The following is a 144,179-nucleotide window of genomic DNA, read 5'->3' as shown; positions in this document are numbered from 1 at the left end:
GAGAAGTACTGGAGGATTGGAAAACTGTCAATGTGACACCCCTATTCAAAAAGGAAGGGAGGCAAAAAATGGGTAACTATAGTCTGATTAGCCTAACATCTATTGTTGAAAGATTTTGGAATTAGTTATTAAGGAAGTAATAGCAACACATTTGGAAAATCATTGTCTAGTCAAGCAACATCAGCATGACTTCATGACAGGGAAATATGTTTGATTAATTTATGAGAGTTTTTTGAGGAAGCTTCAAGCATAGTAGATAGAAGGGAGTCAGTAGATATGTTGTATATGGATTTCCAGAAGGCATTCGGCAAAGTACCTCAACAAAAGTTTTTTTTCAATGTACTCTTGGGATGTGGGTGTCTCTAGGCTAAGCCAGCATTTATTGCCCACCCCTAATTGCCTAGAGGACAGTTAAGAGTCAACCACATTGCTATAGGTCTGAAGTCACATGTTGGCTGACCAGGTAAAGATGACAGATTCCCTTCCTTAAAGAACGTTAGTGAACCAGATGGGCATTTCTGAAAATTGACAAAGGATTTCTGATCATCATTAGACTCTTAATTCTAGATTTAAAAAGAAATCAAATTCCACCATGACAGGATTTGAATCCAGGTCTCCAGAACATTAGCTAATTTTCTGGATTAGTAGTCTAATGATAATACCACTAGGGCATGGCGAGAAGATTTACTAATGGGCAGGGAACAGTGAGTGGGGATAAGAGTTTTCTCTTTCAAGCTGACAACCTGTAACCAGTGGGGTTCCATGGGAATCAGTGCTGAGACCACAACTGTTTAAAATATACATTAATAACTTGGAGGAAGGAAGTGAAGGTACTTTAGCTATATTTGCAAATGACACAGAAATACATGGAAAGGAAAGTTGTGAGGGGGATGCAGTTTATAGAGAGATATTAATAGGTTAAGTAAGTGAGCAAAATTTGATAATTGGAGTGGAAAAAAAAAGTGAAGTTGTTCATTTTGAAAAGGAAAACAAAAGAAACAGTATTATTTAAATGGAGAAAAGCCACAACATAAGGGAGTTGGGGGTACTTGTGAATTAAAGTAGTTAGGAAGGCTGATGAAATGTTGGCCTTTATTTCAAGGGAGTTGGAGTTAAGAGTAGGGATGTCTTACTGCAAATGTACGAGGTGCCGGTGAGACCACATCTGGAGTACTGTGAGCAGTCTTGGTCCCTTTTTTAAAGGTGTTTCATTGGAAGCAGTTCAAGGAGGTTCACTAGGATGATCCCCAGTATGGAGGGATTGTCTTATGAGCAAAGACTGAACAAGTTGGGATTCTACTCACTGGAATTTAGAAGATTGAGAGGTGATCTCATTGGAACAAATAGGAATCTTAAGGAACTTGATAGGGTGTATGCATAGAGGATGTTTCCCCTCAGGGGAGAATCTAGGACCAGAGGACATAGGCTCAGAATAAAGAGTGGCAATTTATGACTGTGATGAGAAGGAATTTCTTCTCTGAGTGTTGAGAGTCTTTTGGAACTCCATCCCACAGAGAGCTGTGGGGACAGGTCCCTTCGGTAGATTGAAAGCTAAGATAGGTAGACTTTTGATAAGTAGGGGAATCAAGGGAAACAGGGAAAGGGCAGGAAAGTGGATGTAATAAATGTTGGATCAGCCATGATCCAGTTGAATGGTGAAGCAGGCTTGAATGCTGAATCACCGTTGTTCCAATTTCTTATGGTCCAGAGGAGAGACAGGTTGTTGGTGTGGATTCTTTTATCTCATCAAAGTTGTGAAGGCAGCACACTACTTTCTAGTCAAGGTGTAAGGAAATGTCTCTCTGAGTCTTCCTTCTCTTCTCCTTGTGAATCTTCTGTTTAGAGAAAGCAGCATTTTCAGGACTGCCTGATGAGGGCTCCTGCCTGTATGGGCTGTCTAATGAGGATCCCCACTACCCCAACACACTTTCACTATACCCTGTTTCTAGGGACATGTAATTTGCTCTGTGTCAATCAATTGCCTGAATCCTTTTGACTAATGGCTATGGGATGGCTATTCATTATACTGGATGACTGTTATCCCCTTGCCCACCTCCTTTTGAAGGTTACTTTCCATTCCTTCTAAGAACAAAACCTTCTTATTTTTGAAAACATTGCACACATAATAGTGTAGTGTGGTGCCTGATTAAACATTTGTTTATGCTAGTAGTTGGTTAGTTACTGTGTTAACAGTGACAGTAACATATGACAAAAACAAGACCTCATATTACACAGGAAATCAAAACTATGCAATACTGAGTAAACACGGGTTTAAAGAGGACACATATTTCCAACAGTCCCCCTTTGAGGAGGAAATACACCTGTTGACTTATCACAACTAATTTTTAATGAACCTATTTATTTCTAAGGTAAGGTTCAGTTCTTCATTTTCTTGATTATATAATGAAGATAACAGAAAAAAGCCAATAGAATTATTACTATCACACTTTGAGCAGCTACTCAACATACCTCAATCAAGGGATCTGACTGACACTGTAAACCTGGTCAAATTAGAAAGCACTCTGAGTTTTTAATTTCTTCTTCTATTTCTTTGTTCAACTGGACTGTTTAAACCAGATGCTCTTTCATGGTACTGGTCCTATCTCAAATTTATCTGCTGTGCTGAAATAAAGGGGAAATTGGGTAGCCAAATTGAGATGGCGTTATGTGCCTCATTCTTCATAAAGATATTAACTTTTAGCATTGTCATGGCACAGGTACCCCCCCCCCCAATGCTTAATTTAAACCAGCAACACAAAAGATTTATCCTGTGCAGTAATCTGTGAAAAATTGAGAGGCGAAGAACTATCCCAATGGTCGCTATTTAAAGTAAAAATTACCAACTTTATTTCTTAAAGTATAACAGAGAATAATTAGCTAACAATTCCTTTCTGTAACCTATCTTCTACCTTTCCCTTCTACAATACGAGTCCGATAAAACCCCCCCAAATAAGATTGACCAAAAATGCAACTTGCAAAACCAGCTAGCTGTCGAATCTTCTCTTTATGTCTTCCTCTGTCTTCCTTTCTTCTTCTTAGGGATTTCTGTGTCACAGGTCACGGATCAATAAAGGTACCTTTAAGAGAGTTATTCTCAGGGCAGTGTGCGTGTGTCACCTCTGTCACCTCTGCTTTTGCAAATTTAGTTTTATTTAAGTTTATCACCAGTTTTGCTTCTCGTAGTCATTCAAAGAGCTCTGCTAACTGTACCATGTGATTTTTCCAGGACTGACTATGATCACTACATCGTCCAAATAGACTGCACAGTTTGTTAACCCAGCTACAACTCTGTTCATGAGTCTTTGGAATGTGGCGGGTGCGTTCGTCATTTGAAAAGACATCATGTTAAACTGATATAGCCCATTTGGGGTTACAAATGCAGAACTTTCTTTTGTCATCTCTGATAAAGGTATCTGCCAGTGACCACGCAGTAAGTCCAGCTTGATGATGTAAGTGGTTTATCCGATTTTCTCGATACAGTCCTCCAATCTCCGTATTGGGATGTGAGTCTGATTTTGTAACGGCGTTGACCTTCTGATAATCCACTCAGACTCGTCGAGGCCTGTCAGGTTTGGGAACTAAGATGATCGGCGAACTCCACTTGGTCTTGGTTTGATGATGTCCTTGTCGAGCATGGTCTCCATCTCCTTCTGGACCTCTCTGGCTTTGAAAGGGTTCAGCCGATAGGGGTGTTGTTTTATCGGAGCAGTATTTCCTATGTCTACTTCATGTCCAATATCATTAGTCCTCCACATCTGATTCTTATATATGTTCTTATACTGCAGTAACAGATCTTTCAGCTGTGTTCTATGCTCTTGAGACAGATAGCTTACTAACCTATCCCACTCCTCAAGGACTTCTTCATTTTTTAATCTATTTTGAGGCACATCACAATCCACATCATCTGGATTTGATTCCTCACTCTGCGGGGCAGTAACTAACACCTTTTTCTCCAGTTCTTTCTGTCTAATATAATATAGTTTCAGCATGTTCACATGACAGACCCAATACCTTGTTTTTCTATCTGGCACCTTTACTGGATAGTTCATCTGACTCAACTCTTTCTCATTTCGAGAGGGACCACTAAACTTGCCTTTGAAAGGATCTCCTATCACTGGTAACACTACTAGCATATCATCCTCTCAGGAAAATGTCTGGGTCTCCAAGCTTTTATCTACCACCTGCTTCATTCTACACTGTGCCCTCTTTAGGTCCTGTTTAGTTAACTTACCTACTTGATTTAGTCTCTCCCCCTCCCTTCTGATACATAATCTTAGTGTGAGATCTCCGACTTTGGTCCTGTCAATTTGACTTTAATTAATTTCAAAGTGCCTCTCAGTTCATAACTGAATATTAACTCAAAGGGAGTGAATGGAGTAGATTCATTTGGAGCATATCTAATGGCAAACAATGTGAATGAGATGCCTTTACCCCAATAATTCGGGTAATCCTGACAGGATGCTCTCATCATGGTCTTAAAGGTCTGATACCACCTTTCTAAAGCTCCCTGGGTTTCAGGATGATTTGCACTGGATTTTAAGTGCTGTATATCTAAGCTATCCATAACTTCCTTAAACAGCCGAGCAGTAACATCTGACCCTTGCTCCAGCTGAATCTCTCTGGGTGGCCTGTACTGCGTGAAGAAAGCTACTCTGCCACCTGTTTTTACCTTGATACTTCATAATGGAATTGCCTCCAGAAATCTGGTAGACACATCCAATATGATTAGCAAGCACTGGTTCCCCCTTTTAGTTCTCAGGAGGGGACCTACACAATCAATTATAACCTGTGTGAAATGTTCTTCAGATGTGGAAATTGGCAACAAAGGTGCTGGTTTTATTACTGCCTGTGGCTTATCTATCATTTGGCATGTATGACACATATGACAAAAGTCAACCAAATCCTTGTGCATTCCAGGCCAGTAAAAATGTTTTTGTACTTAGTCTGAGTCTTTAGTATCCTGAGGTGACCTCCTAGGTCAGGTAGTTCATGTGCTACCCATAACACCTCCTGTCTGTATGCTACCAGCAACACAATCTGGTGCACTTCGGCCCATTTCTTCTCTGCACTAACCTGCCATGGTCTCCATTTTCGCCTTTGGATTCTATCTTTCCGATAATAATCCTCCGGAATATTCTTTGCTTCCTTTTTGAAGTACACATCCACATGTGTCTTGTTGCAAGTCCCGTAGCCTTCCAGGAATAAACACTTCTGTCTGACCCTCTGCCTGTTCAGGTTTTTCCTGCACCATTACATCAAACAGGGTATCGGCTAACTGAACTCCTTCATCTTTCTCTTTACTTTTGAATTTGTGCTGTGACTTATGGTAGTGGGATCTGGTTATCACACAGTCAGGGAAAATACCAGGATATTTCTGTTTTAACTCCTCAGTTTCTTGGTCTTCCTTGAGCATCTCAACAAGTGTTGTCACACTCACCTTGGATCCTGCCAAATCATTCCCAAGAACAAACTGAATTCTTGGAACTGACACTCTGTCAATCACTATCACTGTAACTTCCCTAGTCTTAAGTTCCCCAACCTGATCTTACATAGGGGAACGCTAAATTTCTGTCCATCTATCCCACAAATTACCACACTCTTGAGTAATATCAGAAAGAGTGAATATTCGCTTGTGCCTTACTATCAGCGATTGGTTAGATCCTGTATCTCTCAAAATGATAACTTCTTGTCCTTCTCCCCCTGTTCTTTCCGAGTAAACATTACCCACAGAGTGAATTCCTTGTAGAGATCAGGTATTAACTCTATATCCAGCCTCTGCCTAGGCTGTGCACTCTCCTGCATCTCCTTGGCTTCTTCTTGGGCTGTCCTTTACTACCTTCAGTAATGCCACTGGCTTAGTTTCTTTTACTACATCTTTTCCCACAGTGCCTTTCTTTAACGACCAGCACTGTGACTTTATGTGTCCCACCTTTTGGCAGTGAAAGCACCTTTTCCCAGTGCCCTTCTGAAACCACTGGCACTGTAATTTTCAGTGTCCCACTCCCACACCTGAGTCTTTCCTGTCCACCCTCTTGGACTTCTTTAACCTGTGGTGAACTCTTATCAGTGTCCTCTACTCTTGATTTTATAGTGTAGGATCACCCCTTCTCCTAACTTCTATCCCTCAGAGGACGAAATTCTGGCCAGAAACTTGTCTTATGCACTCGCATGTACTCATCTGCTAATTCTGCTGCCCTTCTCACTTCCTGAACTGTCTGTTGCTCCAAGTGAATTCTTACCATCTCTGGAAGTGAGTTTTTAAACTCCTCCAGCTGAATAATCTCTCGTAGAGCCTCAAAGGTCTTATCTATTTTCAAAGCACGCACCCATCGATCAAAATGACGATGTTTAATTCTTTCAAACTCAACATAAGTCTGACCTGTCTTTTTCTTTATGTTTCTGAGCCGCTGTTTATATGCTTCTGGTACCAATTCATTAACACTTAAAGTAGCTTGTTTAACCTCTTCATAATCTCTTGACCCCTCATCTGACAGCACAGCAAACCTCACTAACTCTGCCTACCAGTTTAGTCTGAACTAGCATTACCCATAAATCCTCAGATCACTCCATCACTAGCCAATTTTTCAAATGAAATAAAGAAGGCGTCAACATCATTTTCATCAAAATGTGGCAGAGTTTTGACATATTGTTATATATCTAAACTATTAAATTAGATTGGCAGGGGGTTGGGAACCAGAACAACATATCTGAGAGGGGAGGTAGTTGTAGATGGGGCAGTGACAGGATGTAGTGAATCTATCAGGAAGGTTTTTCATGTGATAAAGCAAAGGGATTTGTTAAAGTGTGTCTGCTTTAACGCAAGGCGTGTCAGAAATAAGAGTGATGAACTTAGAGCATGGATCAGTACTTGGGACTATGATGTTGTGACCATAGCGAAGACGTGAGTTTCACAGGGGCAGGAATAGTTGCCAGATGCTCCAGGGTTTAGAACATTTAAAAAGAACAGGCAAGGCGTAAAAAAGAGGACGGGGTATGGTATTATTAATCAGAGAGTGCATCATAGCTACAGAAAGGAAGGTTGTTGAGGAAGGTTTGTCTACTAAGTTAGTATAGGTGGAAGTTAGGAGTAACAAGGGAGCAGCCATCTCTTTGGGGGTTTTCTACAGACCCCCTAATAGCAGTAGGAAGATCGAAGAACTCATAGGCAGGCAGATTTTGGGAAAATGCAGAGGTAGCAGGGTTGTTGTTATGGGTGACTTCAACTTTCTCAATCTTGACTGGAACCTCTTTAGTGTAAATGGTTTGGATGGAGTTGTTTTTGTCAGGTGTGTTCAGGACGGTTTCCTTACTCAATATGTAGACAGACCGACGAGGGGAGAGGCCATTTTGGATTTGGTGCTCGGCAATGAGTCAGGACAGGTGTCAGATCTCGCGGTGGGAGAACACTTTGATGACAGTGACCACAACTGCCTCACATTTACCATAGCCATGGAGAGGGAAAGGAGCAGTTAACCATGAGAAGAAATTTAATTGGGGAAAAGGAAATCATGATGCTATCAGACAGGAGTTGGGAAGTACAGATTAGGAGCAACTATTCCACAGAAAGGGTACAACAAACATGTGGAAACTGTTTAAGGAGCAGTAGTTGCGAATGATACATAAATTTGTTCCTCTGAGACAGGCAAGAAGGAGTAAGATTAAGGAGCCTTGGATGAGGAGAACAGAGGAGCTTCTCGTCAAAAGGAAGAAGGCAGCTCACATAAGGTGGAGGAAGCAAGGATCGAGCACAGCCTTATAGGATTACAGGCTTCCTAGAAAGGAGCTCAGAAATGGACTGAGGAGAGCCAGGAGGTGGCACGAAAAAGGCTTGGTGGGAAGGATTTGGAAGAACCCAAAGGTATTTTACTCATACGTGAGGAATAAGAGAGCGATCAGGGAGAAGGTAGGGCCGGTCAGGGATAGTGTAGGGAATTTGTGCATGGATTCTGACCAGATAGGGAAAGCCCTAAATGAGATTTTTGCTTCGGTTTTCACTAAGGTAAGGGACCTTGCAAATGAGAACTTGAGGAGCCAGGAAACAGGATTGAACAGATTGAGATTGAGGAAGTTGATGTGCTGGAAAGCTATACGGGAGATGTTGCAGAGATAGGAAAACAAGGCTGCAAATGTTAACAGAGACAGGCAAACACGGCTGGAAATATTTGACATAATGAAAACAGAGGCTAGAGATGTTACAGAAATAGAAGATCAAGGCTGTGCACACTTACAGAAGTAGGAGAGCGAGGCTGGAATGCTACAGTCAGTCTTATGTCTGTGGTCAGCAAGGTTTTGGAAAGAATTCTGAGGGATAGGATTTATGACTATTTGGAAAAGCATAGTGTGATTAAAAGCAGTCAGCATGGCTTTGTGAGGGGCAGGTCATGCCTCACAAATCTTACTGAGTTCTTTGAGGAGGTGATGAGGCAGATTGATGAAGATCGAGCAATGGATGTATATATGGACTTTAGCAAGGAATTTGATAAGGTTCCCATGGTAGGCTCATTCATATAGTCAGGAGGTATGGGATACAGGAAGATTTGGCTATCTGGATTCAGAATTAGTTGGCTGACAGAAGGCAGAGACTGGTTGTAGATGGAAAGTGTTCTGCCTGGTCGTGAGTGGTGTCCCGCAGGGCTCTGTTCTTGGGCCTCTGCTCTTTGTAGTTTTTATAAATGATTTGGATGAGGAGGTTGAGGGGTAGGTTAGTAAATTTGCCAATGACACAAAAGTTGGAGGTGCTGTTGATAGTATTGAGGGCTGCTGCAGGCTGCTGCAACCTGGATAAATGCGAAGTGATGCATTTTGGGAGGTCAAACTTGAATGCTAAATATAGGATTGAAGACAGGATTCTTGGCAGTGTGGAGGAACAGAGGGTCTTGGTGTTCAAGTGCATAGATCCCTCAAAATTATTATCCAAGTGGATAGGGTTGTTAAGAAAGCAAATGGTGTATTGGTTTTCATTAACAAAGGGATCGGGCTTAAAAGCCACGAGGTTTTGCTGCAGCTGTACAAAACCCTGGTGAGACAACACTTGGAATATTATGTCCAGGTCTGTTCGCCTTACTATGGGAAAGATACGGAGGCTTTGGAGAGGGCGCAAAGAAAGTTTACCAGGATGCTGCCTGGACTGAAGGGCTTGTCTTATGAAGAGAGGTTGACTAAGCTTAGACGCTTCTCTCTGGAGAGAAGGAGGAAGAGAGGTGACCTGATCTAGGTGTACAAAATAATGAGAGGCATGGATAGAGTTGATAGCCAGAGACTTTTCCCCAGGGCAGGATTGACTGCCATGAGGGGTCATAGTTTTGAGATGTTAGGAGGAAGATATAGAGGACATGTCAGAGGTATGGTTCTTTATGCAGAGAGTTGTGAACGTATGGAATGCGTTGCCAGTGGTGGTGGTAGAAGCAGAGTCATTTGGGACATTTGTTGACTGCTGGATATGCACATAGACAGCGGTGAATTGAAGGGACCGTAGATTAGGATATTTTATTTTAGATTAGGATTAATCCTTGGCACAACATCATGGGCCAAAGGGCCTGTTCTGTGCTTTAGAACATAGAACATAGAACATAGAACAATACAGCACAGAACAGGCCCTTCGGCCCACGATGTTGTGCCGAACTTCTATCCTAGATTAAGCACCCATCCATGTACCTATCCAAATGCCGCTTAAAGGTCGCCAATGAATCTGACTCTACCACTCCCTTGGGCAGCGCATTCCATGCCCCCACCACTCTCTGGGTAAAGAACCCACCCCTGACATCTCCCCTATACCTTCCACCCTTCACCTTAAATTTATGTCCCCTTGTAACACTCTGTTGTACCCGGGGAAAAAGTTTCTGACTGTCTACTCTATCTATTCCTCTGATCATCTTATAAACCTCGATCAAGTCACCCCTCATCCTTCGCCGTTCCAACGAGAAAAGGCCGAGAACTCTCAACCTATCCTCGTACGACCTACTCTCCATTCCAGGCAACATCCTGGTAAATCTTCTCTGCACCCTCTCCAAAGCTTCCACATCTTTCCTAAAGTGAGGCGACCAGAACTGCACACAGTACTCCAAATGTGGCCTAACCAAAGTCCTGTACAGCTGCAACATCACCTCACGACTCTTGAATTCAATCCCTCTGCTAATGAACGATAATACTCCATAGGCCTTCTTACAAACTCTATCCACCTGAGTGGCAACCTTCAAAGATCTATGTACATAGACCCCAAGATCCCTCTGTTCCTCCACCTGACCAAGAACCCTACCATTAACCCTGTATTCCGCATTCTTATTTGTTCTTCCAAAATGGACAACCTCACACTTGGCAGGGTTGAACTCCATCTGCCACTCCTCAGCCCAGCTCTGCATCATATCTAAGTCCCTCTGCAGCCGACAACAGCCCTCCTCACTGTCCACAACTCCACCTATCTTTGTATCATCTGCAAATTTACTGACCCACCCTTCGACTCCCTCCTCTAAGTCATTAATAAAAATTACAAACAGCAGAGGACCCAGAACTGATCCCTGCGGAACTCCACTTGTAACTGGACTCCATGCTGAATATTTACCATCTACCACCACTCTCTGACTTCGACCGGTTAGCCAGTTTTCTATCCAATTGGCCAAATTTCCCTCTATCCCATGCCTCCTGACTTTCCGCATAAGCCTACCATGGGGAACCTTATCAAATGCCTTACTAAAATCCATGTACACTACATCCACTGCTCTACCCTCATCCACATGCTTGGTCACCTCCTCGAAGAATTCAATAAGACTTGTAAGGCAAGACCTACCCTTCACAAATCCGTGCTGGCTGTCCCTAATCAAGCAGTGTCTTTCCAGATACTCGTAAATCCTATCCCTCAGTACCCTTTCCATTACTTTGCCTACCACAGAAGTAAGACTAACTGGCCTGTAATTCCCGGGGTTATCCCTATTCCCTTTTTTGAACAGGGGCACAACATTCGCTACTCTCCAGTTCCCTGGTACCACCCCAGTTGCCAGTGAAGACGAGAAGATCATTGCCAACGGTACTGCAATTTCCTCTCTTGCTTCCCACATAATCCTAGGATATATCCCGTCAGGCCCGGGGGACTTGTCTATCCTCAAGTTGTTCAAAATGTTCAACACATCTTCCTTCCTAACAGGTATCTCTTCTAGCTTATCAGTCCGTTTCACACTCTCCTTTTCAACAATACGGTCCCTCTCGTTCGTAAATACTGAAGAGAAGTACTTGTTCAAGACCTCTCCTATCTCTTCCAACTCAATACACAGTCTCCCACCACTGTCCTTGATCGGACCTACCCTCGTTCTCGTCATTCTCAGGTTTCTCACATACGCATAGAATGCCTTGGAGTTATCCTTGATCCTATCCGCCAGGGATTTTTCATGCCCTCTCTTAGCTCTCCTAATCCCTTTCTTCAGGTCCCTTCTGGCTATCCTGTATCCCTCCACTGCTCTGTCTGAACCTTGTTTCCTCAACCTTATGTAAGCCTCCTTCTTCCTCTTTACTAGACATTCAACCTCCCTCGTCAACCAAGGCTCCCTCACACGACCATTTCTTTCCTGCCTGATAGGTACATACATATCAAGGACACGTCATATCTGCTCCTTGAAAAAGTCCCACATTTCCACCACATCCTTCCCTGACAGCCTATGCTCCCAACGTATGCTCCTTTCTATGTTCTATATCACTACCTTCTCTTTTAATCTTCATCCTGTTAATTTTGCTGATTAAGTTGCAACTTCTCAAGTTCAAATTCTCTCTCTTTTTGTCTCTCCCTTTCTTCTCTCTCTCTTTGATCAGCTAAGAACCTTCTCTTTTTCCTCTATCATTCTCTTCTCTCTTTCTCTTTCTCCCTCCTCTTGTCTCTCTTTCTCTTTCTCTGTCCCTCTCTCTTTTCTCTCTCTCTGTTTATCTTCTAACTCCATTTTCCTTAATTGCTATTTAGTTTTTCTACCTCTACTGCACTTGTTTGTTTCTCTGACATACCAAGTGTTTGAGAAATTCCCTTACAATTTCAGCTTTACTTTTGTCCTTGGCTAAACCCAAATGTAATTTCTTCTAAACTTCCTTGGCAAATCTGAGAATCATCTTAAAATCCCAGAAACTCTTTAGCAATTTTAAGACCCATTTCTCTCACTTTTAATTTAATCAACCATAAGTCACTGAAATTAAGTAAATTGTCTTATTGACATTTTATTTAAAGATCTAGGACACTAAACTGCAATTGTTAAATCTGCTGGGATTTCTTTGTACCCCAAAGTTTATTCAAATCTGTCCAAACCAGTTCAAGTCCCAGACTAGCCCCTAAACTGTTACAATGCAGCTAAACTGCTCTGCTTAATTTAAACCAGCCACACAGAAAAGATTTATCCTTTATAGTAATCTGTGAAAATTCAAGACGGCTAAAACTATCTCAAAGGTCACTATTTAAAGTAAAAATTAACAACTTTATTTCTTAATGTATAACAGTGAATAATTATTAACAACTCCTTTCTCTAACCTATCTTTTACCTTTCCCTTCTACAATACTAGTCTGATAAAGCCCCCTGATTAAGATTTACCAAAAATGCAAGTTGCAAAACCAGCCAGCTATTAAATCCTCTCTTTATATCTTCCTCTGTCTTCTTTTCTTCTTCTTAGGGAGTTCTGTTTCATAGGTCATGGATCGATAAAGGTACCTTTAAGAGAGCTATTCTCCGGGCAGTCCGAATGTGTTGGTTGCTTGGCAGTTCTCCCTCAACTGTTCAATTTTTCCCAGTCTTATACCCCCAAAGCATCAGGTTGTATCATTGGCTCTTAATATTGTCAATACACTGAATTCAAACTTGATTTGAGTTTGGTTTTTTTGGGGGGAGGGGTATAATTTAAACTGATTGGCTGCTTTTGAGTTTGTTTTTGTCTACACCAGCTGCTGGACCAAAAGATTACATTATATCTTGTTCAGAACACTTGGTGCTGTCAAGTAGTTCTGCTAGCTTTTAACTTTCTTACAGGTACAGTACACCCACATCTTCATAACAGCATTGTGATGTTATGTATGGAATTTCCTATCATAGACGTTTCAGTGGATTAGAACCAGAAGATAGGCTTCCAAATAGAATAAATATCTCCCCCTTGGGCTCTCTGTTATTCACTTGCCTTTTTACTTGCGACAAGTTGTTGATTTTCGCCTCCTCTTCGCCCTCATTCTGCATTGAAACGATCCCGTCATCCTTTGAGGGCTTTGACTCATCCTTAGCTGATTATAGTAAATTAAAACACACTAGTAGATGATGCATGGACCTAAATGATTCTCCAGCTCTCCCTTGTACCCATTTTATGCATTTTTCTTATTAAGTATTTTCTTCCCACAGCCTTGAATCATTCCCAACCAATACTATTTTTACTTTAATTCTTATCTACCTCTCACCATCTAGATTGTTTTAAAGTCAGCTTCTTAATGGATTATGTGTCAGTGAAAACTCTGTTTCTCAATCTTCAGGTCACAATGACCATTTTATGTTTATGTATTTGAGATCCATTCTTACGTGCATTTTCATTGTGCATTCCCTCTCGATAGTTACTTCAGACGTGACAATCACTTCTGCGTACTTATATAGGTATCGCAAGATTATGCTATACATTCTTGACTTTCAAGTGAGCTGATGGTAGGGAGGAAAGGTGAGGTGGGGTGCTTGTAATATGTGTATCTTCTCCTCTTGGTTCTAATGTTTCAAGTGGAGGAAAATCATCTAATTTAGTTTTTTGTTTAAAAATCCTAATAGGTAAGAACAGAAATATGTCCAAACAACAGTCAATTAATTTCATCTACACTTTCCTTTCACTTAATATATTCTCATGTTCATCAATTTGATGCTGTGTCACTTTTCCCCCGTCACTATTCTTTTATTCTCAGTGGGACATCCTATTAGGTAACGTACTAGATTCAGGAGCTCTGGAGAAACGTTACTGTCCAGTATTTTTTAGAAAGGTATGTTTTCAGAATATCCTTAAAGCAGAAATCAAACATTACTGTCTGGTTTTAAGCATTAGGTTTTAAGCATTACCAAATCTCACTGTTTTGTTCTTTCTTCCAAAATATGTTTACAATTTTCTCAGAAGTAGTTGCTAAATTGTGTGAGACATTTATTTCTTTTAAAATTATCCCACATTGAAAAATGGCACGTACAGACTTAAGGGTTTCTTTTGTGCAGCCTCTCTAGTGTTGTAGGGCTCATAGATTTTGTTAGTGGTCAATTAAATTTTTCCAAACATCTTTCCCAATTTTAATGCAAATTAAAACCACCTAGACAGTTTCTGTTGGCTCTTATTGTAAATTAATTTTGAAATATTAAATTGTATTTGCCCCCTTAAGTTCAATTAAATTCCCTATTGTGTGTTGAACTGGTAAATTGTATTGAGTTACTTCATCAATCTTCATTTCAGAAGCAGCTTTGATCAGGTTTATGGTTTTCAACGGTGCTTTTGTTTTGGAGACATAAGTAATCGTAGTTAGTTCAGGGTTTTCCTATTCCCGTTGTCTCAGCAAGACTCTCACCATGTTCTTGAACCTGTTTGAAAGCACAAAAAGAAAGTCAACTAGCTGTAGAAGAAGCGAAATGGATTAATGATGTTCAAATGTATCTGAACATTTAGAAATCCAAAATTGAATCCTGTTCAAAAATCACACATCTAGCCAACTAGAGGACTGTAATAAGAATTGAAAAACATTTCGCAGAAAGAATGATCTCTCTGCTCTACTGAGAAGGTGCAGGGCCTAAGTCACCGGGTGACGTCATGTCATTGTTTGCATATTTTGCTTTAAAGTACATCAGTTTTCTGAATCTAATTGACTGTTCAGATTTTTATTGTCTTAAATAAAACTTTTTTGATATTTAAGATGACCTTCCAAAAGCAAAATATTTCTTAATCCACTTTGAGTTCAGATTGGACATCTTCCAAAATATGGCTTATCTATGTTTTGAAAACTAGCTGAATTCTTTTCTCATATCAAGAAATATCGTTTTGCAGCACTTAAATCCGTAAAAAAATCAATTAAAAAAATAAATTGGCAATGCTTCAGTAGTGTCCTGTTGAATGTAAGGAATGCTGTCATTGTAAAGGGAACTCAGTGAATACAATCCAGTTTTCACAGGGTGCTCATTCATCAAAACATAGAGGTCTGTAGACCAGAAAAGACTTTCAGCTCCATTGAGTCTGCACTAGTGGATTGGTACATTCAGACTAGAATATTATAGCCATTACAGAAATGTGTCTAAAGGAGGGACAGGACTAGCAACTTAATGTGCCAGGGTACAGGTGCTTTAAGTGGGACAGAACTGGTGGAAAGAGGGCAGTGGGAATTACAGTTTTGATTAAGGCGAGTATCACAGCAGTAATCAGAGATGAAATAACTGAAGAATCATCCTGTGAGGCTTTGTTGGTGGAGCTGAGAAATAAGAAGGGGATAATGACGTTATTGGGATTGTACTACAGGCCACCAAATAGTCAACTGGAATTAGAGGAACAAATATGCAGGGAGCCTGGGGAGACTTGCAGGATCAGCAGGGCTATCATAGTATGGGATTTTAATTTCCCTAACATAGACTGGGACTGCCATCGTGTTAAGGGCTAAGATGGGTGCAATTTGTTAAGCACTTTCAAGGAAGTTTCCTCAAGCTGTATATAGAAGGTCCGACTCAGGAAGGGGCAAAACCTGACCTACTCTTCGGATTTAGGGCAGGACAGGTGACTGAGGTGACAGTGGGGGGAGCACTTGGGAGCAGTGACCATAGTTCTATTAATTTTAAAATAGTTATAGCGAGGGACAAAACTGGTCCACAGGTTAAGTTCTAAATTGGGACAAGATGAATTTTGATGGAATTAGACAACAGCTTGCAGGGGTTGATTGGAGTAGTTTGTTTGCAGGCAAAGGGACCCCTGGCAAGTGTGAGGCCTTTAAAAGTGAGATACGCAGAGTTCAAGGTCTATTGAGATATTGAGGCTTTGACCAGAAAGAAAGAGGTATGACTCAGGTACAGGCAGCCGTGATCAATGGAATCCTGGAGGTATATAAGGGATACAGGAGTTTACTGAAGAAGGAAATCAGGAGGGCAAAAAGGGGGCACAAGGTATCCTTGGCTGAGAAGATTACGATGAATCCGAAAAGGTTCTTTAAGTATATTAAAGGAAAAAGAATAACGAGAGAGAGAATAGGGCCCCTCAAGGACCAGAGTGGGCATGTACGTGTAGAACCACAGGAAATGGGTGAGAGTCTCAATGAATACTTCTCCTCTATGTTTACCATAGAAAAAGACATGAAGACTTAGGAACTTGGGGAAGTTAGTGGCGATATTCTGGGGACAGTCCATATCACAGTAGAGGAGTGTTGGATATATTAGAATATATAAAGGTTGTGAAATCTCCTGGTCCGGACTAGATATATCCAAGAACACTGCAAGAGGTTAGAGAAGAAACTACGGAGGTCCTGGCTTATATTTTTGAATCATCGTTGGCCATGGGTGAGGTGCTGGAAGACTGGAGGTTAAGGAATATTGTGTCCTTAAAGAAGGGCTGTAAAGAATAGTCTGGGAACTATAGACCAGTAAGCCTAACATCTGTGGGAGGTAAGTTACCTGAGAAGATTCTGAGGGATAGATATGCATGCATTTAAAAAGACAGGGTTTGATAGGAGTAGTCAGCACGGCTTTGTGCATGAAAAGGTATGCTTCATAAATGTGTTAGAATTCTTTGATGAAGTAACCAGGAAGGTTGATGAGGACAGGGCAGTAGAAGTAGTCTATATGGATTTCAGTAAGGCCTTTGATAAGGTTCCACATGGTAGGCTGCTCTGGAAGGTTAGATCGCATAGAATCCGGGGGGAGCTGGCAAGTTGGGTACACAATTGGCGTGATGGTAGGAAGCAGAGGGTAGTAGTGGAAGGATGTTTGTCGAACTGGAAGCCTGTGACTAGTGGGGTATGTCGGGGTTCGGTGCTGGGCCCATTAATGTTTATTATCTGTATCAATGATTTGGATGAGAATGTACAAGGCATGATTCGTAAGTTTGCAAATGACACTAAAATAGGTGGTATCGTAGATAGTGAGAAAGGTTGAGGTGAGTAGATTCATTCGCTGAGCTGATGTGGTTTTCAGCAGATGTTTTGTTGCCTCGCTTGGTGGCATCGTCAGTGCATCTTCGATAGGTTTTGGTGGTCTGTCTTGCCTGGTATTTATGTGTCTCTGATTTTTTGGTACACCTGGTTCTGTATCAACTCACCATTGCGAGACATGAACAGTACTCTCTCATTTCCAACCACATGAATTCAACTGGAATAATGTAACCATCTTAGCACCGGCTAAACAGAGAGAATTCCTTGAAGCCTGGCACTCCAATCGGAATTCAATCAAAAAATACATTGAACTGGATCCCAGATACAAATCACTCAGTTACAAAACCAGAAGTACTAAAAAAAACAGACACATAAATACCAAGTGGGGCAGACCACCAACACCGGATTGAAGGGGCACTGATGATCTCACCTAGCGAAGAGACGAAACATCTAAAGACAACCGTGCCAGCTCAGCGAACGAATCTACGACTTCATCCACAGTCCAAGGTATACGTTTTTTCAAAAACCCTCATGAGGAAGGTTATCAGAAATTGCACTCAGTCTTTCTCCCAGGGTTGGGGAATCGAGGACTAGAGGGCATCGGTTTAAGGTTTGAAGGGAAAGAATAAAAGGGAGTCTGGAGGGTGGTATGCGTATGGAATGAGCTGTCAGTGGAAGTCGTTGAGGCAGGTATATTAGCAACATTAAAAGGGCATTTGGACAAATACATGGATAGGAAAGGTTTAGAAGGATATGGGCTAAGTGCAGGGAAATGGATTTTAGCGTGGATGGACATTTTGGTTGGCATGGATCAGTTTGGGCCAAAGGGCCTGTCTCCGTGCTGTAGGACTCTATGACTAATCCCAGTAGTGGCTTTCCAGCACTTGGTCCATAACCTTGTATACCTTGGCAAGTGCACATCTAGATACCACTTCAATGCTATGAAGGTTTCTACCTCTACCATTCCCACTATCCTCTGGGTGATAAAAAAGGTTTCATCACATCTCCTCTAAACTTTGTGCCCATTACCATAAATTTATGCCCTCAGTCATAGATTTCAGTTATATGGGGCACTAGTGAGACTGCACAATATTGATCGCCTTATTTATCAATTGGAGGCCAGTTCAGAGAACGCTTATTCGACTAATACATGAAATGGATTGTTGTCTTATATGGAAGGTTTAGAGAGGCTATAGCTTGTATCCGCTGGAATTCAGAAGAGTAAGGGGTAACTTTACTGAAGCATATAAAATCCTCAGGAGTTTCAGCAGGGTGGATGTGGAGAGGACATTTTCTTTTAACGGAGAATCCAGAACTAGGAATCATTGCTTAAAAGTTGAGCATCGCAAATTTATAACAGTTAAGAATTTTTTGAGGGTTTACAAAGTTAAAAATCACACAACACCAGGTTATAGTCCAACGGGTTTATTTGGAAGCACTAGCTTTCAGAGCGCTGCTCCTTCATCAGGTGGTTGTGGAGAATGTTGTGAAGAACGGAGGAGGTTGTGGAGAATCATCCACCTGATGAAGGGGCAGTACTCTGAAAGCTAGTGCTTCCAAATAAACCCGTTGGACTATAACCTGGTGTTGGGTGATTTTTAACTTTGTCCACCCCAGTCCAACACCGGCATCTCCAAACATGACTTTTTGAGAGTTGAGAGCCTTTGGAATTCACTCCCTGAAAGGCTGGTAGAGCAGAGTTCTTGAAAATTTTGAATTTACTTTCTTGTTTAGTAATCAGTTAAAAAGATCACAGGGAGGTGGAAATGTGGAACTCAGGTTACAGCACAAACTGATCAGCCATGATTTTATTGACTGGTAGAATAGACTCAAGGGATTGTATGGCCTGCCTGTATGCTTGTAAAATCGACCAGATATATGATCAAATATATTCCTCTTTCAATAATGAAGTATGTGCTGGTATGGACAATGATTACTGGCTGGTCACCTTGCCCCACTCTGTGGCCATTGGAATATTGCAACATAGGATTGAAGAGCAACAACAGTCCAGTCAGCCCGTAAGATAAGTTTTGATTGTGGCCTTAACTCTACTTTCCTGTCATTCCCTTGACCATAGCTCTAGGGAGGCAGCATAGCATAAAGAGAAAAGGTAGCAGGAGGAGTTGGCTATTCTGTCCATTGAGCCTACTCAGTTATTCAATATGATCATGGCTGGTCATTCAACTCTGTTGAATGGTCATTCCTGTTAAAGGGCTTTTGCCCGAAATGCCAATTTTCTTGATCCTCAGATGCTGCCTGACCTGCTGTGCTTTTCCAGCACCACTCTAAACTCTGGTTTTCAGCATTTGCAGTCCTCACTCTTGCCCTTCAACTCTGTACCCTGTTCCTAATTTCTTCCCATACCCTTTGATCCCTTTAACCTTAAGAACTATATTTAACTCCTCTTTCATGAAAACATTCAATGTTTTGCTTCAATTGCTTTCTGTGGCAGAGAATTCCACAGACTTACCATTCTCTTCATCTCAGTCCTAAATAGCCTAACCTGTATTCTTAGGCTGTGACTCCTGGTTCTGGACACCCAAGTCATTGGAAGCATCTTTCCTTAATTTACACTGTACAGCCATCTCAGAATTTTATAGGTTTCTATGAAATCTATCTTCATTCTTCCAAATTCTAGTGAATGTAGTCCTAACCAATCCAGTCTCTCTTCATAAGTCAGCCCTGCCATCCCTTTAATTAGTCTGGTAAACATTCATTACACTCCATGCATAGCCAGAACATTCTTCCTCAGATAAGGAGATGAAAACATCAGACAGCATTCCAAATGTGGTCTCACCAAAGCTCCAGAAATTCATCAAGGTATCCCTGCTCCTGCACTTAAATCCCCCCACTATGAAGGCCAACATATTATATGCCTCCTTCACCATATACTTCAACTACATGCTAACTTTCAGTGACGAGTGTACAAAAACATGGGTGTCTCACCACACCTCCCCCCTTTGAAAATCTGTCACCATTCAGATAATCTATTTTTCTGTTTTTGCGACTAAAATGGATAACTTCACATTTATTCACATTACACTTCATCTGCCATGATTTACCCAAACACTCAATCATTCCAAATCAAACTGAAACACCTCTATACGCTCCTCACAGTTCACCCTCCCACTTTGCTTTGTGTTATCTGCAAACCTAAAGGAATTACATTTAGTTCCTTCATCTAAATCACTAATATATTGTGGATAGTTGGGGTCCAAGCAATGATCTGTACCCTATGCCATTCGTCATTGCCTGTCATTCCTACACTTTGTTTCCTGTCTTTTACATTACCCCCAATCCCATGTGTTATAATTCCAAATGATAATCTCTTTTGTAGGACCTTGTTAAAAGCCTTCTGAAAGTCTAAGTAAACCACATCCACTAGTTTCCCCTTATTGACCCAACTGATTACATATCCTCAAATTTCCCATAGATTTTCATAAATCCATGCTGACTGACTGATCCTGTCACTGTTTTCCAAGTGATTTGCTGTGAAATTCTTTAAACTGGCTGGATGATATCAGGGAGTTCTGAGTGCCATTTGCACAATGATGGCCTGTTACCCATCCAAGGCTGCAAATCTGATGCCTTAGACACTTTGGCTGTCTGAGAAATGGTGAATTGGATAAATGATGTTTTTAATTTGAGATGAACTCGCAGGCAGTTATGGACTGCAGATTGTGAGATGCCACACATGTCTCCAGGTGAACTTTGAAAGGAGTTGGCAGCAACAAAGTCCCACTGTGATATTCTCTGATACAGGCCTAATTCTTCATCCCATTCTGAAGTGCAGGAGATCTGCCTGCAGGTAATCTCCAGGCAGATGTAGGTGATGGCTCTCCGAACCATGCAAAGGCGTTCATGACACTGTCTTTCTGCAGCTGGCTGTAACATCTTGGGTAAAGCCTTTGTTAGTAGATTGCTTGATAAAACTGAAAACCCTGTGCGGCTTGCTTGTTCATTGTTGCAATTCAATCCCTGACCCTCGTGTCTTTTTTCTGTTGGTGTTGTTTATCTCTCTTCCCATACTTCTCTATCTTCTTAAAATTGGTGAAACATCTACCATGCAAGTATTGATCTGTGAGAAAATCTCAGGAATGACATGTCTGTTTTTTTTCATTTGACATCTTGTCACAGTTAGTGTAACCTTTGGGTCCATACTGGGACCTCACATGTTGGGTGAAAGTAAGCCCCACAACCAGCTATATATAGTGAGGTGCTTCCTCCATGACCAATGACTGGTTTTCCATTTCCTGATGCTGCCATGTAAAAGATATTTGTAGTTTTGGTTTTTACATTATGCTAATTCACATATGAAGGGAAAGCAATCTAACTCTTAGTGATCTATACTGTGATATTCCTTGCCATACATCCCGAGAGTCTTGGAATCCAGTCGGCGTAACAGTTTGTTCTCTGTCCTTTACTTTCATACAGATGGACTTGTCAATTGTCCTACAAGGTTGAATATAGCATAACCCTTTCAGTCCTACCATCACTCAGAATCACAGAATTATTATGGTCCAGAAAGAGACCTTTTGGCCCATTATGCCTGCAATGGCTTTATTGGGGACCAATCACTGGTGATTTTTAGATGCAGTTCTTGACAAGGATGAATGAAAGATTGAAGTTGACATGATTGGAGTGTTTGGAGCTTTAAGAACTTTTTCATCTTTTGTTTTGCAGTGTGTCAAAAGCCCTTAACTGAGTCCTTCCACATAGTATAGTAAAATAAGGAACTGTGGGTGCTGGAAATCTGAAACAAAAACAGAAATTGCTGGAAAAAGTCAACAGATCATGAAATAACTCCACAGAGGCTGGTATCCCGTCACCAAGTCACCCTTTATTTAAACATGGAGAGTCCTTGACACTGATCCAGCCCTTCAGAGCCAGCTCTCAGTGTGAAGAGAACCTCCAATTTTCCTGTTTATATTTGTCAGCCAGGGCTCCCTGATTGGACCAGATTAACAGCCCCAATCAGGGAACTCATATTCTAAGAGATCCAGCTGCCTAATTTCATTCCAACCAGTACAGATCTGGCAGTATCCATGGAGAGAATGCAAGGTAATGTTTTGAAGCTAGTCACTCTTGAAACCTGTTTTAGAGAAAGATGGTTTTTGTAAAGTCTTCCTTCAGGTTGTTCACTCTCTACACTCCTCCTATAGAATACACTCACCCCTGCCCAGTAACTATAGATAGCCACTTTCTTTCCTCTGGTTTCTCCTCTTTTTTCCTTCAGTCTGCAGCTGTGACTATTGGGTCTTCTACTATCTCCTATTTCTGCTCTTCTCCCTAGTCCTACTTCCAGCAGATTTCAGTAACCAGCCTTGCCCTTAGACTGCCCATTATTCTGTTCACCTGCTCCTCACTCCCAAGCACACTTAATTGTGTTCTCCACCCTTAATGTGGAGCTTCCATGCTTCATTGTCCACTTTGCCCCATCACTGTGACTCTCTCCAATGTATCTCATTTTGCTCCTTCTCCACCCTGAGAAAAATCATCCCTTTTACATTTGATTCCTTACTGTTCCTTTCCACTTAGTCTATCTTCCTATGAACCTTTTCCATTGATCCCTTTTATTTTGTTGTGAGCCCTTTCTATTTCATCTCTCGTTGCAGTCAAACTGTCTCCCCTGGCTAAGTTTTTCTGACATTAGTCAGCGTGGCTGTCTTGCTTGACAGGGGTGGTGGGCCCTATCAACCTTCACCCATTACACTGCTGGTGTTTAAGAACCATAAGCAAGACCACCTATGACTGAGACTTCTCATTAACTGATTGATATGGACAGGCTTCATCCCTTATACTGATAGCATTTGTACAAAGAAATTGACAAGGTTGTGAAATAACTAGAGTTCTTTACTCACTACTGCTTGGAAAATGAAGTTTACCTTGCCAGGTACATGCTTCATATAGATAGATATTTTTGTGTAAATATGCATTACCTGTTTTCTTTGGATAACAAGTTTGTGCCTGTGAAAATAATTGACCTGCATTGAGACCTGGACAAAATCTGGGCTTAGGCTGAAAAATGGCACGTAAACACAGAAGTTTCAGGCAAACACCGTTTCCAACAGATTGAATCTAACCATCTGCCATAAGACTATAAGACATAGGAGCAGAAGTAGCATTCAGCTCATGCTGTCTGCTATGCCACTCAATGAGATCATAGCTGGGCTGATAATCCTCAAATCCACCTTTGTGCTTTTGTCCCATCAGCCTTGATTTCTTTACGGATGTAGACTCTGTCTCAGCATTGAATATACTTAATGTGTCTACTATAATGAATCTACATACTTACTCCCCTCAAAAGAAATTTCTCCTCATCTTTGTCTTAGATGGGTGTGTGTCTGTAAGGGTGTGTGTGCGTGTCTGTATGCGCGTCTGTGTATATGTGTGTCCGTGTGTATGTGTGCATAGGAGTGCCTGTGTGTGTGTGAGAGTGTGTGTGTATAGGAGTATCTGTGTATGTGTATAGTGCAATGGTGGTCACCTGTATTGTGACATGAACCCAAGGTCCCGGTTGAGGCCCTCCCTATGGGTACCGAACTCAGCTATCAGCCTCTACTTGGCCACTTTTCTCTGCTGCCTGTCCCGAAGTCCACCTTGGAGGATGGTCACCCGAAGGTCCGAGGCTGAATGTCCTGGACCACTGAAGTGTTCCCCAAATGGGAGGGAACGCTCTTGTCTGTTGATTGTTGTGCGGTGCCCATTCAACTGTTGTCGCAGCCTTTGCCCTGCTGAACTTGTATGTGATTTTTTCGTGATTTATTCACAAGGACGTCTCTGTGTTGTAGCTTTCTGCAGTCTTCCTCCATTTAAATAATATTCAATTCCTTTTCTTTCTGCCAAACTGTATCATCTCAAATTTTCCCAAACCGTATTCCATCTGCCAAATTTTTGTTGAACCTGTCTTACCCCCAGCAGACTATTTTTGTGTCTTCTGCAAACATGGCTACAGTACGTTCACTTTCCTCATCCAAGTCATTAATATTTCTTGTAGGTTAATTGTGGACCCTACACTGATCCCTGAGGCTCTTTATTAGTTACAGATTGCCATCTTGAAAATACCTCCCTATCCTAACTGTTAGTTAGCCAAACCTCTATTCATGCTAATGTATTACCTTCAAAAACATGGATTCTTATTAAGTAGCCTAATTTGTACTTTAATCAAGTCACTTCTGAAAATTTAAATATATTATTCATACACTCATTGTTCTACCTCATTGTTTCTGTGCAAACCTGTACACACCAATCCCATTTTCCATTATGGCCCATAGCTTTGAATATGATGACAGTTCAAGTATTCGTCCACTTATTTTTTTAAAGATTGTGAGGTTTCCTGTCTCTACTGTCCTCCCATGCAGTTCATTCCACGTTCCCATCATCCTCTGGGTGAAAACGTTTTCCTTAAACCCTGTCTGAACCTCTTGCTTAAAATTATGTCCCTTGTTACTGATCCTTCAACTAAGAGAAGCAGCTGCTTTCTATCCACTCTGTCCATACCCTTCATTATCTTATGCATCTCAGTCAGGTCTCTCTTCAGCCTTCACTGCTCTAAAGAAACTATATAGTCTCTCTTTGTAGCTAACATCACGGAGGCAATGGCCTAGTGGAATTATTGCTGGATTATTAATCCAGAGACCCAGAGATCTGGGGACCAGGGTTCGAATCCTGCCATGGCAGATGGTGGAATTTGAATTCAACAAAACTCTGGAATTAAGTGTCCAGATGACCAGGAATCCATTGTTGATTGTTGGAAAAACTCACCTGGTTCACTAATATCCTTCAGGGAAGGAAATTGCCATCCTTACCTGGTCTGGCTGACATGTAATTCCAGACTCAGAGTAATGTGGTTGACTCTTAACTGCCCTCTGGTCAATTAGGTATGGGCAATAAATGCTGGCCTAGCCACTGACTCCCTCATCCCATGAATGAATAAAGAAAAACATATGCCAATCCAGGCAACATGCCAGTGAATCTCCTCTGCATCCTGCCAGTGTAATGACATTCTGCTTATAATGTGGTTACCAGAACTACACAAATACTCCAGCTATGGCCTAACCAAGGTTTTGTTCAGCCCCAACATAATCTCCCTTCTCTTATAACTGATGACATGACTGATAAACACTTTACCATCCTGTTACCCTGTCTCTCGGAGATTGTGAGGACTGCAGGTGCTGAAGAAGTCAGAGTCAATAAAGTGTGGCACTGGAAAAAGCACAGCAGGTCAGGCAGCATCTGAGGAGTAACAGTCCTGATGAAGGGTTAAGCCTGAAATGTCCACTTTCTTGCTCCTCAGATGCTGCCTAATCTACTGTGCTTTATCGACATTGTCAACCTGTCCCGCCACCTTCAGGGATCTGTGGACAAGAACCCCAAGATCCCTTGTTCTTCTGAACTTCTCAGTGTCCTGCCATTCATTGAGTATTCTTTTGTCTTATTACTTCCAAAATGCATCACTTCATATTTATCAGTTAAATTCCATCTGCCACTAATCTGCCCATCTGCAATCTGTCGATGGTGTCCTGTAACCCAAGACTTTCTTCCTCACTGTAAAATGCCTGGCCAATCTTCATGTCATCTGCAAATTTATCATTACCCCCCACCCCTCCCACAACATGTACACACACACACAAATACACAATAACACACATAAGGGACATAGCACTGATCCTCTGGTATATCATTGGACATGGGCCTCCAGTCTCTCAAACAACATTCTACCACCACCCTCTGTCTTCTACTGAGCTGATTTTATAGACAATAGACAATAGACAATAGATGCAGGAGTAGGCCATTCAGCCCTTCGAGCCTGCACCGCCATTCAATATGATCATGGCTGATCATTCCCAATCAGTATCCTGTTCCAGCCTTATCTCCATAACCCTTGACTCCACTATCTTTAAGAGCTCTATCCAACTCTTTCTTAAATGAATCCAGAGACTGGGCCTCCACTGCCCTCTGGGGCAGAGCATTCCACACATTTTGGGTCTGTCTTGCTAAGTTACCCTGGATCCTATGTGCTTTTACTTTTTCTATCAGTTTCACATGTGGGACTTTGTGAAAGGCTTTGCTGAAATCCATGTCAACTACACTATCCTCATCTACCCACCTGATTGATACCTGAAAAAATTAGAACAAATTTGCTAGGAATGATCTCCCTATGACAAAGTTATATTGACTACCCCTGATCAGACTTTCCCTCTCCATATGATGATTAATTCTCTCCTTCAGAATTTTCTTCAATAGTTTCCTTCCCACTTACATGAGAATCACTGGTCTGTAATTCCCTTGTTGAAAAATGGAACTATACTAACTGTCCTCCAGTCCTTTGGCATCTCCTGTGACCAGAGAGAATTATAAAATATTGGATCAGAACCCTTGTAATTTCCTCCCTTGTCTCCCAGAGCAGCCTGGAATACAACTCATCTGGACCTGGACCTCCTTTTTTGGTGTCCTAATTGCCTCCTTAATGTGTCCTGCTTATTTCATATTTCACTAGGACCTGTATTGATTTGCACCTACTTAAAGCCTCGCTTTCCCTTCTTATCTGAATACTTCGAGGCATCCCGGATTCCTCTGGGTTTGTTGCTCCATATGTCGTCTGCGGGATTTTGTTCAAATAACAAATGAAATCGGAAAGTGGTAAAAATGGCCTCTTCATTCAGCAAACACAGTAGCACCATTTGAGGCCGTGATGGAAACCTGAAGTACGGTTCTTGCAGTAGCTTCTTTATACACAGTTCTTACATCTATTACATTGTTTTACCTCCTGTACTCATAGGTTTGGGGAAGCAGGAGATAGTTTCAGCATTTGCTAAGTGCTGGCTCTGACTCCTGATAGGATTAAGAGTGTCTGTCTAGTTTGCTGGCATAATTAAGAAGTGTTAGTCCTTTTGTCTTTTAAGTTGGTAAATGTTAGTAAAAGTACTAGGCTATATATTCTGGATAAGTTAGAAATTATACATGCACCTAATAAAAGAATAAAGGATATTAAACTGATTACTGCAGCTGGGTCATGAGATTCTTGTCTTAACATGAGATTTGTTTACTATTTGCGGCTGTGAATTTCATTCATTCATGCAATTTCACAGAAGCTTTGTTTTGACGGTAAAAGGGATAGCAGCCTTGTTTAATATATTTATTAGTTGGGGAAACTGTTTAATGTTCTGCAATCTATTCAGGTCCTGAGAGAAAGGTTGATAAGGGCTGATTAATATTATAATCTTTCCATTGCTTCAGGCGGGTCATAGAGATGTGGTGTCCGGGAGATTTTTTCAAAATAGGTTAGTAGTCTTCGATATGTATTCGGAGGTAGCTTTTGATGTAAATAGTTAAAAATCACACAACACCAGGTTATTGTCCAACAGGTTTAATTGGAAGCACACTAGCTTTCGGAGCGACGCTCCTTCATCAGGTGATAGGTAAATAGGTCTTTTAAGTGTTGAAAGTGTACAGGAGCAGTAATGGGTTTGGAAGTAATGTTTTAATTTAGTCCATCTTGCAATTGTAAAATCCTCAACAAAAACGTGGTTTTATGAATGAATGAATGAAAACGTGTTATAGCAAATAACGGGTTAGCGAAGGGTCATGAATGAATGAATAGGAATGCAATATGAATGAATGTAGTGAGCTGGTGAGTGAGTTAGTAAAGATGCCTATAGCACAATATCTCACACACCCTAAAGGGAACACGTTGGGCCTGTAGTCTTCCCATTTCCTTTTTTTGAACACTGTTGTTTTGCTGCAGTTGTTCCAACAAGTAGCTGTTCCAAGATGCTTCGAAATCGACGTTTCGGGCAAAAGCCCTTCATCAGGAATAAAGGCAGTGAGCCTGAAGCGTGGAGAGATAAGCTAGAGGAGGGTGGGGGTGGGGAGAAAGTAGCATAGAGTACAATGGGTGAGTGGGGGAGGGGATGAAGGTGATAGGTCAGGGAGGAGAGGGTGGAGTGGATAGGTGGAAAAGAAGATAGGCAGGTAGGACAAGTCATGGGGACAGTGCTGAGCTGGAAGTTTAGAACTAGGGTGAGGTGGGGGAAGGGGAAATGAGGAAACTGTTGAAGTCCACATTGATGCCCTGGGGTTGAAGTGTTCCGAGGCGGAAGATGAGGCGTTCTTCCTCCAGGCGTCTGGTGGTGAGGGAGCGGCGGTGAAGGAGGCCCAGGACCTCCATGTCCTCGGCAGAGTGGGAGGGGGAGTTGAAATGTTGGGCCACGGGGCGGTGTGGTTGATTGGTGCGGGTGTCCCGGAGATGTTCCCTAAAGCACTCTGCTAGGAGGCACCCAGTCTCCCCAATGTAGAGGAGACCGCATCGGGAGCAACGGATACAATAAATGATATTAGTGGATGTGCAGGTGAAACTTTGATGGATGTGGAAAGCTCCTTTAGGGCCTTGGATAGAGGTGAGGGAGGAGGTGTGGGTGCAGGTTTTACAGTTCTACCTATCCACTCCACCCTTCCTCCCTGACCTATCACCTTCATCTCCTCCCCCACTCACCCATTGTACTCTATGCTACTTTCTCCCCACCCCCACCCTCCTCTAGCTTATCTCTCCATGCTTCAGGCTCACTGCCTTTATTCCTGATGAAGGGCTTTTGCCCGAAACGTCCATTTCAAAGCTCCTTGGATGCTGCCTGAACTGCTGTGCTCTTCCAGCACCACTAATCCAGAATCTGGTTTCCAGCATCTGCAGTCATTGTTTTTACCAAGTAGCTGTTCCAAGTCTACTTTAGACCACAGACCATAGGACCATTAGGCATAGGAGTGGAAATTAGACCATTCAGCCCATCCAGTCTGTTCTGCCATTCAATCATGGCTGTTAGGTTTTTGAACCCCATTCTCCCGCTTTCACCCTGTGACCTTTGATCCCATTGGCAATCAAGAACTTATTTATCTCTGTTTTAAATATACTCAATGACCTCACCTCCACAGCCCTCTGTGGGAATGAATTCCACAGATGTACCACTCTCTGGCTGAAGAAGTTTCTCCTTATCCCCATTCTAAAGGCTTTACTCTAAGGCTGTGCCCTCTGGTCCTTGTCTCTCCTAACAATAAAAACATCTTCCCAACATCTACTCAGTCCAGCTGTTCAGTATTCTGAAAGTTTCAATCAGATCCCCCCTTATACTTTTAAACTCCATTGAGTATTGTCCTACATCCCTCAAATGTTCCTCATATGTTAAACTTTTCATTCTTCAGATTATTCTCGTGAATCTCCTCTGGACCCTCTCCAGGGCCAATACATCTTTCCTATTGCTCACAATACTCGAAATGTGGTCTGACCAGAGCTTTGTAAAGCCTCAGAAGTGCATCCCTGCTTTTATATTCTAGTCCTCTCAAGATGAATGACAACATTGTATTTGCCTTCTTAACTACCAACTCAACCTACAAGTTTACCTCAAGAGAAACCTGGACTAGGATTCCCAAGTCCCTTTGCACTTCAGATTTCTGAACTTTCTCCCCGTTTAGGAAATAGTCCTAGCAAAGTACATGACCTCACACCTTCCCATGTATTTCAGCTGCCACTTCTTTGCCTACTCTCTTAACCTGTTCAAATCTTTATGCAGGCTCCCTGCCTCCTCAAGACTACTAACCCCTCCATCTATCTATGTATTATCTGCACACTTAGCCAGAATGCCCTCAGTTCCTTTATCCAGATCATTAACATATTAAGTGAAAATTTGTGGTACCAACACTGAACTTTGAGGAACACCACTGGTCACCAACTTCCATCCCGAGAAGGACCCTTCTGCTTTCTGCCAGACAGCCAATCTTCTATCATATTTAATCTTCTTCCTCCTTATTCCTTTATTTGTTGTCCTCTGTCAGTCTTTGTAAGCTCCCAATCCTCTGGCTTCCCACTGTCCTTCACCACATTATGTGCTTTCTCTTTTGCATTTTTGCTGTCCCTGACTTCCCTTGTTAGCCACGGTTGCCTCATCCTCCTTCTAGTACGGTTGTTTTTCCTCAGGATGAATTTTTGCAGTGTGTCCCAAGTTACTCCCAGAAACTCCTGCTATTGCTGTCCCACTGTCTTTCCTACTAGGCTCATTTCCCAATCAATTCTGGTCAGCTTCTCTCTCATGCCTCTGTAGTTGCCTTCATTCAACTGTAATACCGTTATGTCTGATTCCACCTTCTCCCTCTCGAATTGTAGAGTAAATTCTATCATATTATAACCACTGCCCCCCGAGCAGTTCCTTCACCTTCAGCTCCTTTACTAAATCTGCCTCATTGTAAAACACTAAATCCAGAATTGCCTGTTCCCTAGTGGTCTCCACCACAAGCTGCTTCAACAAACTATCTCATAGACATTCCACAAATTCCTTTTTTTATAATCCACTACCAACCTGATTTTCCCAGTCCACCTGCATATTGAAATCCCCCATGATCACAGTAACCTTACCTGTCTTACATGCATTTTTTATTTCTTAGTGTATCTTGTTCCCCAAATCCCTCCTACTGTTTGGAGACCTCTACATAACTCCCACTATGCTTTCTTACTTTTGCAGTTTCTCCAGTGTACCTATATGGGTTTTACATCATCTGACCCTACTTTGTTTATTGCTATTGATTTAATTTCATATCTTATGAGCAAGGCAACCCAGCCCCTCTGCCCACTTGCCTGTCTTTTCGATAGGATGTATATCCGTGGATATTTTGCTCCCAGTCCTGATCCTCTTGCAGCCACATGTCTGTGATGCCCACCACACCATACCTGCCAAATTCAACCTGCCAATTTCGATACTTTGGCAAGATCCAGCCTTAATTTGGTAAAATCTGCCTTCCCCCATTCCAAAACACTTTTTTTTACAGACCATCTCTTTCCTTTTCCATAACTAACTTAAGTTACACTGTGATGTGATTGCCATCACTAAAATATTCCTCCACTACTACCTTGACCACCTATCTAGCTTCATTCCCCAGAATTGTGCTGTGCTGTCACTTGTTGGATGTTCTACATGTGATAAAAAGCTCTCCTGAAAACATTTACAGGAAATCTGTGCTCTCTAAACCCTTTACATTATCACTGTCCCAACTAATGTTGGGGAAGTTGAAATCCTCTAATGATACACACTTCAGTGAATTATCTACATATCTGCACTCCATAGCCTGTTGGTTGTTTGGGGGCCTACAATACCCTCTAACCAATGTGATTGTCCCATTCTGATTCCTAAACTGTATGCAGCAGCCTCATTTAAGGATCCTTTCAAGATATCACCCTGTTCACGACAACAACTGACTCCTTAATAAAGCAGCACCACCTCTTTTACACCCTACCCTGATCTGCCTGAAGATCTTATATTCCAGAATGTAGGGTTGCCAGTTCTGGTCCTCCCTCAGCCATGTCTCTGTAATGCTAACAATATCGCAATTTCACACGCCAACCCAAGCATGATCTGACTGATCTGACCAATCTGTCTTACCTATAATAGCTGAAAGCTGTGTTGCTGGAAAAGCGCAGCAGGTCAGGCAGCATCCAAGGAGCAGGAGAATCGACGTTTCGGGCATAAGCCCTTCTTCAGGAATGAGGAGAGTGTGCCAAGCAGGCTGAGATAAAAGGTAGGGAGGAGGGACTTGGGGGAGGGGCACTGGAAATGTGATAGGTGGAAGGAGGTTAAGGTGAGGGTGATAGGCCGGAGAGGGGGTGGGGGCGGAGAGGTCAGGAAGAAGATTGCAGGTCAAGAAGGCGGTGCTGAGTCTGAGGGTTGGGACTGAGATAAGGTGGGGGGAGGGGAAATGAGGAAGCTGGAGAAATCTACATTCATCCCGTGTGATTGGAGGGTTCCTAGGCAGAAGATGAGGCGCTCTTCCTCCAGGCGTCGTGTTGCCATGGTCTGGCAAGTAGGTGGCCTGTCTCCCCAATGTAGAGGAAGCCACATCGGGTGCAGCAGATGCAGTAAATGATGTGTGTGGAGGTGCAGGTGAATTTGTGACGGATATGGAAGGATCCCTTGGGGCCTTGGAGGGAAGTAAGGGGGGAGGTGTGGGCGCAAGTTTTGCATTTCTTGTGGTTGCAGGGGAAGGTGCTGGGAGTGGAGGTTGGGTTGGTGGGGTGTGTGGACCTGACAAGGGAGTCGCGGAGGGAGTGGTCTTTCCGGAACGCTGATAGGGGAGGGGAGGGAAATATATCCCTGGTGATGGGGTCCGTTTGGAGGTGGCGGAAATGATGAAGGATGATACGCCATTCGCAAATTCACCTGCACCTCCACAACATCATTTACTGTGTCCGCTGCACCCGATGTGGTCTCCTCTATATTGGGGAGACAGGCCGCCTACTTGCGGAACGTTTCAGGGAACACCTCTGGGACACCAGGACCAACCAACCCAACCACCCCGTGGCTGAACACTTTAACTCCCCCTCCCACTCCGCCAAGGACATGCAGGTCCTTAGCCTCCTCCATCGCCAGACCCTGACCACACAATGCCTGGAGGAAGAGCGCCTCATCTTCCGCCTAGGAACCCTCCAACCACACGGGATGAATGTAGATTTCTCTAGCTTCCTCATTTCCCCCCCCCCTCACCTTATTTCAGTCCCAACCCCCAGATTCAGCACTGCCCTTTTGACCTGCAATCTTCTTCCCGACCTCTCCGCCCCCACCCCCTCTCCGGCCTATCACCCTCACCCTCACCTCCTTCCACCTATTGTATTCCCAGCACCCCTCCCCCAAATTCCCTCCCCCCTACCTTTTATCTCAGCCCGCCTGGCACACCAGCCTCATTCCTGAAGAAGGGCTTATGCCTGAAACGTCGATTCTCCTGCTCCTCGGATGCTGCCTGACCTGCTGTGTTTTTCCAGCACCACACTTTTCAACTCTGGTGTCCAGCATCTGCAGTCCTCATTTTCTCCTGAGGCGAGTCATTAGCCAAGATTGCGAGCTTTTTCAACTGGTTTGAACCTGTGCAGAATATACAGCTGTGGAATAAAAGCTCCCCACTGAACTGCAGACAGCAGCGTTCCTGTGTCCTTTAGCTCGAATTGGAGCCTAGCAACTACAGTATAGAATACATGAAACCAGGCCACCATCTACAAGGATAGCTGATTGCATCCTGGTACTGACACTGGCCTGGTAATCCAGAAACCTAGACAAATAATCTGGGGACGTGGGTTCAAATTGCAATATCACTTATGGTGAAATTTGAACTCAGGACAATCTGGACTTAAAGCTAGCCTTATGGTGACCATGTATCATTTGTCATTAAAATCCCCTTTGGTTGCAGCCATACCTAACACAAAGGAAAATGGTTATTGGTGGAGGTCAACCATCTCAGCTCCGGGTTACCACTGTAAGAAATCCTTAAAGCAATGCCCTCTGCTTTTCAATGTTTAACTGCTTCATCAATTACCTTGCCTCTATCATTAGGTCAGAATTGGAGATGTTTGCTGATAATTGCACTATATTCAGCACACATTTACATAAATCCAGATGTGAAGTTGTCTATGCACATTTGCAGCTGGACGTGGAAAGTAACCAGGAGAAAGTGAGGACTGCAGATGCTGGAGATCAGGGCTGAAAATGTGTTGTTGGAAAAGCGCAGCAGGTCAGGCAGCATCCAAGGAGCAGGAGAATCGACGTTTCGGGCATGAGCCCTTCTTCAGGAATGGTGGAAAGTAACCAGGCTTGCTCTGATAAGTGGCAAGTAGATTTGTGCCACACAAGTGGTAGGGAATTGCCATCTCCACCAAGAGAGAATCTAACCATCTGACCACTTATGTTCAATGGTATTTGCCATTGTTGACACCTCACTATCATCATCCTGATGATGGCCATTGGTTAGAAACCGAACTAGACTTGTCCATAAATACTGAACAGGCAAGACACTGAACTTCTGAGGCAAATAACTCATCTTCAGTCTCTCCAATACTTTTCTGCCTTCGACAAAACACAAGTCAGGGGTGGGATGATATACTCCTCTCTTGCCTGTATGAATGCAGCTCCAGTAACATTAAAGCTTGATATCATCTTGGACAAATCAGCTTGCTTGATTGGCACCACATTCACCATCTTCAACCATTACTGGAGCCACCACCGACGCACATTGTGTACCATCTACAAAACACACTGCACAAAAGCATCAAAGCTACTTTCACAGCATTTTCCAGATTTGCAACCTCTACCATCTAGAATGACAACGGCAGCATATGCAAGGGACCAGGACCATCTACAGGTTTCCTTCCAAGTCCCATCCACCCTGATTTGGAATTATAACGCTGTTCCTTCAGTATTGCTGGATCAAAATTTGGAGCTACCTTCCTAACAGCAATTTGGATGTCCCAACACCACAAGGACTGCAATAGGTCAAGAAGGCAAATCAGTTCCACCTTATCCAGGGAAATACGTTTGAGTTATAAATGCTGCTAATAGCCAAGGATGCCCACAATCCTTTGAATAAATAATAATAAAATTTGGAGTCTGACGGAATACTCTCCATTTGCCTAGACAAGTGCACCTTCAATAACACTCATGAAAATTAACAGCATCCGTGTTAAGGTAGTCTTCTTGATGAGCATCCCATCCACCAACTTCACCATTTAATCCCTTTACCACTGACATACAGTGCCAGCAGTGTATATCAATTGCAAGATGGGCTGCAGCAACTCCTTTAACAATACCTTCCAAGCTGTGACCTCTGCCTTAGAAAGAAAAGGGCAGCAGATGCATTGCAACATCACAACCTGCAAGACTGCTTTCAGGCTGCACCCTTCATACTTGGGAGTACATCACTGTTCTTTCATTATCACTTCGTCAAAATCCTGGAAGTCCTTTTCGATCAGTGCTGCAGGTATATCTACACCACTTGGACTACAGAACTTCTAGCAGGTGGTTCACCACTTCCTGAAGGATACTTAGGAATGGACAACAAATTGACCTCTTCATGGATGCTCATCTCCTGCGATAGAATTTGTAAAATCAGACGCATGCAGTTGTTTACAAAGGTTGTTCCTATTTGTAAGCAAAGTTCCTGAGCCTCCCCTTTTTGTTTTTACACAAAGTTTTCTCTTTGTTTCTATTTGCATAGTGTTGGCACAATACAGGACCTTGATGATATCAAGAGTTCTAACTGTACCAAGTTTACAGCATTCAAAATAGTAAAAAAAGGATTTTGTTTCAAAACTTGCATATTCTCTGTACATTCTCACATACAGAAGGATGTTTCTTCTGTTCTTTGCTAGTGATAGCACCTCATGCAATATCAAGGCATAGAACCTTGAGCCAGCTAAATGTTCAAACCAGTAAGAAACATATTTGAGAAAAACGTAAGGAGAGCGTTTAATTCTATCTATGTGTAAATCCTAAAAATATCTCCAAAGCTCCATATTCCCACAATGCATTCCTCACAATGCCCTGTTTTGTATACATTTCAATCCAGGTTCCAACGAAACCACTACCCTTCTCTTAGCCTTGCCTGGAAAAAAAAATGCTGAGAACTCTTGAATTGATATCCACATTGAGTCAGTATCTTCACAAGAACTGGAAAAATATAGGGAGCTGGATTGACAGCATATCCCCTGCGCAAAAGCTTCTCTTATCGTGTTGATGCTTCTTGGAGCCAACAGCCAGGAAGGGTGAAAACATTTACTCCATACAAAGGATAAAGGGTCAGGTCAATTGGCAAATCCCAGTATTATTTTCATCCATTACCCTGCTGATTAAAATTCTGTATTAGTCTTTAATAAGCTTACCCACAGCTGTAAATGTTTGTGGTCAAGAATTACAGATTTACTGGCCTCAGAAAAGAAACTCCTTTTTGTTGCTGTCTTAAATGTGTAACCCCTTATTCTGAGATTGTGCCCTCTGGGCCTGCACTGTCCCAAAGGGGAAACAAGCTATCCATATCCAACCTGTCAAGTCCCCTCAGAGTCTTTAAGGGCGACACGGGTGGCACAGTGGTTAGCACTGCTACCTCACAGCGCCAGAGACCCGGGTTCAATTCCCGCCTCAGGCGACTGACTGTGTGGAGTTTGCACATTCTCCCCGTGCCTGCGTGGGTTTCCTCCGGGTGCTTCAGTTTCCTCCCACAGTCCAAAGATGTGCAGGTCAGGTGAATTGGCCATGCTAAATTGCCCGTAGTGTTAGGTAATGGGTAAATGTAGGGGAATGGGTCTGGGTGGGTTGCTCTTTGGAGGGTCGGTGTGGACTTGTTGGGCTGAAGGGCCTGTTTCCACACTGTAAGTAATCAAATCTAATCCACTCTTGTATATTTCAATATGGTTGCCTCTCATTATTCTAAATGCCAATTAGTACAGACTCATTCTCTCCTCATAAGACAGTCCCTCTATACCTTGGTTAGCCTTGTGAACCTTCTCTGGACTGTCTCCAATGCCACTATATCTTCCCCTAGGGAAGGGGACCAAAACTGTTCACACCATTCCAGCTATTGTGTGATCGGAGCCTTGTATAGTTTTACAAAACCTCCCTACTTTTTTTTTTAGATTTAGATTTACAATAAAGGCTAACATTCTATTTGCCTTCCCTATTATCCACTGAACTTGTATGCTAACTTGTTCTGGTTCATGCATGAGGATGCCCAAATCTCTGTTCCAAAGCTTTTAGAAATCTTTCCCCATTTAAATAATACTTACCTCCTCTATTCTTTCTTCAAAACAGCATAACCTCACTTTATTCCACATTGTATTCCATCTGCCAAGCTTTTTCACTTTTGCTTAACCTGTCTGTATCCCTCTGCAGAACCTTTGGGTCATCCTCACCATATTCACCTTTTTTTTGTGTGTCTACAGTATATTCACTTTTTTTCATGCAAGTCATTCATGTATATTGTAAACTATGGTCCCACTACTGATCCCTGTATTGCTTCACTAGTTAGAGTTTGCCATTCTGAAAATGCTCCCTTATCCCAATTCTCTGTATTCTATTTGCTAGCTAGTCATCTATCGATGGTAATATATTACCTCCAATATCATCAGCTCTTGTTAAGTAGCCTAACCATGGTACCTTATGAATCACCTTTTGGAAATCCAAATATAGTACATCCGCTACTTCTCCTTTATTGATATTGCTTCTTATCACCTCAAAGAATTCTAGTAAATTTGTCTGAGATGTTTTCCCTTTCATACAGCTATGCTGACTCTGCTTGAATATATTATTCATTTCTAAATGCTCTGTGATTACATCCTTTATAACAGACTCTTTTTTTACCTCATAATTGACATAAAGTTAACTGACATGTAGTTACCCTTTTTTTCTGTCTCCTTCCCTTATTAAATAAAGATGTTACTTTGGCAGTTTTCCGATCCTCTGGGACTTTTGTAGAATCTAAGGATTCCTGGAAGATCACAACCATTACCTCCACTATCTCTGTAGCTACCCCTTTAAAATACTAGGTTGCATCCCATCAGGACCAGTAGAACTATTTTGAAGAACTAATTGTCCAGTGATACTTGTATTTATTTTCTCTCATCCTCTTGTCCTTGAAATACAATTAAGGCCTTAAACTGTGAGGACTGATACAAAGTATTTATTTAGCTCCTTGCCATTTCCTGGTTGTCCGTTATACTTTCTCCAGCATTGTTCTCTCAGAGGCCTATGTTCGCATTTGATTTCTCTCTTCCTTGTTACATATTTAAAGAAGCTCTTGCTGCCTGTCTTGATATTGCTTAGAAGTTTAACCTCAAAGTTTATCTTCTACCTTGTTTTTTGGTGTTCTTCTGTTCATTTTTATAACTTTCCAATCCTCTGGCTTACTACTAATCTTTTATCATGTTATGTAGTTTTTTCTAACTTTCCTAGTCTAGCTTGTACCATTCCTAGAGCCCCCCTTCCTCATGGGGATATATCTTTGCTGCGATCGTGAATTATTTTCTTAAATGTTTGCCATTATTCCTCAACTGCCTTTGCTGCTAATCTCCTTTCCCAGTCCACTCCAGCCAGCTTGCACTGATTTTATTTTTAATGTGTTCCCTACTGTGTGGAAACAGACCATTCGGCCCAGCAAGTCCACACTGACTCGTCAAAGAGCATCCCACCCAGACTCATCTCCCACCCCCACCCTATCCTTGCAACCTGCATTTTCCATGGCTAATCCATCTATCCTCTATATCGCTGGACATTATGGGTAAGTTAGCATGGCCAATCCACCTAACCTGCACATCTTTGGAATGTGGAAGGAATCCGGAGCACCTGGAGGAAACCCATACAGACACGGGGAGAATGTGCAAATTGCACACTGACAGTCATCCGAGGCTGGGATTGAACCCAGGTCCCTGGCATAGTGAGGCAGCAGTGCTAAACCACTGAACTATCCATATTCCTTTGTATTTAACTTTCGAGTCAAGTTCCTCCCTCTCAGACTGAGTGGTAAAATATACCATGTATGATCACTGGCTCTGAGATAATTTATTAGACCTACGTCATTATATATCACTTGATGAAACAAAGCCTAATCCATGGTTGGTTCAGCACTATTATTTCAGAAAACAGACCTGAATACACTTTGAATTCTTTCTCATAGTTACCTCTACCAATGTGACTATCCTAATCTGACAGTCCATGAAGACTAAAATGATGCATGATTGACATACTGCCATTGTTACATATCCTCATTATCTCCTAAGTTAGTCTGTCCCACTCTATAGCCAATGCTTGTAGGCCTATGGACTACTCCTGCGAGTGTCTCCTACCCTTTATTTATTTCTTACCTCCACCCATATGAATTGTACGTCTTATAAACTCAGATAATTTCTTTCTATCATTCTTATTCCATCCCATACCAACAATATGATTTCAACACCCTTTCCTTCCTGTCTGTCCCTTTTAAAAGTCACACGCATCTGAAAATTCTAGTTACTTGATTTGCCAGGACTCTGGTCCCAGCAAGATTCAGAGAAGTACATCTCACACTGAACAGCTCCCTTCTGCCCCAATACTGATGCTTATACTCCATGAACTGAAACCTATTCCACCCACGCCAATATCTGTCTTTATTTACCTGATGTCTCAGGTAGTAATCTGGAAATTCTTCCTTGGAGGTTCTGCTTTCTAATTTAGCTCTTAACTAAATCAGAAGATCCTCCCTTCTAGTCCTATCAAGGTCATCGGCACCAGCATGGGTGACAACTACTTGATTACTTCCTTCCTTCTCCAAGTTCTTCTCCAGCCCCAAGGAGATGTCATATACCCTGACAACAGGCGGGTAACACAACCCATGAGACTCCTGCTCATGAGTCCAGAGAATAGTATCTGTCCCTCTCATTATACGGTCACCAGCAGATGAAATATAATTTGGATAAATGTGAGGTATTGCATTTTGGTAATACAAACAAAAGCAAGACCTATACAATTAATGGAAGAGCCCTGGGTGGTGTTGAATAACCGAGAGACCTCGGGGTTCAGGTACATAATCCTTTGAAATTTGCATCACAGATAGACAGGTGGTTAAGAAGACATTTAGCAAGCTTGCCATCGTTGCTTAGACATTTGAGTATAGGAGTTGGGATGTCATGTTGAGATTGTACAGGACATTGGTGAGGCCTCTTCTAGAGTACTGTGTGCAGTTCTGGTTGCCCTGATATAAGGGATATTATTAAATTGGAGACAATTCAGAAAAGACTTAGCAGGATGTTGCTGGGAATGGAGAGTTTGAATTATAAAAAAAATAGACTTTTTTCATAGGACAGTCAGGGGTGACCTGTTGGAGATTTATAAAATCATGAGGAGCATAGATAAGGTGAATAGCAAGGGTCTTTTTTTGAAGTTGCGGGAGTTGAAAACTAGGGGGCATATTTGTAAGGTGAGAGGAGAAAGATTTAAGAAGGATGTGAGGGAGGATCCAAGATGGCGGCGATCTGAGAGGTCTGCTTTGCTGAGCTCTCCATCTCAGTTCCGGCAAAGTAACACTCTCACCTCCCCACTTAAGTTATTTTTATGAAAATTCAGCATTTAGTGAGCTCTAGAACTTATAGAATGTATACAGTTTCAAAAAATAAAGTTTGTTTTATTAAATAAACATGAAAAAAAGTAAACGTTTAGCAAGTCCCAACACACAGGATGCTCACCTGAGAAGTTGGGCACTTCCACGGCTGCAGCTCCCTGCATTAGTCCATCTGAGTCGCTCACTCACCAAGACCTGGCAATGGAGTTTGCGAAACTATGAGATAGGATTGAGTCATCGATTGAGGAGGAGTTCCGTGCCAGACTGGACCTGATCGCGACCATGCTCCACAAGCATGAGGAGCAGCTGGAAGGTCTTGGACGCTGAATGGAGGAAGTGGAAAGAAGGACCGCAGCTTTGGAAATCACGATCAACTCTTCAAAAGAACAAGTTCAAGTACTGGAGAAGCAGCTCCTTACCTTACAGAAGCAAGTCGACAACCTCGAGAATAGAGGTAGATTAGATTAGATTAGATTAGATTAGATTACTTATAGTGTGGAAACAGGCCCTTCGGCCCAACAAGTCCACACCGCCCCGCCGAAGCGCAACCCACCCATACCCCTACATTTACCCCTTACCTAACACTATGGGCAATTTAGCATGGCCAATTCACCTGACCTGCACATCTTTGGATTGTGGGAGGAAACCGGAGCACCCGGAGGAAACCCACGCAGACACGGGGAGAATGTGCAAACTCCACACAGTTAGTAGGTGGAAGAGCACTTGTGTTGTGGGGCTGCCACAGGGAGTAGACGGCGACCAGCCAGCTTCTTTGAAAGTTGGCTGCTGCGATTTCATGGTTTGGAGGTTGCATTGGACTGGGTGGAAGTTGAAAGGGCACATTGAGTCATGGTGCGCAGGCCTGGCTTGGACCAGTGCTCTCGTTCGGTCCTAGTGCGACTCCACAACTTACAGGGATAAAGTTAAAGTAACGGAGGCCTCCAGAATAAAGGGAAAGAATCCACAAGCCTTAATTTATGAAGGTTCAAAGATAATGTTCTTTCAGGACTTCACTGCAACTGTAATTCGTAAAAGGAAGACCTTTAATGAAACCAAGAGACTTGGTATTCAGTATTCCCTGTGGTACCTGGTGGTGCTTCGCTTCCCTGACAATGGGTCTATGCACTCTTTTGACTCTTCAGAAAAAGTGAAAATTGTTTGGACACTTTAAAATAGATCGGATCATTTAAAAGATGTGGGCAATAGTGTTTCTTTTTCCTTTTTCTCTCTCCTTTTTTCTTGAAGAAAATGTTGCTGAATATTTTCTGATATTAATGGGTGTTAATGTATATTTGGAGATGGGTAGAGTGTCTACTTTTAATTTCCTTGTTAATATTTTTTCCTTTCTCAAGCTGGAAGGAGGTATGAAAGTGTTTTTAGGATATGTAAGTGTCCCCTGTGGGCAGGGGGCAGAGCCCCTCATTAAGTGTTTTGTATTTGGTTGAGTTTGTTTTTGTTTATGTAGTTGGTAGTATGTTAGATGCAGTAGTTTTAATTTATGTATTTTGTTTTAGGTTTCATGGGTCTTTTTCTGTTTATGTTGATAAATCAAATTCTTCCTTTTTGGAGATTAAATGATGTTATAAAGAGACATGGCTGTATCCTCCAACGGTGTACTTGGAATATAATAGAGGGAGTCATTCCCCAGTTAAGAGGAAAAAGGTGCTTTCTAGTCTTAGATAGGAGGATATTGTCCTTTTGCAGGAGACTCATCTCAGTGATAAAGAACATTTGAAATTGCAGCAGGTTGGGTTTGATCAGGTGGACTTCTCCCCCTTTCATAAATGGAGCAGGGGTGTGGCCATACTCATTACGAATAATCTTTCATTTAAGTTGTGAGATCAGATTAAAGATGACTATGGGTGGTTTGTCATTCTTAAAGCCTCAATACAAGGAGAAGAATATGGTATTTTGAATGTTTATTGTCCCCCAGCGCACCCCCTTAAATTCTTGATAGATGCATTTTCCAAACTGATGGCTCTTGTGCCGTAGCAGATTATTATAGGGGGAGACATTAATTGCCTGATGGATCTGGCAATGGATAGAATGCCTAAAGACCCCTCAATGTGTTCTTCACAATTTAATCAACTTATGTGCGGAATTGGGATTAGGGGATGTCTGGAGGCGTCTTCATTTTACAGGTAGGGACTTTACATTCTTTTCTAATCCGAACAAGTCTCCCTAGCGAGTTTTACAAAGAATTTATAAATACATTGTTGGGACCAATGTTAGACATGTATAATTAACCGCGTAGCCACGATTGCCTCCTGCCATCCCTGAGAGAGGCTAATATTTCTCTCATTCCAAGAAAGGGAAGACTTCAGAGGAATTGAATCGAATTAAATTGAATTTATTGTCATGTGTACCGAGGCACAGTGAAAAACTTTGTCTTGTGAGCAATACAGGCAGATCACAGAGTTAAGTAGCATAGATAAATAAATAATAGGTAAACAGTGGCAAAAACAAAAACACAGGTACAGGCTGAATGATAAGAGTTTGTGAGTCCATTCAGTATTCTAACCACAGTAGGGTAGAAACTGTTTCGAAACCAGCTGGTGCATGTGTTCAGGCTTCTGTACCTTCTCCCCAATGGTAGAGGTTGTAGAAAAACATTGCCAGGGGGATGGATTTTTAAGAATGCTGGTGGCCTTTCCTTGACAGCGGGCCTGGTAGATGGATTCTATAGATGGGAGGTTGGCCTTTGTGATTGTCCGAGCCGAGTTCACCACTCTCTGTGACTGTCTCTGATCTTGAATGGTACAGATGCCATACCAGGTAGTGATACATCCAGACAGAATGCTTTTGGTGGCGCACCTATAAAAGTTGGCAAGGGTATTCGCTGTCATGACAAATTTCCTTAGCTGCCTGATGAAGAAGAGACGTTGTTGAACCTTTGTAACCAGTGTGTCCACATGAAGAATCCCAGAAAGCTTGTTGTTGATGACCACTCCCAGGAGCTTGACACTCGTCACTTGTTCTGCCTCTGTGCTGTTAATGTGTAGGGGGGCATGAGTAATATCCACTAAAAGTCAGTCGTGAGTTTCTTGGTTTTGCTGGCAATGAGAGCGAGATTGTTCACAGTGCTCAATTTTTCCAGGTCTTCCACCTCCTATCTTTAGTCTGTTTCGTCATCAACTGAGATTCAGCTGACTATGGTGTATCATCAGCAAACTTGTAAATGGCATTAGTCTGGTATTTGGCAACGCAATCATGGTTTACAGTGAGTACAATAGGAGTCTGAGTACGCCCCCTGGGGAGCTCCAGTGTTGAGTGTTAGTGAGGATGAAATATTGTCCCCAGTCTTCACTGATTGTGGCCAGTGGGTCAGGAAACTGAGGATCCAGTTGCAGAGAGTGGGGCTTAGTCCAAGATCACTAAGTTTAGTAATCAGACTCGAGGGGATAATAGTGTTGAAGGCTGAACTGTAGTCAAGAAGTAGGATTCTTATGAAACTGTTCTTGGTGTCAAGATGTTCTAGGGAGGAGTGAAGGGCAAGTGATATGGCATCTGATGTGGATTTTTTGGTCTGAAAAGCAGATTGTAGTGGGTCAAGAGTAGTGGGGAGGCTGGAGTTGACTAATGCCATGAGCAGCCTTTCAAAGCACTTCATGACCACCGAAGTTAGGGTCACTGAGTACGCATCCCTGGGGGGCTCCAGTGTTGAGTGTTAGTGAATGTCATTGAGACATGCTGCATGAGCCTTCTTATGCACAGGGATGATGTTGGCCCTCTTGGAACAGGCAGGGACAGTGGCCTGCTGCAGGGAGAGGTTGAGGATTTCTGAGAAGATCTCTGCCAGTTGATCTGCACATGCTCTGAATGGACAGCCTGGTACTCCATCTGGTCCTATTGCTTTCCTTGGATTCATATAAAGGAAAACTGATCTGATCTTTGATGCAGTGACTGTTGGGATAGGTTCGTCAGGACTTGTTGGAATAGGGGCGGCACGGTGGCACAGTGGTTGACACTGCTGCCTCACAGCACCAGAGACCCGGGTTCAATTCCCACCTCAGGCAACTGTCTGCGTGGAGTTTGCACGTTCTCCCCGTGCCTGCGTGGGTTTCCTCCGGGTGCTCCGGTTTCCTCCCACAGTCCAAAGATGTGCAGGTCAGGTGAATTGGCCATGCTAAATTGCCCGTAGTGTTAGGGACAGGGGTAAATGTAGGGGAATGGGTCTGGGTGGGTTGCTCTTCAGAGAGTCGGCATGAACCTTTTGGGCCGAAGGGCCTGTTTCCACACTGTAAATCTAATCTAATCTAATCAGGTGTTACCTCTCCACCGAAATTCTGCTCAAAGTGAGCATAGGAATTGTTGAGACGATGTGGGAGGGATGTGTCATCGTCTGCTATCTTGCACTGTCTCTTTTTAGAAATGGTGATGTCATTCAGTCCTTGCCATATTGGCCGGGTGTCTGTCTGGGTCTCTAGTTTGGATCAGTATTGGTCCTTGGCTGTCTTAATGGCTCTGCGAAGGTCATACTTGGATTCCTTATATTTGAGTGGGTCTCCGGATCTGAAGGACTCACACCTGGTTTTTAGCAGGTTCTGTATGTCCTGATTCATCCAGGGTTTCCTGTTGGGGAACACCCGGATTGACTCCCTCTGTATGCAGTCCTCCACACACTTGCTGATAAAGTCTGTGACGGTGGTGGCGTACTCGCCCAAGGTACCTGCGGCCTGTTTGAACATGTCCCAGTCACCTGATTCCAGACAGCACCGGAGTTGATCCTCTGCCTCCTCCCACCAGCACCAGGCCTGTATCCGTGAGGGGGTCTCCTGCTTGAGTGTTTGCCTGTAAGCCGGGAGAAGAAACACGACATTGTGGTTGGAGTTCCCGAAGCCCAAATGTTCGGGCCCCTGATGGGTCAGGTAATGTTCTGGTGGTACTTGGGCAACACCTTCCTTAGGTTGGCTTAATTGAAGTCGCCAGCCACAATAAATAGGGCCTCGGGGTGTTCCGTCTCCAGGGTATTAGTGGTGGAGTACAGCACATCCAGAACCCCCTCAACTTTTGCTTGTGGCAGTATGCACACAGCAGTTAGTATAGCAGCGGTACATTCCAGTGGTAGATAGAAGGGGCAGCATTTGATGGTGAGGAGTTCAATGCTTGGGGAGCAATGGCTGCCCAGCGTTGCAATGTCTGTGCACCACAAGTTGTTGATTCCACCCTTTGTCTTACCTGAGGACGGTGCGCGGTCCAGACGATGGATAGAAAAACTAACAGCCTAAAGTGCGCAGTCGGGAATGGATGGATTGAGCCAGGTTTCAGTGAAGCAGAGTGCGCAGCATTCTCACAGTTCACACTGGAAGCTGTGCCATGATCTGAGTTCGTCCATCTTGTTCTCCAGAGATTGTACATTTGCTCGGAGTGAGCTACGAAGGAGGGTCTTGAAACCATATAGTCTCAGTCTTACTAGCAGGCTGGTATGCTTACCCCGCCTTCCTTGCTGGTTTCTTACATTTGAGTGGTCCAGTGGTCTGGTGGAGTGGATTCTGACTGCTTCCAGTTAAGTGATTCTTCCTGGGACCCTGTGGAGCAGGTAGGTTGCAGTTTGGTGTATTTTTGCCGAGGGTCTATGTGCCTCCTATAGACCCATCTCACTTTTAAATTCTTACTTTAAAATGTTGTCTAAGGTTCTTGCATTAAGATTGGAAACTGTGCTGCCTTCCATTGTCAAGGATGACCAGACTGGTTGTACAGGAGGCCATACATCCTCTGATAATATCAGGAGTTTGCTGAATATGATTCAAGCTTGTCAGCAGTAGTCAGTTCAGGGGTAAGTGATCTCCTTAGATGCAGAAAAGGCATTTGATTGGGTCAAGTGGCCATATCTTTTCTATAGCCTTGAATGATTTGGATTGGGGAAGGTTTTTATTAGATGGATAAGGATCTTCTATACTGATCCTTTGGTGATGGTTCTCACCAATGGTGTAAGATCTAGTAATTTTAATATTCGTAGCAGCAGTCGGCAAGTCTGACCCCTGTCGCCATTACTTTTCACAGTGGTGATTGAGCTGTTGGCAGAGGCGATCCGTGGGGATTCTAACATAGCCACCCCGAAATTAGGATCCAAATTGCAAAAGATCACATTACATGCAGATGATATTCTTGTTTTTTGTTGAATCCAGTGGTCTTGGTATCCCATTTGATGCAATGTATCAATTCATTTGGCTCCTCTTCGGGTGATAAGATTAATTTCTCAAAATCAGAGGCTATGCCTATGGGGGATCTGAGGAGGATATCTGAAGTGGAGGGGTGAGTTCCCCTTCAAATAGTCACAGTAGGGTTTTCTTTATTTAAGCATTTTTGTAACCCTGGGTCAACTAGTCTTTGATCGATTGTTTAAGGCCAGTCTTGCCCATTTGCTCGTCAGGATTGAGCAAGTTCTTCAGCGATGAGAGGCGCTTCCAATATTCTGGTTAGGCTGGGTAGCTCTTATCAAAATGAATATTCTCCTCCATTTGCTATATCCTAGACGAATGCTCCCCTTAATTGTTCCTAGGCAAACATTCTGGAGACTTAAACGATGGTTTAGCTCCTTTATTTGGCGCCGCAGGTGACCGCTTATCAGGCTGGCTAAATTGCAATTGCCTCATGGGTTGTGGGGAGTGGACCTCCAGGATATTAAAAGATACCAATTAAATTCCCTTATATCTTTTGTTAGTGACTGGGCTCGTGAGGATCCGGTGTCAACATGGCTAGATATTGAGGCCTCCCACGCAAAGTGTCCTCTCATTAGCCTGTTGTTCTTAGATAAAATGAAGATGGTTGCAGAATATTGACATAATCCTATAATTATTAATACTGTTAAGGCATGGAGGGCAATATGATAGAGTGAGGGTAATATATCCAAAATGTCCTTTCTTACCTCCATAGCTGGTATGTCAGGCTTTCAGCCGAGGATAATGGACCCCAGATTTAAGCTCTAGGCAGCTTGAGGAATCTCCTGTTTGGATAATTTATTTGAAGGTAAAATAATGATGTCCTTTGACCATATAACCCATAAGTATGGTTTAGCTAGCAGAGATCTTTTTCTCTTTTCTCAGGTCAGGGATTTTATTGGAAAAGGGACCACGCTTTTGACCGATCCTTACAGATCTGTTACGGAGAAGAAGGTGCTTCATACTACTCTGTTAGTACTTTGTATCATATGTTAAGGGGTGATCTTTTAGAAGACGTTGAGTGGTTTTGTGGGGTTTGGGGCAGAGAACTAGGGGTTGAGATCTCTACAGAGGCATGGGAGGACATTTGTGAGAAGGCGAGGAAGATATCGAACTGTAATAGAACCCATGCCATGCAGTTAAAGATTCTGCATAGGGTCCATTTGGCCCCAAACCGTCTCTCAAAATTTAAGGTGGGAGTATCTTCATTATGTCCTAAGTGGAAAGTAAGTATCGGTACTCTCACTCATTGCTTATGGTATTGCCGCAGGTTCTGTACACATTGGAGTGCTGTGGCAGGAGTTACAGGGAGGGTCTTGGACACTGAGGTTATGATGGACCCTATCTCTCTTCTCCTGGGCCTACCCAATATATTTTCTCTGAATGCTAATGGGAAAAAAAACCTTTTAATATTCTCATTTGTTGTTCAAGGAAAAATATTCTAATGTTTTGGGGTTCTGAAAACCCCCGAAATGGCATAGGCTTATTATGGAACATATTCCTCCGGACTTTTTTACGAATATGGTACACTGGAAACTTGGAATTTTTAACAGGATATGGCAGTCCTTTTTGGATTATCAGGATGTAGATTGATCTGCCATCTTAACTAGGGCTTTTGTGTGGCCATAACAGTTTGATCTAGTGTACTTGACGTCCGTGAAGGAATAATTTTGAATAATTTTGTGTGCAATACTCAATGCTCTTGGAAGTTGGGAGCTAGTGTTTGTGGTGCTGAGCAGTTTTTCCCAGGCTCAATTGTCAGTCATCTCAATGTAATCTCCAGCCTATTACTTCTCTCTCCTTCCTTGCTAATGCCCAGGATCCTTTCTGTTGAGTCAATTTGTCTTTTTTTGCCCATAGATCCAACATTTGAAAATAGAGTGGGCAGTCAACAGTGGGGCAATATAGTCCCATCATCTTTTTGATGTCAGAGGGGAAGAGCCAGGGCAAGGATGCCATGAACAAAAGAGACAATAAGCTCACCACAAGGACACCATTGTTATTTTCTGCTGACCTTGTGGTCAGCTTATTGTCCCTTCTGACCTTGGCAACCTTGCCCTTCCTCCTCCCCTCTGAAGTCAAAAAGGTGACAAAACTATACTGGCCAAGTGTTGATTGCCCACTCTACTTGGAACCTGTGCAGTGCCAATTATACCTGTAAATCAAAGTCATTTTTCTGCCACTGAAATTTTGACTCTGAGGCACTTCCCAAGGGGCACCCAAGATTGGTTGCCACTTTATAATCATTTTGTTCCACCTCATCTGCCTGAGATAGTTCATGTAACCAGTTTCTCTGTTTCCTTCTGCATAGATGCTGCCAGACGTGCTGAAATTTCCCAGAAATGTTTGTTTTTGATATAGATTTCCAATATGTGCAGTATTTTGGCTTTTACTTGTAACCAGTGCATTCCCCTCAAGCAGCGCTCTTTGTCTAGCCTTTGAATAGCTAGGTAAGCACCTGAATTGAGTTTAATGAAGGATGTGGTAGGATTGTGATTGTTATGGACAAAGGGAGAAATGGGAGAATTGAAATGAGAATTACCTTCCTGTCCTAAGGTTGAGGCACAAGATATTGTTTGGTTTACCACTTTCGAGATCCAACCTAATTTCTCTGAATGAATGAAAGAATTTATCTTTCTACCCTTATTGAGATGGGCTGAAAAAGTGTTCTCAAGCCTTGATTTTCAGATTCCAAATTATTAAATAATGCCACAGCAAAAAGATACTTAAGGTGAAAGAAAAGAAAGGATCTTGTGACAAAGCATTCATTATGTGGGTGGTGAGGAATTGCTTTGCCATTGCATCTATATATAAGCACTCAGGAAATTAAGGCAGGAGATGAGGAGAGAGGTTACAAATTGCAAGTTTTCATAAATCAAGAGGTATGAAAGTCAGTTCATGTGAGTTCCCAGAGGTCAATGTGAAATAATTTTTTTTTTTTGGTTAGCTGGGCGTGGCAGATTTACTTCTTGCAGGAAAAGTGTATATTATTTTTCTGGTCAGCAACATGGAGACAGAGACAGAGGGCCTGAAGTAAATACCAACTCTGCCTGCAGGCCTGTTGTCCACCCAGAAGTCTCTCACTCTGAGAAATGCATATTTAAGCAATTCAACAAGCTCCCATTTTAGGCAAAGGTAGTCATTTCAGGTGCTGATGGTCAATCTGAATTTGTCAATTTGAACATAATTAAGCTAACAGTGTCGCTTTACCTCTGCCATCAGAGATTCTTTTAATGAGTGATGAGGTAACTATAAAAGCGTCAGTGCCCGTTTCAATACAATGGGTCTTGATGTTTAACTAGTCCAGAGTTGGCTGGAAGCTATCAGGTTGTACACAACTCAGTTTGTATCAACCTTAGGCGAAAAGACTGTACAATGTAGGGTTTCAGAAGCTTCTGGAAATAGGACCATATGACTAGTATTGGCCATCTTATGAATCCAGCAATAGGTTTTCCATTGATAAAGACACAGAATTGTTACTTGGAAGTGTATAAGAGAACAGGAGTTTTTGAAAATTTCTCTTGCCCTCTGCCCACATTGGATAATAATACCTTACAGTGGAAACAATGTCAGGGAATGACGCTCCAGTTGGTATCAGTTTTCATGCACTATTTCTGATGCCAACTTCAGCTCAGCTTGAAATTTCTTCCAGAGCTGCAATCTTATAATCTACCAATGCAGTCCTTACCCTAAAGGAAGAAATTATATTTTTGTTGGTAATTATGGAAGGAGGGTAAAATATGTTCAGAGGGCAGTTCACGTGAAAGATTTTCATTCATTTTAAATGAAGAAAGATTTATATGACAACTAATAAGACCAGGGAAATCTGATTACCAACTTCAAAGAAAATCTTTCTAGGCAGTAAACTTGCCGTTGTCTATGGTCATGAATGTGATTCAGGACTAATAACGGTGAGGACACAATACAGATCCACCTTTTCAGAAAAAGTGAATTAGATTTCAGATCTAATAATGGGGAAAACATGATCTAAATCTAACAGGGAGAGGGACATGAACCAGATCTAAATGGTCACAAAAATGATCCCATCTAACAGCAAGGAAACGAAGAGGAGTACCCATCCATTTTGATGCCTCCACCAGCCCTAGCTCCGGTTTAATAAACCCTCTATGGTAGATTTCCTATCTTGCCATTCATTCTATTTCTCTGAAGCCCAATTGTTGGCATACAACATATAAATGAAGATCAACACTTGACTAGAAAATATGATGTCATCCATTTTGAATCCAAGAGAATTTTTTTAGATGGTGAGAAGTTTGGAATCTTGGAGGAACAGAGGAATTTAGGATACAGTGTATAGAATTAACGACAAGGTGGTGAATAAGTGCAGATATAAAAGCCTGAACTATCTCAGGAGCTGGCATCCAAAAGGGCAGAAGTTGGGTTATAGCTTCCCAGAGCTCTGTTTAGAATCATAGAATCCCTTCAGTGTGGAAACAAGCCTTTTGGACCAACCATCCGAAGAATATCCCACTCAGACCCATTCCCCTACCCTATTATTCTACATTTCCTCTGACTAATGTGCCTGACCTACAGATCCCTGAACACTCTGGGCAATTTCAGCACGGCCGATTCACCTGACCTGGACATCTTTAGACTGTGGGAGGAAACCGGAGCACCCGGAGAAAATCCCCCCGCAGATACTGGGCGAATTTGCAAACTCCACACAGACAGTCTCCCAGGGTGGAATCACATCCGGGTCCCTGGCGCCATGTGGCAGCAGTGCTAACCAATGAGCCACCTTGCTGCCTGTAAGTCTCATCTAGGGTAATTCATTCCGTTCAGAGTCTTTGAGGATTATATTGGGAGGATTATATTGACCATGCAGAGAGATCAGCACAAATTTACCACAATCATACAGAGGCAAAAAGGGTTACCTAATGAAAATCATTGCTGGAGACCAGATTTTATTTCTTGAGCACTGAGGGATCGAATCGATATCCTTAAAATGATTAAAGAACTTGTTTTAGTTGATGGAATTAAACTAATATCGCTTATGGACACTCCAGAAGGATGTGGCACAACCTTCAGTTGAGATCCAGACTGTTCATTGCTAATGTCATGTTCCAGACAAGGTGGCAGAAAGCTGGAATTTTATCCCCAGAAAGATGATAGCGTCAAATGAATCTTTCACAGCTAATATTGTATCAGCTGATAAAAAATATCAACAGTTAAGGACCCCGTGACAGATAAATGGAGTTAAGATACTCTTTGGGAATGACATCAGGAGTGAGGCAGAATGGCTCCTCTTATTCGTGTGAGAGAGCTGACATAGTACTTGAGGTGGAACTCCCTGATCTCTCTGCAGTTTGATTGTGGCATCCTCTGATTGTATTCTGCTGTTTTGGGTTAATAGTTCAACCATGTTTTATCTTTGCTGCAACTCTCATTGGTTGGAGGTTTCATGGTGAGTTTATTGAAATCTGTAGTTTCTGTTGCTTTGCTTTTAATTTGATTACTTTATCCCTCACATGAAATCTTTGGCTCTGGTCTGAGCTGATTAATTTGGAATTTATGTTTGTGTTTATCTTCTGTATTGTGGCTTTATTTGTATTGTCAATTTATTTTCCTGATTTTCGCTCTGAACTGCTACATCAGACCTGAAAGGGTTAAGCTTTGGCAGAATGAGTCATAAAGTGAATATCTACACGCCCAGCGTTTTTAAGAATTTCACCTCCGGCTCTGACTTCTCAGTCTCTTTGGTGCTGTGTGAAACATTCAGCTGGTGTAACAAATGGATCCCAGATCTTTGGAAAATGAATTAACTTGTGCTGTGTGCCTCCACGTCTATCAGGACCCTGTGACATTACCATGTCAACACAGTTTCTGTTTGAAATGTATTGAGGGAGTCTGGGCCCAGAAAACAGTTCCAGGAGGGTTTGAGTGCCCTCGGTGTCGTCGGAAATTCAACCAGAAGCCGAGACTTGAGAAAAATACCACGTTGTATAATATCGTTGAAAAATACAAGCAATCACAGTCTTCTCTTGAAACATTAGGTGCCAGGTGTGATAGTTGTGATGATAAACCATTCCCAGCTGCAAAGACATGTCTTACTTGTTTAGCTTCATTTTGTTTCCTTCACTTGAGACCCCATTTACGGAACAAGGCATATCAAGATCACACCCTTATTGATCCTATGGCTGATGTTACAGATAGACAGTGCACTGACCATAAGAAGCTCCTGGAGTTTTACTGTAAAGATGAAGATGTGTGTTTGTGTGTTTCCTGTACAATAACAGGTAAACATAAATTCCACACCCTGCTGAGCCTGAATGAAGCACAAGCTGATATTAAGGTTAGTACACAAGTTTACTTGTTAATGACCAGTAGTGGAACTTATTGTAGCCAGTGCTGAGTTAGTCCAATGTTTTTTCACTGTCCTGAAACTGGATTTATGGCTGTTTGCTTCTTGTCAGTCAGCTTGCTCCCTTTCCATTTTCACGCAGACTGAGAGAACAGAGTGGACACGAGGGGAATATGAGAGTGACTCAGGGGTGAATATCTTCTACCTTCTCTCAGCCTGAGAAGGCTGAGAGCTCAACAATTTATAATGTGGGTAAAAACAATGACTGCAGATGCTGAAAACCAAATACTGGATGAGTGGTGCTGGAAGAGCACAGCAGTTCAGGCAGCATCCAACGAGCAGCGAAATCGACGTTTCGGGCAAAAGCCCTTCATCAGGAATAAAGGCAGTGAGCCTTCAGGGCTTTTGCCCGAAACGTCGATTTTGCTGCTCGTTGGATCCTGCCTGAACTGCCGTGCTCTTCCAGCACCACTAATCCAGTATTTTATAATGTGGGACCTGCAAGAACCGGGATTTCATGACACTGGGCTGTAGAGAAAAGCATGTAGTCGGCTATGATACACTAATAGATTCTGCCTTCTGAGTCTTAGCAGGAGGATATCAACAGTTAGGGATCCTCACAGGAGGAGACTTAGGTACTGAGTGGAAGAACTGTTGTTCCTCATAACAAAAGAGAATTACCATATGAGGAGCGCGAGTGTGCCTGTCTGAGCCTGTATACCATTTACACTGAGTGTCTGAAAAGGAAGTGCTGAATCCATGTGAAAATAAAGCACCAAGTGTGACTGTGAAACAAAACGAATGTTTGTGATTACTTAGGTGATACTGGGTATGGACTATTTCTTCATGGAGAAAGATATAAAGGAATATTTTTACTTGGGACCCGGACACTGAGATTTACAAGGAGGGAGAGAGGGGGCCGTCAACAGCTGGTAAACCTGCAAATGCTGTAACTGTGAAGGTCAGACTTGACTTAACAGTGACACCTCCACAGAATTCTTTAACTTTCATTCCTAACCAGGAGCCAGCGATATGGAGAAGCTGAACAGTGCAGATGGAAAACCCTGCTGTATAAGGCAGCAGCCAAAGAACTTTTCTTTTCTTATTCATTCATGGGATGTTAGCCTTGCTGGCTGGCTAGCATTTTATTGCCCACCGCTAGTTGCCCTTAAGAAGGTGGTGGAATCCAGGAGTTTGACCCAGCAACAGTGAAGGAGTGGTAATATATTTCCAAGTCAGGAGGGTGAGGGGGCTTAGAGGTGGATTTTCAGGTAGTGGTGTTCCCATATATTCACTGCCCTTGTCCTTCAAGATAGAAATGATTGTAGATGCTATCTAAGGAACTTCCGTGAAATTGTGCAGTGCATCTTGTAGATAGTACACACCGTTGCTGCCTAGTATCTGTAGTGGAGGGAATAGATGCTTGTGGATGTGGTGCCATTCATGAGGGCTGCTTTGTCCTGGATGGTGTCGAGCTTCTGAACGTTGTTGGAGCTGCATCACCCAGGAAAGTGTAGAGTATTTCATCACATTCCTGACTTGTTCTTTGTGCTCAGGCTTCGGGGAGTCAGGAAGTGAGCTACTTACCTTAGCCTTATATCTGCTCTTGTAATCAATGTGCTTATGAGATGAGTCCAGTTCAGCTTCCAGCCAGTGGTAACATCAAGGATGCTGATAGTGGGTGATTCAGTGATGGTAACCCATTGAATATCAAGGGGCAGTGATTAGATTGTCTCTTATTGGAGATGGTTGTAGTCTGGCATTTGTGTTGCAAGGATGTTACTTGCCAGTTGTCAGCCTAAGCTTGGATGTTGTCCAAATCTTGCTGTCTTTGAACAATAATTGCTTCAGTATCAGAGAAGTCATGAATTGTGCTGAACATGTTGCACATATTGGTAAGCATCCCCACTTCTGACCTTAAGATGGAAGGAAGGCCATTAATGAAGCAGCTGGCGATGTTTGGCCCTAGGACACTACCCTGGGGAACTTTTGCAGGGATGTCATGGAATGAGATGACTGTCCTCCAACATCAAAAACCATCTTCCTTTGTGCCAGATGTGACGCCAACCAGTGGGGAGTTTGCCCCCTGATACCCATTGATTCCAGTTTTACTAGGGCTCTTTGATGCCACACTTGGTTGAGTGCGGCCTTGATGTCAAGGGCTATCACTCTCACCTTACCTCTTGAATTCAGCTCTTTTGTCCAGGGTTGAAATAAGGCTGTAATGAGCAAGTTATTCCTGAGCAGTTGCTGCTTGGCAGCCACTATTGATGACACTTTCCATCACTGTACTGATGATCGAGAGTAGACTGATGGGGTGGTAATTTTCCAGTTTGGATTTAGTTTGCTTTTTGTGTATAGAACATAACCTGGTCAATTTTCCACAATGTTTGATAGTTGTAACTGTACTGAAACAGCTTGGTCAGGGGAGCGGCAAGTTCAGGAGCACAAGTCGTGAGTGCTATTTCTAGAATTCTGTCAGGGCCCATAGCCTTTGCAGTATCCGGTGTGTCCAATCGTTTCTTGATATCACGTGGAATTAATTGAATTGGCTTAAGATTGGTCTCTGTAATGCTAGGAACGACTGAAGGAGGCTGAACTGAATCATCCATTTGGCACTTCTGGCTGAGGATTGCTGTGCTTTGAGGTTTGCACTGATGTGCTGGGCTCTTCTGTCACTGAAGATGGAGATATTTGTGCAGCCCCTTCCAGTGAATTGTTTCAATTGTCCACCACCATTCATGACTGGATGTGGCAGGACTGCAGAGCTTAGATTTGATCCAATGGTTGTGGAGTTGCTGCTTGTGCTGTTGGGCACGCAAGGAGTTCTGTTTGGTAGCTTCACCAGGTTGACACCCCATTTTGAGGTATGCCTGTTGCTGCTCCTGGCATGTCCTTCTGCACTCTCCATTGAGCTAGGGTTGATCCCCTGGCCTGAGGGTAATGGTTTAGTGGGGATATTCCCGGCCATGAAGTTACAGATTGTGCTGGAGTACAATTCTGCTACTGTTGATGGTGCACAGCATCTTATGGATGCCTAGTCTTGATCTGTTAGAGCTGTTCAAAATCTGTCCCATTCAGCACAGTAATAGTGCCACACAACACGATGGAGGTTATTCTCAATGTGAGGGTGGGACTTCGTCTCCACAGGGACTGTGCAGTGGTCATTCTTACTGATAATCTCATGAACAGATGCATCTGCAGCTGGCAGATTGGTAAGGATAAGTATGTGTTGGATCCCTCACAACCTGCTGCAGACATAGTGTAGTAGTCAGCAGGAGCTTTCCTTGCCCATGTTTAACCTGAAGCATGAGACTTCAAGGGGGCTGGAGTCAATGTTAAGGACTCTGATAGCAACCCCCCTCTCACTGTATGCCACTGTGCAAACACATCTGCTGGGGTCTGTCCTGCCAATGGAACAGGACATGTCCAGGGATGGGATGGTGGCCTCTTGGATATTGTATGTCAGAGATGATTCTGTAACCATGACTGTAACCAGCCTATGAGACAGCTCTCCCAATTTTGCACTAGCCCCCAGATGTTAGCAAGGAGGATTTTGCAGGGTTGACAGGACTGTTTTCAGGTGAGGTTGGCAAATTCCATTCCCCGAAAGACATTAATGAGCCAAGGTTTTTCTGACATGTGGCAATGGTTTTATGGTAATCAGTAGATTCTTAATTCCAGATACTTTTTAACCTCCATTATTATACCACCATCTGCCATGGTGGGATTCAAACCCAGGTCCCCAGAATATTCACTGAGTTTTTGAATTAATAATCCAGTGATAATACCACTGGGGCATCACTCGGGATGCTGGGAATATTCTGTTCAATCAGAGCTCAGTGGCATGTTGGGTAGGGATCAGAGCAGAGGGATACAAATGGTGGGAATGACATAGATTGGAGGACAGTGATAGATACTTGGAGGAAATGGCAGGTGAGAGATTAATGGTGGCAGAGACAGAGATAGATTAGGTTAGATTACTTACAGTGTGGGAACAGGCCTTTCGGCCCAACAAGTCCACACCGACCCGCCGAAGCGCAACCCACCCAGACCCATTCCCCTACACTTACCCCTTCACCTAACACTACGGGCAATTTAGCATGGCCAATTCACCTAACCTGCACATTTTTGGACTGTGGGAGGAAACTGGAGCACCCAGAGGAAACCCACGCAGACGTGTGGAGAATGTGCAAACTCCACACAGTCAGTCGCCTGAGGCTGATAGTGGGAGGAGAAGGATGAAGGGGAGTGAGAGCTAGCAGATGACAGCAGATGACAGACGAGTGGCATTTTTTGAGAGATATGGGCAGCTAAGTCATAAAGATATATTGCATGTAAACAGACTCCTCAGCTCAACTCGTCCATGCCAACCAGATATCCGAAATTAGTCTAGTCCCATTTCCCAGCACTTGGCCCATATCCATCTAAACCCTTCCTATTCATATACCCATCCAGATCCCTTTTAAATATTGTAATTGTACCAGACTCTACCACTTCCTCTGACAGTTCACTCCATACACACAACACACTCTGCATGAAAATGTTGCCCCTTAGATCCCTTTTAAATCTTTCCCCTCTCACCTTAAACCTTTGGCCTTTAGTTTTGGAGTCCACTACCCTAGGGAAAAGACCTTGACTATTCACCCTATCTGTGCCCCTCATGATTTTATAAACTTCTAAAAGATCATCCTGCAGCCTCTGACACTCCAGGGAAAACAGCCCCAGCCTGTACAGCCTCTCCCTATAGCTCAAACCCTCCAACCCTGGCAACATCCTTGTAAATCTTTTCTGAGCCCTTTCAAGTTTCACAACATCCTTCCTTTAATAGGGAGACCAGAATTGCACACAGTATTACAACAGTGGCCTAACCAAAATCCTGTACAGCTGCAACATGACCTCTCAATTCCTTTACTCAATGCATTGACTAATAAAAGCAAGAGTACCAAATGCCGCCTTCACTACCCTATTTACCTGCGATTCCACTTTCAAGGAGCTATGAACTGACACTTCAAGGTCTCTTTTTGTTTGGCAACACTCCCACGACCTTACCATTAAGGGTATAAGTCCTGTCCTGATTTGGCCTCCCAAAATGCAGTACCTCACATTTAACTAAATTTAATTCCATCTGCCACTCCTCGGCCCATTTGCTCATCTGATCAATTATCATTGTACTCTGAGGTAACCTTCTTTGCTGTCCAAGACACCACCTACTTTGGTGCCATCTGCAACTTTGCTAACTATACTGCTATGTTCATATCCAAAGTATTTATATAAATGACAAAAAGCAGTGGACCCAGCACCAATCCTTATGGCATGCCACTCGTCACAGGTCACCACCACCACCACCTCTGTGTTCCACCTTTGAGCGAGTTCTGTGTCCAAATGGCGAGTTTCACTGTATTCTGCATGATCTAATCTCATTAACTAGTCATACACCTTACTGAAGTCCATATAGACCATGACCAGCACACTGCTTTCATTGTTCCTTTTCGTCACTTCTTCAAACATTCCATGTACAAAGCCATGTTGACTATCCCTATCAGTCCTTGCCTTCCCAAATACATGTAAATCGTGTCTGTCAGAATTCCCTCCAATATCTTGCCCACCATTGACATCAAGCACACCAGTCTACAGTTCACAGGCTTTTCCTTACCATCTTCCTTAAATAATGACAAAAGGGAGATCAAGCGATAGCTCCAAGATGAAGAGAGATGGTGCATTGAAAGATTGGAAGGGAAAATTTGACAATGATTGGAAAATTTCCATTGTAACCTTGTAATTTGATCCCTTTGGGAGTGACTCGTGGTGTGCCATAGGGGTCAGTGCTGGGACGTTTGTTATTTGTTATTTACAGAGGAACCTCGATTATCTGGCATTTGATTATCCGAATTTTGGATTATCCAGACAAGATTGCAACATCCCAATGCTTGGCTAAGCTGTGTTATCAGACATTCGATTATCCAATCAAAATACTCCCTGCCCGTGTTGTTCAGATAATTGAGATTCCTCTGTACATAACTGATCTGGATGTGGATGTACAAAGCATGATTAGTGAGATTGCGAATGACACAAAATTAGAAGCGAGGAAGGTTATCAGAAATTACAGAGGGATCTTGATCAGATGGGCAAGTAGGCTGAGGATTGGCAAATGTATTACAACTGCTGAAAATGTGTTGCTGGAAAAGCGCAGCAGGTCAGGCAGGATCCAAGGAGCAGGAGAATCGATGTTTTGGGCATAAGGATATTTCTGATGAAGGGCTTATGCCCGAAACGTCGATTGTCCTGCACCTCAGATGCTACTTGACCCACTTTGCTTTTCCAGCACCACACTTTCCCTCTAATTCTCAAGGTAGCCTTACAGTTCTTAAATGACTGTGCCCTCACACTAAAATCCACTTTGGAAGCAGTATACCACCCTGATTACAGTTGGCCAGACTGAGCTTGAGGCCGTTCCTCTCGCTCCCAAGGTTCCTGCTTCTTGTGTTGGCATTGTCTCTGATTCCTGATGAAGGGCTTTTGCCCGAAACGTCGATTTTCCTGCTCCTTGGATGCTGCCTGACTTGCTGTTCTCTTCTAGCACCACTCTGACCTAACCATTGTCTCTGGAGTGTCAGCCCCTCTGATTCGAATGGCCCCTTTAAATACAGTTACATAGAATGTTACAGCGCAGTACAGGCCCTCGATGTTGCGCCGACAATTTTCTGGATCATCCCTGAGATCTGTGGCTTACTATCATTTGCTAAATCACATGGTAACTGATGCACATATTCCTCCAAAATAGTTAAAGCATTTTCATACAACAATGTGATTAACATCATTCAATTATTCCATGTGGGTGAGTTTTTCTCCCAGAAAAAGGTGCTGGAAAAGGCAGTATTTAGATGTTTTAACTTCCCTCTTGTTTGAGCTGACCCTAGGATCCAGGCTGTCTCAAAAACAATTCTACCAAAACTCTGATCTATTGTTCCATCTGAAACCTCGCAGCATTATCTCATCAGTCAAAGTAAGTGGCTTGCATATCTGTCTGGCCTGAACCAGTTTGACAGTGAACTCTGCTAAGCATCCTGGCTTACTATCTCTGTTCCTTCCTGCACATGTCATTTAGTTGACCAATGTTGCTTTTAGTGTTCCAAAAGCGCTGTTGTTTATTTAAAAGGGGCATTTCATTACAAACAATTAGTTCTATTTCACTACAGACAATTAGTTATAATCTTTCAAAATTCTCTAGATCCTGGAAAGGTCACAATGGATTGTGAAATGACGGATCTAATACCTCTTCACAAAAGCAAGGAAAGAAAAAACTGTTGGCTTGATTTTACATGCTCCTGCCAGTGGGATTGATAGTGTGGGGCTGGTAAATTCTATTTGGCTTTTCCATTGGCAACCTACCCAGCCATAATCTGCTTGGCATGAGCAGGCAACAGATGGCCTACCAACCTTGGATCACTGAACAGCCTTACCACCCAAACCAATATTTTACCTGTGGCTGGGGTGCCCATACTGCGCTTGACACCTGTCAATTTCAGCTGAGTGTTAGGCAAGTGGGATTGGGAGGGTCCTCCTGCAGGTGCCATAGGGAGGCATCCTGTCCGCCCCCCAGCCTCTCAAATTTAGCCATCCTACCCTCTTGACGGGGTGTTTCAGCCTGGCCCCTGGCATTGCACAGGACTGAACTTGTCAGTTAGGGTTTCTACTTGTCAAGGCTAGCATTACTGCTGGCCACAGCTTGACTTGGCAGGGCTGGGGTGACTGAACTGCTGACTACCTGGTTGACTGGCAGCTCTCTAAGATACGACTTCCTTGTGACATAATTGAGAAGCCCTGCCTCGGTGCAACCAATGTTGATCCAGCCAACTGGAATTTTGTAGGCTTCCCCCAACCTTTTGGCCAGGAATATGAAGACTGAGGCACCCAGCTAAATCCAACTCCGGGAAAATGAAGACTATAACTTTGTTGGTCAGTGCATTGAGTATAGGAATTGGGAGGTCATGTTGCAGCTGTACAGGACATTGGTTAGTCCATTTTTGGAATTCTGCATTCAATTCTGATCTCTCTGTTATAGGAAGAATGTTGTGAAACTTGGAAGGGCTCAGAAAAGGTTTACAAGGATGTTGCCAGGGCTGGAGGGCTTGAGCTACAGGGAGAGGCTGAATAGGCTAGGGCTGTTTTCCCTGGAGCGTCAGAGGCTGAGGGGTGACCTTATTGAGGTTTACAAAATCATGAGGGGCATGGATAGGGTGAATAGACAAGATCTTTTCCCCAGGGTAGCAGAGCCCAAAACAAGAGGGCATAGGTTTAGGATGAGAGGGGAAAGATTGTAGGATCATGTTCAGTAACAATTGAGATTGGTGAGTGGCAAAAAAATAGCGTCCTTATTGAGCATCAGCAGTAGCAAAGTATAGTTTTACAGTAGTCTCTTTTATACACAGTTTTTGCGTACATTAAAGTTTTAGCACTATTGTGTCACATTGTTGTATCTATTGTGCACAAGTTTGCGTGACATCTGTCCTGGAGAAGCAGGAGATGGTTTAAGCACTTGCTAAATACTGGTTGTTACTTCTGATGGGATTAGAATGTCTGTCCAGTCTGAGCTTGCATAATTAAGAGGTGGTTAGTCCGTTTGTCTTTAAAGTTAGTAATATTACTAAATCTATACGGTCTAAATAAGTGAGAAATTTCATGTGTACTAAATACAAGTATAGAGAATATTAAACTCTTCTCCTGCAGCTGGGTCGCGAGATTTCATATTGCCAGTTTTGACAGCTCTTACACGTTCATTCATGCAGCTTTATTGAAGCGCTGTTTTCACAGTAAGTTTCTTAAAGGAGGTAGCGTCCCTATTTAATATGTATTTAAAAAGTATAAATCTGTACGTTAGTACAAGATGGTAGTTCTAAATAAAAGCTAGTAATAGATAGTACAGTGTTATAGAAATAAGCAGTATATAATGAAATTTCAAGAGACGACAAGCAGCAGACTGTAGGGACATGTTAGCGAAGGAAACGATGTTGATGTCCTGCAACCTATTCAGGTCCCGAGAGACGGTTGCTGAGTGCTAACTAATATCATAATCCTTCCATAGTTTTGAGTGAGTTATGGAGACATGATGGCAGGGATGCTATCATTCTGAGTAGGTTACAGTATTAACACTTATTCAGGGCAGCCTTTGATACAGACACAAGTCTAAACGCTGCTTGCAGCATGGGGCCGATACAAAATGAAAGCTGTAAAGAAACAGTAATGGGTTGGAAGGATGTTTACTTTATTTTGTGTACTACAAAAACACAGTTTTATGAATGAGTGAATGGAAACACGGTACAGTAAACATAGAACGCTTGTGAGTGAATTAGTAAAGAGTATGATATTACAATATCTCCCAGTGCCCCCTTTTGATTCTACTGAGACCCTTCGAAGATTCACTCAAATTTTTATCATAACTCAAATGTACCACTTTGGTCTTTCAGATGTTGGAGGTGCTTGTGGAGACATGGCTTGTAGCTGGGGATGGTTCATACTTTTGAAAGCTTGTTGGAAATGGAACTTTATAAAAAGCGAAAACAACATACACAGTCAGGATAATAATACTAAAGATTGTGAGTCCCTGGACAATGGAGGTCTGTAAAGATCCCTGCCATCCTGTAAGACCAACTCCACAGGGTAGAGGGAAAAGGTTGTTGGATCTTTTAGACCTCCTTCCTAATATTGTTGGTCAGATTAGTAATGCTTTTGGAGTTATCTGGGATGTAGACACAACATTCAGAGCCAATCAGGGCACAGCTGCCCCCTCGCTCAGCTAAAACAAAATCAAAACTCAATTCTGGGGCACTACTGTGCAATTAGTGACCATTTCATCATATATTCTGCTAAGGACGGAGAATACATCATTTCCCACCTTTTCCAGAACCGAAGCCAGGGTTATAGCTTCTCTGGCCAGTTTGTCTGTACCATAGAAAGGAAATGCAATAGCAAAGAAACACTGGATTTCAGAGATGGGCTTCTTGTGTCTCCAGCTCGGCACTTTAGCTGAATATGGGGATACAGAGCTGAAGTAGCATGGGCGTTGCCAGCAGGCGGGGAGCCGCAGGTATGCTGTAAGGCCACAAATGAAATAAGTGCCATTATAGGAGGTGAAGCAGATGGTAGCCTCAGGATACTATTCTCTATACAGAGAAGGTGCCTCCACTCGTACCTTTAACACAATCGGTCAACAGACTGGGTGATATTGTGACATTGAAGCACCAAGAAAAATTGCTCTGTCCCATCTCTTGCCCCCCCTTGGAGAAGTTGACAAAACACATGGACCCTTGCGGTCTTCCCTGATTTGAAGTATTAGTGAGGGTCAGGAATGGAGGATTATGGGTAAAATCACAGCTGGGCTAGTACCAGCCAGAGAAGTGGGTCAGTGGTGGTTTGCAGTCTCTAGTACTCAATATTCCCTGTCATGTTTCTGAGAGAATTGAGTTCCCCTCCCTTTGGGTTATGTACATTGATGAACATCCCAGGGCCTGGAGAAGGGTGGGATGTGAAATTTTCATGAACTTACCACACTGCAATTTCAGATTCAATAAAGGGAATAGGGTAGAATGGGATTCCCCCTTTACAGTCAGTGAGAACGTGGGGACATATCCAACACTTGGGACATTTAGAAGCTTTGGTATTGGTGCATGATATATGGAGATAAGTATTTAAGTGTACCTCTGAATATCCCAATAGTACAAAAACTGCAGTAACCATAATTGAAAACAGGGACCAAAAAGGGATTTGAAGAAAGGAAATTAAGTGTTTCACTTTCTGCAGAAATTAAGATTGAAGCGGTGAGTGGGAACCAAAACATTTTGGAGACCAAAACTAATTATGACATTTTTAAGGCCAATGAGCCATGCAAGCTCAGTATTTGAGAAAGATTCTAGTCCTGAAGAAACCTGAAGAAATCTGTGACTTGATCCAGAATCTGAGAAGAAAGTATTATGCAGTTGCTGCAGTGGTTTCTATTTTTATGAAGATATGGATGTGGATCTCTGCCATCCAGACCATTGTAAGGAGAACTGAAAAAGTTCTGCAGTCATCTGCTATTTCTGGTGAAGGCCGTATTTGTAGAATTTTGGTTCATTGTGCCATTGGCTGGGGATTAGGCAAACCCTGGAGGAAGACTGGCTGTTATTCTTTGTGAACAGGACAGAGATTTGAAGAACTTTGCAACTGAGACTGTACTCTGAGTGGAGTGTTTTGATTCAATTCATAAGTTGTATGCTCCAATTAATACATAATATATAATTAACTGCAATTGCCTGTTAATTCATATTGAATTTATGTTGATTCTGCGTTTCAGTTTATAGGAGGCTGCCTAAGATAAGATTTATTGTTTGCTTTGTTTGGTTTTAAATTCTGTTTTAAACCATAGAATCTTGTGGCTTCTTAGTTTTAGTAAATAATTGGAGCTTTGGATTTCTCTTTGGTCTTTGCAGAGGTTGTAACAAAAGAGAAATCATGTTTCTATTGTTTTATATTAGTCTTTTGAAAATATAATGAGTAGAGTGGATGGAGGAGAACCATGACATATCCAGTATTGTATTTGTATTTCCTAAAGTATTCAATATATGGCGCTGCATACCATGGTTCAGTGCTGAGGTTTTAGCTATTTGTGTGGCATGATGACTCAGTGGTTAGCATTGCTACCTCACAGAGCCGGGGGCCTGGGTTTGATTCCAGCCTCAGTCAACTGTCTGGAAGGCGTTTGCACATTCTCCCCATGTCTGCGTGAGTTTCCTTCCACAATCCAAAAACTTGCAGGTTCGGTGAATCGGCCATGCTAAATTGCCCATGGTGTCCAGGGATGTGTAGATTAGGTGCATTAGTTAGGGGTAAATATAGAATAATAGGGTATGGGAATGGGTCTGGGTGGTTTACTCTTCAGAGGGTCGGTGTGGACTTGTTGGGCCGAAGGGCCAGCTTCCACACTGTTGAGATTCTATTCTATTTAGAGTGTGATGATTTGAATGAAGAAACAGAGTATATTGTAGCCTGATTTGCTGATGATACAACAATAGGTGGGGAAAGGAGTTGTGAGAAGGATAGCAAAGTCTCTGCAAGAGGTTACGTTAAGGGGGTAGGGGACTGACAACAATTTGGCAGATATAATGTGGGAACATGTCCACTTTGGTAGGAAGAACAGAATAGCAAGATAGCATCTAAATTGAGAGGGATCACTGAATGTTGTGGTACAAGGGATCTGGATGTCCTTGTACATGGAACACAACATGTTATCATGAAGGTACAGCAAGTCATTAGAAAGGCACATGTAATGTTACAGAGAATGGGAGAAGAGAATTTTGCTGTAGGTATTGGTTCGACCACATCAGGAATATTGTATACAGTTTTCACCTGCATACTTAATAAGGGGTATAATTCCATTTGGGGACACCTCAGTGAGAGTAGATTTCTTGGATGAGGAGTTTGTTTGAGCAGGACGGTTTATACTTATTGAAGTTTAGAAAAACTAAAGGTAGTCTTAATGAAACATATAAGGATCTGAGGATGTTTTTCCTTAAGCAGGATATTAGAACCAGAGAACATAACTTTGGAAGAAGGGGCCCTTAATTTTAATTGAGTTAAAAATGAATTTCTTCTTTTAGAGGGTTGTGAATCCTTGTAAATTGTCAGAAAACTGTTGAGCCTGGGTCGTTGAATACATTCAAATTTGAGATAGATTCTTAAATAGTGGGAAAATCAAGCAGAACAGCCAGATATTGAGGTCAGACTAGATAAGCCATAATCTTTTTGTCATTTATACAAATGATTTGGAAGTGAACCTAGGAGATATGGTTAGTAAGTTTGCAGATGACACCAAAATTGAAGGTGTAGTGGACAGCAAAGAATGTTACCTCAGAGTACAACGGGATCTTGATCAGGTGGGCCAATGGGCTGAAGAATGGCAGATGGAGTTTAATTTAGATAAATGTGAGGTGCTGCATTTTGGAAAGGCAAATCAGGGCAGGACTTATACACTTAATGGTAAGGTCCTGGGGAGTGTATCTGAACAAAAAGACTTCGGAGTGCAGGTTCATAGTTCCTTGAAAGTAGAATCGCAGGTAGACACCACAGTGAATAGAGTCATAGAGTCATAGAGATGTACAGCATGGAAACAGACCCTTCGGTCCAACTCGTCCATGCCGACCAGATATCCCAACCCAATCTAGTCCCACCTGCCAGCACCTGGCCCATATCCCTCCAAACCCTTCATATTCATATACACATCCAAATGCCTCTTAAATGTTGCAATTGTACCAGCCTCCACCACATCCTCTGGCAGCTCATTCCATACACGTACCACCCTCTGCGTGAAAAAGTTGCCCTCTTAGGTCTCTTTTATATCTTTCCCCTCTCACCCTAACCTATGCCCTCTAGTTCTGGACTCCCCGACTCCAGGGAAAAGACTTTGTCTATTTATCCTATCCATGCCCCTCATCATTTAGTAAACCTCGATAAGGTCATCCCTCAGCCTCCGACGCTCCAGGATCTGGCTTGGCATTGGAGCCAGGGATTCTTGGCTTGGGGTGAGTGTGGCAAAGAGATGGCTCCTATAATGAGGTGACTCCTACATTAGTGGATCTGACCTCGGTGGTGAGGTGGTGGAAGTCTCCCTTGAGACTAAGTGTTGGCATGGACTGGGTCGGAAAGACTGATCTGCTGAATCTTTGACTTCTTACTTTATCTAATTTATTCCTGTGACCTATAGTGCTGGACATTTTTCTTCTTTACTTTTCTAATTCTTTTGTTGTTTCCTAAAAATTTGATCTTAATTATCTGTAACTAGGTACCTTTGTACCTAAGGTGGCACTGTAATGCAACAACTATAGACTTTTCACTGTACTCATTTAAGTACATGTGACAACAAAGCTAATTCACTTCAATTCAGGGAGGTGCCAATAGGCACAGCTTCACCTCAACACATTCCAGGTATGCCCTGAGCTTTTATACTGATCGCTGTGATCACCACATTTTGTGAAGGAACTGTACAAGATACTTTCAGCAGGCCTGGATCCTTCTCGGCTCAGAGGCTGAGGAGTATAAAGATTTTGAAGAGACCAGGGTGTACCAGTCAGCAGACTCCCTTCATCCCAGATGCCAGGCAGCAATTAGGTGCTGTGGGAGGCAGATGAGAAAGAAACCTGAAGTGGACACATCATTGGCATCAAGCAATGTGTGCATTCTGCATATCTGTAAATGTACTTTCATTTGCCCTATTTTATTGTATGTTGTAGTCTATTACATTAATAAGTGATGAGAAGGTTTTGGACCTGAAAACTGGAGCATCTTCTGTCTTTGAAAGGATCTGCTCCTTTTCATTTACCTTGGTAGGTGTAAGCCAAGTTCACCCTAGGGAGCTACATGCATATTCACTGAGATTACTCTTAGTTTAACAATAGGGTTTAGGGGGAACCAAGTCTGGACTGTCCATTTCATGAATCCCACACATGCACTCAATGGCAGATGGGGTTCTTAAAGCCATACCAATATATCAAATGACACCCTTTTATATTTGTGGAAGTGAATGGAGGAAACAGCTCAAATCTTTGTAGCCTACAGTGTTGGAAGTATTGACACTGAGGATGCTGACACATTGCAGGGGTGCAGTGAAGTTCCATAATATTCTACAGTATGGCAACGGTACTGAGGAGTCAGGCAGTCTCAGGGTAACTTGATAATATCCACCAGGATATAGATTATCTAATATGACTTGTATATCTCTGATGCAAGGATCATTTTAGCACAAACAGCTAGGAGTGTAGAAGTGCTCAATGTTTAACAGGTAGTGTACTGCTACTGTTGGTCAAGGGCGAGATTAACATGCATATCTGAGATTTCATAAATGTGATGAAACCAGAAAAGAGTTAAAGCAAAAAGTCACAATTTTTTGGACAAAGCAAATTAAAATCTATCTCAATCAATGAGGAACATTGACTACAGCACAGAGATCCAGCAGCCAAGTATGTAAATGAAATCAGAACACATGCAGAAAATGTCTTTGGGCAGCTCAGTTATCCTGGAAGCAGGTTGCTGTAAGATTGTCATAGTCATAGAAACAGACCCTTCAGTCAAACTTGTCCATGCCGACCGGTTATCCTAATCTAATCTAGTCCTATTTGCCAGCACTTGGCCTATATCCCTCAAAACCCTTCCTATTCATATCCCAACCCAGATGCCAATCTATAAGATCACCACTCAGCCTCTGACGCTCCAGGGAAAATGGCCCCAGCCTATTCAGCCCCTCCCTGTAGCTCAAATCCTCCAACTCTGGAGATGTCCTTGTAAATCATTTCTGAACCCTTTCAAGTTTCACAACATCCTTCTGATAGGAAGGAGACTAGAACTGCTCGCAATATTCCAACAGTGGCCTAACCAATGTCCTGTACAGCCACAACATGACCTCCCAACTCCTATACTCAATGCTCTGTCCAATAAAAGAAAGCATACCAAGTGCCTTTTTCACTATATTACTTATCTTCAACCCTACTTTCAAGGAACTATGAACCAGCACTCCAAGGTCTCTTTGTTCAGCAACCCTCCCCAGGACCTCACCATTAAGTGGATAAGCCCTGCCCTGATTTTCCCTTACAAAGTGCAGCATCTCACATTTATCTAAATTAAACTCTATCTACCACTCCTCGGTCCATTGGCCCATCACATCAAGGTCCTGTTGTACTCTGAGGTAACCTTCTTCACTGTCCATTATACCTCCTTTGTTCATATCCAAATCATTTATACAAATGGGGAAAAGCAGTGAATCCAGCACTGATCCTTGTGGCACACCACTGGTCACAGGCCTCCAGTCTGCAAAACAACCCTCCACCACCATCCTCTGTCTTCTACCTTTGAGCCAGTTCTGTATCCAAATGGCTAGTTCTCCCTGTATTCCATGAGATCTAACCTTACTTACCAGTCTACCATGAGGAACCTTGTTGAACGCCTTACTGAAGTCCATATAGATCACGTCCATTGCTCTGCCCTCATCAATCTCCTTTGTTACTTCAAAAAATTCAATCAAGTTCATGGGACATGATTTCCCATGCAGAAAGCCATGTTGACTATCCCTAATCAGTCCTTGTCTTTTAAATGCATGTAAATTCTGTCCCTCAGGATTCCCTTCAACAGCTTGCCTACCACCAATGTTAGGCTCGCTGGTCTATAGTTCCCTGGCTTTTCCTTACCACCTTTCTTAAATAGTGGCACCATGTAAGCCAACCTCCAGTCTTCCGGCACCTCACCTGTGACTATCGATGATACAAATATCTCAACAAGGGTCCCAGCAATCACTTCCTTAACTTCCCATAGAGTTTTCTAGGGTATACCTGATCAGCTCCTGGTGATTTATCCACTTTTATGCATTTTAAGACATCCAGTACTGCCTCCTCTGTAATATGGACATCTTTCAAAGTGACACCATCTATTTCCCTACAGTCCATGTCCATCTTCCATGTCCTTCTCCACAGTAAACACTGATGCAAAATAACTGTTTATTGGATTGAGGATTGGCTGTCTAACAGAAGGCAGAGAGTTGGGATAAAAGGTTCTTTTTCAGAATGGCAGCCGGTGACGAGCGGTGTCCCGCAGGGTTCGGTGCTGGGGCCACAGCTGTTCGCATTATATATTAATGATTTGGATGAGGGAACCGGGGGCATTCTAGCGAAGTTTGCCGATGATACGAAATTAGGTGGACAGGCAGGTAGTACTGAGGAAGTGGGGAGGCTACAGAAGGATCTAGACAGGTTGGGAGAGTGGTCCAGGAAATGGCTGATAGAATTTAACGTGAGCAAGTGTGAGGTCTTGCACTTTGGCAAAAAGAATAAAAGCATGGACTACTTTCTAAATGGTGAGAAACTTAATAAAGCCAAAGCACAAAGGGATCTGGGAGTGCTAGTCGAGGATTCTCTTAAAGGTAAACATGCAGGTTGAGTCTGTGATTAAGAAAGCGAATGCAATGTTGTCTCTTATCTCAAGAGGGTTGGAATATAAAAGCAGAGATGTACTACTAAGACTTTATAAAGCTCTGGTTAGGCCCCATTTGGAGTACTGTGTCCAGCTTTGGTCCCCACACCTCAGGAAGGACATACTGGCACTGGAACATGTCCAGCGGAGATTCACACGGATGATCCCTGGAATGACAGGTCTAGCATATGAGGAACGGCTGAGGATACTGGGATTGTATTCGTTGGAGTTTAGAAGATTAAGGGGAGACTTAATAGAGACGTACAAAATAATACATGGCTTTGAAAAGGTGGATGCTAGAAAATTGTTTCCATTAGGCGAGGAGACTAGGACCCGTGGACACAGCCTTAGAATTAGAGGGGGTCATTTCAGAACAGAAATGCAGAGACATTTCTTCAGCCAGAGAGTGGTGGGCCTGTGGAATTCATTGCCACGGAGTGCAGTGGAAGCCGGGACGCTAAATGTCTTCAAGGCCGAGATTGATAGGTTCTTGTTGTCTAGAGGAATTAAGGGCTACGGGGAGAACGCTGGCAAGTGGAGCTGAAATGCGCATCAGCCATGATTGAATGGCGGAGTGGACTCGATGGGCCGAATGGCCTTACTTCCACTCCTATGTCTTATGGTCTTATGGTCTCCCCCATCTCCTGCGGCTCCACACAAAGGCTGCCTTTCTGATCTCTATTCTCTCCCTAGTTACCCTTTTGTCCTTAATATATTTATAAAATCCCTTTGGATTCTCCTTAATTCTATTTGCCAAAGCTATCTCATGTCCCCTTTTTGCCCTCCTGATTTCCCTCTTATGTATACTCCTCTGGCCTACTCTTCTCGGGACTCATACAATCTATCCTGTCTGTACCTGACATGTAATTCCTTCTTTTTCTTAATCAAAACATCAATTTCTTTAGTCATCCAGCATTCCCTATACCTACCGGCCTTTCCTTTCACCTTAACAGGAATATACTTTTTCTGTATTCTCGTTATCTCATTTCTGAAGGCTTCCCATTTTCCAGCCGTCCCTTTAACTGTGAACATCTGCCCCCAGTCAGCTTTTGAAAGTTCTTGCCTCATATCTTCAAAATTAGCCTTCTTCCAATATAAAACTTCAACTTTTAGATCCAGTCTATCCTTTTCCATCACTATTTTAAAACTAATAGAATTATGGTCGCTGGCCCCAAAGTGCTTGGAAGGCAACTTGCAGGTGGTAAAATTCCCATTTACCATTCTCGGTGGAAGTGGTCGTGGGTTTGGAAGGTGCTGTCTAAGGATCTTTGGTGAATTTCTGCAGTGCATGATGTCGATAGTACACACTACTGCTACTGAGCGCTGGTGGTGGAGGGATTGAATGTTTGTGGATGTGGTGTCAATCAATCAGGAGACTGACACCTCAGTCACCTGCCCTGCCTTATTTCCCAAGAGTAGGTCAAGTTTTGCGCTTTCTCTAGTAGGTACATCCACATACTGAATCAGAAAATTGTCTTGTACACACTTAAGAAATTCCTCTCCATCTAAACCCTTAATACTATGGCAGTCCCTGTCTTGGTTTGGAAAGTGAAAATCCCCTACCATAACCTTAGAAATCTCCTTACAAATTTGGCTCTCAATTTTCTGCTGACTATTGGGGGGTCTATAATACAGTCCCAATTAGGTGACCATCCCTTTCCTATTTCTCAGTTCCACCCAAATAATCCTCCTAAGTACAGTTGTAATGTTATCTCTGATCAAAAACACTACTCCCCATCGTCTCTCGCTTCCTTTTCTCTCCTTACTACAGCACTTCTGTCCTAGGCAGTGTCCTAGGCCCAATAGTCTTCAGCTGCTTCATCAAAGACCTTCCCTCTGTCATAAGGTCAGAAGTGGGGATGTTCGCCGATGATTGCACAGCGTTCAGGACCATTTGCGACTCGTCAGATACTGAAGTAGTCCATGCTCAACTGCAACAAGATCTGGACAATATCCAGGCTTGGTCCAACAAGTGGCAAGTAACATTCATGCCACACAAATGCCAGATAATGGCCATCATCAATAAGAGACACTTTAACCACTGCCCCTTGATATTCAACGGGTATTATCATCACTGAATTCCCATTGACCAGAAACTCAACTGGTCTTACCACATAAACACAATGGCTGCAAGAACAGGTCAGAGACTAGGGATACTGCAACATGTAACTCACCTCCTGACGCTCCAAAGTCTATCCGCCATCCACAAGGCACAAGTCAGGAGGGTGATGGAATACTCCCCACTTGCCTGGATGGGTGCAGCTCCAACAACACTCGAGAAGCTTGATACCATCCAGGACAAAGCAACCTGATTGATTGACACCACATCCACAAACATTCAATCCCTCCACCACCAGCGCTCAGTAGCAATAGTGTGTACTATCGACATCATGCACTGCAGAAATTCACCAAAGATCCTTAGACAGCACCTTCCAAACCCACGACCATTTCCACCGAGAATGGTACGTGGGAATTTTACCACCTGCAAGTTCCCTTCCAAGCCACACACAGCCCTGACTTGGAAATATACCACCGTTCCTTCACAGCCATTGGGTCAAAATCCTGGAATTCCCTCCCTAATGGCATTGTGGGTCAACCCACAACAAATGAACTGCAGCAATTCAAGAAGACAGTTCACCACCACCTTCTCAAGGGCAATTAGGGATGGGCTATCAATGCTGGCCAGCCAGTGACACCCAAGTCCCACAAATGAATTTTAAAAAATGGTATCCTGGAACATTAAGCTGCCAGTCCTGTCCATTCCTGAGTCACATCAGGATAACTGTCAGGATATCCCAGTCCCATGATCCTCACCATACCCTGGGTTCATCTGCCTTCCCTGTTAGGTCTCTTGCATTGAAATAAGTACAGTTTTATTTATCAGTCCTACCTTGTTATTTGCTTTATTCCTCCTTGCCCTGACTGTTTGACTCACTCCTTTTCCCAACCGTACCAATCTCAGATTGGTCTCTTCCCTCACCATTTCCCTGCATTCCACTCCCCAAACCCCCACCCCTGACTCAATCTTACTCGTTTAAATCCTCCTGAGCAGCTCTAGCAAATCTCCCTGCCAGGATATTAGTCCCCTTCCAATTCAGGTGCAATCTGTCCTTCTGGTGGCGATTCCAGAAACAATTTCAATGATGCAAAAATGTGAACCCTTCTCACCTACACCAGCTCCTCAGCCATGTATTCATCTGCTCTATTCTCCTATTCCTACGCTCACTAACTTGTAGCACCGGGAGTAATCCAGATATTACTACCCTCGAGGATCTCCTGTTTAAATTCCTGCCTAATGTTCTATACTCTCCCTCAGATGCTCACCCTTTTCCCTTCCTATGTCATTAGTTCCAATGTGTACAATAACCTCCTTCTGGTCCCTTGCTCCTTTGAGATTATTCTGCACCCTCTCAGAAATATCTTTGATCCTGGCACCATGGAAGCAACATACTATTCTGATTTTTCACTGCCGGCAGCAGAAACATCTGTCAGTGCCTCTGACTAGAGAGTGCCCCATCACAATTAATTGCTTGGAACCTGACATACCCCTCATTACATTAGAGCCACTCTCGGTACCAGAAACTTGACTGTTCATGTTCCATTTCCCCGACACTCCATCACCCCCTCCATTTTCCAAAACAGCATGCTTGTTTGAGATGGGGATAGCCATAGGAGATTCCTGCACTTCTTGCCTACTCACCCTACCTTTTTTGGCGTTAACCCATCTACCTGACTATATCTCTGGCTTTTCTCCCTTACCTAAAACTGCCATCAATCACATCCCCTAGCTCCTGTAGTTTCCTTATTGCAGCTAATTGCTGCTCCAACCAATCCATGCAAACAGATAGGATTTGCAACCAAAGACACTTCCTGCAGACTTAATTATCAGTAATATGGAAACTCTCCCTAAATTCCCATATCCAACAGAAAGAGCACATCACTCCATTAAAACCATAAGACCATAAGACATAGGAGTGGAAGTAAGGCCATTCGGCCCATCGAGTCCACTCCGCCATTCAATCATGGCTGATGGGCACTTCAACTCCACTTACCCGCATTCTCCCCGTAGCCCTTAATTCCCCGAGACAACAAGAATCTATCAATCTCTGCCTTGAAGACATTTAGCTTCCCGGCCTCCACTCCACTCTGCGGCAATGAATTCCACAGGCCCACCACTCTCTGGCTGAAGAAATGTCTCCGCATTTCTGTTCTGAATTTACCCCCTCTAATCTTAAGGCTGTGTCCACGGGTCCTAGTCTCCTCACCTAACGGAAACAATTTCTTAGCGTCCACCCTTTCCAAGCCATGTATTATCTTGTAAGTTTCTATTAGATCTCCCCTTCACCTTCTAAACTCCAATGAATACAATCCCAGGATCCTCAGCCGTTCCTTGTATGTTAGACCTACCATTCCAGGGATCATCCATGTGAATCTCTGCTGGTCACGTTCCAGTGCCAGTATGTCCCTCCTGAGGTGTGGGGCCAAAACTGGACACCGTACTCCAAATGGGGCCTAACCAGAGCTTTATAAAGTCTCAGTAGTACATCACTGCTTTTATATTCCAACCCTCTTGAGATAAGTGACAACATTGCATTCGCTTTCTTAATCACAGACTCAACCTGCATGTTGACCTTTAGAGAATTCTTGACTAGCACTCCCAGATCCCTTTGTACTTTGGCTTTATGAATTTTCTCACCGTTTAGAAAGTAGTCCATGCTTGTATTCTTTTTTCCAAAGTGCAAGATCTCACATTTGCTCACATTGAATTCCATCAGTCATTTCCTGGACCACTCTCCCAAACTTCTGCAGCCTCCCCACTTCCTCAGTACTACCTGCCTGTCCACCTATCTTCGTATCATCGGCAAACTTCGCTAGAATGCCCCCAGTCCCTTCATCCAGATCATTAATATATAACGTGAACAGCTGCGGCCCCAACACTGAACCCTACGGGACACCGCTTGTCACTGGCTGCCATTCCGAAAAAGAACCTCTTATCCCAACTCTCTGCCTTCTGTCAGACAGCCAATCCTCAATCCATGCCAGTAGCTCACCTCAAACACCATGGGCCCTCACCTTACTCAGCAGCCTCCCATGTGGCACCTTATCAAAGGCCTTTTGGAAGTCTAGATAGACCACATCCACTGGGTTTCCCTGGTCTAACCTACTTGTCACCTCTTCAAAGAATTCCAACAGGTTTGTCAGGCACGACCTCCCCTTACTAAATCCATGTTGACTTGTTCTAATCCGACCCTGCTCTTCCAAGAATTTAGAAACCTCATCCTTAACGATGGATTCTAAAATTTTACCAACAACCGAGGTTAGGCTAATTGGCCTATAATTTTCTTGATCCTTTCTTGAACAAGGGGGTTACAACAGCGATCTTCCAATCATCCGGGACTTTCCCTGACTACAGTGACTTTTGAAAGATCTTAATCAACGCCTCCGCTACTTCCTCAGCCACCTCCCTCAGAACTCTAGGATGTAGCCCATCGGGGCCAGCAGATTTATCAATTTTAAGACCTTTTAGCTTTTCTAGCACTATCTCGTTTGTAATGGCAATCATACTCAACTCAGCCCCCTGACTCCCTTTAATTGTTGGGATATTACTCATGTCTTCCACTGTGAAGACTGACACAAAGTACTTATTAAGTTCTCCAGGTATTTCCTTATCTCCCATCACTAGCCTTCCAGCATCAGTTTGAAGTGGCCCAAAGTCTACTTTTGCCTGTCGTTTGTTTCTTATGTATTGAAAGAAACTTTTACTATCATTTCTAATATTACTGGCTAGCCTACCTTCATATTTCATCCTCTCCTTCCTTATTTCTCTCTTTGTTATCCTCTGTTTGTTTTTGTAGCCTTCCCAATCTTCTGATTTCCCAGTGCTCTTGGCCACTTTATAGGATCTCTCTTTTTCTTTGATACATTTCCTGACTCCCTTTGTCAGCCATGGCTGTCTAATCCCTCCCCGGATAATCTTTCTTTTCTTGGGGATGAACCTCTGTACTGTGTCCTCAATTAGACCCACAAACTCCTGCCATTTTTGCTCTACTACCTTCCCCGCTAGGCTCTGCTTCCAGTCGATTTTCATCAGTTCCTCTCTCATGCCCTCATAATTACCTTTGTTTAACTGTAACACCATTACATCCAATTTTGCCTTCTCTCTTTCAAACTGCAGACTGAACTCTACCATATTATGATCGCTGCTTCCTAAGTGTTCCCTTACTTTAAGATCTTTTATAAAGTCTGGTTCATTACATAGCACTAGGTCCAGAATAGCCTGCTCCCTTATGGGCTCCATGACAAGCTGTTCCAAAAGCCATCCTGTAAGCATTCCAAGAATTCCCTTTCTTTGGATCCACTGGCAACATTATTTACCCAGTCCACCTGCATATTGAAGTCCCCCATGATTACCGTGACTTTGCCTTTCTGACATGCCTTCTCTATTTCCCGGTACATGTTGCGCCTCTGGTCCTGACCACTGTTAGGAGGTCTGTACATAACTCCCATTATGGTTTTTTTTGCCTTTGTGGTTCCTCAATTCTACCCACACAGACTCCACATCATCTGACGCTATGTCATTCAGTGCCATAGATTTAATTTTGTTCTTAACTAACAAGGCCACCCCGCCCCCTCTGCCCACCTCCCTGTCTTTTCGATAAGTTGTAAATCCTTAGATGTTTAACTGCCAGTCCTGAACTCAGTGCAGCCATGTCTCTGTGATGCCAACCACATCATAATCATTCACGATGATCTGTGTCGTTAGTTCATCTACTTTGTTACGAATGCTACGAGCATTCAGGTAAAGTGCCTTAATGCTAACATTCTTATTATTAGAGATATTGGAAGTCATAAGATGTCCTAAGTTATCCTTCCTTTTTGTTGCGTTCCTAGTGTGCCTCAAGGTTAAATCCACCTGCGTACATGTTATCTTTCCATTTAACTCCATACTCCCTGATGCTTTCACTTTCCCTTCCCCCCCCAACTCAGAAGTTTAAAGTCCGACTGACCACCCTATTTATCCTCTTCGCTAGAACATTGGTACCAGATTGGTTCAGATGGAGACCATCCCAATGGTACAGATCCCCCCCAGTTCCAAAACTGGTGCCAATGCCCCATGAAATGGAATCCCTCTTTCCCACACCAATCCCTTAGCCACGTGTTTACTTCCCTAATTTTCTTATCCCTATGCCAATTGGCACGTGGCTCGGGCAGTAATCTGGAGATTATGACCCTTGAGGACCTGTACTTCAATTTCCTTCCTAGTGCTCGATAATCCCCAAACAGGTCCTCCACCCTAGCTTTGCCTATGTTGTTCGTCCCAATGTGGACCATAACAACTGGATCCTCCCCCTCCTGCTCCAATATCCTTTCAAGCCGGTTGGAGATGTCCTGCACCCTGGCACCGGGCAGGCAACACACCATGTGGGACTCCCGATCTGGCTTGCATAGGATGCTATCTGTCCCCCTAATTATAGAATCCCCTATAACAAGTACTTGTCTTTTTGCTCCCCCCTCTTGAATGGCCTTCTGCACCATGGTGCTGTGGTCAGCTGGCTCATCCTGTCCAGAGCCCATTTCCTCATTCGTATAGAGTCATAGAGATGTACAGCATGGAAAGAGACCCTTCCGTCCAACCCGTCCATGCTGACCAGATATCCCAACCCAATCTAGTCCCACCTGTCAGCACCCGTCCCATATCCCTCCAAACCCTTCCCATTCATATACCCATCCAAATGCCTCTTAAATGTTGCAATTGTACCAACCTCCACCACATCCTCTGGCAGCTCATTCCATACACGTACTACCCTCTGTGTGAAAATGTTGCCCCTTCGATCTCTTTTATATCTTTCCCCTCTCACCCTAAACCTATGCCCTCTAGTTCTGGACTCCATAACCTCAGGGAAAAGACTTTGCCTATTTACCCAACCATGCCCCTCATAATTTTGTAAACTTCTATAAGTCACCCCTCAGCCTCCGACGCTCCAGGGAAAACAGCCCCAACCTGTTCAGCCTCTCCCTGTAGCTCAGATCCTCCAACCCTGGCAACATCCTTGTAAATCTTTTCAGGACCCTTTCAAGTTTCACAACATCTTTCCGATAGGAAGGAGACCAGAATTGCATCCAATATTCCATCAGTGGCCTAACCAATGTCCTGTACAGCCGCAACATGACCTCCCAACTCCTGTACTCAATACTCTGACCAATAAAGGAAAGCATACCAAACGCCTTCTTCACTATCCTATCTACCTGTGACTCCACTTTCAAGGAGCTATCAACCTGCACTCCAAGGTCTCTTTGTTCAGCAACACTCCCTAGGACCTTACCATTAAGTGCATAAGTCCTGCTAAGATTTGCTTTCCCAAAATGCAGCACCTCGCATTTATCTGAATTAGCCTCCATCTGCCACTTCTCAGCCCATTGGCCCATCTGATCAAGATCTTGTTGTAATCTGAGGTAACCCTCTTCGCTGTCCACTACACCTCTAATTTTGGTGTCATCTGCAAACTTACTAACTATACCTCTTATGCTCGCATCCAAATCATTTATGTAAATGACAAAAAGTAGAGGACCCAGCACCGATCCTTGTGGCACTCCACTTGTCACAGGCCTCCAGTCTGAAAAACAACCCTCCACCACCACCCTCTGTCTTCTACCTTTTGAGCCAGTTCTGTATCCAAATGGCTAGTTCTCCCTTTATTCCATGAGATCTAACCTTGCTAATCAGTCTCCCATGGGGAACCTTGTTGAACACCTTACTGAAGTCCATATAGATCACATCTACTGCTCTGCCCTCATCAATCTTCTTTGTTACTTCCTCAAAAAACTCAATCAAAATTGTGAGACATGATTTCCCACGCACAAAACCATGTTGACTATCCTGAATCAGTCCTTGCCTTTCCAAATAAGTGTCCCTCAGGATTCCCTCCAACAACTTGCCCACCACCGTGGTCAGGCTCACTGGTCTATAGTTCCCTGGCTTGACCTTACCACCTTTCTTAAATAGTGGCACCACGTTTGCCAACCTCCAGTCTTCCGGCACCTCACCTGTGACTATCAATACTACAAATATCTCAGCAAGAGGCCCAGCAATCACTTCTCTAGCTTCCCACAGAGTTCTTGGGTACACCTGATCAGGTCCTGGGGATTTATCCACCTTTAACCGTTTCAAGACGTCCAGCACTTCCTCCTCTGTAATCTGGACATTTTGCAAGATGTTACCATCTATTTCCCTACAGTCTGAATCTTCCATATCCTTTTCCACAGTAAATACTGATGTAAAATATTCATTTAGTATCTCCCCCATTTTCTGTGGCTCCACACAAAGGCCACCTTGCTGATCTCTCCCTAGTTACCCTTTTGTCCTTAATATGTTTGTAAAATCCCTTTGGATTCTCCTTAATTCTATTTGCCATAGCTATCTCATGTCCCCGTTTTGCCCTCCTGATTTCCCTCTGAAGTATACTCCTACTTTCTTTATACTCTCCTAAGGATTTACTCGATCTGTCCTGTCTATGCCTGACATATGCTTCCTTCTTTTTCTTAACCAAACCCTCAATTTCTTTAGTCATCCAGCATTCCCTATAGTTACCAGCCTTCTCTTTCATCCTGACAGGAATATACTTTCTCTGGATTCTTGTTATCTCACTTCCGAAGGCTTCCCATTTTCCAACCATCCCTTTACCTACGAACATCTGCCTCCGATCAGCTTTTGAAAGTTCTTGCCTAATACCGTCAAAATTGGCCTTTCTCCAATTTAGAACAGTCTGTGGGGAAGGGGGTTAGGGCAGGGAGCGCTTGGTGCTCTGGACTTGCCGACCTGGGAGGGACTGGAATAACCGGGGGTGCATTAGGATACACTTGTGAGTTAGGCAGAGGTGGTGGAAGTGGCAGCGGTGCAGGGCACAGGGCGCAGGTAGGAACACCAATCATCTAAATCCAAATTTTCATTGTCTCCCGTGCCTAAACCATCAAACTGTACAGTTCTTTTTGATTACCAGTCACTAGTGAATTTTCCTTTTGTTTCTGTTGACATTTAGCTCGAGCACATTCTCTTTTGAGGACCTCATTAGATTCATGGTACCATTACTAGTTCATTCAATTCCCAATTTAGTGGCAGTATCCTGCCATGAGCACAAAACTGACTCTTTGTGGCTTTCATCACAGAATTGTCGCCACAGTGTAATTAACTCTTTCATTTTACAGCCCATGTTTCATTGCCAAATCAATTGCTGGACTGATTTAACCAACTGAATACTTTTATGGCCAGCTAGTGGCCACTGCTCATCACCTAATGTCTTGTTTAAGGCGCTAAACAATTTCCGCAGACTTTCAAACTTCTCTGGAAACTTCTCACACATTTTTACCAAGATTGCACACTTTAATCAACATCGCTGGGCACAGGTTGTCCAGCAACACAGAGGTTAAAAGCTTCTGTGTTTCTTTGAGAAACTGTGCAAATAGCTTATAACAAAGACAATTTTTATATGGTTCTTAAGAAATAGTACAGCCTTAATCACAGAGTGAATCCAATAAAAGGTAATAAAACGACATTATGGACAGCAGGTTAACCCAATGATATTTCCTGGGAATCAACTTTGTTTTGCACATTTTATCTCTCTGCACCTGCGTCTACAGGGTCAGCAAGGATGGTTAGTAATGGCCGATCTAGCTGAGTTAATTCCATACCGTGAAGGAAGCATTGTCTGTTAATCTTTGATTCAGTTAGTTTAGGAATAGCTTTTAGCAGGGTAAAAAGCTATTTTCAACACGGTCGTCAATTTTGCAGCCTAGAAGCCATTTTGTTATGTTACTTTATGTTACTTGCATTAAGAAACCATTTTGTTGTTAGTAAGGGCATGTATTAAATGGTTGCTCCTGACAACAGTCTAAATCCAGATTTTAAATCCTCACTCTTTAAAAGAAACTTTAAAACAAGTGACGCCAAATCAATGGTCTTTAAATATGCACTGTAACTAAAGAAAATCTCAAATAAAACTTACAAATTCAAATCAAAATGTAAATTTGGAGGCTGCTGTAGTTGTTCAACACTTGTGTTGCCCAATGGGTGATTAGAGATTAGCAATAAATGCTGGCCTAGGCAGAGATACCTGCATCCCATAAGGGAATAATTTTTAAAAAAACCTGCTGAAGGCCATGAATATACCAGGGGATGCCACATGGTCCTTCCTGAAGGACACTGATATGGGGCATAGACTTAATAATGAAAGTGGGGCAGGCTGTCAGGCTGAACCAACCCTTCAGTTGCCCCTGCATGAGCCTGTTAATGGCAACCTGGGAACCAACTCTGTTCAAGAGTGGAACCATGAGGATCTCCTCTGATGGGTCTGCACCCTCTGTCCTGAGTGGCCAAAGATCAGGAGTATGGGTTGAATGGCAAGCAAGATTTCATTAACAACCACTTGGGTTAATTAATAATGGGCTGCAGTTCAACACACCCAATATATATCTTAAACACTGACTCCTCAAGGAAGTAAGAACTGGGAATCCTAGAATACCTCAATGTTTTATTACGTGGGACTGCTGGTATATGAGGTAAAAACAATGACTGCAGATGCTGAAAACCAAATACTGGATTAGTGGTGCTGGAAGAGCACAGCAGTTCAGGCAGCATCCAACGAGCAGCGAAATCGACGTTTCGGGCAAAAGCCCTTCATCAGGAATAAAGGCAGTGAGCCTGAAGTGTGGAGAGATAAGCTAGAGGAGGGTGGGGGTGGGGAGAGAGTATATGACACCGTCCACAGAAAAGCATGATGAAAGAATGGTTCACTATCACCAGAAGATGGGATGACAGGGCCTCCACTACCTCCAGATAACAGGACAAAACATCATAGCATGTCTGGGTGCTTGACGGTGAGGAAATGGAGGGTGTGTTACTATAAGAAGCAGATTGAGACTTTCTAAGTAATATGAGAATGATGCTTCATGAGTGTTGACTGTGAAGGATATTGCTGGGAAGGAGTGTAGAGTCTTGTTTTTGCTCCTTTTGATAAGGTCTGTCCAAATTGTGTCATGTAGCTTTGTGTTTTTTCTTATGCGTAATGAACCTACGTCCTTTTGATAAAGTACATCGGCAGTCTCTCAGGTTTCACTCGGAATTTGGCTTGTCCAGTACTGCCACCAGCTGGAATCATTACTGAATGAAGTGGGATATCATTCTGGGATAGAAATTTGATGAATTTGTGTGGTCTGTGAATCTTTAAGGAAAAAAAGTATTTGTGGTTCTCAGATTGGAATTTCAGAGTGGCCTAGATGTTTGCTTATTCTTTTCTGGAAATAGAAAATAAAACAAACATCATTTTAAATATTTGACTGAAGCTACACTGCAAGAGTTAGTAGATAAACTGAAAGTTGAAAATGCAGGCAGGATCTTGTAAGGATAGAATGCATGAGGTGATGACCTAATGTTTAGAATTATGACAAGCCTTTAACAATGTCTTATTTATAACATATTTTTTAAACTCTGTAAAGTAATGCAACTATTTTTAAATTCCTATTTTGTAGCCAACATTTGTACCTAGGTACTTATACCTAAGATGGTGCCAAAAGAGGCAGACATTGTAAAACCTTTTCACAGTACTTCTACAATGGAGTCTATGTGACAATAAAGGATATCCTATTGTAAAAGGAGAGAAACCTGAAATTGATGTGCCAACACCAGAAACCATTACAAAAAATCTTTAATTAGAAGAGAAAGAGAAATGAAAAGACTTGAATGAAATGAAAAGAAAGACAAAAGAAATGGGAGAAAAATGGGAAGTATTAAAATGGAAAGAAAGAAAAAGAATCTGAATATAAGAGGTCTTGATTTTAACTGTGCTGGGGGAGAAACGAAGAGAAACAAAGAGAAACAAAGAGAAATGAAGAGAAATGAAGGAGTAAAGGAAAGGGAAATGCAATGTAAAGACAACATTCAGGGACAGTGAACTACGACAACATGACTTTGCTCGAGAAAAGCTTGTGGAGGCAAGAAATCATAGCTCAGAGGATTATTCTGATCCCTGTAAGGAATTTTTAAAACTATAAATATGCATTGGATGCTTCTGTTTACTGTAGATGGAGTGGGAGGGTATCTTATTTGAAAGGATAGATGTGAAGATGAAGTGGCCAAAAGATGTTTGGACTTCAATATCACAGATTGTCTTGGTAAGTACAGCTATCATAGTGTGCACCAATTTGTCAGGAGAACAATCTGCAGACTACAAAACTGTTAAAGAAGCAACACTGAAAATGAATAAACTTGTGCCTGAATCTTATGAGTTAAAATTTAGGACGAGAAGAAAGAAATCTGATTAGACATTTGGAAGAAAAAATAGGAATGTTATGGGCTGAGTGATCTTGATCACTGAAGATTGGGAATATGAGGGAAACATGATGATGGAAGAATTCTGAACTAATATTCCTGTAACCCTGAAGACTTATTTCGATGAGTGTCAAGTATTGAAAGATTGACAAGCGACAGTTCTGAGAGTTACCTATGATCTTTCAAACAGAATTGCAAGTTGGAAACTAATGCATCAGAAGGGAAGATGTAGGAGAAGATATCGGCCATTCGGCTTGCTATCCTCTCAGAAAAGGTCTTATTTCTGTCCTTACAAGGTGGTCCCTTACTCTGTGGTTATGCCCTCTGATCCCAGATTGCCCCACAAGAGGATACAGCCTTTCTCCATCTACCCCATCAATAAGATCACCTCTCATTCTTATAAACCCTAACCATGTGGGAATCAACAAGAACATTGGAGGAAAAGTTCTAGAGAGCAAATAGAAGGATGCCAAACTAATAGAGAAAGGCTAGAACCTAAAAGTTACAAAAAGGCAATAACACACTTCCATTGTAATAAGATGAGGCAAACTAAAGCTATTTGCTCAAGATTAAATGAGAAGCTAATTTTAAGAGTAGCAATACCCAAGGAATTCTCATAGTGCAACAAGAAAGGAAGTAAATATTAAGATTTTGGCAGTGGCAAAGGGGAGCATCTTCCCTCAGAATGAATTAGGAAGGGGAAGATAATGTGGGACAGTCAAAACAATTCTTGCTGGAAATTGACAAAGAAAATCAGACTCCTCAAGGTTCTGGTTGCTTTATTTAGGTGGATATTTCCTTATCCACTTAATCAAGGAGATAACCTGATAAAGATATTGAGAAACATTGGAGCAAACCTATTGCTAATGTTAGCTGATGATACAGATTGCTTTCCAGAGACACTGGATGAAGAAACATATTAATTGGAGTTATATAGGGATATTACAAATTGTTCCCAATATACGGAGTTAGATTAAAGAGTGACTTAGTAAATGAAGAAGTTGTAGTTGGAGTCATGTAACAAATCCCTATGGAAGGAATTGATTTTATTTTGGGGAATTAGAAATGGAGAATCCTTACAGTGTGGGAGTGGGATATCCAGCCCATCAAGTCCGCACCAACCCTCACCCCATCCCTCAAACCCTACATTTCCCATCCCACACATCCCTGGACACTATGGGCAGTCCACCTAATCTGCACATCTTTGGACTGTGGGAGGATACCAGAGCACCCACACAGACACAGAGAGAATGCGCAAAATCCACACAGACAGTTGTTTGAGGCTGGACTCAAGTGCAGGTCCCTGGGGCTGTGAGGCAGCGGAGCTAACCACTGAGCCACTGTGCCACCTGCTTATCTTGCTAATTCAAAAATATTGGCCTCAATGAGGGTGTTGGAATAACCAGGGGAACCAGGGAAATTCTAATGCTAAAAGGGGAGCATCCTGGACGGTTGCTATATATAACTTTAAATTGATTAGATTAGATTACTTACAGAGTGGAAACAGGCCCTTCGGCCCAACAAGTCCACACCGACCCGCCGAAGCGCAACCCACCCATACCCCTACATCTACCCCTTACCTAACACTACGGGCAATTTAGCATGGCCAATTCACCTGACCTGCACATCTTTGGAGTGTGGGAGGAAACCGGAGCACCCGGAGGAAACCCACGCAGACATGGGGAGAATGTGCAAATTGTATCTCATATTTTCTGTGATAAGAGTGGAGAGTTGTTTTATGTTTCATATTTGTAGAGTTGTTTGGGCTTGGTGCAGAAGTATCTGGAAATTTGTTTATATGTAATTTTAATTCGGTTTGAATGAATTGAGGGGAACCGTTCAGTACATAAAAAGAGGCAAAGGGAAGTGAAGCTGCTGTTTCTGACCTAATGTCCAGTGAATATACAGGGAAAGGCAGAACAATCCAGCAGTCAGTCACTTGTGTCTATGGGTGCCAATGAGTGGACACTGCACTTAGGGAACACCTTTTCTTAAAATTCATTCATGGAATCAAGCTTTGGTTGATAGGTCAGCATTAATCTCTCATCCCTAATTGCCCCTGAGAAGGTGGTGATGAGCTGCCTTCTTGATGCGCTGTAGTTGATTTGGTGCAGGCGCACCCCCACAGTGCTGTTAGAAAGGAAATTCAAGGATTTTCACCCAGTGACACTGAATGCATGACAAAATATTTCCAAGATAGGATCGTGAGTTTGCAGGCGGTAGTGTTCCCATGTATCAACCTACATCGGAAGATCTAGGTATATCGAGATAGATCTTTCTTGTTGGAGATAGTCATTGCCTGGCACTTGTGTGCTGTGAATATCCCTTGCCACTTGTCAACCCATCCTGGATGTTGTCCCGGGTGTGATGCATTTGGACTTGGACTACTTCAGTATCTGGGAAGTCACGATTGGTGCTGAACATTGCGCAGTCATCAGCAAACATCTCCATTTGTGACCTTATAATGGATGGGAGGTCATGGATGAAGCAGCTGAAGGTGGTTATGATGGTCACTGATGATCAGGACATATATTGATGGAGCAGTAATTGGCCAGTTTGGATTTATCCTGCATCTTGTGTACAAGACCCATCTGGAAATTTTTCCCCATTGTCAGTAGATGCCAGTATTGTAGTTGGACTGAAACTGTCTGACTAGGGGTGCAGAAAATTCTGAAGTACAGGTGAACAGTATCATTGTCGAAATGCTGTCAGGACCATTTTCTTTACAATATCCTGTATCTCCAGCCATTTCTTGATATTGTAAGGAGTGAATGGAATTGGCTCAAACCTGGCATCTGTGATGTTGGGGACCTCTAGAGGAGGCCGAGATGGATTGCAGAGAAATTTTCTTACAGGAAACGGTAACTCTAGCACACTGAGTCAGGGATGATAGGAATAATATGAATTTCAATCTTTTTCAGATTTCTGTAATGGAATCCTTGCAAGCTTTCATTTTGTCTAACATGCTGTAGCTGGTGTTTTCCTTCTTAACATACAGTTTATTCTTTGTGTTATAAGTTCATTGGCAGCCTCTTGTGAATGTGTTCAGTTCCTGACCTCCACCATTTTAAAAAAAAGTTAAGGTCTGATAGGGCTGGTTTCTTTTGGGATCTTTTCCAGTGTTAACATCAGCTGCAATGATAATAAGGTGGGCACCTTGCAGGATTAACATTTGTTGAATGTAAGAGGAATCTGTGAAACTTTAAAGAAACAATTCCATTGAGGTACTGGACACAGAAACAGGAGTTGCAGTGAAGTGTGTTACACAATTTGGAAGTTTAAAATGGCTTTGATTTGTTTATATTTTTCCAGGAGAGTAGAATATATAACCAAGAATCACTTGAAACTGTTGACTAAGGCTAAACTCAGATAGGCAGTGGACAAATCGAAGGACAAATAAAATCAATATCTTGTAACGGTGATATGGTTAAAGTGATTAATCATAATTCACAATTAAAAGAAGGAAACCTGAAATTGCAAAATAATTTGGATGTTGGAAATCTGAAACAAACATAGAGAATGTTGGGGAAACTCAGTAGGACTGATAACATTAGGAGAGAGAAACAAAATTAATTTTGAGGCTCAGTATGACTCGTCTTAAGAATAAACCTGTCATCTTAATTCTGAGACTGACTTCCAAAGAACCATTCGGCAAAGAGTTAATAGATTGCATAGAACCTCCATCTAAAATGATAAGTGGAGGCTGGTACAATTGCAACATTTAAGAGGCATTTGGATGGGTATATGAACAGGAAGGGTTTGGAGGGATACGGGCCGGGTGGTGGCAGATGGGACTAGATTGGGTTGGGATATCTGGTCGGCATGGATGGGTTGGACCGAAGGGTCTGTTTCCATGCTGTACATCTCTATGACTCTATGACTACTGAATCTTATCAAATCAAAAAGAACTGTGTGAATTATGTAATAAGTACTGCTGCCAGGAGGAAAGATCAATGTTAATAATTTACAGTGATAATTTAACGGGAAGATTTGTCAGGAATGAAATTTATTTCCAAAGGAATAATTCTGGAGTGAAGTTAAACTATCTGGATGATTCACTAATGAATTAGAAATTAAAAATTCTAAATTGACCCTCCAGTAATCAGATTGTATAATATGGATGTTCTTAAAAGGTTAGATGAAATATTATGCTATCTCCAAGGCAACTATCAGTGTGACTTACAAAAATTATTATGAAATCATAAAGCGCTGTGAGGAAAACTGTCTTTAGCCATATATGATGTTAATATAGGGGATGTTTCACCAATAAAGCAACATCCTTACAGACTCAATCCAGAGATGTTCGCTGAAATGATGGAAGAGATCAAGTTCATGATGGACAATGATATTATTAAGCTGGGCCACAACTGCTGGAGCTCACTTATTTTGATAATATTGAAACCAGATGGGTCACAATGTTTGTGAATAGATTATCACAAAGTCAACATAGTTACAAAAGCTGATTCATAGCTGATCCCATGATTGGGAGGATTATTAAGAGCATTGGAAAAACATAATTCTTTACAAAAATGGACTTGTTAATGGGGCATTAGCAAATTCCATTTACTGATGCAGCCAATAAAATATTCGATTTTGGAAACTTCATCAATGTAAAGTAATGCCAATTGGAATAAAAAAGGCAGCAGTAACCTTTCAATGGTTAATAAATATGGTGATTAAAGGACTGTACAACTATGTTGCACTTGTGTGTACTGTAAACTATACATTAATATTTGGACTTATTCTTTGCAGACAGAAAGAATGTGTACTGTGGCCTGTTTCAACTCAACAAAGTATGTGACAGCCATTTACTGGTTCATTTCTCAGCACAATCCCCTGACCAACAGAGTTGACTTGCCTAGTTTAAAATTTAAAGTCCAGTAGTTAATGTTCATCATCATTAATTAGTGCATTCACAGCCAACTTGTTAACCAATCAGCACTCTTCTTCCATGTAATATAAAAGTTGGATTTCCCTTGAGTTGGTATTTTTGTGAATTGTCCTGCTGTGTACAAGAAAGAAAGCTACAACAAAATGTTTCTCCTTTCAGCATTACAACTGTGTTTTATATATATATTAATGATTTGTTCATGTTGAGGTACACCTAGGAGGAACATTTACAACATTTGAATTGTTTGGTAGGTTACAAAGAGGCAATTTGGTTATTAATATAGCCAAGCATGAATATGTCAAGACCAAAATAACTTTTGATGTCACAAAGTGTGACAAGACTGAATAGAACCTAGAGAAGTAAAAACAGGTACTATCTTGGACTTTCAAGTCCTAAGGCAAAACAGGACAACGATTTGGATATATAGACATGAGCAGATTCCCTCAGAAGTTCATCCCAAAATTCAGCGCTCCTTAACAAGTTTGTTCAAGAAAGTCAAAAAAATTGAATGTCAAAGTTGTAGCCAAGTGCCTTTGAAAGCTTGAAAGTTGTATTGACTATCACGCCAGTTTTCACAACATTGAAATATGCAATCCAGTTTAAACTGGCTAATGGTGCCAGTTGGTGATAGTGCAGTTTTATTACAGGAGTCTGAGATGGGTCTGGATGTTTGCTTACATCCAATTTAATGAGGTTTCAAACCATCGAGGTGAATAGTTCAGTGCACAACAAAATAGAGAAAAACACTGTTTTGTTGCATAGAAACAGGGCTCCAGTGACATGCCAAGATAAACAGAGCAATCTGGAAAGTCAATCAGTCTATATCTCTGGGTGCCAGAAAGTGGAAGAAATATTGCTGGTCACTGAGTTTAGGGAAATCTTGTATTTCTTTGAAGTTAAAACATGATGGGTTTAGTTAACAGTTTATTTTAGGTGACTCAGAGAGATGCTTCCTGAAGGAGAGAGCTCAAATGGTAACACTGAAATTTGCCAAAAGGAGATTGCAGTTGTAACTCCCTGAATAGAACAACGAGCTTCAGCACTAAGATAGATAATGGTAACCCTTCGCTGAGGTTTGACTGTAAAGATATTGCTGATATAAAAGGAACAGTGTGAACTTGAATCCTGTTCTGATTTCATTGAATCTTTCCAACTTCTTGTTTAATTTGTGCTTATTTTGTTTAATGAATTTTTTTTTTGCGTTCGATATATGTTGGCAGCCTCTTATAAATGTTTTCAGTAACTCTCTGCCACAGTTAGACAGGGATCGAAGTAACAAATATTTGTAATTACTGTATAAGGAATTGAGTGTGAGCGAGATTTGGAAGTGAATCTTCAGTGAACATTGTTATATGAAATAATGCAATGTTGCATGATCTTGCTCTCTCCTTTATAGCATCATGGCAAAATGAAACCACAGTATAGATGTTTCTTAAATGTTAATATTATCCTCAGCAGGTTCTGTAAGTATTCCAAGTGAGCCATGCATAAAACCATCTGAACACGGAGCTAACAAGAGGAGGGCACAAAAGAAACCAAAGTCTGACCAGCAAAGAAACTGTAATGACATCAATACGGACAGCCAAATCAAATCAGCCTTTTTACCTCTGTATCCACAACACTGTAAAATTAAACTGTTAAAGACCCCAAACTCCAATGGTTCCTAACTAGACTGTAGAGTAACTATTCCCCAGACTTTCAAATAATTCATTAACAGACACCAGTTTGGGGTTTCTTAAACAAAAGACTTCACTATTTATTAGATACACAATAACTTTAGCAGAGAGAAAATCAAACAACAAAGTCGGGCTGATTAATTTCTACGCTTTAAACATTTATTTTCAACCCCCCGTTCACACAAAGGATCGGCAGAGAAACAAACACAGAGGATTAATAAAAGGAAATAACAAAACTGGACAGATGAATTAAATGGCTTTCATGACGCATTGTTTCACGTGCATTAAGGTCGACTCGTTTGCTCCTTTTTCTGAAACATTGATCAGGGTCACCTTCTGAATCCACAGACAAAGGCAGCAATGTTTATAACTCACCTTTCTACTCTTTCAGCTTCCGGAAGCTGGTGTAGCAGATTAGGCAGGGAACTTTCAGATCTTCATGCTGTCTCAGCAGCAGCTCAGAACCATCTGTCAGAAAATATAGTTCACAAGAACAACTTTACTAATGGTTCTGCCCTGATAGACTGACTAACTGTGCCAGAGGTTCCAATTACCATTCAACAACTGCTATAACGACCTGAAGAATTGGGCTTTTCAAGAATTTCTCGAACCAATTCCAAGGTAGTGACCTCATTAATAGCCAACTTCTGCCATCTGTTTAAAGTTAATGCTTTTCCTGGGGTGGCTGTATTTATTAGAACCTTTGTCACTTATGTCTGTGACCTGAAATGTAAACTTTGATTTCTCTGCATGGATGCCACCAGACCTGCTGAGCTTTTCCAGCATCTTCTGTTTTTGTTTCTGATTTACAGCATCCGCAGTTCTTTTGGTTTTTAGAACTGGTGGGCGGCAGTGGTTAGCACTGTTGCCTCACAGCGCTAGAGATCTGGGTTCAATTCCCACCTCAGGTAACTCTCTGTGTGGAGTTTGCACGTTCTCCCCGTGTCTGCGTGGGTTTCCTCCGGGTGCTCCGGTTTCCTCCCACAGTCCAAAAATGTGCAGGTTAGGTGAATTGGCCATGCTAAATTGCCCGTAGTGTTAGGTGAAGGGGTAAATTGGCAGAATGATGGGTTGCTCTTCAGAGGGTCAGTGTGGACTTGTTGGGCCGAAGGGCCTGTTTCCCCACTGTAAGTAATCTAAAATCTAAAAAAACTAGATGGTGACTGAAGTTATGGTCTCTCATGGGGTTTTCGAACTGAATATTGAATCCAGAAAGCTGTTAAGTGCCTAATCATTAAGATACGTTGCTGTTCCTCAAGCTTAATTTGAGCTTCTTTTGAACATGGTACTAGGTCATAGACAGAAAGGTCATCATAGGAGCAAAGTGGAGAATTAGAATTATAAACAACAGAAATGGGGGTTTGTGCTTATTGCCTGAATGTCAGTGTATCAAATTGTAAGAAAAGATATGCAATGCTCTCACGATTATTAGTAGACCAGAATTTGGGAAACACAGAAATGATAAAGACTTTGGAGAAGTATTATGTATCTATTTTCAGAGTGGAAGATATAAAAACATCCAGACAATCACTTACCCTCGACAAAAAGTAACTAAAGCTGACAAGTCCTCTGCATCTGATTGTTGATCTGCATCCCTGTGTCTTAAATGAAGTGATTGATGTGATAGCAGATGCTTTGATTGTAATCTTCCAAGATTTCCTTGATTCTGGAAAGATTCCAGTTAATTGGAAAGTCACAAATTAAACATCTGTCTTTAGGAAAGGTAGAAGACAAAAACAGCAAACCAAAGACCAGTTGTTGGGAAAATGGTAGGGCGTATTATTAAGGAAGTGGTAGCAGGAAATGTAAAAGATCTTAATATAATCAGGCAGATCCAATAGGATCTTGTAAAAGAAAAACAGTGTTTGACAAATTAGAGTTATTTGAAAATGTGACCAATGGGATAGATAAGGGGGAATCCGTAGATTAGTGTATTTGGATTTTCCAAAGATATTTGATAATTGCCATGTAGAAGATTAGCACCCAAGATATGAGGTCATAGTAGATATGTTAGGTGGTAGAATGGACAAATGATCAATGCAAAGTTAAGTTGCAAAACAAGTTGAGGATGACAGGAGGATTCTGCAAAGTGATGTCGATAGGTTGAATGAATGAGCTGAAAAGTGGCGGATGAAATATAATAAGGGAAATTACTAAGCTGTCCGCTTCTGTGGGAAAAATAGGAAGTCAAATATTATGTAAATGCAGAAGAATTGCAGAATGCTGTGATAAAGATATATACACACATCCATGAATCCAATAGGTTAACAGATGACGCAGGTAATTGGGAAGTTACATGAAATATTGGTCTTTAATGTAAGGTATGGAGGACAGAACTCTTAATACAGTTGTACAGAGCATTGGGGAGGCCACTCTTGGAGTACTGGATATCATTTTGGTCTCTTTTGTTTGGGAGAGATATGAGTACTTTGAACATAAAAGGATATATTGGAGTAATAGTAATGTCATTGGATTGCTAATCTAGTGACTCAAGTTAATGTGCATATGTTCAAATCCCACTATATCAACTGGTGAAATTTAAGTTCAATTCAATAATAAACCAGGGGTTGAAAGCTAGTCTTAACAAAAGTACCTTGCAACTATCACCAATTGCTGTTTCTTGAGAATCTGCAGCAAAATGGTCTGAAATTTATGTTTTTTTTGGCTAACTGTCAGATTTGTTGGGTTTCATGGTGAGTTTCTCTCCACTGTATCTCACCAAACTCAGCTCATTATGTCCCTAACTCAACCCATGGTGGGCGTCTTTCTGGATTCCAGTCCCATTCTACCACCTGCCATTCCAGGAGGAACTCACTAGATGTCCACAATTCTTTAAGAGGTTGTTGTGCATCCAAATGAGTACTGGCATTCCAACCCAGTTCATTCTCAGACAATCATTCTGAAGATGTTGGAGAAGGAGAAATGGCATCGTGATTCTCTGACAGGGATCTCCAAAAGCAGGCTGTCCCCTTCCCAGAGAGCTGGCAAGGGAGACTTTGCCATCAGTCCCTGGCAGCCTTGTCTGAGGTCACCATCTGGCTCAAAATACCTGATGTTGCAGTCCCTTTTACCTCACCAAGTTTTTAAAAAATTTGTTCATGGGATTGTGGGCATCACTGACTAGGCCAGCATTAATTGCCCATCGCTAATTACCTGAAGGGCAGTTAATAGTCAAGCAGATTGCTGTGGGAATTGAAGTCTCATGTTGACCAAACTAGGTAAGGACAGTAGATTTCCTTACTTAAAGGGCACCTGATGGATTTTTAGGACAATGGACTGTGGTTACATGGTCATTGTTAAACTAATTTATTTATACTTTATTATCAAATTCTCATCTGCCCTGGTGGTTTTCAATTCCATGCCCTGTGAACATTAACCTGGGATGCTGGATTACTAACCTGGTGTCTTGTCTGCAATTGCGCTGTCTATTGACTCTCACATTTCCCTAAATGTCAATGGTTCTGCACTAAATCTGTTTTTTTGGGTCTCCGTGTAGCCCCAGATGCAGCGGTGCCATCATGATGCCTCACATCATACCCAGAGCTGAAAATGTGTTGCTGGAAAAGCGCAGCAGGTCAGGCAGCATCAAAGGAGCAGGAGAATCGACATTTTGGGCATCAGCCCTTCTACAGGAATCCTGAATTCCTCATTCCTGAAGAAGGGCTGATGCCCAAAACATCGATTCTCCTGCTCCTTTGATGCTGCCTGACCTGCTGCGCTTTTCCAGCAACACATTTTCAGCTCTGATCTCCAGCATCTGCAGTCCTCACTTTCTCCTCTAACATCATACCCATGAAGGATATACCATGGACTGATGTCTGAGTTGAGAGTCTGCTGTATGTGGAAGCGGGCTGTATATGGCGTATATTTGGCAATGAGTTCTGCTGACACCATTGCCGCCTCCTTAGTGAGACATTGCTTTTCTTCCCTCGCCTCTGTGCAAATCTGTTGGTCTTGAATTAAGTGCTCAACAAGGCAGGGAGCTGCACAGAACTCAAGGAGCCAATGTATTCAGGTCATGAGGGATTATAGAGCCTGGGTCCTGTGCACTTCATATGTCTCCGTAATGTTGTTGCTCTGTAATGGGCCTTCCTTCCCTCACAGTCCAAGATATTGACCATACCTACTCCAGATATGGTTATAGCCATTTTCTTTCCAATTATTCACTTTGCACTTCCAGCGCAATGGAGGTGGCAGCAAGTACACTTCATGCAGCAGTTTCCAGCCTTTGCTTCTGTGTATCAGTGACTCCCTTCACATCCTGGTTTCCTTCCTGGTAGCCCTTCCCATCAATCCCATAGGCTTTGCACCTTCCCAGGTTCCTCCTCCCAATATGTTTAGGTGAGCCTGGTCCTGTGTACCATTAACCTTTGAAACCAGGGTGATTCTGACCGTGGGTAAACTCCCCTCCTGTATGACCCCCATTGCCATCCATGCTTTAATGTCTCTCCCCACATAAAATACATCCAAAGATCCTCCAAAATTCTGCTGCCCGTTTTCCTGATTCGGATCAAATCCTGTACTTGCATCTCTCCTGCGCTATCTGACTTAAGATGGATCTTGGTCTGGCAATGCCTCAGTTGTAAAATTCTCATGCTTTGTGTTCAGAACAGATGTTCAGATTTCTTCATGGCCTGACCCCTTGCTATCTCTATAACATCCATATTCCAACCCATTGAAAACACTACTGCTCTTCAATTCTGGCCTTCTGTGCATCGCCAACTTATTTTGCCTACCACTGATTACCAAAACCTTCAAACCAGTCTAGTCCTGCAGTTCAACAACACACACACTAAACACTCTTCACCTCTTGACCACCTTGAATGCACCTCTAAAAGTACTTCTCTAAACCAGCTTTTTGTCGATTATTCTAATGTCTACGTCTTTGGCTCAGTATCAATTTTTGATTGTTTATGCTTCTGCAAAGAATCCTGGGATGTTTTACTGTGTTAAAAGCATGATATAAAGCAGGATATTATTTTGAGCACTTTTATAACTGTCTTTCCAGGAAAAATTAGGGAGAGAAATTGAGAAGCTTCAGGAAGACCAGGAAACTTATTCGAGAAAACAGAGAAACTTGGACAGATCAGCAGATGATATAAAGGTAGGGAAATGTGTAACTGGATTTCAAAAATATTTCCCTCCTCACTGATTAAATGTGCACCTCAGAAACAGACTTCTAAAAAAAAAGTGTTCCTTTGATGGGTGCTGAGTCACTGATAACACTGAGTTCCCATGTGTTTAATGAGAGGGGGAGCTGTTTAACTCTCCCTGCACCTCCTGGGGAATACTATTCCATCACTCAGACGCTGGATTTACTGAAACACACAGTCAGAGGTTAGCAGTTGAAGACTTGTCCTAGAGCCTGGATAATCTGAAAATAGAAAGGAAGGGAAGAAAATCACATTAGCCCGAGTAAGCCTGCAGACAGGTTTCAATCACACCCCCCCTCACTGATCCACCCTGCGCCGTGTCCTGACCTGGGAAGGACAAACAGAAAAGAGATTAAATTCAGGACAAACACTGGTGAAATTTCTCTGCAGCTTCCTTTTAATAGGCAAGAATGACTCCATCCCCACCACATGTCCAGGGAGTCTGTTCCAGAGATCAAGGACCCCGGTGTCTAATCTAACTCTGGATGTGTGTATTTAATTCTAAGGCCCTCTGGTCTGACCATCCTGATCCATCTCAAATACCTTACCCAATGAGTGTGTCCAATAATCCCTCCATCATTTTAAACACCTTTGCCATATCCCCCTCAGCCTGTCTTTCTAATAATCACCTGACCCCATGGAGCTGATCCCCTGAACTAAAATCCGTCAAAGTCTGTGTAACTGTCCACTCCAGAATCTCAATCTCCTTCACCAGGTGTGGGCACCAAAACTGGAGCCAACATTCCACATGTGGATAGTATGATGATGTGACGATGCTGTGGCTTTAAGGAGCTATTTTGTCCTCATTTCTTTGAACAGAGGTTGTAAGGCAGACGTGGTGAGCAGTCTACCAAAACCACAAGAGTAAACAGCTTGTGAGACCTTAGGGTTTTTTAAAAACAAAGTTGGAACAATAGAAGCAGCCTGAATGGGTGAGGTCTAACTCTCACAGATCAAAGGTTTTTAGTTAGCTTTTAGCAGGTGCTGTTCTGGGCTTAAGAAGGTGGAAGCTATTTTTCCCTTCCTCAATTACAGCCAAAAGCTGGGGGGGGGGGGGGGGGGAGTGGTTCTCTTCCTAGCTGCTAGTTTATGTGAGACAAATTCTGTTTTTCTGAATTTGCTAGAGGGTGTGTTTATGGGGGTGTTACTACATTGGAAAAGTTAATTAGTAATAGTTACTGTATCTATTATTCTCTTCAATTTTTCAATAGATTTAAGTTATTTGTAGTGTTGAAATAAATTGTGTTTTGCTTAACGTCAAATAGTTTGAGCAATCAAATTACATTTGGAACACAACATATTAAACCTGCCTTTTAAATAAGGAAAAGTTAGGGTTGAGGCTACTTTCTTAAAATATTTTGAGAGGATCTGGTCTGCTCCATAACAATGGACCAGGTGGCAGTGCCATCCCCAGTATAAATACAGTGCTTTTTCTTTTAATCGCAAGGTAACCCTGGTGAAAATCTATTTTCCCCCCCATTGGGCATCCCCATAACCTCTTGTGGAGACGGGTAGTTAACAGAATAAAGGGTCTTGCTCCTAGAAAGTGCTGTGTGCTCAGGGTTACAGCTGTGAGGAACGGTTGTTTGTAATGAGAGTCGGTTTGGGTTTCAGATACAACTCAATAAGCTGAAAGAAAATATATTGAAGAACTTTGCTGAATGGAGGAGCAAGCTGGAAGAAGATGAAGCCTCCACGCTGAGACTGATCGATGAGGAGGGACTCTACACTCTAACTCAGATTAGGAGCCATTCTGGGGCTTTAAACAAGATGATTGAGCTCGTAGCATCAGTAAATGGAAAAAACCAGAGTCTGTTACAGAGGGACCCCCTCTCCTTCATTCAGGTACATCTTCAATATGAACACGTTGTGTGGAATGGGCTGTTTCTGTGAAGGTAGAGTGAATCTGAATTGTTCAAAGGTTATTGGTGGGGTCCAGCCTCGGCATACATTTGCTGCCCCCCCCCACCCACCTTTTTAATTGCCCTCGGGGTGTTGGTGCTGCCCCCTGCAGTCCTGCCTGAGGAGTGTTGGTGCTGCTCAGCTTTGCTCTGAGGTTCTTGGTGCTGTTCCCCCCCATTGACCCTCTTGGAGTGTTTGTTCAATTCCAGGATGAGTGCAGGGAAATATGTGATTATTCCCAGTTCCTGGGACTGGTGACACCAACTGTTCCACGCTGAACTCTTTCCCTCAATTCCAAATTCACTGTTTAGTTTCACTGGTTGCTTTTCCTGTTGACTGATTTGATTTTCTCTCTTTATTCGCAGAACTCAAGGCAGCTCCTTTCCAGGTAAGTTCCTCGCAGTAGCTGCTGCTAATAAGGAACTTTTCCCTGGTCCTGGGAGCAGAGTTGAATTCATGTTGTGGCAGGAAACCTCCCCAGATACATTGCATTCAAATAGTGGGAATATTGAATGATGTTTGTTATATGTATGAAGTTTGTAAGATTGTTATACAGAGACTGTGCCTTTAATTTTGGATGGAATGAAAGGAGATCATGTGACCTATTCTGACTGAAGGCCACATTTCCACACCTGAAGTGAGTAGCAAGAATCGGAAAGCTCTCTGGCTTAGTGCAAGTACTTGAAAAGATGAGATGAAATAACATGAAGTGCTAAATATCCATAATAGCCTGTATTATTTTTCAATTATTAACTGAGGCCAATTCAAAGCTTTTAACTCACCTCAAATATTTAATCCTCATTAAAACAACCAGACTTGTATTCAAACGAGTATAGAATCATGGAGGTTTACAGCATGGAAAAGGTTCTTCACCCCATCCATGCTGCCAAGTTTTCACCATTAATTGCCTGCATTTGGTCCATATCCTCCCATACCTATCCCATCCATGTATCTGTCTAAATGTCTCTCAAATGACAAAATTGTACTCCCCTCCACTGCCACCTCTGGTAGTCTGTTCTGGACACTTACCACTCAGTATGTGAAAATAAATTGCCCCTGAACCCTTTTTTTATCTCTCCCCTCTCACCTTAAACCTATACCATTTAGTTTTAGACTCCCCTATCATGGGGAAAAGCTGTTGGTTATCTACCTTATCTATGCCTCTTATGATTGTATAGATCTCTAAAAGGTCACCCTTAATTTCCTATAGTCAAGGAAAAAAGTCCCAAGGTATCCATCCTCTCAAACCTTCCAGAGCAGGTAACATCCTAATAAATCTTTTCTGGACTCATTATAGTCTAATAATATCATTTTAAGAGTAGGGCAACCAGAACTGCATGCAATACTCCAAATGTTGCCTTCGCAACATCTTGTACAGCTGCAATAAGACATCCCAATTGCTGTACTCAAAGCTCTGGCCAATGAAAGCTAGCATGCCGAAAGCCTTCTTCAAAACCCAGAGTACCTGTGAGTCCACTTTCAAGAAGCTATAAACCAGTACTCCTAGATCTCTTTGTTCTTTCACACTTCTGTTATGAAGATGTGAGTGTACTGTACATTTAAGACAGTAAAAGGCTAGCAGAACTACCTGACACAGCACCAGGGATTCTGAATAACGTAACTATGTAACACTTGATCAATAGCTCGATTAGCTGGGTATAGAATGAAGCAGGTGGCAGATAAAAGCTCGGAGACTCAGACACTTTCCTGAGGGGATGATGTGTTAGTCCTGTTACCAGTGATAGGAGATCCCTTCAAAGCCAGGTTTTGTGGTCCCTATCAAATTGAGAAAAAGTTGAATCAGGTGAACTATTTAGTAAAGATGCCAGATAGAAAAATGGTCTCGGGTATGTTATGTGAACATGTTAAAACCATATTATACTAGAGAGAAAGAATTGGAGAAATAGGTGTTAGTTACTGCCCTGCAGAGTGAGGAATCAAATCCAGATGATGTGGGTTAGAACATAGAACAGTACAGCACAGAACAGGCCCTTCAGCCCACGATGTTGTGCCGACTATTGATCCTCATGTAAGGTAAACCTAATGTACGAACCCTCAAATTTCTGTGACCATATGCATGTCCAGCAGTCTCTTAAATAACCCCAATGACCTCGCTTCCACAACTGCTGCTGGCAACGTATTCCATGCTCTCACAACTCTCTGTGTAAAGAACCCACCTCTGACATCCCCTCTATACTTTCCTCCAACCAGCTTAAAACTATGACACCTCGTGTTAGTCACTTCTGCTCTGGGAAATAGTCTCTGGCTATTGACTCTATCTATGCCTCTCATTATCTTGTATACCTCAATTAGGTCCCCTCTCTTCCTCCTTTTCTCCAATGAAATAAGTCCAAGCTCAGTCAACCTCTCCTCATAAGATAAGCCCTCCATTCCAGGCAGCATCCTGGTAAACCTCCTCTGAACCCTCTCCAAAGCATCCACATCTTTCCTATAATAGGGCGACCAGAACTGGACACAGTATTCCAAGTGCGGTCTAACCAAAGTTTTATAGAGCTGCAACAAGATCTCACGACTCTTAAACTCAATCCCCCTGTTAATGAAAGCCAAAACACCATATGCTTTCTTAACAACCCTGTCTACTTAGGTGGCAATTTTAAAGGATCTATGTACCTGTACACCAAGATCCCGCTGTTCCTCCACACTGCCAAGAATCCTGTCTTTAATCCTGTACTCAACTTTCAAGTTCAACCTTCCAAAATGCATCACTTCGCATTTATTCAGGTTGAACTCCATCTGCCACCTTTCAGCCCATCTCTGCATCCTGTCAATGTCACGCTGCAGCCTACAACAGTCCTCTATACTGTCAACGACACCTCCAACCTTTGTGTGATCTGCAAACTTGCTGACCCATCCTTCAATCTCCTCATCTAAGTCATTAATAAAAATTACAAAGAGTAGAGGCCCAAGAACAGAGCCCTGTGGAACACCACTCACCACCGAATTCCAGGCAGAATACTTTCCTTCCACTACCACTCGCTGTCGTCTGTCGACCAGCCAATTCTGTATCCAGACAGCTAAATTTCCCTGTATCCCAGTCCTCCTGACCTTCTGAATGAGCCTACCATGGGGAACCTTATCAAATGCCTTGCTCGAAGTCCATATACACCACATCCACTGCTCGACCTTCATCAACTTGTCTAGTAACATCCTCGAAGAACACAATAAGGTTTGTGAGGCATGATCTGCCCCTCACAAAGCCGTGCTGACTGCCTTTAATCAAGCCATGCTCTTCCAGATGGTCATAAATCCTATCCCTCAGAATCCTTTCTAACACCTTGCAGACGACAGACGTGAGACTGACTGGTCTGTAATTGCCTGGAATTTCCCTATTTCCTTTCTTGAAGAGAGGAATTACATTTGCCTCCCTCCAGTCCTCAGGTACGACTCCAGTGGAGAGCGAGGATGCAAAAATCTTCGCAAGCGGCGAAGCAATCACATTTCTCGCTTCCCAAAGCAGCCGAGGACAAAGCTGGTCTGGCCCTGGCGACTTGTCAATCTTAGTTTGTCAAAATTTTCAGCACATCAGCTTTCTCAATCTCTATCTGTTCCAGCATGCTTACCTGCTCCTCAATGGTTTCATTCACTACAAGGTCCTTTTCTTTCGTAAAGACAGAAGCAAAAAACGCATTTAGAGCTTCCCCTACCTTCTCAGACTCAACACACAAGTTCCCTATACTATCTCTGATCGGCCCTATACTTTCTTTGATCATTCTCTTATTCCTCACGTACATGTAAAATGCCTTTGGATTCTCCCTAATCCTTCCTGCCAATCCTTTTTCGTGACCCCCCTCATGGCTCTCCTCAGACCATTTTTGAGCTCCTTCCTTGCCTGCCTGTAATCCTCTAGAGCTGAGTAAGACCCTAGCTTCCTCCACCTTACGTAAGCTACCTTTTTCCTTTTGATGAGAAGCTCCTCTGCTCTCGTCATCCAAGATTCCTTTACCTTACCCCTTCTTGCCTGTCTCAGAGGAACACATTTGTACATCACTCACAACAATTGTTCCTTAAACAGTCTCCACATGTCTATAGTGCCCTTTCCATGGAACAGTTGCTCCCAGTCCATGCTTCCCAACTCCCATCTGATAGCATCATAGTTTCCTTTTCCCCAATTAAATATCCTCCCATTGTGCCTGCTTCTCTCCTTCTCCATAGCTATGTAGAATGGGAGGCAGTTGTAGTCACTATCACCAAAATGCTCTCCCACCACAAAATCTGACACCTGCCCCGGCTCATTGTCGAGCACCAAATCCAAAATGGCCCCTCCCATCATCGGCCTGTCAACATACTGAGTTAGGAAACCCTCCTGAACACACCTTACAAAAACAGCACCTTCCAAACCAAGTGCTCGAAGGAGGTTCCAATTAATATTGGGAAAGTTAAAATCATAAAGAGGATTGTGATGTGCCTCAAAATAGATTTTAAAATGAAGACATCCTTAATGAGTGGGATAGTTGTCTCTCTCAGGAGCATAGAATGTAGTTGAAAGATTTGCTACTGCAGTATAAGGACATATGTAAGAATCAGATGTGGAGGACTAACGCAATTGTACATAGGGAATACTGCTCCGATAAAACAACACCCCGATCGGCTTAATCCTTTCAAAGCCAGACAGGTCCAGATGGAGGTGGAGGCCATGCTCGATGATGACATCATCAAACCGAGCCAGAGCGAGTGGACTTCGCTGATCATCTTAGTTCCCAAACCAGACGGGCCTGAACGATTCTGCGTGGATTATCGGAAGGTCAATGCTGTTACAAAATCGGACACATATCTACTTCCTAGATTGGGGGACTGTATTGAGAAAGTCAGACAAGCCAGTTACAGCACCAAGTGGGCATAATGTGTGGTTACTGGCAGGTACCATTATCAGAGTCGGCAAAACAATTTCTGCATTTGTAACCCCAGGTCAAAGTAATGCTCTTTGGAATGAAGAACACACTCACCACATTCCAAAGAACAGAGTTGTGGCTGGGCTAACAAACTATGCAGTCTATTTGGACAATGTAGTCATAGAGTCATAGAGATGTACAGCATGGAAACAGACCCTTCGGTCCAACCTGTCCATGCCAACCAGATATCCCAACCCAATCTACACATTTTATTTCTCTACTGTCTTGTCACTAAAGAAGATATGCCCAGATACTTTTGTATCTAAGTTGGCGCTGTAATTGGTGATATAAAAATATTTCACTATACTCATTGAGGAAATGTGACAATAAAAGCTCTTCTATTCTATCCTCTGTGTAAAAAAAAAATCTTTCCACATTTTCTTTAAACGTGCCCCCCTCACCTTAAACCTACGCCCAGTAGTATTTGACATTTCCACCCTGGGAAAAAGATTCCAACTTCTATCCTATCCATGCCTCTCATAATTTTAAATTCTTCTAACAGGTCACTCCTCAACCTCTGAAGCTCTGGTACAAACACTTTAAGTTTGTCCAGCCTCTCCTTATATCTAATACACTCTAATCCAGGCAGGTAAACCTCTTTTGCACCCTCTCCAAAGTCTCTGCATCTTTCCTGTAGTGCGGTGACAAGGATTGTGTGCACGACTCCAAATGTTGCTTGGCCAAAGTTTTATACAGTTGCAACATGACTTGCCAACAATTATGCTCACTGCCCCAAATGATGAAGGCAAGCTTGTTGTATGTCTTCTTTATCACCTTATCCACTTGTGTTGCCATTTTCCGGGAGTTATGGACTTGGAACCCAAGATCCCTCTTTCGATCAATGCTCCTAAGGGTACTGCCATTTACTATATACTTTCCTCCTGCATTTGTCCTCCCAAAATGCATCACTTCACACTTGTTCGGATTAAACTCCACCTGCCATTTCTCTGTCCGACTTTTCATCTGATCTATAAGATGCTGCATCCTTTGATAACCTTCCTCACTACCCCCAACTCCAATTTTCGTGTCATCTGCAAACTTACTAATTAGATCACTGTTATTTTTGTCCAAGTTATTTATATCTTCAGTAATTCCATGTAGATAGCATCCACTGCTGTACCCTCATCACTTTTGTCATTTCTTCAACACCTCAATCAGGTTTTTGAGACAACTCCTCCTCTGCATAAAGTTATGCTGACTATCCCTGACAAATTCATTCTTCTCCAAATGCAAATAAATCCTGTCCCTAAGAATCTTCTGCTCGAACTTCCCTATCGTTTATGTCAGGGTCTCTCAGCCTATAATTTCTTGAACAAAGGAACAATATTGGCTACTCCCCAGTCTTTTGAGATCTTGCCTGTGGCTAAAGAGGATGCAAAGATCTCTATTAAGGCCCCAGCAATATCCTCTCTTGCCTCCTTCAGTATCCTGGGATAGATCCCATCAGGGCCTGGGGACTTAAGTACCTTAATATTTTTCAAGATACCCAACACTTGCTCCTTTTTAATATCAACATGCCTTAGAGTATCAACAAATGCCTTTCTAAACTTCCCATTATCCATGCCTTTCTCCTTGATGAATACCAAAGCGAAATATTCATGAAGGACCTCACCCTCTTCCTCTGGTTCCATGCATTAATATACTCCTTTGTCTTTAAATGGATCTACCCTTTCCCTAGTTACCCTCTTACTCCTAATATACATAAAAAATGTCTTGTCCATGCCCCTGCTAGCCCTCCTAACTTCTTTTTAAGTTCCATTCTGCTTCCTTTATACCCCTCAAGGGACTTGCTTGATTTCTTTTTCCTAAACCTTAACATTTGCTTCCTTTTTCTTTTGAATTAGAAAAATTCAGGTTCCTGAATCTTGACATGTTTATCCTTCATCCTGACAGGAATACGCTGGTCCTGATACCTGGTCAACTGGCCACACATTCACCTGTCCTATTTTATTATTTCTGGCCTCACTAGCACACAGCATAGGGAGTAATCCTGAGATTATAACCCTAGAAGTCCTCCTTTTCAACTTTGTACCTAACTCCCTAAATTCCCTTTTGCAGAACCTTATTTGAAACACCCTCACTGATAAAACCATTCTCTTCTATTTCGTTTCAGAGTGACTGAGACTCGGACAGTCATAGAGCCAAATGTTCCAGAGGTCACCCTGAATCTGTCTGGTATATTTCAACACCTTCAGGACAAGCTGAATTCTTGGGAAAATTACCACTCAGACATATTGGGAATCATCAGTAAGAACATGCAACTTTTCTCCAATCTAAGGGAATGAGAGCAGGTTGGGTTAATTGTGTTCATACAGCTGGGAATATACTTGAAGTTTAAAGTGAGCTTCATGCGTGTATGAATCAAGAACCTGAGATCCATCCTCAGTCCCCAGTAAGATATGCTTTAATGAGGAGAAACTTCTTCACCCAGAGAGTGGTGGCTGTGTGCAATGCTCTGCCCCAGAGGGCAGTGGAGGCCCAGTCTCTGGATTCATTTAAGAAAGAATTGGATAGAGCTCTTAAAGATAGTGGAGTCAAGGGTTATGGAGATAAGGCTGGAACAGGATACTGATTAGGAATGATCAGCCATGATCATATTGAATGGCGGTGCAGGCTCGAAGGGCAGAATGGCCTACTCCTGCATCTATTGTCTATTGTCTATTGTCTAAACCTTCCTCTGTGGAATGGGTCCACTGTGGGCCAGGGAGGAATGTCAATTAGAATGTCCCTTGAAGGGACATTGTTGTAAAGTTTGTTTCACGTGTAATCCAGTAAAAGGGCCTCCACTTATTAAATGCTTTTCATAACATCAGGCCATCCCGAATTACTTAAAGCTAATGAAGTTCTACTTTTGAGGCGTAATCACTGATATGATATCATTAGGTATAGTAATGGTATCTTCAACCCATCTTTCAGTAATACGAAAACAGCTGGAACTCACAACATCACAATTACAATGTGCTTTGTTTACAGTGCCATCTTCCATCAGAGACACGGGCTTACTGAATGTAACTCCTTCCCAGCATAACTCCTCTGGGGCAGCCCCTGTCCCCACAAAGGTCAGCTCACCATTGACTACAATTGACAAGGAAGCTGAAAAATCCCTAGGTGGGTTTGTAATCTTCAAATGGGTTCATTTTGTCTGTGACGTATCCATCTCCTTTCTCAATTAACCCTCGCTTTTCTCCTAAACCTATAATTTTCAATCTGACCCTTATTTTTGTGACATTCCCTCAGTTGTGGGACTTTTAGTTGAAAATGGAAAAAAACAGGCTATTTGCAGTTTTATAGCATCTTTCATCACCCTTCATAACCTCATGACATTCAAAAGTGCTTTTCAGCCATTGAAGTTCTATTTTTGAAATGTAGTTACTGTTGTAATGTACGAATAGATAAAGATGGAATCTACAAGCCACAACTGAGAACACTAAAGAGGCTAGTCCTTACAGTTTCACTATTCCCAATCACCATGTGCTTTGTTTACATTGTCAGCTTCCACCGAATACGTGGACCAATCAAGAGTGCCTCCTTTCCCTCAAAGTGCTTCGGGGGCAGATCCTATCCCAGGGAATGTCATCCAGAATTTGACTGAGATCAAAATGGGCACAGAAATATCCCATGGTGTGTTTGTAATCTTCAATGGAGTTCAACCAAATATAACTTGTATTTAACCCACTCAGCTTTCAAGAAATCCCTTGGTTTTTTTTCTCTCTTAACCCTTCCATTTTCTAGTTAACTCTATTTTTTGTGACACTTCTTCAGTCAGTGGTTTGAGATTTGAATTTAAAGAGTAAAGTAAAATAAGGAAGGTTTACATCTTTATTGCGCCTTTCATAATCTCAGGATTTCCTACAATGCTTTACAGCATATGAACTCTGTTTTAAGTGTAGAGTCACTGTTGTAATGTATGAATATATAAGGATGGAATCTCTTACCAACCACTGAGGAATATGCAGGAGGCTGGAACTTGTTATGCCATAATTCCCAATGACTGCATGCTATGTTTACAGAGTCAGCTTCCACCCCTGAACACAGCGACGCAGTGAGCAAAACTCCTTCCCAAGAGAGTGTTTCTGAAGCAGCCACTGACCAAGAGAAAATTCTTCAGCCATCATCTGGAATCGATGGGACAACAGAAATATCCCAAAGTAGGTTCATAATTTTACATAGAAATCAAACCAATTCTTACATTTTTTCAAATAATGTTCCTTCAGTCTGAATTTAGAGTAGGGGATTTGAAGTTCAAGTTTCCGTAACTATTCCTGGAACAGACTTGATTTTTTTTTGACATGGGGTCTATGTAAGTGTTGGTAAGTTTGATGTAGAGAGGGGACAACAAATTAACATACAGAAGGGACAGATTCAATACAAGTCCCAACTACTCTTCACCATTCTGTGTAAACTGATAGAGGTTCGAATTAGACTGTGAATAGAATGGGACAGAAATTTGGGGAGAAAGTCCAGGACATACTGCTGTATTCAGAATATTTCAGTAACTTCAAAACACAGCCCAGGATACAGTCCTATATTCAGAATGAGACAATAACAGAGGGAATAAGTCCAGGACAAACACCTGTATTCAAGGTGGGATAGTATTATGTGTGTTACCAACGTAATCAGTGTTCAGATTGTGGGGATGTAACGGTGTTGTGCACTGATGAGTCCCTTCTATTGTGTTCTCGGGAATATATCCACAACACTTGTATGATGAAATTGACTGTTACACAGTATCTCATGTTAATGTTTGCACTGAGTAACATGGGGATCCACACACTGATCTTTAACAGAGATTTTGACTGAAGGCCTTTTATTTAACATGGGAAGAATCTAGTCTAACAGTAATGTGGGTCTGATAGTGTCTGGGAAATACTTATATTCCGATCCTGCAGCAGTCACTTATTGATCTAAGTGGAAATACTGTGTCTGACCAATCTCTTCTCACCTCTCTAGGAAAAAGTCCATTGAGCCTGGATCCAAAGACAGCAAACTGCAACTTGATTCTGTCTGATGATCTGAGATCAGTAATGTGGACAGACCAGCAACAGCCCTATTCGCCTCACCCAAAGAGATTTAAGTATCTTCCTCAAGTACTTTGCTCCCAGAGCTTTTCCTCAGGATCCCATTCCTGGGATGTGGCGACTGATGGGAATTACTGGAGAATCGGGATTGTGTATGGGAGTGTGGAGAGAGAGGGGGAAGTCTCTTCTCTTGGAAACAGTAGTAAATCTTGGAGTTTGGATTTTATTGCAGGTTATCTTACAGCTCGGCACAACTCTCAGATCACAGTCCTTCCATTGCTCCCATCTGTGAACAGGATTCGAGTCCAGTTGAACTATGAGGCTGGGACTTTGTCATTTTACCAGGTCACTGACTCACTGAAACATTTACACACATTTCAAACCACATTCACTGAACCCGTGTTCCCAGCATTTTATAGTTGGGACAAATCCCTAAAACTGTTAAGTTCAACATGATATTTGAGACTCTGACGTCACTTCTGGTATCAATGAATTTGGTGACGGAAATTTCACGCTAAATAGGACAGAAACTATTGAAGCGCCCACAAGAATTGAAAAGTAAAGCGTTTTTTTTTGTTTACACCAATTTATGAAACAAATCAATCCCATTCTTCCACTCCCCAAGGAAACTTAAGTCTTAAGATATATCGTCATGGAGATCCAGCCAGAATATGTACAATTAAGTGTCAAATTGTTTTGTGTATCCTTCTAATGTCACTCTGTGGTCTCCCTCTGTAATGATAACATTACTCAGTTTCCTCATCTGATGATGACATTGCTTTGTCTCCCTCTATCTGATGATGTTATAGGACCATGGAGAGGTTACATCACAGAAAGAAGCCATTTTAATCCATCATGTCTGGGCCAGCTGAATACCCTATTCTAATCACACTTTCGCTAACTTTATTCACAGTGTTGGAGGTTACAGACCCAGGTTCCCTGTTAAATACCTTGAGAGTTTCTGCCTCAACAATCAAACTGGGCAGACATTCCTGATTCCTGTCTCCACTAACTCTGTTGCCAATTACCTTAAACCTGTACCCCCTTGTATTCGACCCCTCTGCTAGGAGAAACAGATCTTCCCTGTCCAATCTATCTAAGCCTCTCACCGCTTTGTATACTTAAGTTTAGTCATCTCTCAGCCTCCTCTGTTCTCGGTAAAACAGCTATTCAACAAGTCCTCATAGTGGCAATGTTTAAGCCCTGGTAACATTCTTGTGAATCTCCTCTGTACTCTCACTAGAGCAACTGAAATGTAGTGATCATGACTGGAGCCAAAACTGCTGTTGTGATCAATTTGTTAGATAGTTATGGTATTATATTTCTGCTTTTTTTATTCAATACCTTGCTCAATGAAAAAAACACATCCTGTATGCCTTCCTTATTGCCTTATTTACCATTCTTCCACCTTCAGGGACTTGTTGACACATACTGCAATTCCTCTCAGTTCCTCAGTTCCTTTATCCCTCTCAACACACTCCCATTTATTCTGTATTCCCTAGCAATTCCCTCCCCGAATGCATAACTTTGTACTTTTCTGGACTGAATTTCATTTATCACTTTCCTGCTCACTCAACCAAACCATTATTGTTATTCTGAAGTCAATAGCCATCCTTTTCAGTATCAACTATCTGGTCAAATTTTTGTTGTTTACAGATCTTCCAATCAAATTTCCCATGTTTAAGTGTATATAATTAAAATGTAATATCAAAGGGCCCAACACTGAGTCCTGAAGAATTGCAGTAGAAACTATTTTCCATTTGCAATAACTTAGATTGACCATTGTCATTTGTTTCCTGCCACTGAGCCAACTCTGGATCCAACTCACCAGATTCCCCAGTATCCCATAGACTCGAATTTCACTAACCAGTCAGTTATATGGGAACTTGTCAAATGCCTTGATAAAATCCATGTAGACAACATCAATTCACTTTTACCAGATCAACTCAGCGTTATAACATTTGCTTTTCCTCAATTTAGAAATTTTTACTTCTGTTTTATTCTTGTCACTTTCCACAATGATGCTAAATCTAAGTGTGTTATGGTCAATATCTCCAAAATGGTCACACTGCTACTTCAAGCACCTGCCCAACAATTTCAAAAAACTACAGCTATTTAATTGCTGGACTAATCGTGGATATCTCTTCTGATAATGTAATTTCCAGGTCTCTCTGCGCAAGCATATGAATTGGGAATCCACGCTGTTATGACATGGCAATGAATCCTTATGTTAATTAAACCAAACACCCAGAAAAGCTGACCTCGCAATCTGTTAAAACATGAGTAATGGAAAACTCACAAATTCCACTATTTAAAGAAAATAATATCAATTTATTCTTTAACTCTAAAAGTGAACTTTAAACAACATCTATTGACAACTCTCAGCCCCCTTTCTCTTAACTGCATGCTAATTGCCTCCAACTCTATAACAACATACTGTTCCAATACAACACTTATTAAAATAACATCAACTTAATTTCAAAACCATACAGCGGCTGTTGGTCTCCGGTATCGTCTTTCAGCTGAAGATCTCCCAGTGTCATCTCTTATCTTTTACTGTGAATATTTTTCATATGAGAAAGGTACCTTTGATAGAGAGTGGTTTTGAATGGCAGTCTTTTTCGACTGCAGTTACTCACTCAGTGGCAATTACTCTCTCGATGACAGTTTCTCTGGCTGACTTTCAAAATGCCTGCTTTTTTTAATACCCCAAACATTGGATTGCCTCATTGGTTTGATATTGGCAAAAACAATAAATTCAAACTCAATCGAGTTTTTGTATCCTGAGGCATAATTTAAACTGGTTGGTTAAATTCGAATTGTTGTCAAAACAACAATTAACTTGGATATTTGTTTCACAGCTAAATGTGACATTTTTTTCAATTTTCCAGTACACTCTGAGACTGCCAGTTACTCACATGACAGGTGTTTGTAAGCTGTCAGTGCAAAACAACATGCACTCTCTCTTAAAGGTACAGTACATGCCTTCAATGTCACGACAATGTAGATAACATCAATCCACTTTTGCAAGGTCAACTCTTAGCTTTATAAAATGTGCCTTTCCTCAATTTAGAAATGTTTACTTTTTATAAAAATTGACACTTTACATAACGGTGCTGAATCTAAGTGTGCTATGATCAATGTCTCTAAAATGGTCACCCTTTGACACTTCAAGCACCTGCCCAACAACTTCAAAAGACTAAAGCTGTTTGATTGCTCGACTAATTACTGAATATTTCTTCTGATAATGTAGTTTCCAGGTCTCTCCATGCAAGCGTATGAATTAGGAATAGAGGTAGGCCTTTTATCCCCTCAGACTTGCTCTGTCTTTCAGTGATCATGGCTGACCTGTTGGTGTTTTGAAAAGCACATTCCCATTTACCCTAATAATCTTTTATTCTCTTACCTAATAAGAACTTACCTCCACCTTAAAAGTATTCAATGATCCTGCTTCCACCACTTTCTGAGGCAGAGAGTTCCAGAGTCACACAACCCTCTGAGAGAGAAAAAAGTCCCCTCATGTCCATCCTAAAAAAGTCACCTCTAACTTGTAAGTAGCACCCACAGCTCCTAACTACCCACAAGAGGGAACATTCTTTCTATTTCCACCTGGTCAAGACCATTCAGGATCTTATAGACTTAAATCATACCACCCCTCATGCTTCCAATTTCAAGTGAAAACAAGTCCAAATTGTCAAAAGCTTCCTCTTATGACCGCCTACTCATTCCAGGAATCAATCCAGCAAACTTCCCTTGAAATGTCTCCAATTCATTTCCATTCTTCACAAATGCCCTGTATAACTGAAGCAGAACCTCTTTACTTTTATCTTCAGTTCCCCTCATAATTAAAGATAGTATTTCGTAAGTCCTTGTTAATACTTGCCGTATCTGCATACCAATGTTTTGTGACCCATTCACTAAAACACCCTGACACCTCTGCTCCTATGAATTTTGTAGATGTTCTCTGCTTAAGTAATACTCAGCTTTTTTGTACTTCCTGCCTAAGGTTCACATTTTCTCATCTGTGAGGTAGTTGCTTCAACCAACATATCGATATACACCTCATAATAGTTACCTACCTACCTCTATCTCATCTTCAAATTTAGCTACTGTGCCTCACTCCCCTCATCCAACTGATAATATAAATTGTAATAAGTTGAAACCACAGCACAAATTCCTTCTAAACCCCACTAATCATATCCAGCCACATATAAGATCCATATAAGCAAACTTTGATTTTTGCCAGTCAGCCAATTTTATATCCCGACTACTGAGTTACCTCTGATAGCATGAGGTATTATTTTACAGAATTACCTTTAATGCAACACATTGTCAAATGACTTCTAGAAATCCAAATACAATATTATTACAAAAATACAAATCTAGTTTATCCACAGTGCACATTACCCCTTCAAATAACTGCTATAAATTGGTAACTATTTCTCTTTCATGATATGATGCTGAATCTTCCCAATTATCTTGGATTTTTCTAAGTGCTCAGCTAGAACCTCCTCAACAATTGATTCTGACAGTTTCGCCACAATATATACCAAACAAACTGATTTATAGTTTTCTGTTTGCTGTCTTCCTCCCTCCTTGAACAGAGGAATTATATTTGCTACTTTCCAGTCTGATGGAACCTTTCAAAAATCTAGTGAATTTTTGAAAATGAACAATAAAGCATCAACAATGCATTCACCATCTCTTTCAAGGCCGTGAGATAAAGTCCATCAGGACATGGAGTCTTATCCTGCTGATGTGATATTCCCTGGCCTCTCCTTTTGCTGATGTTATTGGCAGATCTCACCCTCTGATATCAGCGGGTGCCCTGTGCTTTATTTCTTTTATGAATCCATGTGGTCTTTCTGCCTTTCTTTATTAAAACAAAAAGTTGCTTCTTGTGATTTAGCTGTCATTTGTCATGTTACAATTGACTTAAATTGTACAATTTCTCTGCTTTGTCGTATAATTGTTGTGGTATAAGTCTCAATAGTGAATGATAATAATAACAGACATGCCTGCATTAAACTCCTCAGTGAATCATAGTAATGACAGCAGACACCGTCTATTAATCTTGTTACTGAATTGTAGTAGCATAAATCATGGTTACCCTTTTCACACTAACTTTAGGTGAAACTGTTTCTGTTAGCAATGCTCAATTAGCACAAGTGACAGTGGTTAGAAATGTTTTCAATGACAAAGCTCCAAACTTGTCTTCACTCACCCCAGCTTTGAAAAGGCATCAGCCATTTCCCGGGAAAATTAAGGAGCGGTGGTGAGTTATAGCAAGTTAATCTTGCAGCTACTTGGATGAGAATACCTCAAAGTGTGTGATGCCTCATAATGAGAGTGAAAGAGAAGGGATAAAAGCTGATTGTTACAATAGATACTTCAGATTGCCTCAACACTTGACGAGCTGATTCCCTTGCTCTTGAAACCTGCGACCCAGTGAACTCACCTGTTTCTCTGTAAGCACTTCAAGAACATGTGTGATTATTTTTGAGATGGTATTGTCTCTGTGTGACTATTGTTAATGACAGATACCATTATTTGCTTCACTCCTATGAAAACTAATAAATGCTTTTGAACTCTAATACCTTGCGAATAATTTATGAATTTATAAGTCAGAACTTAGTAGTTAACACCACATTGTTAGCATAGGTGGTAGAACAAACCGTTCAGAATGTTGAACTGTGTTTCCCTCACTTTTAATATCGCTTCATTTTGCTAATTTATTCCACCTGCTCCATTAACATTCTGTAATCTAAATAAAAGTTTAGAGAAACCAATTCTTTCTCTTCAACCATTATAATTTCACAGTCAGACACAGAGAGATGCATTGAAATGACTTTGAGCCCCTTTGATGTGGGCTCTGTGACATTATGGGATGAATGGTCTGTGGGTATTGTAACCAGCCTAGCCTTAACCCAATTTTCACCCTGTGATAGATTCAGGGAGGTGTAGACGGTATTTGTGAGGTGGGATCGTTAACAGGTTGAACCAGCTGGGATAGATACAGTCATCTAAAACTGTGAACTGGTGTCCCAATGTCTTTACCCACCAGTATTCTGAATCAGTTCACCCCTTCCCTTGTCCAAAGTTAGAGTCCACCAGTAGAATCTCTATTCCTGGGCCAACCAAATACCTGCTCCATCAATTTGTCTGTGTCCTTTTGGAGTTCTACACTGTCCTTCTCACAGTTTACAATTCTTTTCAGTTTCATATCATCTCCAAGCTTTTAGAATGCCCTTGTGATTGTGCCCTTTTCATTCCCCAGCTCGACAGAAATTGATTCTGTCCTGAGCTCGATGATACATTCTCTTTCAGTGCACTCTTTGAGCAATATTACCACCCCCTTCCTCTATCCTTTTCTGAACATTTTGATTAGGATTATGAGCATGGAACTCAAGTACAAACACAAATTGAGGAGAAGTCCCCTGAGATAATGGGACCTGCAACCTCTCACACCTTTGTTTCTCCTTCAAAGTGCAAAGGTGACCATTTTCATCATCTGAATTGTTTGGTCCGGTTCCAGTTCCAGTTGACTACTAAGACTGATCTGCATGCACATCTGATACCCATCAGCCATGATTGAATGGCGGATTGGACTAGAAGGGCCGAATGGCCTTACTTCCACTCCTATGCCTTATGGTCTTACAGAACACTGTTCTGAAAATGGGACACAATACCAGAAACAATTGAGTTTTGGATGAATTGCTGGCTCAGAATATTCTTTCCTTGCATTTTCTATTTGCCTGTGCTGCCTGCTTGCTTTTGATGGAGGCTGTACTATATTTTGTTTCCATCAGGTAGTGGTAGTCATGACCAAGCTTCTTCCAGACTCAAACTCAATCTCAGAACTCCTTTGTGAAGCAGTCAGCGTTGTTGCAGACTTCCTTTGACTGCTGTGAGAGAACAGCCTACGTTTAAACTCTCCAGAAAACATTTGATTTGGTAAGTGAGTAATTCCCGTGTGGGGTGACGGTGGGAACAAAGTTGGCTCCTCCTGTCATTGGGCCTGGTGAGGCTTGTGGATGGGGAGGGCGGGTCCAGCAAAGAGGACTTAGCAGGCCCAGTGTGATGGAGACAGTGAGCCCAGAATGGAGGTCAGTGAGGTAGGCCCAGTGATGAAAGATGGCACCTGAAGATTGGTGACTTTGTTGGTTGGCTCCAGCATTGGCAGCGGCAAACTGGTGGTGGGAGGGTACCACGGTGACATTGACCGTGGCAATAGTCTCCAATGTTAGTGTGCCCAGAGCGAGAGATGGTGAAGGTGAATTGGCCCAGTGATGAACGATGGCACCTGAGGATCGGCCACCTTGACGTTATTTGGGTCTGACGAGGTGGTGGTGGTTCTGCGCTGGTTCAGAACTCATAAATTGACAGACTTCTCTTCAAACTACATCTTTACATTTGACCTTCTTCTTAATCTATCAAAATAGTGCCGGATTATGATGACAAATGAAAGCTTTTCACTGTATTTCATTGTATTTACGGCAAAATATGCATGACAACAAATCATTCATTCATTCAATTAGTATTTGAGAAGTCGGACCAGCCGAACTCAGTTGTGACTGCCTAAATGGAGTGGATACTTGGCATGTCAGCTTGACTACATACTTCAGTGCTTTGTGCTGCCATCTGATCATCAGCAGCTTCCATAGGCAGCTCAAGTGAAAATGGTCAAGTTCCTTGCCAATAACACTGGTTCACACTTCAAGTCTCCACGTGTATAGATGAATGGATAGGACTAATGTCTGTTGGCAGATTTACTCCTCTTTGTTCGCAGACTGATGTTGGAAGTTTGACAAAGGCTACACTTATTTTTGGCAATTGTTGCATATCCTCATGACCAATATCGATTGCACAAGGGAGACTTCCTTCCCTTCAGTCAGGCGATGTGGGTTTGGAAAGTGTTTTGTAAGAAGCCTCGGTGAGTTTCTGCATTGAGTCTTGGAAATAGTGCATGCTGCTGCCACTGTGCGTCAAAGGTGGGGGAATGAATATTTGGATGTGCTGCCAATCCCAGCCAGGCCCGTAAGGGTTGACCTGACCTCCCAGTCACCGCCCATTTCAATTTACCTTCCCATTCCCTCTCCGACATGACCATCCTTGGCATCCTCCATTGCCACAGTGAATCAGACCACAAATTGGAGGAACAACACCTCATCTTCCACCTGGGCAGCCACCAGCCTGGAGGACTCAACACTAAATTCTCCAATTTCAAATAACCTCCCTTCCCATTTCCCCACTCCTTTTTCAACCCCTCCCCCCTCCCTTCCATTCCACTTACTGACCCTTCCTTCCAGCTACCAACCGGATTCATTCCTCTCATCGACCAACCAGTCCATAACCCTCTACCTGTGTTCACCCATCCCTACTTCACCACCCGACCTCTCTCCCCACCCAAAACCCTCCCCCACCCACTCCCTTTAACTGCAGCTCCCCTTACCTCCACTCCCAGACATGAAGAAGGGTTACACCCGAAATGTTGATTTTGCGCACGGTGGCTCAGTGGTTAGCACTGCTGCTTCACAGCACCAGGGACCTGGGTTCAATTCCAGCCTCAGGCGACTGACTGTGTGGAGTTTGCACGTTCTCCCCATGTCTGCGTGGGTTTCCTCCGGGTGCTCTGGTTTCCTCCCACAGTCCAAAGATGTGCAGGTCAGGTGAATTGGCCATAGTAATATGCCGATAGTATTAGGTGCATTAGTCAGAGGGAATGGGTCTGGGTGGGTTACTCTTTGGAGGGTCAGTGTGGACTTGTTGGGCCGAAGGGCCTGTTTCCACACAGTAGGGAATCTAATCTAATCTTCTCCGCCTCCTGATGCTGCCTGGGTTGCTGTGTTCTTCCAGCCTCCTGCTTGTGACAATTAAATGGGCTGCTTTGTCCTGGATGATGTTAAACGTCTTGAGTGTTTTTGAACTGCACTAATCCTGGGAAGTGGGGACTATTCCAACACAGTCCTGACTTGAGATAGTGAACAGGTTTTGGGGTGACATGAGGTAAGTTACTTGCTGCACAATTCCTAGCCTCTGACCTGCTCTAGTAGCCACATTATTTAGATGGCTATTTCAGTTCAGTTTCTGGTCAATGGTAACCCCTAAGATTGTCATGCCATCGAATGTCATGAGGTAATGGTTAGGTTTTCTTTTGATCAATGTGGTCACTACCTGGCACAAATGTGTCAGCTCAATCATGGATATTGTCCAGGTCTTGCTGCATTTGATCATGGTCTGTTTCAACATGTGAAGAGTAACAAATGTTGCTGAACAAAGTGCAAAATTATCAGCGAACATTCCCACTTATAATCTTAAGATGAAGGGAAAGTCATTGAAGGAACAACTGAAGATAATTGGGCCGAGGACACTACCCTGAGGAGCTCCTGCAGAAATGTCCTGGAGCTGAGGTGACTGACCTCCAACAAACACAATAGAAAGGGGAAAATCAGTTAAAAGAGTAATTTAATAAATATGCGGTAAGATAGAATTTTGAACAGGAAATGTAACTTAGGAAAGGTAGTTGAATTAATCTGCATTCAGGCTGTGTGGGGTCAGACATGTTAGCAGAACAGACAGGATACAAACAAAGGAGAAAGGGTTAAAATGAACAGTTATGTTGTAGAGTTAGGAGGAATCTGAAGACAGTGAAATGATAACACTCCTGTGTGAACAATGCTAGATGAAGAGCAAAGAGTTCATTTTCCCTAAAGAAGAAGGTCAGATACGCTACTCTAAGACATTAAGCCATTGGACAGGGTCCTGGAGTAAAAAACAGATATGATGTTCCAAGAAAAAAAGATCGTGTCTAATCAAAATAACATGAGAGCCCTGGCATTTGGTGATCTACTTAACCTCCCTTCCTCCCTGAGTACGCACCCTGGTGTTAATTTACTGCTCAAATGTCACAGATGGAATATGACCATGAATGAATGAGTAAACTAACATGGTTTATGATTGTTACATTCAAATAATGTAACTTCTGCTTAAAGGTAGTGTCAAAATTAATGTTCAGTAAAAGCTCAGGGCAAATCCATTTTTCCCATGGGAAGAGTGTTTCTCCCTGGCATATTCATAGAGATATAAAATCCCTATAGTGCAGAAACAGCCCTTAGCCCCTCCATACCAACCCTCCAAAGGGTAACCCACCCAGACCCTTTCCTTATTCTATTACCCCTGACTAATGCCCCTAACCCACACATCCCTGAACACTATGGGCAATTTAGCATGGCCAACTCACCAAAACTGCTCATCTTTGGATTGTGGGAGCACCTGGAGGAAACCCACCCAGACACAGGGGGGAATGTGCAAACTCCACACAGTCACCTGAGGTTGGAATCAAGCCCAGGTCCCTGGTGCTGTGAGGCAGCAGTGCTAACCACTGAGCCACCGTACCATCCATGATATATCTCAGTCTGTTTTTTTTCCACGGGCAGCCACTCTCACCTACCCTCTGGAGTTCAACTATTTTGACCATCTTTGAGAAAGATTATATTGATGTCAGGTGCTGAGTAGCCCTGATGGAACTCAAACCTTGCCATCAGTGAGCAGATTGTTGCTAAGCAGGTGCTGCTTGAGCGCACTGTTGATAATGCCTTCCATCACTTCACTGATGATCAACACTAGATCTGTGGGTGGCACAGTGGTTAGCACTGCTGCCTCACAGCGCCAGGGACCTGGGTTCAATTCCCAGCTCAAGCGACTGACTATGTGGAGTTTGCACGTTCTCCCTGTGTCTGTGTGGGTTTCCTCCGGGTGCTCCGGTTTCCTCCCACAGTCACAAAGATGTGCAGGTCAGGTGAATTGGCCATGCTAAATTGCCCGTAGTGTTAGGTAAGAGGTAAATGTAGGGGAATGGGTGGGTTGCGCTTCGGCGGGGCGGTGTGGACTTGTTGGGCTGAAGGGCCTGTTTCCACGCTGTAATGTAATCTAATCTAATCTAGACTAATGTGGCTGTATTGCACTGCTATTTGTATACAGAACACAACAATGCAATTTTCCACAACTGACAGATAGATGGCAGTGTTGCTGTTGTATTGGAACAACTTAACTAAGGGTGCCACAAGTTATGGGACACAAATGTCCTCCCGCTATTATTAAGTCTTCTACTATTATCTGAATATAGCATTTGCAATGTACAAATGTCTTCACCTATTTCTTAAATCAATGTGAATTGAATCAAATTGGCACCTGTGACACTGAGGTCCTTCAGAGGAGACGGAGATGAATCATCCACTTAACACTAATGACTGAAGATTGTTGCAAATGCTTCAGCCTTTTCTTTTGCCTTGATGTGTTCAGTTCCTCCATCATTGAGGATAGGGACAGGGCTGCTCATCAGAGACTGGTTTAATTGTCCACGACCATTCGCGACTGGATGTGGCAAGACTGTAAAGCTTAGATCTGATCGGTTTGGGGTGGGATCACTTAGCCCTGCCTGTTGTAGAAGGCAGAGATATTTGAAGTATTAGAACAACATTTGGGCCTGGTAAAAGTACAAGAGAGACCAGATACTCCAAATAGTGAGGCATCAGAGTCAGTTAGCTTCAATTGGAGTTAAACCAGCTCCAGAATTAGAGGGCATAGTTTTAGGGTGAGATGGGGAAGGTTTAAAAGGAGCTAGGGGGCAACTTTTTCACACAGAGGGTGGTGCGTATATGGAATGAGCTGCCAGAGGAAGTGGTGGAGTCTAGTACAATTACAACATTTAAAAGGCATCTGGATGGGTATATGAATAGGAAGGGATTGGAGGGATATGGACTAAGTGCTGCCAAATGGGACTAGATTAGATTAGGATATCTGGTCAACATGGACAAGTTAGACTGAAGGGTGTGTTTCTCTGCTGTACATCTCTATGACTCTATGACTCTAAATGTGAATAAAGACTGGACTAGCTGGAGATGGAATTAAAAACAGCAAAGTCTAGAAAGGAGCATTGGAATTGAAAAGAATGGAAATTGAGATGGAAAAGATACTTGAAAAATCTTGAGTTTGAAGAGATCAAACACTTTCAGGAGAGAGAGATATTGCTTAAAATTATGGAATTAACTTGCTTCAGGTCTAGGTGAGGAAAATCCTGGTCATAATCGAGAACCCGGGATGGAAATGTTTAAATTATTCAGGCCCTGCTATCTTTTGAAGAAAAAGATGTGAAAGAATTATTTATTTCATTTGAGAAAATGGCAGGACAAATGAGTTAGCTGAAGTAAAACTGGAAAGGGTCTGCGTGAGTGTGTGTGTCTGTAGGAGAGTGTGTGTGTAGCAGAGTGTGAGAGTAGGAGTGTATGTGTTTGTGTCTGTATGTGTGTATAGTGCAATGGTGGTCACTTGTAATGTGACATGAACCCAAGGTCCCAATTGAGGCCCTCCCGATGGGTACCGAACTTGGCTATCAGCCTCTGCTCAGCCACTTTTCATTGCTGCCTGCCCCGAAGTCCGCCTTGGAGGATGGTCACCCAAAGGTCTGAAGTCGAATGTCCCAGACTGCTCAAAAACTGCACGAATCCACGTAAGATTCTGTAAATCCCTTTTTTAGATGAGGATCAGTCTGAACATTGTGGCACGGACAACCTCACAGGGAGTTAACACCTTCAATACATTATCTGGGCCGACATGACACCAACTGTTAAAGTTCACTTGAGAATGTAACTTTTAAAAACGTTTTGCGACTTACATATGAAAGCACTGAAACCAACATGGTCATTCTAAAACATGAGACACTTAACAAATAATCCAGATCTTTTTCAATGTATAATTTCAGTTACATTACACTGTAAACTTTTGCTATAAATTCTGTGCCTTACAATTGTGTCCTCCCCAACCACCTGATGAAGGAGCAGCGCTCCGAACGCTAGTGTGCTTCCAAATAAACCTGTTGGACTATAACCTGGTGTTGTGTGATTTTTATCTTTGGATTATGACACTGTAAAGGAAGGCTACTGGAGGGGCACATGAGTTATTTCCGGAGGTATACAGGCAGAAATATCAAAATTTGGGGAAGCCTCCTGAGTAAGTGCAAACTGAACTTGAAAGAGAAAAACAAAGTGGTTTTGACAGGCATGAGGTGTAAACACTTGGGATGAAGCTCTCCGAGGTCATTTTCTGAATGGAATTTAAAAATTCACTAAAAGCCGAAAGAACTCCAGATGGTGTTAATCAGAAACAAAAGCAGATGTTGCTGGAAAAGCTTAACAGGTCCAACAGCATCTGTGGAGAGAAATCAGAGTTAACTTTGGGATCTGGGGACCCTTCCTCACAACTGATGGGACTGAGGAAAATGCTGGTTTTTACGGGAGGAACGATGGAGGGGAAGGTGTAAGGAGTAAATGATGGGTGAGGATAGAGCCCAAAAAGAGAGAACAGTTGGATAGACAAGGGAGTGGATAATGATCTGTCTGGGAGGGTGAATAGATATTAATGGAGACTGTTAATGGCGACCAATGGGTTCTGTGTAATACCAGACTCTGGGATAACAAGGCTTGGTGTGTGACGTTGGGGGCTAGGACTCGGGAGAGTTCAGGCTCTCAAATTATTGAACTCAGTGTTGATTCTGGAGAGCTGCAGGGTCCCCGAGTGGAAAATGAGGTGTTGTGCTTCCAATTTGCTCTGAGCTTCACTGAAGCACCGCAGCATGCCTGAGACAGAGATGTTGGCCGGGGAACAGGCTGGGGTGTTAAAGTGAAAACGTGTGATGCTGGAAAAACACAGCCAATCAGGCAGCATCCGAGGAGCAGGAGAGTCAACATTTTAAGCATAAGCTCTTCATCAGGAATGACCGTGTGGCCCAAGGGGCTGAGAGGTAAATGGGAGGGAGGTGGGGCTGGGGGCAAGGTAGCTGGGAATACAATGGGTAGATGGAGGTGAGGGTGAAGGTGATAGGTTGGAGAGGAGGGTGGAGCAGATAGGTGGGAAGGAAGATGGACAGGTCAAGAGGGCAATGTTGAGTTGGAAGTTTGGATCTGGGATAAGGTGGGGGAGAGGAAATGAGGAAACTGGTGAAGTCCACATTGAGGCCGTGTGGTTGGAGGGTACCAAGGCAGAAGATGAGGCGTTCTTCCTCCAGGTATCGGGAGGCTAGAGTTCGGTGGTGGAGGATGCCCAGGTTTTGCATGTCCTTGGCGGAGTGGGAGGTGGATTAAAGTGTTCGACCACAGGGCAGAGAGGTTGCTTAGTGCACGTGTCCCAGAGATGTTTTCTAAAACGTTCCGAAAGTTGGTGTCCTGCCTCCCCAATGTAGAGGAGATTACATCAAGGGCAACAGACACTGTAGATGGAAGTACAGGTAAATCTCTGTCAGATGTGGAAGGACCCTTTGGGGCCTTGGACAGAGGTGAGGAGGTAGGTGTGGGTGCAGGTTTTATACTTCTTGCGGTGGCAGGTCAGGGAGTGGAGGGTGGGTTGGTGGGGGGGCTTGAATCTAACAAGGGAGTTGCAGAGGGAATGGTCTCAATGGAATGCCAACTTGTGGGACATTTCAGAGAACATCTCTGGGACACACACACTAAACAACCGCACCACCCTGTGGCCCCCTTCCCATTCCGCCAAAGACAAGCAAGTCCTGGGCCTTCTCCACCTCCAATCGCTAGCGCCATCTTCTGCCTCGGGACCCTCCAACCACACAGCACTAATGTAGATTTCACCAGTTTCCTCATTTCCCCTCCCCCAACCTTATCCCAGATCCAACCCTCCAACTCAGCACCACCCTCTTGAACTGTCTTACCTGTCCATCTTCCTTCCCACCTATCCACTCCACCCTCCTCTCCGACCTATACCCTTCACCCCACCTCCAACTACCCATCACATTCCCAGGTACCTGCCCCCCAGCCCCACCCCCTTCCCATTTATCTCTCAGCCCCCTTGGGCCACGCCCTCATTCCTGATGAAGGGCTTATGCTCGAAATGTCGACTCTCCTGCTCCTCGGATGCTGCCTGACCGGCTGTGCTTTTCCAGCAACACACTTTTTGACTCTGATCTCCAGCATCTGCAGTCCTCTGCTGTGCTAAAGTGGCAGGCAACTGGAAGGTTGGGGCCTTTTTTGCGGGCAGAACATAGATGTTCTGCGAAGTGGTCACTCAGTCTATGCTTCATTTCCCCAGTGTACAGGAGACCACATTGTGAGCAGCGAATGCAGTAGGCGAGCTTTTGTGAACTGCAGATAAAGTGCTGCACCTCCTGGAAGGTGTATTTGGGCCGTTGGATACTGTGGAGGAAGGAGGTAAACAGGCAGGTCTTACACCTTCTACAGTTGCAGGGGGAAGGTGTTGTGGAGACATGGGGATGTGTTGGGAGTGAAGGAGGAGTAGACCAGGGTGTCTCAGAGGGAATGGTCCTTGTGGAAGGTGGACAAGGGAGGGGATGGAAATATGTGTCTGGTGGTGGCTGAAATGGCAGCTGACGCTCTTCGGTATGTGGATGCTGGTGGAATGGTGGGTAAGGACAAAGGGAAATCTATCGCTGTTGTGGGAGGGAAGAGTTGGGGTGAGGGAGATGGTTGGGAACCAGGTGAGAGCCCGGTCAACAATGGTGCTGGGGAATCCTCTGTTGAGGAAGAAGGTGGACATTTCAGAAGCTCCCATGTCGAGTTGCCTCATTGGAAAATTCTCCCAGTTTCTCTGTCACATCTACGTTCTGCCCGCAAAAAAAATACCCCTGAGCTTCCACTTCACTGCCACACCAGCCCGTTCCCTGGCCAAAATCTCTGTCTCAGGCTTGCTGCATTGCTCCAGTGAAACTCAGTACAAATTGGAAGAACAACACTTCATTTTCAGCTTGGGGACCCTGCAGCCCTCTGGACTAAACATTGAGTTCAATAAATTGAGAGCCTGAACGCTCCCATGTCCTAGCCCCCAACCCCACACACCAACCCTTGTAATCACAGACTCTGCTATTACATGCAATCCAGTGTTCACCATTAACAATCTCCATTAATATATATTTACCCTCCCAGCCAGCTCATTATCCACTCCCTTGTCTATCCAACTGTTCTCCTCTCTCTTTGGGCTCTATCCCTACCTACCGTTGACTCCTTATGCCTTCCCCCCCACACTATCTTCTGCATAAAACCCAACATTTTCCTAACTACCATCCAGTCTGAGGAAGAGTCACTGGACCCGAAACATTATCTCTGATTTCGTTTCACAGATGCTGCCAGACCTGTTGAGCTTTTCCAGCAATATCCGTTTCTGTTAAAAATTCACTACCTTTTATAATTAAAACCTATTGAGGGCTAAATAGCTGTAACTACTGGACATTAACAGATGACGATTCTGACCTGATCCATAAAACTAACCCTTTATTTCTGTCACCCCCATAAACTTGAGGCTGGGAGGCTAGAAGGAAGGCAAAGGGCCAGGGTAAAGAAAGATCAGATGAAAGTTCCCAATGTTTCCGTACTCAGGTCAGAAAAGAAGGTGCCCATGTGGGCGGAGGTGAAATTGAACTCCAAAGTGTTTCCATTTTCAAAATGTTGGGATTTGTGAGGGCTGTCATTGGGCTTGTATTGTGGTTCATAAGATTGGGGGTGAAAAGAGAAGTCAGAAAGAAAATTCTATGCATCAAATTGTAGCTTTAACTGCAACCAGGAAACCAGAGATTAAAAACTGTTGTGAATGCAGGTGAGGTGGATAAGATAGATGAGAAATATAAAGATTTTGGATCAAAAGGAAAAGTAACCTCTGTTTCTTCAAATTACAATAAAAGCCAAGCTATCAGTAAAGAGGATAAGTGAATGCTTAGTTCCTTTGTATAAAGTAAAATTAGCATGTTACTTGTTAAGAAATCGCCTATGGATAGAGCTAACTTACTCCAGGCAATGTAGGACCATTACTGAACGCAAAAGCAGGACAGCAGTATATCCTGACAGTTATGGATATGACAACATGAATTTCAGAGAGTATTCCTTTCAGGAAAATTATGGGTAAGGTCGAATGGAAAAGTTAACTCAAGTTTTAACTCGTTGTAATCTACAGTTAAAACACAATTGGGTCAGAGTTCTAATCATGTCTAAGATCCTTCAGGATATAATCTGCAACTTCGGCTTTTTACAATGAAAGTTATGACACCTAGCATCCACAAACACATGAAGAGATACATTCAAGTTCAAAGAACAATGAGTGAAGCCTATTGTCATGACTACCCTCAGGATTGGGACAAAGGGTTAAATTACTTACTCTTTCCTTTCAGAGATTCCCCAATCACATTTGCCGAGTTTAGTCTATGTGAATAGATCTGTGGTCATGAAATACGAGGTTCCATTAAAATTGATCAAAAATAAGATTTTAAGGAAAAAAGATGAATTCTCAATGTTGGATTCGATGCTCATGCTTCTTCAGAGATTCACAGGAAGAGCAAAAGTTGCACAGAAGCTTTTGAAAGCTCAAAAACAGACACAGATGAAAGACACACATGCTACACCTAGGGCATTTCAAATAGGAGACAAAATGTTGGTCCTATTATCTTTGGTGATTTATAAAAATCAGAACTGAAGAGTTATTGATGCACAGAAACAGGAGAGGGAGAAGGGCACAGCCAGGCTTCTGGTTGCCTGGTTACAGGAAAGATACAGAGGCTTTGGAGAGGGTGCAAAGAAGGTTTACCAGGATGCTGCCTGGACTGGAGGGCTTGTCTTAAGCAGAGAGGTTGACTAAGCTCAGACTTTTCTCTCTGGAGAGAAGGAGGAAGAGAGGTGACCTGATCGAGGTGTACAAGGCAATGAGAGTCACGGATAGAGTCACGGATAGAGTCGATAGCCAGGGACTTTTCCCCAGGGCAGGATTGACTGGCACCAGGGGTCATAGTTTGAAGGTATAGAGGAGACATCAGAGGTAGGTTCTTTACACAGAGAGTTGTGAATGCGTGGAATGCATTGTGGTGGTGGAAGCAGAGTCATTAGGGACACTTAAGTGACTGCTGGACATGCACATGGATAACGGTGAGTTGAGGGGTATGTAGGTTAGATTATTTTGTTTTAGATTAGGATTAATCCTCAGCACAACATCGTGGGCCAAAGGGCCTGTTCTGTGCTGCACTTTTCTATGTTCTATGTTCTAATATCAACTAAGATGATGAAGGCCTTGGTAAAATACAAACAATGTGTGATGTTTGCATTGTGGGAAATAAATGAACCAGGACATGAGGTTTACGCGAGGTGTGAGTTACCAAGATAACGACTTTATTATGTGACCCTTTGTGAATAAAAGCTGAAAACCTTTGGTTGAGTCACATGAGTACAACCTTGGAAATAGAACTAGTCTGACTCAAGATTGAGATACAGACAGACCCTAACCTCACACATTTAATGTGTTGTCTGAGCTGAGATGTCTTTTTTTTGTAAAACCTTAAGTTATCGAGAGAATGTGACTTAAAAGAAGTTCTGGGATTTACATATTAATGAACTGAAACCTGAAATCCATTCTAAAATATGAAAGATTTAACAGCAATCTAGGTTTGTTCAATATATCGTGTTAATTGCTTGACACTGTGATCTTTTGCTATAAATTCTGTGCCTTATGATCCTGCTCCACAGCTACCTGATGAAGGAGCAGCACTCTGAAAGCTAGTGCTTCCAAATAAATCTGTTGGACTATAACCTGGTGTTGTGTCATTTTTAACTTTGGACAGGTAAGACTGCCTTCCTCTGTGTTCACTCAAATAAATGAACATAACCCATACATGTCAAGTTGAACAACAACAGTATCAGGTATTGTTAGTACAATCTTGGGATTGGTGCTCTCTAATTTACCGTTCATCGTTAGTACAACGAAGTGTATCGGACTGATGTGTGTGAGAACGCAAAGGATCTGAAAGAGGTCTCAACGCAGAAAATGCGTGGTGTGGAGGCAGAAGCACACTGCCAGGACAGGATCCAAAGTTACACAGACCCTGACGAGCTGCCAGAATATGGGAAAGCAGAAAGCTATGCTGGTCAGGAATCTAAGATCATGCAGGGTGGTCAAATGTCTGAAGAAAACATATGAAATATATTTTTGGGAAGAAGTCAGAAAACAAAACTGAATTTGGTAAGGAAAGGTCAAAGAAAATGAGCTTTTGAGTTTGAACAAGCCACGAGACATTTTTGTGTTGTCTTTGTTCCCTTTTCTGGAAGATAACCAGCAAAACAAAACACAAAAAAGCAATCCTCATCAAGAGCAAATGATTAGATTAGATTACTTACAGTGTGGAAACAGGCCCTTCGGCCCAACAAGTCCACACCGACCCGCCGAATCGCAACCCACCCATACCCCTACATTTACCCCTTACCTAACACTACGGGCAATTTAGCATGGCCAATTCACCTGACCTGCACATTTTTGGACTGTGGGAGGAAACCGGAACACCCGGAGGAGACCCACGCAGACACGGGGAGAACGTGCAAACTCCACACAGTCAGTCGCCTGAGGCGGGAACTGAACCCGGGTCTCTGGCGCTGTGAGGCAGCAGTGCTAACCACTGTACCACTGTGCCACCCACAATTTTTTAAAAAAAAATTAATAAACACATAGATAACCACACATCAGTAGCTTATATGGAAGCAATAGGTTTAAAAATAGAAAATTCAAAATGAAATAAAACCTGTTTGCTCAACAACACTTAGTTTAATTTGGAATAATTTTGAGAGTTGAAATATCTGATGGAGTTTAACAAATTACTTTCAGAAAACTGAGATATCGCTGTGTAAAGGATTAACAGTTAAGTGATATTAGTGCCAGGAATTAAATAGTTATGTTTGATTTTGGTTTTAAATATTTTATTGGATGGTAAAGGTTCTCTAAGACTCACAAATGAGATAGAATGGTAATAATGAGATACCTTAGTTAGAAGAGAAGTTAGAAAGAGTAAATATGTTTTATTTTGAGAACTGGGAATAATTTATCAGGGTGTAATTCAATTGAATATATCACTTTGGGTTTTTCATATGGTGAAAAGAAAGACTTGGATTTTTGGAATAAAGTTTGAATTGGAACAATTAAATGTTTGTGATCTATAATATGTACAGTAAAGATTATCCACAAGTTGCATACAGTTTACGGAAAAGCAAACTGTCGGATTGTTGAAGTCCATTTGATTTGGCAATTAAAGCAATTATTTCTAAACGCCAGCAATCAAGAATTAGCAAGAATTTTGTAAGAGAATGTTATTTAGTGTGGTAATCTGTAGATAGGAGATACCATTATAGGTAGAAAGCAATTATCCACATCTACAGGAAAGATGGAGAGAAGAAACGGAATTTGGAAAATAAATTAAAATGGTGGGTACACATGATTGCAACCAATGTGCTACAGTACTCAAAGAGCGAACATTTATACTGGCAGTAGATATACCATTGGGATAGTACACAATTATATGGTAGCATGGAGTTGAAGGGGCTACATCATCTCAGGAGGTGGGGTTTGACATTACAGCAGTAGATAATAAACAAGGAATAGATGGAAGCTGATAGTCTGCCATTAGGGACTGTGGCGATAAAAATTAAATCATGCCAGAAGCAGGGAGACCTCAACCAGGTTGATAACAGATAGATAGATGAGGCAGCGAAGGAGACAGACACACCTTCTCTGAGTATCAGATAGCAGAGGCAGCAACTGGGTCAGGTGAAGCCAACATGGCAGAATTACACAGGGATAGAACAAAGAAGAAAGAATGAGACAGCACAGGAGCAGGCCCTTCGGCCCTCCAAGCCTGTGCCAACTTAATTTGCCTTCCATACTAAAACTGTCTTCACTTACAGGATCCGTATCCCTCTATTCCCGTCATATTCAATGTATTAATCCGGGTGTTTCTTGAATGCTGCTATTGTGTCTGCTTCCATCACCACCTCTGACAGCACGTTCCAGGCACTCACCCCTCTGTGTGTGAAAAACCTGCCTTGCACATCTCTTTTAAACATCTCCTCTCGCACCTTGAACCAGTGTCCCCTAGTGATTGATCCCACCATCCTGGGAAGGAGTCTCATACTTTCCACTTTATCCATGCTATTCACAATCTTATAAACATCTATCAGGTCGCCCCTCAACCTCCTACGTTTCAGTGAAAGCAAATCTGGTCTATCCAACCTTTCCCCCATAGTGGGCAACATCCTGGTAAACCTTTTCTGTATCCTCTCCAAAGCATCCACATCTTTCTGGTTGTGTGGTGACCAGAACCATACACAATATTCCAAGTATGGCCTCACTGAACTTCTAAAGTTCCATGGAATGTGGAACAGAAGGAAGGGAAAGGGGATAACAGAGAGTGGGAAAGGGCATCACCGGTGCCTGGCAGAAAGAAAAAGGGACGGAACACCATTCCAAATTCAGCATCATTTTACGAAAGTAAACAATGGACATACACATCATGGGAGAGAAGCCATTTTGGGGAGGATGGCCAGTTGCTAATGGTGACAGGGAATGGGGAAACAAAGTAGCAAAACATATCAGCACTACCTGGTAGGTGTCCAGCATAACCCAGGACGATGAGTCAAAGTCCATATTTCACACAGTGTCAACTAAAGGTGTCATAGAGTCAGAGAGATGTACAGCACAGAAACACACCCTTCGGTCCAACTCGTCCATGCTGACCAGATATCCTAACCTAATCTAGTCCCATTTGCCAGCATTTGGCCCATATCCCTATTGATGTACCCATCCCCAGATGCCTTTTAAATGTTGTAATCCCAAATACTCAACATCCTCTACATGAAAAGGTTGCCCCTGAGGTCCCTTTTAAAACCTTCCCCCTCTTACCTTCAACGTATGACCTCTTGTTTTGGACTCCCCCAACCCTGCAAAAAATAAAGGCCTTGCTCACCATATCCACGCCTCTCATCATTTTATAAACCATGATAAGGTCACCTCTCAGCATCTGACTCTCCAGGGAAAATAGCCCCAGCCTATTCAGCCTCTCCTGATAGCACAAGCCCAGCAATATCCTTGAAACTCGCAATGACCAATGAAGGCATGTCCCAAAGACAGAAATTGTTGGAAAAGCTCAGCAGGTCTGGTAGCATCTGCGGAGAGAAATCAGAATTAACACTTCAAGTCGAGTGACCCATCCTTAAGACTGAGTAACTGTGTAAAAAGACTACCTCTTGTGTCTTTTTGAAATCTCTCTCCTCTCACCTTAAAGATGTGTTCCCTAGTCTGGGAATTCCCCCATCCTAGGGAAAAGACAACTACCATTAACTCTATTGATACCTCTCATTACTTTATAAACTTCTATCAGGTCACCTCTCAACCTCCCAGCCTATCCAGCCTTTCCTTATAACTCAAACCTTCCATATCTGGCAAAATCTCATCTGGACCCTTTCCAGCTTAATAATATTCTTCCTTTAATTGACACCGTACTCCAGAAGAGGCCTCACCGATGTCCTGTACAACCTCAACATGACGTCCCAACTCCTACACTCAAAGGACTGAGCAATGAAGGCAAGTGTGCCAAGTGCATTTTTAACCACCCGGTCTGTATGTAACATGAACTTGCTTGACACTTGTGTGGTGTGAATATTACTTGTGACATAGTATTCATGAACAGAACTGTCTGTTAAGTCTAGTCAGTTCATTTTCATCAGTTTCTGCACTTGGATTGCAGAATTAGTCTTTAATTCAGTGTGGAGATGATGAATGGTGTTGAATTCCCTCATACTTTATGAAGTGGTTACATTTGTCACCTATGAATTGTGGGACTTTGTCATTCATCACAATGTCTGGAATTCTGTAATAACCAAAATATGTTTTTAAACATTCACCATTCTCCCTGGTAGTTAATTCCTGGGAGTCAGTATCGTATTCAGTGATAAGGTAATCAGTTCCTATCAAAGGTGAAAAGATCTATTCTTCACAAGCTTACAGGATGATAGTCCAGCTTATACTGTGACTTTATTGAAATTACTGTAAAGTAAATACAAGTAGGGAGTTCCTGATGGAGGACACATTAAATTGGCACGGTACATTAATACAGTATTGCACTTTTATCTGAAACATTTTCCTTTTCATACAAAAAAAGAGTGTACAGTATCATCTGCACTGTGAGGTACCGACAATGCACACAACTGTTCTCACCCAGCATTCTTGTCAATCTCCTGTTATCTTAATGTGCAATGTTAACGGATGTTCATCTGAGCAGTGTTCCACCTCCAGACAGTGTGGCTTCTGTGCCACAAGATACACTCTCAATTACATTGCTTAGACTATCAGAGGCTGAGGGGTGACCTTACAGATGTTTATAGTTGAGAGTGTGGTGCTGGAAAAACACAACAGGTCAGGCAGCATCTGCGCAGCAGGAGAATCGACGTTTCGGGCATAAGCCCTTCTTCAGGGGCTGATAAAGGGCTTATGCCTGAAGTGTCGATTCTCCTGCTCCTCAGATGCTGTCTGACCTGCTGTGCTTTTCCAGCACCACACTCTCGACTCTGATCTCCAGCATCTGCAGTCCTCACTTATTTCTTATAGAGGTTTATAAGGTTTTGAGGGGCATGGCTAGGGTAAATGGACAAGGTCTTTTCCCTAGGGTGGGGGAGTCCAGAACTAGAGGGCATAGGTTTAGGGTGAGAGGGGAAAGATTTAAAAAGGGACCGAAGGGGTAACCTTTTCACAAAGAGGGTGGTGCGTGTGTGGAATGAGCTGCCAGAGGAAGTGGTGGAGGTTGGTACAATTATAGCATTTAAAAGGCAATTGGTTGGGTATATGAAGAGGAAGGGCTTAGAGGGATATGGGCCAAGTGCTGGCAAATGGAATTAGATTAGGTTCGGATATCTAGTTGGCATGGGCAAGTTGGAGCAAAGAGTCTGTTTCCGTGCTGCACATCTCTATGGCTCTATAACCCTGCGGCAATGGTCACCATTCCCTTTGGAAGTAGGTATTGATGGAAATGATATAAACAAAACGATGACCAGGCACTCTTTCTCAACTTGGGCATTGTGCCATCCCTGTTCTGTTAATACGCTGGATGCAAATATGACCAGTTGGCCTTGCTGCACTGGTAACTCACAAAATCTTTGACATCTACTCCTTGCCTCCCTGCTGCGGCTTTTGGAGTGCGAGTGAAGACATTTTGCTGTCAGTACACATGGACTATGTACTTCACATCAGATATCTTTGGTTACGATTGTTTCTTTCTTGCAAAGGTTTCTCGAATGGGTCCTGCCCTAGTGGTCAGCATAAGCTTTTTCCCTTGTGTCTAAAATCATGGCACCCCTGTAGTGCAGAAAGAGACTCTCTGGCCCATCATTCTGCATCAACTCTCCAAAGAGCATCCCACATAGACCCACCTGCCCCCAACCCATTGCTCTATCCCTGCATGGGGTTTTTAACCATGTCTAACCCATCTAAACTGCATGTACTCAGATACTGTGGGTCCATTTCTAGCAGTACCACTCCACCGATCCTGCACATCCTCCTCCCCCCCCCCCCCCCCCCCCACTATGAGAAGAAACCAGAGTGCCCAGAGGAAACCCAAAGTCCACACACAGACAGTGGCCTGAGGCCTGATATCGAAGCCGGGTCTATGGTGCTGTGAGGCAGCAGTGTTAGCCACCCCACACATTCTCAATCATCAGTATCACTTGAACAGCATCTGGAATGTTTCGAAAGCTATTGCTTTCACCCAGCTTCACTTGCCAATGACTACGCTTGGCATCTAAGTTGGGGTACAGTTCCTTTGCCGATTGGCATGGGGTAGTCAGAATTCTGCAGAGCTTTCTTTCAATCCTATGGGTTACTGCATGCTCCCAGCTTTCCAGGATGTTTCACTGCTACCGTGCTGCTCATCCATCCTGCAAGAGTCATCACCTTCTGGGATGCTCCCTTCTCTTCCATCTCATCTTTCAGGCTGGTCTTTAGGGCTTCTGGAACGTTCCTCCACAAAGACTAAATTAATCTTGCGCTCTCAACTGCTTCCAGGTGATATTTTCCAGGACGATATCTTAGAAGTGAACACTGTACTCCTCTGGGATCTGCTCTGTAGCAAATGGTTTAGTGTGTTACAGTGCAGTCCAAATCTCTTTTGGTAGAGTTAAGATTACCAGCCTCAGCCTTATTTAATCCATGATATGGAACTCCACACCTTGTACTGTCATTGCATTGGTCTGTCCATTAATGTAGACTTCTGGCATGAGATGGTGCTAGTATATGTGCGCACTGATTCCCAGTTTGGGTTCTGCCAGGGCCACTCAGTTCCTGACCTCATTACAGCCTTGGCTTCAAACATGGAAGAAAGAGCTAAAACTCCAGCAGTGAGGTGATGGCAAGGCTGCATTTGAGCAAATGTAGCAAGAAGGAGCACTCGCAGAATTAGAGCCCATGGGAATCTGGGCAAAGTTCTCTGCTGGTTGGATTCATACTAACACAAAGGACATCTTTGTAGCTCGGGTCCTAGGCTGAACCACCTTCACCATCGACGAACACCCCCAATCTGAGCTGAAAGATGGAAGAGAGGTCATTGATAAGACAACTGTTGGGCCTGGGATACCACTCTGAGGAGCTCCTGTAGAGATGTCTCTAAGTTGAGATGACTGACCTCCAACAACTACAACCATCTTCCATTCTGATTCTTGGCCCTGGTTCCAATCAGGGAGGTAAAAACAATGACTGCAGATGCTGGAAACCAGGTTCTGGATTAGTGGTGCTGGAAGAGCACAGCAGTTCAGGCAGCATCCAAGTAGCTTCGAAATTGACGTTTCGGGCAAAAGCCCTTCATCAGGGCTTTTGCCCGAAACGTCGATTTCGAAGCTACTTGGATGCTGCCTGAACTGCTATGCTCTTCCAGCACCACTAATCCAGAACCTGGTTCCAACCAGCAGAGTGTTTCCCCTGACTTTCATCAACTTCAGTTTTGCTCCTCGATGCCACACACAGTCGAACACAGTCATGATGACAAGGGCAATCACTCTCACCTTGCTTCTGGAGTTCAGCTCTCTTGTGGTGTTTGATCCAAGGCTGTATTGTGGTTAGGGAGCTGAATGACCCTGATGTGAACATTACTTGCTCCAAGTTCTGCCTTGGTGGTAACTTCTTTATTGACATTGTAGTACCTCAGCGCTGGCATTGTCATCAATAATTGTTTGATTTTACTGAAAGCTCTTCTTGTTCTGTGCCCCAATACCGCTGCACACCCTGTGCAGTGAGCTTGTGTTGAGGGGTGTGCTCTGATGCCAATATTAAACAAGGCATTTACTAGGTAGTTTTCGAATCCAACAAGAATGATGTTCAGAAATTAGACATTTTAAACTTTTGGGGATCCTGACAAAGTCCTTTCATTGTTAATGCATATCCTGTGCACTTGACTTTGGGCATATGTAACTGAACCTTTTTTTCTGTTCAGAATTAAGAATATCTGGCAAACTCCCATTAGCAGTCACACTACATACCGGTTGAGTTCTACAGTTGTTTCTTCTATTGCGTCTCTTCATTCATAGATGAGCAGATCATTCATAATAGTGTCCACTTGGGAAGATCACTAATGATCCCATGTTGTCTGCGTTGATGCTCTTTTGGAGTAGAAATGACAAATGGCTTATGCAACAATTCGGATCTGTCAAATGGCACCCAGAATGGAGTTAGAAAACTGCTAGTTTCATCACGTTTCACTTGCCGATAACCTCCTCTCACATCAAAGGGAGTAATGACCATTGCTTTGGCAGGTTGTGTCAAAGAGTGTGGCGCTGGAAAAGCACAGACGGTCAGGCAGCGTCTGAGGAGAAGGAGAGTCGATGTTTCAGGCATAAGCCTTGCTGAAGAGTTAATGCGCGAAATGTTGATTTTCCTGCTCCTCGGATGCTGCCTGACCAGCTGCGCTTTTCCAGCGCCAAACTATCCAACTCTGATCTCCAGCATCTGCAGACTTCACTTTCTCCTTGCACAGGTTGTGGTATAATTTCTTCAACGGGTAGCAAGATGATTTCCAAGTTTTACTGAGTTCATTTGGGATTTTCCCTGGCACCATGCTGTTAATCCAGTCTGGTAGGAGTTGTAATTTTCTTGATGAACCTCTTTTTTCCAGCTTTTCTGGTTTATATTTAAGTTTGGGCACGAGGGTAGCTGAATCTTTTGTGGCAGCTTCGGAGTTGGTCTCACACTTTCACCTACATCAAGGTAGAAAGGCATCCAAGACCCATGAAAACATCTTTGTAGTTTTCTCTGAGGCTGAGTGGCCTGTGAGATGCTGCCAAACCCTCCTGGCACATTTAGGAGTTATAAATCCAAGCTTTAGGTGGTTGGTTCAGCTGAGATAAGTAGATTTGGATTAAAAGTTCCCGGTCTGGAACTTCTATCTGCATTCTTCCCAATCCATCGGGCTGTCAGATTCATTGGTTCTCTTGGGATGTGTATCATTCCATCATATAGTGTCAAATTTACCTTCAAAGCTTCAATTTCTAGGTAACTAATGTGAACAATCTCACACAGATCTGCAAAACACATATTATGGCACTTCATGTCCGCTTAGTGCTCTCCTTCTGTCGACACCACTGTTTACAATCACCAACAAGTTTTCACCTATAGATCTGGTGATGTTGGATGGTGTTGAATGATTTCTCAGAATTATCAGCTGATATTTTGAAGCAGCCAGTTCTTCAGGTGGGTCTGCTTCGTTACAGCTAAAACACTGGCATGTCCAGTGATTCGCTGATTTCTGCAGTTATAGTTGGGCTTTTCTCAGAACGGACATGCTTCTTCCTTGTGTGATGTCCTTCACAATATCTATATCGTGCCCGCTGACATTGTTCCCCCTCATGCAGAAGGAAGCAATTCAGCCCATTGCGCTTGCATTGTTAAATGAGCATTATTACCCTCTGCCAATCTCTTGCTTTTTCCTGAAGCTCTTACACAATATTTTTATCCTGATGCCTTCTTGAACCTGCCTCCACCACACCACACAGTGTCTTCCATACCCTAACTACTCACTGAGTGAAAACTATTTTCCTCACTTCACCCTTGGAGACCACTTAGATGTATGATTAGATTAGTTTACTTACAGTGTGGAAACAGGCCCTTCAGCCCAACAAGTCCACACTGACTCGCCACCCACCCATTCCCCTACATTTACCCAACACCACGGGCAATTTAGCATGGCCAATTCACCTGACCTGCACATCTTTGGACTGTGGGAGGAAACCGGAGCACCCGGAGGAAACCCACGCAGACACGGGGAGAACATGCAAACTCCACACAGTCAGTCGCCTGAGGCGGGAATTGAACCCAGGTCTCTGGCGCTGTGAGGCAGCAGTGCTAACCACTGTGCCACCGTGCTTTCCTCTCCTTGCTCCTTTTACCAGTAGGTCCAGTTTCTCCATAAGTACTTAATCCTGCTTATTCATGATTGTGAAAACTTCTGTCAGATCGCCTCTTCGCCTTCCTGTTTTCGAGGAGAGTGGTCCTAACTCCTGTCCTCAGAGTAGACACTCCTCAGCCCTGGAACCATTCTTGTCGACCACTTCTGCAATACATTCAATCCTGTAATCTGAAGCTCAAAACTGCACATTACTCCAGCTGAGGTCGAACAAGCATTTTATATAAGTTCAACCTCACCTCCTTACTCTTTTAGGTAAAAACAATGACTGCAGATGCTGGAAACCAAATACTGGATTAGTGTTGCTGGAAGAGCACAGCAGTTCAGGCAGCATCCAACGAGCAGCGAAATCGACGTTTCGGGCAAAAGCCCTTCATCAGGAGGCCGAAACGTCGATTTCGCTGCTCGTTGGATGCTGCCTGAACTGCTGTGCTCTTCCAGCACCACTAATCCTTACTCTTTTACTCTATGCTCCTCTAAATAAAGCTGAAGATATTGTATACTGACTGTTCTCTCTCCCTGTCCTGCTGCCTTCAATAATTTGTGCACCTTCTCACCCAGGTCTCTCTGCCTCTGGGCGAAAGTGAGGACTGCAGATGCTGGAGATCAGAGTCGAGATTAGAGCGGTGCTGGAAAAGCACAGCAGGTCAGGTAGCATCCGAGGAGCAGGAGAATTGATGTTTCGGGCAAAAGCATTATCCCTCTGCTTCTGTACCACACTTGCAATTGCAACCGCAGTTTTTTCTATTGTCTTTCTTTTAACCAAAGCATATCACCTCAAACTTCTCTGCACTGAATTCCATCTAGAATCTGCCTGCCCAATTCACCGACTACTTTCTCCTTGAGTTCTACACTGCCTTCATTGTTGATAAGTCTTACGAGTTTTTTGCCATCTGCAAACTTTGAACTGGCCTCCTGCACACCAACATCTAGATCGTTAATATATATATATCAGCTAAAGCAAGGATTCCAATACCAACCCAGGAAGAAGCTGAAAATGTGTTGCTGGAAAAACGCAGCAGGTCAGGCAGCATCCAAGGAACAGGAGAATCGACGTTTCGGGGATTCCTGAAGAAGGGCTCATGCCCGAAACGTCGATTCTCCTGCTCCTTGGATACTGCCTGACCTGCTGTGCTTTTCCAGCAACACATTTTCAGCTCTGATCTCCAGCATCTGCAGTCCTCACTTTCTCCTCCGACCCAGGAAGAATCCCACAATAAGCCTCCCTCTAACCTGGAAAATATCCATGGTTCCCTATCTAGCAGCTAATTTTGTATCCATGTTGCTATTGATGCTTTCGCTCCATGACCTTTCTCACAAGTCTGCTGTGTGACACTGTGTCAAAGGCCTCGTGAAAATCCACGCACACCACTTTAAAAGTGTTCCCCGCATTAAGCCTTTCTGTTGCCACTTCAAAAAAAACATTGGGCACGTTAGTGAAACATGATACCTCCTGTGAGTGTTCGCATGACGACAGCAAGAGGAGAGCATCAAATGAATGTAAAGTGTCAGATACAGATTGATGCTTTGGGAAAACCTCATCAGCTTCACAGAGCTTTGTGAACCGGATCAGACTGGTAAGCCACAAAGTGAAGGCTTCGGATGTACGGTTGAGACTCCACAATGGATTGGCACATGTCCCAAGAGGATACATGAAGCGGAAAGCCCCATTTAATGGGAAGAATGAAGATTGGGAGCTCCAGACTGGAGGTGTTCAGCAAAACCTGAGCTGAAGCAACTGTAAAGCTTGGACTGGTGATGCTGCACACATCAGAAGGGATTTTCAAGAAGATTCATAGCCCAGGTTGATGATGGGTATGTACGTTAGCTCGCTGAGCTGGAAGGTTTGTTTTCAGATGTTTCGTCACCATGACTCAGTAACACCATCAGCGAGAGTCTCCGGTGAAGTGCTGGTGGTATGTCCCACCTCTCTGGTTATAGGTCTTGGGTTTTTTAAGGTGGGTGATGTCACCTCCGGTGTTTTATTTCAAGGGAATGTGGATACCACCAGCAAAACTAATGTCATTTACAAGATACCATGGAAGAACTGCAAAAAAACCCTACATCGGACAAACCAGCAGGAAACTTGCCAACAGGATACATGAACACCAACTGGCCACCAAAAGGTATGACCTACTATCACTAGTTTCTATACATACAGACAAAAGAAGGACCCCACTTTGACTGGGACAGCACACACATCCTAGGACAGGTGAAACAAAGACAAGTATGAGAATTCTTAGAGGCATGGCATTCCAACCAGAACTCCATCAATAAATACATCGATTTAGACTCCACCTGCCTGTTCCAGATGTGCAGTGAAGTTGGGGTATAGAACAAAAAGCACATGGCACACGAGAATGCAACATTTAGTGATAGTAATGCTCATGTCCACGCACATGGAGAGCAGCCCTTATGCAGCGAGGACAGCCTGGAGGTGATGCAAACTAAATGACACTAAACCCAGATTGATAAAACGTGCCCCCCTGGCGATTATTTTTGCTTGTGAGGATTTTAATGAAAACTCGTCCCAGGTGGACAAACTGAAAGTGGAGGCTGACTGGAAACCACTTCAAAGCGTCTTCCTCAAACTGCTTCTATCTGCTCCAAAGTACCTACAAACAATGTGAGGTTTGCAGTGAGGTGGCCTGAATGATGTGAGGAAAACAAATGTCCTATTCCTTATTCAGTTATGGGAAGTGGGCATTGCCAGCTGGGCTATAGTTATTGCCCGTCTTAACTGGCCCTTGAATTGATTAAATTGATACTTTTAATGAATGAGACGGGGGATTCTTTTTTTTTGCTCTCTCTTTCCTTATTTTATTTTTTCTCCATATCTTCACCCACCTCCTGCCCTGAGCTCAGAAGGCAGCGGGGAGAGCCCAGCATGGGACTTCAGCGTGCCCAGTGTGAAGTGAGTGTGAGCCCAGCATGGGGGGGGGGAAGTGAGCCCAGCGTGGGGGGGGAGAGAGGGCCCAGCGTGGGGGGGGAGTGAGCCCAGCGTGGGGGGGGGAGTGAGCCCAGCGTGGGGGGGAGAGAGGGCCCAGTGTGGGGGGAGAGCGAGCCCAGCGTGGGGGGGGAGAGAGGGCCCAGCGTGGGGGGGAGAGAGGGCCCAGTGTGGGGGGAGAGTGAGCCCAGCGTGGGGGGGAGAGAGGGCCCAGCGTGGGGGGAGAGTGGGCCCAGCGTGGGGGGGAGAGTGAGCCCAGCGTGGGGGGGAGAGTGAGCCCAGCGTGGGGGGGAGAGAGGGCCCAGCGTGGGGGGAGAGTGGGCCCAGTGTGGGGGGGAGAGAGGGCCCAGTGTGGGGGGGAGAGTGAGCCCAGCGTGGGGGGGAGAGTGAGCCCAGCGTGGGGGGGGGGGGGAGAGGGCCCAGTGTGGGGGGGAGAGAGGGCCCAGTGTGGGTGGGGGGAGAGTGGGCCCAGCGTGGGGGGGGGAGAGGGCCCAGTGTGGGGGGGGGGGGGGAGTGAGCCCAGCGTGGGGGGGAGAGAGGGCCCAGTGTGGGGGGGAGAGAGGGCCCAGCGTGGGGGGAGAGTGGGCCCAGCGTGGGGGGAGAGTGGGCCCAGTGTGGGGGGAGAGTGTGTCCAGTGTGGAAAAGTGTGAGAGTTGAGAGTGTGGTGCTGGAAATTCACAGTAGGTCAGGCAGCATCCAAGGAGCAGGAGAATCAACGTTTCGGGGAAAAAAAACCCTTCATCAGGAAAGGGACTTGAACATAGTCCTGTCTCAGAGTTAGGGACACTATCACGGTGTCACAACAGCTCATGACTCCCTCAGCTGAATTATAAACTGAGAGAGACTGAGGTCCAAGCACTCAGCTTTCCACTGCCACTCCAAGGCCAACCTGCCAACATAAAAACCACGGGTTATTCCTATTCTCAGTCATTTCACCAATTCTCCATCTATTACTTTGTCACGTCTCTGCTCCAGAATGTTTACGACCAAGGATTTTGGCTGACAAAATAATATAAAGGTGGCTAATCACAAGTCTGTGAAGCAGATATTAATATGTTGTGTACCAGAGACATAAAACAATGGCAACCCTTCATAAAGCACTAAGAAAAGATCCTGTTACCTGCATACCGTATCTTTCATACTTCCAGTCTTGCACCTCCTGAAATACCAATCAGCATATTCTCAATCATAGGCAGACGATGAAGATCCAAAGGCAGCTCTATCATGGGTGGTACCTTACCTACAAACGTTCACTTACGAGCATCTACAGGATCGTTAACCTCGTAAGGCTTTCAGTGTCTCAAAAAACTGTGCAGATGGTGCTTAGGAAATTTGCCAACTAACATCTGAAGAACTGCTGCCTGCATATGACAGAAGATGCTGAGGTCACCATTCCAATAATCTGTGGAGGTGCCAGTGCTGGACGAGGGTGGATAAAGTTAAAAAGGTAAAAACAATGACTGCAGATGCTGAAAGCCAAATACTGGATTAGTGGTGCTGGAAGAGCACAGCAGTTCAGGCAGCATCCAACGAGCAGCGAAATCGACGTTTCGGGCAAAAGCCCTTCATCAGGAATAAAGGCAGTGAGCCTGAAGCTTCGCTGCTCGTTGGATGCTGCCTGAACTGCTGTGCTCTTCCAGCACCAGTAATCCAGTATTTGGATAAAGTTAAACATCACATGATGCCAGGTTATAGTCCAACAGCTTTGGTTGGAAGAACCAGCTTTCAGAGCGCTGATGCAGGCAAGCAGTGGAACAGGATCATAGGACACAGAATTTACAGCATAAAATCATAGCGTCTTTTGCTATAAATTCTGTGTCCTATGACCCTGCTCCACCAGCTACCTGATGAAGGGGCAGTGCTCCAAAAGCTTGTACTTCCAACTAAACCTGTTGGACTATAACCTGGCATCATGTGACTTTTAACTGAGTGGAGAAACACAGGTGCTGAAGGCATGGAGAGCGATATGCAGTCCATGGACTAATGACACAATGCAACCAAAAGTAACGCTCCAATAATATATAGCCAGACGTAGTAACAGGCAAGAGTGACAAAATCAAGCTGAAACAACAGGTAGTTAAATTTCACTCTGATAAAACGGCTAATTCATTGGTTGGGGGCTGAGTACTGGAGAGCTTTCAATACTCTCAACACGATTCCACGTGGTGTTGCCTTGACAATATGCATTTAATGTGAAAGACCAGATATATCCTCACAAATGTACACACATCCAACAAGAGATGCTGTTTCTTCACTGCAGGAAGCTGAATACAAATATAAGCAAGTATTCTCAACAGGATGAACACAGGACTTTCTGACTCAGAAGCAAGAGTGTTAACAACTGAGCTGAGCTGACAATTGCAGAGTAAGTTCATTTATTATAGCTCCCAGGTACAGGGTTTGCTCAGTGTTTAAAGATGGTTTCATACACTGGTGCTTTTAAATTAGTGGCCTGGTTTGAGACAGTGACATTCTGCAGACTGACCTGTGGTTCACGATAGACTGTAGGACCGTAGCAGAGCTGATTTTTGAAGCACATCATTTGCCCCGTGTGACTGTAAAAGTAATGGTCAGAAAGAAAGATTAAGATCAGGCTCAAATATTACACTTATTAGCTTAACAGTTATGTAACAGGACTAATAATCCAGAGGCCAAGACTGTAATCATGTGCTGAAATCCCACTATGGCAGCTAAACAATTTGAATTCAATAAATTAAAAATATTTGGACCAATAAACAATTGGGATTGTTTTTTCAAATAAAGGTAATAAGTTATTATTCAAAACCAATTTAGTTCACTGATGCCTTTTAGAGAAGGAAATCTGCCATTCTCACCCTGGAAGCTAACAGCTTGCTCCATGCTGTCCACCACTTGGCCAATCTTTATGTTATCTGCAAACTTATCGAATTATCCCCTCACACTGTCATCTGCATCAATTATGAACGTCACAAATAATAAGCATCCAGCACTGATTCCTGTGGTACGCCAGTGCACTCCCACGGGGGCAGTCACACAAACAGTATTCTGCCATCTCCCTTTGTCTCCTCTTGCGAAGCCAATTTTGGATCCAGCTGCCAAGTTACCCTGGATGCCACAAGGTCTTACCTTCGTTATCAGCGTCGCATATGGGACTTCCCAACGCATAAAGCCATGTTGACTATCCCTAAACAGTCCTTGCCTTTCCAAATACATGTACATCCTATCCCTCAGGATTCCCTCCAACAACGTGCCCACCACCAATGTCAGGCTCACCAGTCTATAGTTCCCTGGCTTTTCCTTACCACCTTACTTAAATAGTGGGACCATGTTAGCCAACCTCCAGTCTTCCGACACCTCACCTGTGACTATCGATGATACCAATACCTCAGCAAGGAGCCCAGCAATCACTTCTCCAACTTCCCACAGAGTTTGAGGGTACGGCTGATGAGGTCCTGAGGATTTATCCACCTTAAGATGTGTTTTAAGACAATTCAAAGGCCTTGCTGAAATATATATAAACGATATCAATTACCCGACCCTCATTCAAACACTTGGTAGGCTAGGAAAAGAGAATTGGTTTAGCTCAGTTGGCAGGGTTGTTGGTTTAAATCAATAAGGTAAAAACAATGACTGCAGATGCTGAAAACCAAATACTGGATTAGTGGTGCTGGAAGAGCACAGCAGTTCAGGCAGCATCCAACGAGCAGCGAAATCAACGTTTCGGGCAAAAGCCCTTCATCAGGAATAAAGGCAGTGAGCCTGAAGCGTGGAGAGATAAGCTAGAGGAGGGTGGGGGGGGGGAGAAAGTAGCATAGAGTACAATGGGTGAGTGGGGGAGGGGATGAAGGTGATAGGTCAAGGAGGAGAGGGTGGAGTGGATAGGTGGAAAAGAAGATAGGCAGGTCGGACAAGTCAAGGAGACAGTAAGTGAGCTGGAAGTTTGAAACTAGGATGAGGTGGGGGAAGGGGAAATGAGGAAGCTGTTGAAGTCCACATTGATGCCCTGGGGTTGAAGTGTTCCGAGGCGGAAGATGAGGCGTTCTTCCTCCAGGAGTCTGGTGGTGAGGGAGCGGCGGTGAAGGAGGCCCAGGACCTCCATGTCCTCGGCAGAGTGGGAGGGGGAGTTGAAATGTTGGGCCACGGGGCGGTGTGGTTGATTGGTGCGGGTGTCTCGGAGATGTTCCCTAAAGCGCTCTGCTAGGAGGCGCCCAGTCTCCCCAATGTAGAGGAGACCACATCGGGAGCAACGGATACAATAAATGATATTAGTGGATGTGCAGGTGAAACTTTGATGGATGTGGAAGGCTCCTTTAGGGCCTTGGATAGAGGTGAGGGAGGAGGTGTGGGCACAGGTTTTACAGTTCCTGCGGTGGCAGGGGAAAGTGCCAGAATGGGAGGGTGGGTCGTAGGGGGGTGTGGACCTGACCAGGTAGTCACGGAGGGAATGGTCTTTGCGGAAGGCGGAAAGGCGTGGGGAGGGAAATATATCCCTGGTGGTGGGGTCTTTTTGGAGGTGGTGGAAATGTCGGTGGATGATTTGGTTGATGCGAAGGTTGGTAGGGTGGAAGGTGAGCACCAGGGGCGTGCTGTCCTTGTTACGGTTGGAGGGGTGGGGTCTGAGGTCGGAGGTGCGGGATGTGGACGAGATGCGTTGGAGGGCAACTTTAACCATGTGGGAAGGGAAATTGCGGTCTCTAAAGAAGGAGGCCATCTGGTGTGTTCTATGGTGGAACTGGTCCTCCTGGGAGCAGATACGGCGGAGGCGGAGAAATTGGGAATACGGGATGGCATTTTTGCAAGAGATAGGGTGGGAAGAGGTGTAATCCAGGTAGCTATGGGAGTCAGTGGGTTTGTAAAAAATGTCAGTGTCAAGTCGGTCGTCACTAATGGAGATGGAGAGGTCCAGGAAGGGGAGCGAGGTGTCAGAGATAGTCCAGGTAAATTTAAGGTCAGGGTGGAATGTGTTGGTGAAGTTGATGAATTGCTCAACCTCCTCGCGGGAGCACGAGGTGGCGCCAATGCAGTCATCAATGTAGCGGAGGAAGAGGTGGGGAGTGGTGCCGGTGTAATTACGGAAGATCAACTGTTCTACATAGCCAACAAAGAGACAGGCATAGCTGGGGCCCATACGTGTGCCCATGGCTACCCCTTTGGTCTGGAGGAAGTGGGAGGATTCAAAGGAGAAATTGTTAAGGGTGAGGACCAGTTCGGCCAAACGAATGAGAGTGTCAGTGGAAGGGTACTGTTGGGGACGTCTGGAGAGGAAAAAACGGAGGGCTTGGAGGCCCTGGTCATGGCGGATGGAGGTGTAGAGGGATTGGATATCCATGGTGAAGGTAAGGCGTTGGGGGCCGGGGAAACGGAAGTCTTGGAGGAGGTGGAGGGCGTGGGTGGTGTCTCGAATGTATGTGGGGAGTTCCTGGGCTAGGGGGGATAGGACAGTGTCAAGGTAGGTAGAGATGAGTTCAGTGGGGCAGGAGCATGCTGAGACAATGGGTCGGCCAGGGTGGTCAGGCTTGTGGATCTTGGGAAGGAGGTAGAACCGGGCAGTGCGGGGTTCCCAGACTATGAGGTTGGAAGCTGTTTGCAGAGCAATGTGAAGCTAACAGCATGGGTTCAATTCCCATCACCAGTTTGAAGTTACCATAAAGGACTCAATGTCTTCCCTTGCCTGAGGTCTGGTGGCCCTCAGGTTAAATCACCACCAGTCACTTCTCTGTAATGAGAGAGCAGCCCCTATGGTCCGATCAGACTATGATGACCCAACAATTAACTTTGAAAAGTTCAACCAGAATTTTTGGGCATGTAATCCCTCTGACCAGTAATGTTGACTTTTCCTGATCAAACCTTGCTTCTCTAAACTGAAATTAATTTTCTTGCCTACCATTTTCTCCAATCGTTTTCCCTCCCACTGATGTGAGATTCACTGGTCTGTAGTTCTATTGGTCTATCTTCACCATCCTACTTGTAAAGTGGAACCACGTTGGCTGTCCTCCAGTTCTCTGGCACATCCCCAGACACTATTTGTAATTTTGGGTCAGGGACCTTGTAAGTTTCGCCCTCATCTCCCACAGCAACCTGGGACAAAACTCATCTGGAACTGGGGATTTGTCCACTTTTAAATTCTCCAAAACCTTCAGTACCTCCTCATTTCTTATATCAATCTGCTCAAGAACTTCATAGTCTATCGTCTCAAATGTTGCACTTGCATTCCCCTTCCCCTAAGTAAGGGCAGATATGAAGTACTCATGTAACTCTCTACCAATGGTCCTCCAACATCATAAACAGATCCTTGGTCCCTCATAGGCGCACGTCTTTCCCTAGTTATTCTCTTCCCCTTAAGATACTTGGAGACAACTCATAGAATATCTTGGGATTGCCTACTAGGGATTTTATCATGTCCCCTTTTTGCTGTGCTTAATCGTTTTCTTGATTTTTAGAATCAGAGTTATACAGAAACAGACCCTTCAGCCCAACCCATCAGTGCTGACCAGGTTTCCTGAACTGAACTAGTCCCATTTGTCTGCATTTCGTCAATATCCCTCTAAACCTTTCCTATCCATGTACCCACCCAAATGTCTTTTCAATGTTGTAACTGTGCCTGCGTCTACCACTTCCTCTGGCAACTCATTCTATATCAGCTCCACCCTCTGAGAAAAAAGTGACCCGTCAGGTCCCT

The 144,179-nt window shown here is 43.0% G+C and overlaps 1 protein-coding gene across 1 annotated transcript; it reads left to right on the top strand.

The window, feature by feature from the left end:
* Nucleotides 1-51,832: 51,832 nt before the first annotated feature.
* Nucleotides 51,833-111,880, top strand: LOC140492204 (E3 ubiquitin/ISG15 ligase TRIM25-like). The gene is made up of 8 exons (XM_072591090.1): nt 51,833-52,447; nt 94,342-94,437; nt 96,101-96,331; nt 96,754-96,776; nt 103,412-103,545; nt 104,272-104,406; nt 105,309-105,446; nt 106,249-111,880. The coding sequence occupies exons 1-8, from the start codon at nt 51,887-51,889 to the stop codon at nt 106,770-106,772; spliced, it is 1,842 nt and encodes a 613-aa protein (XP_072447191.1). The 5' UTR covers nt 51,833-51,886; the 3' UTR covers nt 106,773-111,880.
* Nucleotides 111,881-144,179: the final 32,299 nt, after the last annotated feature.

Source organism: Chiloscyllium punctatum, chromosome 20 (assembly GCF_047496795.1).
Source record: "Chiloscyllium punctatum isolate Juve2018m chromosome 20, sChiPun1.3, whole genome shotgun sequence".
Taxonomy (NCBI): Eukaryota; Metazoa; Chordata; class Chondrichthyes; order Orectolobiformes; family Hemiscylliidae; genus Chiloscyllium; species Chiloscyllium punctatum.
This window is presented reverse-complemented; position numbering and strand designations above follow the sequence as displayed.

Excerpts from the sequence above, each read along its gene's own strand:
- LOC140492204 (XM_072591090.1), top strand. The coding sequence starts at position 51,887 with ATGGATCCCAGATCTTTGGAAAATGAATTAACTTGTGCTGTGTGCCTC. Across the intron at positions 96,777-103,411 it reads TCAAGGCAGCTCCTTTCCAG|AGTGACTGAGACTCGGACAG; the intron begins GTAAGTTCCTCG and ends ATTTCGTTTCAG. Across the intron at positions 105,447-106,248 it reads GACAACAGAAATATCCCAAA|GAAAAAGTCCATTGAGCCTG; the intron begins GTAGGTTCATAA and ends TCACCTCTCTAG.